We start from the raw sequence: 144179 nt of genomic DNA, 5'->3' as shown, positions 1-144179 counted from the left end.
CTTTTCCTCAGACGGCCGAAGGCTGCACTGGCGCACTGGAGGTGGTGTTGGATTTCATCATCAATGCCTGCTCTTGTTGATAGGAGGCTCCCGAGATAGGGGAAGTGGTCCACGTTGTCCAGGGCCACGTTGTGGATCTTGATGTTTGGGGGGCAGTGCTGTGCGGCGAGGACAGGCTGGTGGGAGGACCTTTTATCTTACTAATGTTTAGCGTAAGGCCCATGCTTTCATTCGCCTCGGTAAATACGTCGACTATGTCCTGGAGTTCAGCCTCTGTGTGCACAGACGCAGGCGGCGTCTGCGTACTGTAGCTCCACGACAGAGGTTGGAGTGGTCTTGGACCTGGCCAGGAGACGGCGAAGGTTGAACAGCTTCCCACTGGTTCTGTTTTTTAAAAAAAATCAAAATATAGGAGGCCATTGGATAGCTCAGAAACAACATTGAAGTGTGGAGATGCGCAATAGTAAAATAAACACCTCAAAGATACAATTCATAATCTTGGCACACATTATTACATATCGTTGCCAGTAGATAGTTACAAATCGTCCACTGGTAATGTGAATTAAAGCTGTGAAATTGATTCTGCTCCTCCACAGAATAATGATGAAAGCTCCAAGTACTGTGATCCAACAGTGTGAGCAATTCAATTCTCTCCTCTGTTCTTGTTGTTTTCATTATTGTTGATAAATATTTTGCGATTTAAAAAAAACACCACATACAGTTATGGCTGAAGTCATGTTAGCTCCTATTTACAAAAGTGAAAACTGGATTGGACTCGACTATAATGCTTCCTATAGATGAATGGTTTACTGATGCGTGTTGTCTAGGTTCACACAATTGACACAGGTGCCTGTCAAGCTGTGCCCCGGCAATGAGTCAATGTCATCAAGAGTGAAGAAAATTCCGAACAACGACGGACAGGAAAAGACCCTCTGGTCCGTCCCATACAACTGCAATGCCTTGTGCATCACAAAATTCCTCTCCGACCCCCTTAGGCGATTAAAACTAGCCTAGGAGACCACTCTGGCCCCGTGGTGATCTCCGCTCAAGCTAGAAATTGGTTGAAAAAGAAGAGATGGGGAAAGCATGCGCTAGACAAATATACTCAGAAGCAGTGGGATTCGAAAATTAATGTCCCTATGTTGGGAGGCGTGTGGCCTATTTTGCATGTTGCATTACTCCCTGTATAATGTTTTGCACATTATTTTTAAAGAGTCACCAACATTCCACCAGTGCTGGCACACACCATTGAAAAGTGAATATTAATGTGCTTCACTGTGAAGCTAATCTTCTCAGCCTTGTTTTTGGCGTGTAGAGTTAATTTGAATGCATTGTTCCAGGCCCCGGCACAAGATAATAAATCAGGATTATTCATTCTACCAGGGATCGACTCTTGACTACACATTATTGATCACTGCTGATCCACTGGAGGAACTGAATATTAATTGAGCAAGACTCAGGGCTGCAGCGGGGATAAAAGCTTTTTAATATTATTTATTGGAAACAATATTAAAATATTTTCAAAAATGACGTTGAATTTGCATACAATTTTAAAAAAATGCATTTATCTTGGTTGTCGATAATACGCAATTGGTACTTGAAACAACTCAACATTTATACAGTAATGTGCTATATAATTTCAGTGGATCTCTATTTTAAAAATCTCATCCTTGTTTTCAAATCCCTCCATGGCGTTGCCCCTCCCTATCTCTGTAATCTCCTCCAACCGTAAAATCCTCCGAGATCTGTGCGCCCCTCCAATTCTTCCCTCTTGAACATCCCCGATTTTAATCGCTCCACCATTGGCAGCCGTGCCTTCAGCTGCCTAGGCCCTAAACTCTGGAATTCCCTCCCTAAACCTCTTCGCCTCTCTAGCTTCCTTTGCTCCTTTAAAACGCTCCTTAAAATTTACCTCTTTCGCCTGCCCTAGTATCTACTTATGTGGCTTGGAGTCATATTTAGTTTGACAATGATCCTGTGAAGTGCCTTGCGACATTTTACTATGTTAAAGGCGTTATATAAATACAAATTGTTATCTGAAAGCAGAATATCGGAATTTATTAAAAATAACTTCTGCCAGTGGCCACCACCTTGACATCAGTTTTTGTTGCAACAGTGCAATTTAATCCCTTTCAAATGTTATTTGTCATATGTCTTGCTTTTAAGTTGCAAATATCTTCATTTTCTCAATACAGGCAGGCTGTAGGTTCCAGTAGGTTGATGACTGTGGTGCAGTGGCGTATAATGCAGACTGTTAGGATGAAAGTCTCCTCTGTCTGCTGGCTGTAAAGGTTCTGTGTGGAACATGTTTGGATAATCCCAGTTTCAATGCATGCTCGACTAAACAAAACTGACCCTAATTTGGCATTAATTAGCACTAAATCTCTCATCATGGCTGGTGTAGGAAATTAAGAAATGTCACATTGATGTACTAGGGTTGGTTATGGTTCATTGAATATTGAGGCAGAATAGAAGGAGATTTAGTCTGCATTTGATCACTGGCGCAGAGCCCTTGGATAATCAGGGGGAGATTTAATAAAATTATGGAGGGTTTTGATAGAGTAAATAAGGCAAATCTATTTTCACTGGCAGGAGGGTCGGTAACCAGAGGACATAGATTTAAGATAATTGGCAAAAGAACCAGAGGAGAAATGAAGATTTTTTTATTTACACAGTGAGTTGTTATGATCCGGAATGCATTGCCTGATAGGATGGCATATTCAGTAGTAATTTTCATAAGGGTACTGGATGTATATTTGAAAAGGAAAATTTTGCAGGGTTATGGGCTATGAACAAGAGGTTTGGGACTAATTGGACAGCTCTTTCAAAGAGCTGGCACAGGCACGATAGGTTAAATGGCCTCCTTCTGTGCTGTATCATTCTATGATGCTATGACTTGTCATGTGATACTTGGCCTTCAGTTCGATGGTAAAATTCAATTATTACAACTTACAACTAATTGGAGACAGTTCTCGCGATCAAATCAGTGTGTAGGAATGGGGCCAGTCAGAACAGGTGCAGCAGAACTGTGTCCGTTGCAGGTATTTGGTTTTCCGTTGTTATCTGAGTAACTGCTCAGCCTCTCTGCCTGGCCTAGTATAATCCTCACTTCTCTGCTCCCCACTGCTCCTAATGCAGAACTGCCCTGATAACAGAGGAAGTTGAGGGAAGCAGTAACTTAAATATTCAAGTCCAGAGAACTTGCGTAGCAACTTTCATGACCTCTGCACCTTCCAAATGCAGCTTTGCTCTGCATCTCCAGTCCAAGCTGAGGCACAATGTGGAAATTCTCCAGCATTAACACTGCTCACTTTGAGTCCTTCCAGATAGTCCTTCGATGAATAATTAAAATCTATTGGGGTAAAAATTGGTCTCTGGCGGCAGCACAAAATGGGCGGCATCGCATCAAGCGCCCATTATACGCCCTGCCTGATACTCAGTTCTATCGACTTCAGTAGAACTGAATATCAAGTGGGGCGAATAACGGGCGATCCAAGTGAAATTGGCGTTTAACGATACGGTCCACGACCAATTTCTACCCCACTGTCTCACGGACAGATAATTTTCTTGAGTTTAATCACATTCCGAATCCTGTTGTCCAGGTGAGGTGGGCTTTCTAGCTGAAGACCGAAGAATAAATGTGGCCGTTACTCGCGCGCGCCGCCACTTGACTGTGGTCTGTGACTCACGTACCGTCAGCACTCACCCCTTTTTGAAATCCCTGGTCGACTACATGACTGAGCACGGGGAAGCGCGAACTGCGTTTGAGTACTGCGACGACATTGTGTCCGAAAACTACTCCCGGACAGCCCCTCAAGCCGAGCAAAGGAGAGCAAAAGATTCTTCAGCAGCACGAAAAAACGACGGGAGTTCAACCGGTGACAAAAGTACAGCAACTGCAAAAATACACAAAGACACAGCAAACCGATCCGCTCAAAAGCCCGAGTGTAGAAAGAAGGCTGCAAATGATGATAGTCCCTTAATGCAGAAAGAGGATGCCTGTTCAGGAGCATTAGACAAAACCGGCAAACCTGTAATTGTAAAAGATAACTCCGAGAAACTTAAGGAACAAATAGTGCGATTTATAGAGGATAGTGCAAAGACCAAGTTCGAATTCCCTTCGTCTTTGAATTCTCATGATCGATTGTTGGTCCACCAGATTGCGGAAGAACTTGGCCTTGAGCATTTTAGCGTTGGCGAAAGCAAAGAGAGGTTTATTGTCGTGGCCAAGTCAGGTTCTTTGGAAACACACAGACAGCTCGACAGTCCATCGGACCAAAAGAGGCCGGAAGTGCCTCAGAAAGCCAGCAATCCTGTCCCACAGATTCCTGTGGAAAAAGAAAAAGAACGGAGTTTTACTGAAAAGGAAGAGCCACAGGACTGTGTCCCTTTTGTTTCTCAGTCTAAGCCAGATTTAAAGACGCTACACATGGAACGGATGCAGCGGGAACAAACTAAGCGAGAGGCAAAGCAAAAGCAACAGTCTAGCACTACTGCTTCTCTGAAGTCAAAAAATAAGAAGCCTGCAGAAAAGGGTATGTACTATTTCTAAAAAGACTTCAAGTCACGAGTTACAATTTAAGTGAAGTAATAATGACTGACTGAGCAGTGATTATTGGATGAAAGCCGTTCTCCCTGAGAGAGCTGGGCTGGACATTGAGTTCTGAAACCATGCTAATATAGAGTTTATGATGCTTTAGAATTTCGTGATAATTTTTTTCTTGGGAAATCAAATATTTTCCCAAAAGTTTCGTCTAGTTTTTGGAATCCATTTCTCTTTATATTTTATATATTTATTTAGAGATACATTGCTGAATGTGTTCAAATTTTGAATGAACAATAAGCTGAATAGATTATTTTCTTATCATTGAGCTGGTTGATATGGTTCAGTGCTCTACAAACCTTCAGTCAGTGCTGCCCAATGTGGCCACTCCATGTATTAAATGGAAAATAGTAACACCTGCATAAACTGCGTTATCCAATGCAGAATCCACATAATACTCTTGAGACAATTGAATCATTCTTAAAATGACTTTACATCTTAGAATAAACAAAATAGCACATTACAATAATTTTATAGACCCTTCAGTTACAGAAGTAACTGTTTGGCACAGTGTAATATAATTAAAAGGAAATTGTTTTGTTGTATTAATTGGTGTCTGCTTTATTAACTGCAAAGTAGGTGCGGGGCTGTTGTAATTGCATTTAAAATTGGTGAGCACTACCTTAACCTTATTGCAAAGTTCCCACACTGTACCAAGGTTGTAAGAATGCTTGGAATATTTTTATTAATCAGACAGCCCTGAAATGTGAAAAGCCATCATGCTACAGTGTAGTAATTTTGCAATGTAGCTATCATATGTTGAGTATTGGATTTTCAACCATTTTACTGTCGATAAGGTGGGATCAAACAAAGGAATCCTGCAGCCCTAATTGCTTGTTTAACAGGGAAGGCCTCAACTAAAGAAGCTGCTGCAAGTGGTACAGAAGAAGATTTTGATACGCTCATCGCTGCGACAATAAAGGCAGACAGTGTTTGTGCTTTTTTAAAGTGCAAAGAAAGTACTCTCACCTTAGGTCAGCACTGCATCCACTGCAAAAAATGCTACTGCTTCAGCCATCATATCCCAGAGGTAAGAGCTGTGTGTACCTAACTCGTTCTTTTCAGCAATGTTTAGCAAGAAATTGTTGATTAGAATGCTGAAGGTGCTGGCTGGATCTTGTTGTTGGAACACCCAATGGGCCTGAATTTGGTTAAACCTAAGTTCTGCCCATTTACCGTCAAAGACCGCTAAGATTCTGACGGTACTTTGGGCGGATGTTTGGTGAACAAATGGGGAATAAAATGCCCGGCGGAAAAAATGGGCGTTACACAGCGATTCTGGGCGGCAGCGGGGAGTAGGTTGGATTCTGGGCGGCAAATGCGATCCTCGACAAAGTAACTGGAGTTGGGCCCAGGGAGGGGGGGGAACACAAAAAAAAAGTTCAACAAATAAAAAACAAAACATGACAAAACCTTCAGAAGACCCTTTCAAATCAAATTGCTGCAAAAGAATTGAAGCATAACATCTCACAAACCTTTTCTTGCCCGTCTTCATACCTACCGTCCAGGTAAGACCTGCTTCCACACAGCGGTCTTTTCTCATGTTGGAACGGAGGACCGCTCGGATAAATCTTGGGCGGGAGTGGCGGGAGGTCTTTTTTTGGCATTGCACACCGGCGGACGCTCCCCAGCGGTCCTTCCAAACCGCCGGCGTGAGGTCCTCATTAAACTCGCTCAGAGGGGAGAGCGCTGAAAAAACGAGGAGAGCGCCAAGAAAACGCAGCAGCAGCCGGTGGTAGATTGATCAAATTCTGGCCCTATAAATTTTAGTAACTCCTACTCTAACTCATTTTTACCCAGGATCTCAAAATCTTTAAAAATAAATGAATTCTGGAGATATGGGTGTCACTAGCAAGGCGAGCATTTATTACCCATTCCTAGTTACCCTTGAGAAACATGGTGATGAGCCGCCGCCTTGAACCGCTGCAGTCCATGTGATGAAGGTACTCCCACGATGCTGTTAGTTAGAGAGTTCCAGGATTTTGACTTGGCATTGACGAAGGATGGTACATGTCCAAGTCCAGATGGTGTGTGACTTGGAGGGGAACTTGGAGGTGGTGGTGTTCCCATGCACCTGCTGCCATTTTCCTTCTAGGTGGTAAAGCTCATGGGTTTGAGAGGTGTTGTCGAAGAAACCTTGGCGAGTTGCTGATGAACATCCTGTAGATAATACACACTGCAGCCACATTGCACCGGTGGTAGAGAGAGCAATGTTTAAAGTGTTGGATGGACTGTGGAATTCCTTATCCCTTTCTGTCCTCCTGTCCTACAAATCTACAGGCTTTTTAAATACAAGCTTGGAATTACTGGATCACTGCGTTCAGAATGCTGCAGACTCCTGTGACTGCCACCTGTTTTATCTGAGTGTATCTGCTATTTTTTCTCAATTATTCAGCAGCTTCCGCTTTCATTAGCATGAATGATGCAAGATTCTCACATCTTTGTCCCTCTACCAGGTTCATGGCTGTGGTGGGAACGCCAAAGCTCACGCCCGAAAACTTATCAGCAGAGAAGGTGTTCTATATGCAGGCAGTGGCAGCAAGGACCACTCACTAGATCCAGTGAAAAAGGCCCATCTGCAAAGAAGACTGGGAAAGAAAATTGATCAATTAGCTAGCCAGCGAGGTGCCAAAAAGGAAAATAAAAAATAAAAATTGAAATTATGTGCTATAAATTTATTTAAATTGCCTAAATATGTGTATTTATTTCAAAGGGCGTTCTTGCATTATAAAAATGATTGCAAGGGAAGAGTAATAAACACAGGTGTCAGTCGATGAGGAATGGAAATGACCTACTATGAAAGATGTGCGATTTTGATAACTTTGTCGGTGTGTTGCAGATTGTGTAATAATAGACACCACTGAGTTGCAGAAATTCATCTTCAACATTTTATCTTGTCAGCAGCCATTAAAAACAATGGGAACTCGAGGAGATTTCTGCACTGTAAATAACTATCCTGATATTTTAATCACTGATTCCACACCTTCATTCAGGGATAGCTCTGTAAACGGAATATTATAATGATGGATTTCTGGGCTAGTAATCATTTGTAGTGTTCAATCTTAATTGGTCATTTATATTGCTTATCATTTGACATTTTAGTTTTTAAAATCTGTAATGTATCAGAAAATAAAACCGTAAGGATTTCCAAATGCTTTGCTGATCAGTAAATATGTACTATAAACATTGGTCAAATGTGTATCCAGCACAATCTTAATGTCACACAAAACTAATTTTTTTTATAAAGTAAGTCACTCATTTCATGCTAGGTTCTTCTAACCTGGAGCCAGGAATGTACAAGCTACTGATTGACGTCAGGAGTTTACAAACTTCCACAGTTGCCTGAAGCTGCCTATTTGACCACCGGGAATACTTGCATTGGCCTTAAAGGAATAGGCCAAGTTAGTAGCTAAACATAACAGACCCCAGATTATCTTTGAGCAATGGCACTGGAGATCCACAAGTGAATAATTATTCACTAATATATAATTGATACCAATGTGATAGCTTTACATCAGGTATCAATAACCAGGGGGCATAGATTTAAAATAATTCGTAGGAGGTTTAGAGGGGACTTGAGGAAATATGTTTTCACCCAGTGGGTGGTGGGGGTCTGGAACTGAAAGTACTTTTTAAATGCTATGAGGGTTTCTGCCTGAAAGGGTGGTAGAGGCAGAAACCCTCATAGTATTTAAAAAGTACTTGGATATGCACTTGAAGTGCCGTAACCTACAAGGCTACGGACCAAGAGCTGGAAAGTGCGATTAGGCTGGATAGCTTTGTCAGCCAGCGCAGACAAGATGGGCCGAATGGCAGTCTTCTGTGCTGTAAATTGCTATGATTCTATGACATGGCCAGTAGTCGTGATTGCATCTTACTGATTCATATTGAAGAAAAAATAGAACATTGGAATTTAGAATCTCCCTTTTAGGTGCAAGATATGGTTCGGTGGAAGGAATGTAAATGTATCTAGTTTACCAATAATGGGGCAATTTTAGGGCTCAATTTTCCCCAGTGATTTGCGCTGTTTTTTTTGCGTAATTTAAAAAAATTAAAGTTTTCCCAAGGAATGTGTGCCAGTGTAACGATTTTTTAGGTTTGTTTTTTTTTGCATCATAGGGGGGTGTAATCTGATGTCTCTGGCAGTTTTTGTCAATTATGTAAGTTTGCCCCCCAAAAATTTCTCCTAGGTCGGCGTATGTGACCACTCCCGAAAAACCTTCTGGTGGGTTAAGAAAAAGCAGCGCACATTGAAAAATCGGTGCAGAAAGACACCTTTGTTTATCAGCGAAGTTTTGGAGGGAGTCAGGAACACTTAAATATGCATAATAAAGATTAACTTTTAAAATCTTATAACGCAGTAACTGGAAGTTTGATAGAATTCTGTAATTTTTTTTTTCAACTGACACCACCACCGAACGTCTACAAACGGGGCTTGAGGGTCGGAGTGTCGGCTGGCAGAATCAGTCCCACAATCACTGACACAGGGCTCGGCTGCAAAAGAAGCCGGGGGTGGGGGGGGGGGGGGAGCGCGGCGGCTGTGGAACGCATATGGAAGGCATCAGAAGCCTACACTGCACATCAAATCAAGCCCGGGTGGGTGGGGGGCTGTGGAAGGCATCGGAAGCCTGCACTTTGCCTCAAATGTAGCCCAGGGGAGGTTCCAGATCACTGTGCCTGCTCAGACCCGGGTAAGGTCCATACAGACCTTGTGGGGAGAGAGAACAAAGAACCTTGTCCTGCCTGCCTGCCTGCTGTTTGAAGTCCTTACAAAGGTAAAATTTAAGCATGGTGCCCAGCTCTTGCCATCTGCCCTCAATCACAGTAATTAATACCTCCACTTCATCCTGTAAGAAATTCTTGGTCCTTGCACTGCGTTGCATCTTGTAATGCAGCTCCGATTTTTCCAATGATAATTAAAGTTCTCAGACAGCACTCTCAGTTCTCACACACAACAGCCTCTTTAAAATTGGCCGATTGCAGACCAGGAGCTGTACTGCACATGCGCGCCCATAGGAATCTGGTCAAAAACGCCCCTTTTTTTGCGCATGCACAGAATGGGTGGCATCGTCTTTTCGATGCAGACATTATACTCCACTGCCCGAGGCTCCAGGCCAGGCTGCGCGGCACCAATTTCAAAAAATAGAGCGGAGAAACTTGGCACATTTATTTTTAGAGCAGTTAGAAACATAGAAAATAGGTGCAGGAGTAGGCCATTCGGCCCTTCGAGCCTGCACCACCATTCAATACGATCATGGCTGATCATTCACCTCACTACCCCTTTCCTGCTTTCTCTCCATACCCCTTGATCCCTTTAGCCGTAAAGGCCACATCTAACTCCCTCTTGAATATATCCAATGAACTGGCATCAACAACTCTGCAGCAGAGAATTCCACAGGTTAACAACTCTCTGAGTGAAGAAGTTTCTCCTCACCTCAATCCTAAATGGCTTACCACTTATCCTTAGACTGTGTCCCCTGGTTCTGAACTTCCCCAACATCGGGAACATTCTTCCTGCATCTAACCTGTCCAGTCCCGTCAGAATCTTAGAAGTTTCTATGAGATCCCCTCTCATCCTTCTAAACTCCACTGAATAAAGGCCCAGTCGGTCCAGTCTCTTCTCATATGTCAGTCCAGCCATCCCAGGAATCAGTCTGGTGAACCTTCGCTGCACTCCCTCAATAGCAAGAATGTCCTCCCTCAGATTAGGAGACCAAAACTGAACACAATATTCCAGGTGAGGCCTCAGCAAAGTCATGTACAACTGCAGTAAGACCTCCCTGCTCCTATACTCAAAACCCCTAGCTACTAAGGCCAACATACCATTTGCCTTTTTCACCGCCTGCTGTATCTGCATGCCAACTTTCAATGACTGATGTACCATGACACCCTAGTCTCGTTGCGCCTCCCCTTTTCCCAATCTGCCGCCATTCAGATAATAATCTGCCTTTGTGTTTTTGCCCCCAAAGTGGATAACCTTACATTTATCCACATTATACTGCATCTGCCATGCATTTGCCCACACACCTAACCTGTCTAAGTCACCCTGCAGCCTCTTAGCGTCCTCCTCACAGCTTACAACGCCACTCAGTTTAGTGTCATCTGCAAACTTGGAGATATGACACTCAATTCCTTCATCCAAATCATTAATGTATATTGTAAATAGCTGGGGTCCCAGCACTGAGCCCTGCGGCACCCCACTAGTCACTGCCTGCCATTCTGAAAAGGACCCATTTATCCCGACTCTCTGCTTCCTGTTTGCCAACCGGTTCTCTATCCACATCAGTACATTACCCCCAATACCATGTCCTTTAATTTTGCACACCAATCTCTTGTGTGGGACCTTGTCAAAAGCCTTTTGAAAGTCCAAATACACCACATCCACTGGTTCTCCCTTGTCCACTCGACTAGTTACATCCTCAAAAAATTCCAGAATATTTGTCAAGCATGATTTCCCTTTCATAAATTCATGTTGACTTGGACTGATCCTGTCACTGCTTTCCAAATGCGCTGTTATTTCATCCTTAACAATTGATTCCAACATTTTCCCCACTACTGATGTCAGGCTAACCAGTCTATAATTACCAGTTTTCTCTCTCCCTCCTTTTTTAAAAAATGTTGTTACATTAGCTATCCTCCAGTCCATAGGAACTGATCCAGAGTCAATAGACTGTTGGAAAATGATCACCAATGCATTCACTATTTCTAGGGACACTTCCTTAAGTAGTCTGGGATGCAGACTATCAGGCCCCAGGCATTTATTGGCCTTCAATCCCATCAATTTCCCTAACACAATTTCCCGCCTAATAAGGATTTCCTTCAGTTCCTCCTTCTCACTAGACCCTCGGTCCCCTAGTACTTCCGGAAGGTTATTTGTGTCTTCGTGAAGACAGAACCAAAGTATTTGTTCAACTGGTCTGCCATTTCTTTCTTCCCCTTTATAAATTCACCTAAATCTGACTGCAAGGGACCTACGTTTGTCTTCACTAATCTTTTCCTCTTCATATATCTATAGAAGCTTTTGCAGTCAGTTTTTATGTTCCTGGCAAGCTCCCTCTCATACTCTATTTTCTCCCTCCTAATTAAACCCTTTGTCCTCCTCTGCTGAATTCTAAATTTCTCCCAGTTCTCAGGTTTGCTGCTTTTTCTGGCCAATTTATATGCCCCTTCCTTGGATTTAACACTATCCCTAATTTTCCTTGTTAGCCACGGTTGAGCCACCTTCCCTGTTTTATTTTTACTCCCGACAGGACGTACAGTTGTGGCCTAGAAAAACATATAACTGGCAATATGCCAAAAAAAACAGCTTTGGGCAAAATATGTTACATTTTGTGGGTAATTTCAAGGTTGTGAATCAAAGTCTGCTCCATGAGGAAAGTGTTGGCTCAACTCTACTTGATCCTTGATGGTGTCCTTACACAGCATATCTTCCTTCCCAATAATATCCAGGTGTAGAGCAGCAAATTTATCATCTGTCTTTTTTGATTATGTACAGGAAGGAAGCTTAATCTATTGGAAAAGCAGCGCCTGGGTTGGCACATTTAAACATTTTCAGCAGGCCTACCAATGATAAATAGTAACAGAAAATGCTGGAAATCTCAGCAGGCCAGGCAGCATATGTGGAGTGGAACAGAGTTAACATTTCAGGACCCTTCGTCAGGACTAGAAAAGTCAGAGATGTACAGGTTCTTAGGGAAGCGCAGGGAAAGGGGGAGGGGAGGAAAGAACAAAAGGGAAGGTCTCTGATAGGATGGAAGGCAGAAGAGATTAAGAGACAAAAGGGATGATGAACAAAAATGAGATGGTAATGGGACAAGTTAAGAAACAAAAGATGAGTTTAGATGGGATGTGAATGACAGAATCATCACCAGCTGCCATGGGAAAGAGAAAAAAAAGGGAAAAAAATACAGGCAGAGGTTACGCTCTGAAATTGTTGAACTCGATGTTGAGTCCAGAATTCTGTAAAGTGCCTAAACGAAAGATGAGGTGCTGTTCCTCGAGTTTACGTTGAGCTTCATTGGAACAGTGTAAAAGGCCGAGGACGGAGAGATCAGAGTGGGAATGCAGTGGAGAATTAAAGTGATAGGCGACCGGAAGCTCGGGGTCACACTTACGGACTGAACAGAGGTGTTCTGCAAAATGGTTACCCAATCTGCGGTTGGTCTCCCCATGGTAGAGGAGCCAACATCGTGAGCAGCGAATACAGTATACTAAATTGAAAGTAGTACAAGTAAATTGTTGTTTCACCTGGAAGGAGTGTTTGGGACCTTGGACAGTGGGAAAGGAGGAGGTAAAAGGGCAGTTGTTGCATCTCCTGTACTTGCATGGAAGGGTGCCGTGGGAAGGGGAGGGGGTGCTGGGGGTGATTGAGGAAGCATTTTGTTTTTGTACTACCAATGATGTTGTTTCTCTTGGGTCCCCTGTTGTTGCCTTGTGCATAATATATTAAAGAAACAAATAACAAAGATTAGATATTGGGAGGCAACTCTGCCATAAAAGAATAGTGCTGTCAGTTCACCCTTGATTTCTCCCTTCATTCTTGGTTTGATTATTATTATCATGGATGATGTGGATCAGCTTCACTAGGACTTTTCCACTTGACTTGCTGAAATCCTTTTTTTTGCAACCTTTTAAATTTTCTCTCTCGAAAAGTGTGAGCCGCCAGTCAAAATAAACCTTTGTATGACAGTATTATAGCATGACCTAAAGTCAGCTTGCTGCTGCAGCAAACCGAACGCACTCCAGTTTATATGATGCAATTACTGTTTTTCTACACTATCACCGGAAAATTACTGCTTAATGTCACAGTAGATCACATTGTAAACTGATGTACATCTGGTAGCACTATGGTTTCTTCCCCTTCTCCCACATAAAATGTACATGTAACACCTTGGCATGACAGTCTCTGAATAAATTTCACAGGCAACAATAAAACTTAATCAGGAATTTAACTCCATTAGGAATTGAACATTGTAAATAATTAATGGTCACAACTTTTTAAGGAAAGGGATAAATAATGTTTAAGAAGAGCAACAGCTTTCAAAATATCAGTCATAATAGGTTGTGCCACATTATTATCACATGGACAATCTAGATACAGCATTTCCAACACGTTTTTATGCAGCGAGTGGTTAGGATCTAGAATACACTGCCTGAAAGGGTGGTGGAGGCAGATTCAATCGTGGCTTTCAAAAGGGAATTAGATAAATACCTGAAGGAAAAACATTTGCAGGGCTACGGGGAAAGGGTGGGGGATGGGACTAGCTGAAGTGCTCTTGCAGAGAGCTGGCATGGGTTCGACGGGCCGAATGGCCTCCTTCAGTGCTGTAACCATTCTATGATTCCACAAGGAAAATTACTAGGACCTTTGGCAATTCAATAAACTAGTGTCATCATCATCATAGGCAGTCCCTCGGAATCGAGGAAGACTTGCTTCCACTCCAGAAGTGAGTTATTTGGTGGCTGAACAGTCCAATTCGAGAGCCAGAGACTCTGTCACAGGTGGGACAGACATTCGTCGAGGGAAGGGTTGGTTGGGACTGGTTTGCCACACGCTCCTTCTGCTGCCTGCGCTTGACCTCTTCACGCTCTCGGCATTGAGATTCAAAGAGCTCAACGCCCTCCCTGATGCACTTCCTCTACTTATGGCAGTCTTCGGCCAGGGACTCCCAGGTGTCAGTGGTGATGTTGCACTTTATCAGGGAGGTTTTAAGGGTGTTCTTGTAATGTTTCCACTGCCCACCTTTGGCTCGTTTGCCATGAAGGAGCTCCGCATAGAGCATTTGCTTAGGGAGTCTCGTATCTGGCATGCGAACCATGTGGCCTGCCCAGCGAAGCTGATCGAGTACGCTTCCAGTGCAGCCTTCGGCCGCCTGAGGAAGAGTGTTCAAAGACCAGGCCCTTAAATCTACCACCAAGCTCATGGCTTACAGGGCTGTAGTAATACCCACCCTCCTGTATGGCTCAGAAACATGGACGATGTACAGAAGACACCTCAAGTCGCTGGAGAAATACCACCAACGATGTCTCTGCAAATCCCCTGGGAGGACAGGCGCACCAACATCAGTGTTCTCGTCCTCGTTCAATCCCTAGCATTGAAGCACTGACCACACTTAATCAGCTTCGCTGGGCAGGTCACATAGTTTGCATGCCAGACACGAGACTCCCTAAGCAAACTAGTATGCTGTTGCTTTGAATCACAGAATCGATTGGAGCTTCAGGCAGGGTTTTGAATGACAAGCTGCACTGGATTTCCATAATATTTCAGGTGCCATTTTTCTTTTTAGATTAAAGCAACACAATATAGGTTCAGGAAACAAATTTCTTTCTAATCTTCTTTCCTGTTAGACCTATATACATGCAAATTATGTTTGTCATCTGTCTTTTGATGAGCTGAGCAGCTTTGATGCTTACCTTGAATGTATTTTGTTATTCAGCTAATAGCAAGAGCTGTGAAGCACAGCAAACGTGTCTACCCATTAACAGTATATCACTTGTACATTGAATTAAAGAAAACTGACAGCTACTTCTCTTTACCATGATTACCTTGTGTGTGTATAGTCATGGAGGGCAAGGAGAGGCTTTTTTAATTTTAGTGATAAATGACTTCTTGAAGAAGAATTTATCCATTCTGATAATTGCTGTGTTATAAGATTAACAGGACTAAGAAATATTTAAATTAAATGAAGATTCTGAGAATATGATATAAATATTAAATGAGCCCTGAAGGAGGGTTACCAACCCTCCTAGATTGTTCTGGAGTTTCCAGGAATGGAAGATATTTCTGGACACTGCTGCAAGTAAACTCAGGGGCATTAAAAAAAAAAAATTTTCCCCCATTTTCTTTGAACACTTGCGTTTATTATAAAAACATACTGGAACTGGGGGAGGAAAAGGCTGTTTGGTCTTGTTGGTTGGAGACTGCATGATTCTAGCAGCCGCTTGGCAGAAGGAGGGATTGAGCCAGAATACAACCAGCTTTTACCAGACTTGGGACAGGAGCTTCAAAAATAAAGATGCTGGATTGAAAAGTCTCATTCACCCGTCATCATCATCATAATAGTTTATAGGTGGCTGAACAGTCTAATACGAGAACCACAGTCCCTGTCACAGGTGGGACAGACAATTGTTGCGGGAAGGGGTGGGTGGGACTGGTTTGCCGCACGCTCTTTCCGCTGCCTGTGCTTGATTTCTGCATGCTCTCAGCGTCGAGACTCAAGGTGCTCAGCGCCCTCCCGGATGCACTTTCTCCACTTAGGGCGGTCTTTGGCCAGGGACTCCCAGGTGTCAGTGGCAATGTTGCACTTTATCAGGGAGGCTTTGAGGGTGTCCTTGTAACGTTTCCGCTGCCCACCATTGGCTCATTTGCCGTGAAGGAGTTCCGAGTAGAGCGCTTGCTTTGGGAGTCGCGTGTCTGGCATGCGAACTATGAGGCTTGCCCAGCGGAGCTGATCAAGTGTGGTCAGTGCTTCAATGCTGGGGATGTTGGCCTGGTTGAGGATGCTAACGTTGGTGCGTCTGTCCTCCAAGGGGCTTTGTAGGATCTTGCGGAGACATCGTTGGTGGTATTTCTCTAGCGACTTGAGGTGTCTACTGTACATGGTCCATGTTTTTGAGCCATACAGGAGGGCAGGTATTACTACAGCTCTGTAGACCATGAGCTTGGTGACAGTTTTGAGGGCCTGGTCTTCAAATACTCTTTTCCTCAGCCGGCCGAAGGCTGCACTGGCGCACTGGAGGCAGTGTTGGATCTCGTCGTCGATGCCTGCTCTTGTTGATAGGAGGCTCCTGAGATAAGGGAAGTTGTCCAGGGCCGCGCTGTGGATCTTGATGACTGGGGGTCAGTGTTGTGCGGCGAGGGCAGGCTATTGGAGGAATCTCCCTTCTACAAGCCACTGGGAAAGTCGTTGCTAGAGTCTTCCTCAACCATCTTCTCCCTGTGGCTGAGGAGCTTTTCCCAGAGTCGCAGTGCGGATTTCGTCCCCTACAGGGCACAACGGACATGATTTTTGCAGCGTGACAGCTGCTGGAAAAATGCAGGGAACAGCGCCAGCCCTTATACATAGCCTTCAACCTTAAAAAGGCCTTTGACACTGTCAACCGCAAGGATCTATGGAGCGTCCTCCTCCATTTCAGATGCCCCCAAAAGTACGTCACCATCCTCCGCCTGCTGCACGACAACATGCAGGCCGTGATCCTTGCCAACGGATCCATTACAGACCCAATCCACGTCCGGACCGAGGTCAAACAGGGCTGCGTCATCACCCCAACCCTCTTCTCAATCTTCCTCGCTGCCATTCACACGTCGTCCCTGTGCTCGCTGACCCACATTGCCCCCCAGTCCAACGACACCATGAATTTTAAATTCTCATCCTTGTGTTCAAATCCCTCCATGGCCTCGCCCCTCCCTATCTTCATAACTTCCTCCAGCCATACAATCCTCTTGGATCTCTGTGTTCCTTCAATTCTAGCCTCTTCTGCATTTCCATATGCACCAAGTCAAATGCACTAATCTCATCGACCCTCCTTGCTACCTCCTCAAAAAATTCTATCAAGTTACTCAGACATGACCTTCCCTTAACAAATCCATGTTGACTGTCCTTGATTAATCCGTGTTTTTCTAAATTAAGATTTATCCTGTTCCTCGAGAGTTTTTTCCAATAATTTGCCCACCACCGAGGTTAGGCTGACTGGCCTGTAATAACTCATTCTATCCCTTTCTCCCTTTTTTGAACAAGTACAATGTTAGTTGTCCTTCGGCACCACACCTGTAACCAGAGAGGATTGGAAAATGATGGTCAGAGCATCTGCTATTTCCTCTCTTGTTTCTCTTAACAGTCTGAGATACATTTCATCTGGGCTTGGGGATTTATCCACTTTCAAAGCTGCTAAACCCTTTCTGTGTGTATTTCATCTAATATTTCACAATCCTCCTCCCCGACTGCAATGTCTCCATTGTCCCTCTCTTTTGTGAAAACAGGCGCAAAGTATTCATTAAGAACTGTACCTGTTGTGTCTCTGCACCTTGTTACAAACTCACACGAGGCATGGATATATCAGACACAGTCACTCTGTAACCTTCACTTTATTCCCAGGACTGAAGAGTGCTGATCCTGGGTGGGACCTCCCCTTTTATAACTGGAAGTCCAGGTGAGGAGCTCACTCCCTGTGGTCAGGGTGTGCATTACAAGGGTACAGGTATAGTTATGCATGAGTTACAGTTATATACTTATAGTCATTGCAAGATGGTGAAATACATGACATCACCTCCCCCCTTAGGTCTTTTAGTTTCAGAGGTTAAGTCTATTGGGTGGTCGGCGCTCTCTCGTGGAGCGCCGCAGTTGTGGCTCTGATGGCTGAGCCTCAGCATGCATCTCTGTCATTTGAGGTGATTCCGGCCTGTCTGGGCTGGCCGCAGAGACTGTGTATGCTGAGGACTGTCTTTGTTGCTCGTGCGCTGGCAGTGGTGTGGGTGCTATCTCATCATGCTCTTCTTCCGGTTCCGCCGTGTCTGCAATGAACCTTGTCTTTACTTGGTCCAAGTGTTTGCGACATATCTGCCCATTATTTAGTCCACAAACAACCTTCCAGATATAAAATGGGTCGGAGGGTCTAGTAAGGAGGAGGAACTGAGGGAAATCCTTATTAGTCGGGAAATTGTGTTGGGGAAATTGATGGGATTGAAGGCCAATAAATCCCCAGGGCCTGATGGACTGCATCCCAGAGTACTTAAGGAGGTGGCCTTGGAAATAGTGGATGCATTGACAGTCATTTTCCAACATTCCATTGACTCTGGATCAGTTCCTATGGAGTGGAGGGTAGCCAATGTAACCCCACTTTTTAAAAAAGGAGGGAGAGAAAACAGGGAATTACAGACCGGTCAGCCTGACATCGGTAGTGGGTAAAATGATGGAATCAATTATTAAGTATGTCATAGCAGTGCATTTGGAAAGAGGTAATATGATAGGTCCAAGTCAGCATGGATTTGTGAAAGGGAAATCATGCTTGACAAATCTTCTGGAATTTTTTGAGGATGTTTCCAGTAGAGTGGACAAGGGAGAACCAGTTGATGTGGTATATTTGGACTTTCAGAAGGCTTTCGACAAGGTCCCACACAAGAGATTAATGTGCAAAGTTAAAGCACATGGGATTGGGGGTAGTGTGCTGACATGGATTGAGAACTGGTTGTCAGACAGGAAGCAAAGAGTAGGAGTAAATGGGGACTTTTCAGAATGGCAGGCAGTGACTAGTGGGGTACCGCAAGGTTCTGTGCTGGGGCCCCAGCTGTTTACACTATACATTAATGATTTAGACGAGGGGATTAAATGTAGTATCTCCAAATTTGCGGATGACACTAAGTTGGGTGGCAGTGTGAGCTGCAAGGAGGATTCTATGAGGCTGCAGAGCGACTTGGATAGGTTAGGTGAGTGGGCAAATGCATGGCAGATGAAGTATAATGTGGATAAATGTGAGGTTATCCACTTTGGTGGTAAAAACAGAGAGACAGACTATTATCTGAATGGTGACAGATTAGGAAAAGGGCAGGTGCAAAGAGACCTGGGTGTCATGGTACATCAGTCATTGAAGGTTGGCATGCAGGTACAGCAGGCGGTTAAGAAAGCAAATGGCATGTTGGCCTTCATAGCGAGGGGATTTGAGTACAAGGGCAGGGAGGTGTTGCTACAATTGTACAGAGCCTTGGTGAGGCCACACCTGGAGTATTGTGTACAGTTTTGGTCTCCTAACCTGAGGAAGGACATTCTTGCTATTGAGGGAGTGCAGCGAAGGTTCACCAGACTGATTCCCGGGATGGCGGGACTGACCTATCAAGAAAGATTGGATCAACTGGGCTTGTATTCACTGGAGTTCAGAAGAATGAGAGGGGACCTCATAGAAACGTTTAAAATTCTGACGGGGTTAGACAGGTTAGATGCAGGAAGAATGTTCCCAATGTTGGGGAAGTCCAGAACCAGGGGACACAGTCTAAGGATAAGGGGGAAGCCATTTAGGACCGAGATGAGGAGGAATTTCTTCACCCAGAGAGTGGTGAACCTGTGGAATTCTCTAACACAGAAAGTTGTTGAGGCCAATTCACTAAATATATTCAAAAAGGAGTTAGATGAGGTCCTTACTACTAGGGGAATCAAGGGGTATGGTGAGAAAGCAGGAATGGGGTACTGAAGTTGCATGTTCAGCCATGAACTCATTGAATGGCGGTGCAGGCTAGAAGGGCCGAATGGCCTACTCCTGCACCTATTTTCTATGTTTCTATGTTTCTATGTTTCTATGATCCTGTTTCCTTCTTTGCCAATTACGGTGCCCTCAAGCCATTTGGGTCCCAAAGCACGGTTAAGAACAAATACCGGGTCATCTATTTCTATACACCTCCCCCGTGAGCCTCGATCATGGAGCTCGGTTTGGGACTGGCGCTTGCCCTCAACAATGTCTGCCAGGGCTCAGTGAATAAGGGACAGCCGCGTCTTGAGTGTGCGTTTCATGAGGAATTCCGCTGGCGGGACTCCCGTGAGCGAGTGCGGCCGGGACCTGTAGGACAGCAGGAGGCACGATAGGCGGTACTGAAGGGAGGGTCCTTGAATGCGTAGCATGCCCTGCTTTATGACTTGGACCGCCCGTTCCGCCTGGCCATTGAAGGCCGGCTTGAACGGCGCTGTTCGGACGTGCTTGATCCCATTGCCCGACATAAACTCCTGGAATTCATGGCTGGTAAAACACGGGCCATTATCGCTGACCAGGATGTCCGGCAAGCCGTGGGTCGCGAAAACTGTACGCAGACTCTCCACAGTGATAGATGTCGTGCACGAGTTCAATATGATGCACTCGATTCACTTCGAGTATGCATCAACAACGATCAGGAACATTTTTCCCATGAATGGGCCTGCATAGTCCACGTGAATACGTGACCATGGCCTGGCGGACCAGGGCCATGGGCTGAGCGGGGCCTCCCTGGAGGCATTGCCCAGCTGGGCACACGTCGTGCACCTGCGAACCCAGTGTTCCAGGTCTGAGTCAATCCCCGGCCACCATATATGTGGCCGGGCAATGGCCTTCATTAACACAATGCCAGGGTGCTCGCTGTGGAGTTCCCTGATGAACGCTTCCCTTCCTTTCTGGGGTATGACTACCTGGCTGCCCCATAGCAGGCAGTCGGCTTGGATGGAGAGCTCATCCATCCGTCTCTGAAACGGTCTGACTTCCTCGGGGCACGCCCTGTGTGCGGGCGCCCAGTCCCCAGTCAGGACACATTTCTTTATCATGGATAGGAGGGGGTCCCTGTTGGTCCAGAGTTTGATCTGGCGGGCTGTGATGGGGGAACCCGCAGTGTCAAAAGCCTCAACGGCCATGACCATCTCGGTGCTCTGCTCCGACGCCCCCTCGGTGGTGGCCAGTGGGAACCTGCTGAACGCGTCAGCGCAATTTTCGGTGCCTGGCCGGTGCCGTATGGTGTAGCCATACGCAGCCAGCGTGAGGGCCCATCGCTGTATGCGAGCTGACGCATTAGCATTGACAGCCTTGCTGTCAGACAACAGGGATGTTAACGGCTTGTGGTCCGTCTCTAGCTCGAACCGTCTACCGAAAAGGTACTGGTGCATCTTTTTCACACCGTACACACACATGAGTGCCTTCTTTTCGACCATGCCGCATCAATGCTCTGCCTGGGAGAGCGACCTGGAGGCGTAAGCCATCGGTTGGAGTCGGCCGTCATCGTTACCCCGTAACCAGTTTTTTACAGGGGTCATACAAAGTCAACAGTTTGTTGGAACACAGCAGGTTCCTCGCCTTATTGAAAGCCCGTTCTTGACAATCCCCCCAAGACCATTCACAACCTTTACGGAGGAGCATGTGTAACGGCTCCAACATTGTGCTTAAGTTCGGCAGGAAGTTCCCAAAATAGTTCAAGAGTCCCAGGAATGATTGCAACTCCGATGTGTTGCCGGGCCTGGGCGCCCGGCGAATCACCTCAGTTTTTGATTCAGTGGGCCGGATCCCGTCTGCGGCAACCCTCCTGCCCAGGAACTCGACCTCTGGGGTCAAAAACACGCACTTGGTCTTTTTCAGCCGCAGGCCTACCCGTTCAAATCGGCGTAGCACCTCCTCCAGGTTGCGGAGGTGTTCCTCAGTGTCTCGACCCGTTATAAGAATGTCGTCTTGGAACATGATCGTTCCAGGGCAGGGATGGACTTGAGCAAGCTTTCCATGTTTCGCTGAAAGATAGCCACTGCCGAACGAATGCCAAACGGGCACCTGTTGTGAACAAATAATCCTTTGTGTGTCGTGATGGTGGTCAGAAACTTGGATTCTTCAGCCAGTTCCTGAGTCATGTCGGCCTAAATGAGGTCCAGCTTACCACCTGTCAGCGTGACAAAAAGGTCCTCCGCTCTCGGGAACGGGTATTGGTCCTGCAGCGACACTTGGTTGATGGTGGCTTTGTAGTCACCACAAATCCTGACCGAGCCATCTGCTTTGAGGACGGGAACAATGGGACTTGCCGAGTCGCTGAATTCAACGGGCGAAATTATGCCCTCTCTGAGCAGCCTGCCCAGTTCACTTTCAATTTTTTCACGCATCACGTACGGCACCACTCTGGCTTTGTGGTACACTGGTCTGGCATCCGGAGTGATGTGTATCACTACTTTGGTGCCCTTGAACGTTCCGACACCGGGTTGAAAGAGTGACTCGAATTTTTGCAATACCTGTGAGCATGAACTTCGCTCCACGGATGAAATGGCGTGCACATCCCCCCATTTCCAATTCATCTCAGCTTGCCAACTCCTCCCCAAGAGCGCGGGGCCATTTCCCGGAACAATCCAGAGTGGCAGCCGGTTCTGTGATCCATTATGCGTTACCACCAAGTTTGCACTGCCTAGCACTGGGATGATCTCTTTGGTGTACGTACGTAGCTGCGTCTCAATCCGTTCCAATTTGGGCCTGCGAGCTCTGTGTGGCCATAGTCTCTCAAATTGCTGGGCGCTCATGAGTGACTGGCTAGCTCCGGTATCCAGCTCCATTCAGTAAGACTTTCATCATCATGGGTGGCGTTTTGGTGTGTGAGCTGTGGACGTCAGCCACATGAACTCTCTGAACTTCAGCATCCATGGTTGTTCCCCAGGCCTCATCCTGCATTTCAGACCCCTCGTCTGGTTCCTCTGTCTCGCAGACTAGCCTCGCTACTGCATTTTTGCACATCCTGGCCAGGTGTCCCTTGACATTTCAAATCCTACAGGTGTAAAGTTGGAACCTGCAGATTTTTGCAGTGTGTCTGCTCCCACATCTCCAACATGAGCTGAGATTACTGTTAACAAAAGGACTATTCCCAGGCATTCCTCTCTGATGACCCTTTTGGCTGTTTCTAAGCATTTTGATGGGAGATGTTAATTGTCCCATCACAGGGTGTATTGTTCCTCGTGATGGCGTGATTTGCCGATCCCCTTTCCATTGTCCCTGTTGCCAGGAGCTTATTGCTACCTGGGTGGTGTCGAATTGCCCTTGCCTGCCTGCCTGCAACTTTAAAACCAGGGCTGTGTGCATAGATTAGCTTGATCTCTTCTTCCCCTTCCATAAAGGTCTGAGCTATCAACGCCGCCCCTTCTAAAGTCAAATCCTTAGTCTTTATGAGCTTCCTGAAAATGCTGCCATGATTAATGCCCTCGATGAAAAAGTCCCTTAACATCTCCCCCCAGCAGGCATCGGAGAACTTACAGAGACTGGCCAAACGCCGCAGTTCTGCCACGAAGTCCGAGATGTTTTGACCCTCCCGACGCCGGTGAGAGTAGAACCGGTGCTGGGCCATGTGTACGCTACTTGCTGGCTTGAGATGCTCACTGATCAGCTGGCTGAGCTCTTCGAAGGACTTGTCCGCTGGCTTTTGGGGTGCGAGCAGGTCTTTCATCAGCGCATACGTCTGTGGACCACAGCTGGTCAGTAGATGCGCCCTCCGCTTGTCAGCCGCTGCCTCTTCCAGCCAGTCCTTTGTGATAAAGCTCTGCTGGAGTCTTTCCACAAAGTCGTCCCAGTCCTCACCCACACAGTAGCGTTCCTCTGTGCTGCTGGTGGCCATCCTCGTGGTTCGGTGATTCCCGTTTCTCGTCGCCAGATGTTGTGTCTCTGCACCTTGTTACAAACTCACACGAGGCATGGATATATCAGACACGGTCACTCTGTGACCTTCACTTTATTCCCAGGACTGAAGAGTGCTGATCCTGGGTGGGACCTCCCCTTTTATACCTGGAAGCCCAGATGAGGAGCTCACTCCCTGTGGTCAGGGTGTGCATTACAAGGGTACAAGTACAGTATGCATGAGTTACAGTTACATACTTATAGCCATTGCAAGATGATGAAATACATGACAGTACCCATGTATTCCGTCTCCATACACAGGTTACCTTTATGGTCTCTAATAGGCCCTACTCTTTTTTTAGTTATCCTCTTGCTCTTAATGTATTTATAAAACATCTTTGGGTTTTCTTTGATTTTACTTGCCAATATTTTTTCATGCCCTCTCTTTGCTTTCCTAGTTTCCTTTTTTAATTTCAGCCCTGCACTTTCTACATTCCTGCAGGATTTCTGCAATATTAAGCTCTTATGTTCCTTGGTGTCAGATTATGTCTGATAACACTCCGGTGAAGCGCAATGGGATGTTTTATTACATTAAAGGTGTTATATAAATGCAAGCTGTTATTGTTTAAAAATTGTCCTGGTTATTACATGCAGTGACATCGTAAAGTTGTTCCTGAGGGTTTCCTCTGCTTAGTATTTCTGGCGAGATTGTAAATATATTCTTCTTGGCTCAGTGGGAATACTTTTGCCTCTGTGTCAGCAGGTAGTGGGGTCCACCCAATGCCCCCACTCCTTCTAACTAGAAAACTTTATATTTTCATTGCAGTAAGAACATTATAAAAAGGAGCAGGAGTAGGCCACTCAGCTCCTTGAGCCTGCTCCGCCATTCAAAAAAATCATGGCTGATCTTCTACCTCAACTCCACTTTCCTGCACTATCCCCATATCCCTTGATTCCTTTAATATTCAAAAATCTATTGATCTCTGTCTTGAATATACTCAACGAATGAGCCTACACAGCACTCTGGGGTAGAGAATTCCAAAGATTCACCATCATCTGAGTGAAGAAATTTCTCCTCATTTCAGTCCTAAATGGCCGACCCCTTTTTCTGATACTGTGACCCCCGGGTTCTAAACTTCCCAGCCAGGGTGAAACATCTTCCCTGCGTCTACCCTGTCAAGCCCTGTAAGAATTTTGTACGTTTCAATGAGATCACCACTCCTTCTTCTACACCCTAAAGAATATAGGCCTAGTCTACTCAATTTCTTCTCATAGGACAATCCCCCCATAAGAACAGAAGAAATATGAGCAGGAGTAGGCCATACGGCCCCTCGAGCCTGCTCCACCATTTAATACGATCATGGCTGATCTGATCATGGACTCAGGTCCACCTTCCTGCCCGCTCCCCATAACCCCTTAATCCCTTATCGGTTAAGAAACCCCTTCCTAGGAATCAGTCTGGTGAACATTGGTTGCACTCCCTCTATGGCAAGTATATCCTTCCTCAGGTAAGGAGGCCGAAATTGTATACAATACTCCAGGTGTGGCCTCACCAGGGCCCTATATAATTGCAGTAAGAAATCTTTGCCCTTATACTCAAATCCTCTTGTAATAAAGGCCAACATACCATTTGCTTTCTTAATTGCTTGCTATACCTGCATGTTAACTGTCAGTGATTCGTGTACAAGGGCACCCAGGTCCCTCTGAATACCAACATTTCCCAATCTCTCACCATTTAAAAAAATACTCTCTTTTTCTATTTTTCCTACCAAAGTGGATAACTTCACATTTCTCCACATTATATTCCATTTGCCATGTTCTTGTCCACTCATTTAGCCTGTCTATATTCCCTTGAAGTCACTTTGCATCATCCTGACAACTTACATTCACACCTAGCTTTGTATCATCAGCAAACTTGGATATATTATATTTGGTCCCCTCATCCAAATCATTGATATAGATTGTAAATAGCTGGGGCCCAAGCACATTTTTCCTTGCGGTGCCCCATTAGTTACAGTCTGCCAACCTGAAAATTACCTGTTTATTCCTACTCTCTGTTTTCTGTTCATTAACCAATCCTCAATCCATGCTAGTATATTACCCCCAATCCCATGAGCCCTAATTTTGTTTAATAACCTCTTGTGTGGCACCTTAGCGAATACCTTCTGAAAATCCAAATACATCACATCCACTGATTCCCCCTTATCTATTCAGCTAGTTACAACCTCAAAAAATTCTTAACAGATTTGTCAAATAATGATTTCCCTTTCATAAATCTGTGTTGACTCTGCCCAATCCTATTATTTTCGAAGTGTCCGATTACCACATCCTTAATAATAGATTCTAGCATTTTCCCTACTACTGATGTCAGGCTAACTGGTCTGTAGTTCCCCATTTTCTCTCTCCCTCCTTTCTTAAACAGCGGAATTGCATGTGCTACCTTCCAATCTGCAGGAGCCTTTCTAGAATCTATGGAATGTTTTAAAGATGACAACCAATGCATCCACTATTTCAATAGCCACCTCTTTCAAAAACCTAGGATGTAGGCAATCAGCTCCAGGGGATTTATCGGCTTTCAGTCCTGGGAGAGATCTGCATTGTCAGAGGTGCCATCTTTTGGATAAGACATTAAACCAATGTCCTGTCTGCCTTGTCACTGGTTGTTAAAAATAATACTAAGGCACTCTTCAAAGCAGAGCAGAAGAGTTATCCCAGTTTTCTGGTCAATATTTATCCATCAATCAAAACCACCAAAACAGATTAACTGGCTGTTCATCTCTTTGCTGTTTGGGGGAATTTGTTGTGCATTTTTGCTTATATAACAGCAGTGACTACACCGGAAGTGATTACCTCTCTATGAAGCGCTTTGGCACATCCTGAGGATATGAAACATGCTGTCTAAATAAAAGTTCTTTCTTTTTTTCTGAACATATTGATGACATTGCTAGAAATAGTAACCTAAGGATTTTATTTTCCCTTCCCCAACACCCAGCGAGAAGCTAGAGGTATTTGAAGTAGCCTATTTTATCTAGTGTAGATCACTTCAGTGTTTGACAGAAGAGGCTGCTGGAAACAGCTAAACCTGTTCATAGGAAGGAAAAGACAAATAGGACTGATTGTCACATTCATATAACATCATGGATGGTAGCAAGGGGCAAGAAGGTATGAGTTACTTCATATAGCAGTAACAGTCGATAACTCACTGCATTGTGTGTGCGTGTGTGTAGGTAACTTCAAAATGGATAGTGTAGTCTTAGGAAAACAATGCATCTCCTGTTGAAGCTATACAAAACATGAATAAGATTGGCAGGTATCATATAGTCAATTTTTCCTTCAGTTTAATTTCAACATTTCTGATAACATGGAGTAATTAAGACAAGAAAAATACCACAATCTCATCGAGATCTTCCCATCATATATAATTTGTACTTTGGGATCTGTATGGATAATTTTCATCTGCCTATATGTCATTTATATGGCATTAGCCCTTTTCTGTTTTGATGTGCTTGTTGCGTAGTCTATTGCATAACTTAACCGATCAGTGCGCAGAAGTTACATTTAGCTCCTTAGCATGTAACCACACTCGCTCTTGTTTTCTTACTTAGGCTCCCTATATCCATCCTTTCAGCTGCCTTCCTAATTTTAATACTTTGCATGTTGTCTCATTTCCCTGCCCTCATTTTCTATTCCGTGTCAGATTTGGTATCTTAGAGTCTCACCATAGCAGATTGATTTGAGACCTGGTAAAATCTTTGCACCTGAATTGTTTCCAGTGCCCTTGTCTTTTTCACAAAAATATGTACTGACACTGAATGCAACAGACAATCTGTGCTTGCATTTATAGTCCAGGATGCTACTTAGTCATTCTAACATTTTATTTCTCTTGGCAGCTGCTGTCATATACATGAGGACATTTTTTCAACATCAGAAATACTATTGTATTTTTTTTCCCTCCTGTTGCACTTTACACAATAAATCGTATATCATTAAATCATCATTGGTATTTTTAGTACATTTGATCAGTATGTTTCCAGCCAAATGAGGAAGGAGGCATTGCTGGACCTGGTTCTGGCAAATGAGGTAGGTCGAGTGGAGCAAGTGTCAGTCGGTGAACATTCAGGAAACAGTGATCGTAGTATCATAAGGTTTAGATTAGCTATGGAAAAGAACAGGATTGAGTAAAAATACTTAATTGGAGGAAGGCAAATTTCAGTGGGATGAGAACGGGTCTGGCCCGGGTAAATTGGAATCAAAGATTGGCAGGCAAAACTGTAATGCAACAATGGGTTGCCTTTAATGACAGAATGGTTCAGGTACAGTCGAGGTACATTCCCGCGAGGGGGAAAGGTAGGGCAATTAAAGTCGCAGCTCCTTGGATGACAAAAGAGATAGAGAGTAAGATGAAGCAGAAAAAGAGCATGTATGACAGAGGTCAGGTCAAGAATACATCTGAGAATCAGGCTAAATATAGAAAGTTCAGAAGAGAAATGAACAAGAAAATAAGAGGGTCTAAGAGAGGGTATGAGAATAGAATGGCAGTCAACATAAAAGGTAATCCAAAAGTCTTCTATAGGCATATAAATAGTAAACGTACAGTAAGAGGAGGAGTGGGGCCGATTAGGAACCAACAAGGAGACTTACGCATGGAGGCAGAGAGCGTGACTGAGGTACTAAATGAGTACTTTGCGTCTGTCTTTACCAAGGAAGAAGATGCTACCATAGACATAGTAAAGGAGAAGGTAGAGGAGACACTGGATGGGATAAGAATTGATAAAGATACAGTACCAGAAGGCTGGCTGTACTTAAAGTAATAAGTCATCAGGAACGGATGGGATGCATTTTAGGATGCTGAGGCAAGTGAAGGAAGAAATCGTGGCGGTACTGGCCATAATCTTCCAATCCTTCTTAAAAACAGGGGTGGTGCCAGAGGACTGGAGAATTGAAAATGTTACATCCTTGTTCAAAAAAGGGTGTAAAGATAAGTCCCAGCAACTATAGGACAGTTAGTTTAACCTCAGTAGTGGGGAAGCTTTTAGAAACAATAATCAGAGACAAAATTAACAGTCACTTGGACAAGTGTGGATTAATTAAGGAAAGCCAACACAGATTTGTTGAAGGCAAATCATGTTTAACCAACTTGATCGAGTTTTTTGATGAGGTAACAGAGAGGGTTGCTGAGGGCATTGCGGTTGACGTATACATGGATTTCCAAAAGGCATTCGGCAAAGTGCTACATAATAGACTTGCCAGCAAGGTTGAAGCCCATGGAATAAAAGGGACAGTGGCAGAATGGATAAGAAATTGGTTAAGTGACAGGAAACAGAGAGTAGTGGTGAACAGTTGTTTTTTGGACTGGAAGAAGGTATACAGTGGTGTTCCCTAAAGGTCGGATTAGGAACACTGCTTTTCTTGCTATATATATTAATGACTTGGATATGGGTGTACAGGACACAACTTTAACATTTGCAGTTGACACAAAATGTGGAAGTATAGTGAACAGTGAGGAGAATAGGGATAGACTTCAAAGGGACATAGACAGGCTGGTGCAATGAGCAGACACGTAGTGGATAAATTTTAACGCAGAAAAGTGTGAAGTGATACATTTTGGTAGAAAGAATGAGAGGAAATATAAACTAAAGGGTACAATCCTAAAAGGGGGTGCATAAATAGAGGCATATACCTAGGGGTATATGTGCATACACCATTGAAGGTGGCAGGGCAGGCTGAGAAGGCAGTTAAAGCAGGGATTTTGGGCTCATGAATAGAGGTATAGAGTACACAGGTGTGGAAATTATGACGAACCTGTATAAAACACTGGTTCAGCCTCAACTGGAGTATTGTGTTCAAATCTGGGCACCGCACTTTAGGAAGGATGTGAAGGCCTTGGAGAGGGTGCAGAAAAGTTTTATGAAATGATTCCAGGGATGAGGGACTTCAGTAACGTGGATAGATTGGAGAAGCTGGAGAAACTGTTCTCATTGCCAGAAGGGTCGAAAACCAGAGGACACAAATTTAAGGTAATTGGCAAAAGAACCAAAGGTGACATAAGAAACAACTTTTTTATGCAGCGAGTGGTTAGGATCTGGGTTACACTGCCTGAAAGGGTGATGGAGGCAGACTCGATCATGGCTTTCAAAAGGGAGTTGGATAAGTACCTGAAAGAAAAAAATTGCAGTGCTATGGGAAAAAGTCAGGGGAGTGGGAATAGCTGAGATGTAGAAAGCCGGCACGGGCTCGACGGGCCATCCTTCCGTGCTGTAACCATTCTGTGATTCTATGATTTCTCAGGATCGACTACCATTCCCCATTGTTGCCCACTTGCTAATTGTCATTGGGTGATCTTAAATACAATCCCTCTCCTTGTAACCTCATCTTGGTATGAAAACATAGCGTGAGAGGGACTTTCTGGTCATAACTGGACCTATTATTGTTAAGAACGATCCTTTGTTTTGCATCATCTAGCCAGTTTATTACTTGATCTATAATCTTCTTATTGAGCTTTCATTTTAGCCATAAATTTTGTGAGGGATTATATCAAATATTTTCTGAAATTCAAGATTAAATATTGCCAACCGCTTGACTGATATCCACTTGCTGTTACTCTGCATTCAGACATTTCATTAAGCTTGTTAGGCAAGATGTGTCTTTCATTAACTCACGCCGCTCCCTCTAATGGCCCCGACCCGCTGAAATCGGCATGGTCTCGGCCCGCAAGACCATCAGCAGGCCGGGGCCACCACAGGGAGCAACGTGTGCAATAGCAAGGAGAGGCGAGTGTTCGGGGCTCAGAAGAGGCGAGGGCCCAGGAGCAGCATGGGCCAGCCCACACTGCGATATGTGTGCGCACTAGGTCCGTGCAGCAGAACTGGTCTCCAGTCGTCCTTGCCACTGGACCAAGACCTAGCTCTGACAAGCCTGTGTGGTGGCTGGTGTGCAATGGCCACCACACGTTGAAAAAAATCCACGCACAGGCATCTTCCACCCTTCAAGATGTAGTTCGGGATCCAGAATATTAGGTCCTTCATTGAAACACCTGTGAACTCATCGCTTTTTGATGTGGAAGCAAATTATCCTCGTTTCGAGGGACTGCCCTTGATGATGATGATGATATCAAATTATACTCAATGGATGCTTTAAATATTTCCTGTGCTGAGATGAAGGGAAGGGTCTTTGAAGGAGGGCAGGGTTTTCTGCTGTTCTCAGTGCAACATCCACTATTGAGGTGCCAGAATAATTACATCAGAAGGCCTTGTCACTTCTAAAGCCTTTGCTGCCTTTGAGACAAATGCCTTTGTAGACTGTAAAGGTTGGTACCACTGTAAGGATCTGTACAATTGTATGAACTCTATTGACCGTGATATTGTCCTCCCATTTCTATTTTATACGGGTTAAGAACTCTCTCCAATTACAAACATTTGGCTCCTTAACTGAGTGGACACATGTTTGATTGGGGTGGTGACCTTAGTTCTATATTGTAGTTACGAAACACAACTACTTTCTGGACTGGATTTGCACATACAATGCTTTAGGACTAGGGTTGCCAACCCTCCAGGATTGTCCTGGAGTATCCAGAAATTAAAGATTAATCTCCTAGACACTGCCATGAGCAACCTGGGGGAAATAGAGGAGCATTTAATAAAAAGTATTGTTTTTCATTTTCTTTGGACATTTTTGTGAATTTAAAAAATATTGGCGGTTGGGTGTAGGAGGACATGTGATAAAACCTCCAGGAATTCGTTCAACCAGAGTTGGCAACCCTATATATGAGTAGGGTTGTCTTGTTGGGTTAGCTCTATCATGAGCCCCAAAGGATGCCGCTGTCATTCTCTTGACGGCTAAAATATTGATCATTATGAGTGATGTTCAATATTTCCACAAACGCTAGGACAAAGTGGCATAGGCTCAAACCCGTACAAAGGAAGCTATGTTTTCTATAATTCTTATTAACAGGTTTAAATGTGAACTAGCTATTTGACTACAACAGTTTCACAATACCAGCCGAATAATCCACCGCAGTGCTCTTTTTGGAAGATGCCCTTTATTTGGAAAAAATACTCACACATTACATTCAGCAAACGGTACAGATAAATCTGAGTATTTCATGCAATGAAAAATATTCTAATATGCAATATGAAAGTGAGAAAAAGCTTTTTGGCAGTGCCTTCAGGGCTGGTTCTGGCACATGAGCGTCATTCAAGGCAAGTGCCAAATAACCATTGAATTACACTGACCTGAATTTCACATTTTAGAAGCCTATTTCGCTCCTCAGTTTTGTACCATTCAAAGATCCTCCCTGTGCTGTTATCTCTACTTCAGTCTCTATGTGCTAAGTCCAAGTCACAACGTTCCACATGGAAACTGTTACTAGTTTAGTAAATCTCATCAAAGAATTCTTGAGCTACAGACATTTGTGGTGGGCCACCAAGTTTAATAAGTTGGCAACATAGTTGGCCACTCATCAAGCATAATTTTACCCGCACAATTATTAATTGTGTATAATTACACAAATAAACTAATTGATTAATAGCAACATAATTTTTTATTTATAAATTCCAAATTCATTAATAAAATTGTGTGCATAATAGGCATGCATAAAGGAGAAGCTAGCACCTTACTGGTAATCTAGGGGCATCTTTTTCTTTGTGTATAAATTCTGATGCTAAAGTACGCGTGCATAAAAGGAAGCAAGAGCAGTAGAAAATAGCAGACTTTTCATCCAAATCTGTTAACACTTTTTAGAGTCTCGCACCCATCTTAAAATGAGTCAATGGAAATTAGCAAAAACATTTTAAGACCTCATCAAAGGCCAATTGTGAGCAATCTACTGCAGTGCATGTGCACTGGCCGTTGCTGGGTATGTCTTTGTGCATCAGATGCAGGAGAGGGTAGCCCAGGAGCCACATGGGAGTAGAGGAGGTGCTTCACTCACAGAACAAACTAGTGGATCATTCACACCGATACCTGGGCATGAAGGGGATCAGTATATGATAAGGCTCAGGCTCAGCAGAGCGGTTGTGACTAAGGTTCCACAAAGACCTTTGGGGACAGTCATCCATCTGCAGTGCCAAAATATTTAAGCCCCAGGATCCTTCCAAGCTCCCATAGTGAACTTCGTAGAATCATAGAGAACAGTTGGCGTCTATTCAGTCCATCGTGTCTGTGACGGCTCTTTGAAGAGCTATCAATTAGTCCCACTTTCCTGCTCTTTCCCCATAGCCCTTCTCAGGAATCAGTTGCTTTGTAGCTCACTGTGGTAACTCTAAGCCTGTTTTGTCATCCACTCAGTACATACACTCTAGTAGTGAACATCAGCAGCAACACAGCAGAGTAAGCTATGATTTTGCCATATTGATGGCTTTCCCAAGTGGAAGATCATCATTAACATATAGCCATTCATGTGCTTACCAACAATTCTAAAGCATTCCTAACTCGGAAAGGTTTTTATTCATCTACAGCCAAATTCCACTGAAAAATAAAACACGGCAATGCACATTTCTTAGGAGAGTAGTTTAATTCAAAGGCAATCAAACTTCATATGGCTCTTGAAAGAGGAGAGGGCTGGTTCTTCGAAAATATGGACTGTATAGTGCAATCATGGCTGATGACATCTCTGCACAAGTCTTGGCATGGACCAGAAATTACAAACCAACAGGGCAAACCAGGATCCTCATTTAGGATATTAAAATAATGCTTCAGGTGATTGGGAGTGAGGGGGTGAGGGGTCCTCTACAATAAAAACTTGACAAAATTATATCATTGTGTTCACCATGGACCTGAATGAAGAACAGCAACAAGCCATGGATTTATGGTGCACAGTGAACCAATCACCAGCCAGGAAGACACCTCTTTCACTGAGCGCTGCAATTGGTCACTATCCTTTTTATGTGCCTAGAAGCATGAGACTGCTAATTGCTTTACTGGTAGGGTCTATTTAATTTTGGATAACTAGTGCTTTCCTTTATACATAAGATAGTAAAATTACAAGATGTATTAAAAGTGAAGTGGCTTTGTGTTCTGATGAATGTAATGTTCGAATCGATGGTGTGTTGCATTTACTTCACTTAATTCATGCACTTCTACATGTTCCTGGGTATGTGATCTACTCTTCCAAGTCCCCTCATACCTAAGGAAAGTACAATGATGGACATCTAGTCAGCTAAATAGTGAGTTGCAGAGGATTCAGAAGATCCTGTACTACTATCTGCACCTTCTCTTGATATACCTGCTCCAGTGCCAGGAATCTCCTTTGCTCAAGCTACTGGGGACTCATTACGCAGTACTGTTACTACAGGTGCCATCTCTGAAAGAACAGAACCGACACTAGTGAGCACTAACTGGGTATCCTTGTACTTATGCATAGAAATACATAGAAGTTACAAAACAGAAACAGGCCATTCGGCTCAGTCCATGTTGCCGTTTATCCTCCATGCGAACAAATAGTTCTAATCACATTTGCCCACTCTGTTCCCATATCCCTTTATTCCTATTCCTTCACCCAGCCATCGAATCTAATCTTGAATGTTGACAATACGTCTGATGACATTAGTGCTGGAGGCTGACTCCTCACCACACCCACTGGCTCTCTGAGTGCTGAACAATGGGCAGCTCGGAGTTCCCTGAATTCCTTCCTCAAGCTTATCTATTAGCATTGAAACCAGCCATGGCAGTTTCATCCCACCTATCCATGACCAGCTTCTCTTATCTTGCATACGGAGGGAAGTGACTGTGCAACATGGTCCACCTATTTTAACATCCTGCAGTGAAAGGAAACTTACTAAGGTTGGGTGTCATGTGATAAATCAAGAGGGTACAGGCAGCACTTTAGGCCTGCTCAGCTTGTGTTGCCACTGCCAAGTGCTTTACTGTACTTCCTCATCAATATTTGCATTTCCTGCTGGAGTTTCAATTGTGTGTGAGAATGGTTTTACACTCTGCTTTCTGCTGCCTTCTGACTGAGCCCAGACAATTTTTTCTTAATTCTTGTTCTGTGAAGAGAGCAAATATAGAAACATAGAAAATAGATGCAGGAGCAGGCCATTCGGTCTTTCGAGCCTGCACCACCATTCAATATGATCATGGCTGATCATGCACCTTCAGTACCCCATTTCATGCTTTCTCTCCATACCTCTTGATCCCTTTAGCTGTAAGGGCCACATCTAACTCCCTTTTGAATATATCTAATGAACATGCCTCAACAACTTTCTGTGGTAGAGAATTCCACAGGTTCACAATTCTCTGAGTGAAGAAGTTTCTCCTCATCTCGGTCCTAAATGGCTTATCCCTTATCCTTAGAACCCCTGATTCTGGATTTGCCCAACATCGGGAACATTCTTCCTGCATCTAACCTGTCCAATCCAATCAGAATTTTATGCGTTTCTATGAGATCCCCTCTCATTTTTCTAAATTCCAGTGAATATAAGCCTAGTCAATTCAGTCTTTCTTCATATGTCAGTCCTGCCATCCTAGGAATCAGTCTGGTGAACCTTCGCTGCACTCCCTCAATAGCTAGAATGTCCTTCCTCAGATTAGGAGACCAAAACTGTACCCAATATTCAAGGTGTGGCCTCACCAAGGCCCTGTACAACTGTAGTAAGACCTCCCTGCTCCTGTACTCAAATCCTCTCGCTATGAAGGCCAACATGCCATTTTCCTTCTTCACCGCCTGCTGTACCTGCATGCCAACTTTCAATGACTGATGTACCATGACACCCAGGTCTCGTTGCGCCTCCCCTGTCTAAGTCACCCTGCAGCCTCTTAGCCTCACAGCTCACATTGCCACCCAGCTTAGTGTCATCTGCAAACTTGGAGATATTAATTCAAATCCTTTGTCTAAATCATTAATGTATATTGTAAATAGCTAGGGTCCCAGCACTGAACCTTGCGGTACCCCACTTGTCACTGCCTGCCATTCTGAAAAGGACCTGTTTATTCCTACTCTTTGCTTCCTGTCTACCAACCAGTTCTCTATCTATGCCAATACTTTACCCCCAATACCATGTGCTTTAATTTTGCACACCAATCTCTTGTGTGGGACCTTGTCAAAAGCCTTTTGAAAGTCCAAATACACCACATCCACTGATTCTCCCTTGTCCATTCTACTAGTTACATCCTCAAAAAATTCTAGAAGATTTGTCAAGCATGATTTCCCTTTCATAAATCCATGCTGACTTGGACCGATCCTGTCACTGCTTTCCAAATGCGCTGCTATTACATCTTTAATAATTGATTCCAACATTTTCCCCACTACCGATGTCAGGCTAACCGATCTATAATTCCCTGTTTTCTCTCTTCCTCCTTTTTTAAAAAGTGGGGTTACATTTGCTACCCTCCAATCCATTGGAATTGATCCAGAGTCTATAGAATGTTGGAAAATGACCACCAATGCATCCACTATTTCTTGGGACACTTCCTTAAATACTCTGGGATGAAGACTATCAGGCCCTGGGGATTTATCAGCCTTCAATCCCATCAATTACTCTAACACAATTTCCTGACTAATAAGGATTTCCTTCAGCTCCTCCTTCTCACTAGACCCTCGGTCCCCTAGTATTTCCCAAAGGTTATTTGTGTCTTCCTTAGTGAAGGCAGAACCAAAGTATTTGTTCAATTGATCTGCCATTTCTTTGTGCCCCATTATAAATTCACCTGATTCTGACTGCAAGTAACCTACATTAGTCTTTACTAATCTTTTTCTCTTCACATATCTATAGAAGCTTTTGCAGTCAGTTTTTTATGTTCCATGCAAGCTTACTCTCATACTCTATTTTCCCCCTCCCAATTAAACCCTTTATCCTCCTCTGCTGAATTCTAAATTTCTCCCACTCCTTAGGTTTGCTCCTTTTTCTGGCCAATTTATATGCCTATTCCTTGGGTTTAACACTATCCCTAATTTCCCTTGTTAGCCACAGTTGAGCCACCTTCCCCATTTTATTTTTACGCCAGACAGGGCTGTACAATTGTTGAAGTTCATCCAAGTGATCTTTAAATGTCTTCCATTGCCTATGCGTCGTCAACCCTTTAATTATCATTCACCAGTCTCTCCTAGCCAATTCACGTCTCATACCATTGAAGTTACCTTTCTTTAAATTCAGGACCCTAGTCTCTGAATTAACTGTGCCACTCTCCATCTTAATGAAGAATTCTACCATATTATGGTCACTCTTCCCCAAGGGGCCTCGCACAACAAGATTGCTAATTAATCCTCTCTTGTTACATATGACCCAGTCTAGGATGGCCAGCTCTCTAGTTGGTTCCTTGATAGATTGGTCCAGAAAACCATCCCTTATACACTCCAGGAAATCCTCCTCCGCCATATTGCTACCAGTTTGGTTAACCCAATCTAAATGTGGATTAAAGTCACCCATGATAACTTGACTAGAAGGAGAAAAGCAAGAATAATACTTTATTTGAGGTTTTGGTTATTATTGCCTATTAAAGAAGAAAGAACTTGCATTTATATACACCTTTCACAAACCCAGCTCAGCCCAAAGCCGTTGATGTAATGTAAGGAAACATGTTAGTCAAATTGCACACGTCAATGTCCCACAAACAGCAATAAGATAAATGACTAGATGTAGGTTGAAGGGTAAATATTGGCCTGGTGAACTCGCCAGTGCTTCTTCTAAATAATGCCATGTTATCTTTTACATCCACCCGAGAAGGCAAACGGATGCTCAGTTTAACATCTCATCCGAAAGGCGGCACCTCCAACAGCGCAGCAGTCCTTCAGTACTGCACTGGAATGTCAGCCTAGATTTATCAAGTGTCTGGGTGTGGCTTGAACCTATGATTTTCATGATGTAGAGGAAAAAGGACTACCACTGAGCCAAAATGGAACATTGATCTTTATATGAAGGCCCTAGATTTATACCTAGCTTAAAGAGGGGAATATAGGCTTCCTCTCTTTCACAATGGGTGAGTGATGCAGTATGTTAGAAAAACAGTTACCCTCTGACCTCTTAGACTGCAGCTGAAATCCAATCCTCCAATTAGATTTCCCCTTTACGATAGTTCCAAAAAATCCCAAGTGCCATTAGTTTGAGAAATTCAGTTCCCAAAAAGTGGAAAAATAATGTGTTCCCTAATACTGTTATCACTCACTCTAAAGGAGCAGAATTCACAAAAAATAGTGAAGTCCAACGGTCATGGAGACTTATGGGCTGGACTTTCCTCTGGTCAGAGACACGTTGTTGTTTAATGGCAAACAGCACAGAATGTATAATCATTGTGGCCATTGATTCCCCGCAGTGAAAATCAAAGGATAGTATTTCCACGGTGGAATTATCACTCAGTGATGTAGACTGCAAGGTAACTTTTAAAATAGTTAAATTGACCAAACAATAATTATAGAACAGTGTCTCACAGCAACTTTCTTGTGTGTGTTACTGTTTTTCTGTTCTGCATGTACCAGCAACACCCACCAGTTAATATCTTATAGAAAAGGGCCAATGCCACTACTAGTTCAATATTAGAACAGTGCTGACCCAAGATTCATGCGACTGTCAGTCGTTAATATATTTGTTTATTATTGCTTATATTTATCTTAATTCATTATCAAAGCAATTTACCCTCAGAGGGAATAAAGGTAAATATACTTTTTATCCCAACATAGAGGGTTCGCAGCAAGCAAGGTGCGAATGAAGAGTTGATGCGCATCCTGTGTTCGGTTGCATTTTTCCTTCCTATAGTGGAGGTTACTGCCATATCTTTAGGGAAGGTTGTGCCAGCTGAAGTTATGATGGGGAAGCCGTCATCATCAGATACTATGAAATATGTTATTTTTATTATATATTTTTAAATAAGTTGAATTCCTGACTTCATCATAACAGGAGTCCAGACAATCAACAATGCATTTTTCCCCCTGACAAAAATGACATCAAATGGAATCTCATAAGGAAAGACTAGTCATCAAATCCCAAGGCAATTCCTGCTCTGTGAGTTCCAAAACAAGGACCCAAAGCACCAAAGGTGCATCAAGGAATAATTTAAGCACATTGTACAAGGGTAGGGCAGGGGGAACAATTTTCTTTCCTAATCAGATGCTGATCTCAAACACAATTAGCTGCTCTTGGACCATTGATAGTTCCAGGAAAGATGAACATCAGAGCAGTTGTCAGAAAGACAGGATCGACTATCAGCCATAGTGCGGAAACAGTACCATTATTTCCCTTCATTTTGTTGTAAAGCAACCACATCTTGAAAAGTCTGATACAGTGTGTCCATTTCTCCACCAAGAAATCTAATAAATTGTACATTCAACAGAAATATCTGAAAAAAACCTGGAATTACATATAAAACATGTCTTTCCTAATCAGTACAATCTAATGGATAATACAATATTCAATTATATATATATGTGTATATACACAGATATTTGTGTACATACTGGCTACAAACCAACACAAAACCACATACACCTCTAATTCATCCCATCAATCTACTGTTCCATATATAATATAGACAGTGGACAAAACACTATTAACAAAATGCCAGAATATGCACAAGATGTTTCCTGTCTGTCACATATATTTTGTTATTTTGCATTTCCAATATTATACATTCAAGATCCTTGCTGACTTATGCTATCTGGCCATTGCAACATAACACTGGTCATTATTTGCATTCTTTCTCTCTATTGTAGCATAAATATTTTTAAAAGAAAACATTTTTCAAAGGATTTAGTCCAGTGTTGATGTATGGGATTGTTTGTAGGTTTAGGGCTAACATAGGGACTCCCAGCTGTGCCTGCTGAACAGGTAGTAGCATCAGATAAATTACCCCTTTATTATCTTTGACCACTCTTTAATCTATATAGATTATATATATATCTATATATATATATATATATATATATATATATAAAATCTATGCACCATTCAAAATGAAGCATTCAATGGGATGGCTGCTTCACAACACCTCTTGTTATAGATACATTCATTTACTAAGCCAAGTTCATTTTAATTTGTAATTGGTTCTTCTGCTATCCTATTACAGATATTCCAGTATCAGGCTGATGCGAACAAGTCAATAAAGTAGAGTGAAAAATAATGTCCCAAATTTGGATTTCCCAAAACACCAGCATTAAAGTGTAAGAATTTAGTCACCATGCAAAATATTTACACAAGTGATAAGAGCACGTCAACGTTCCTTCACTTTAATTCTTTCGGAGAACGTGCCACATTGAGACCGGTTTCCTTAATGTTGCCAGCATCTGATTCCAGTGAGTGACACCCATCCCGCTGGTTTCGGGTCCAATGATAACATGTCCTATGTTCTCAGTTCTTCCATCTTCACAGCATTCAGCTACTGTTATTCTCAGGGACAATTCCTATGCCACATGAAAAGCAATAGACAGGTCATTCAAACTCTTTGAGAAAAATGGAAATAGCAGAGTCCAGTTACGATACACTACCGTAAAACCAGTTGAAAATATCTGACGTTAAGGGCAGTGTTTGTGTAATTATTACAGACCTCACCGCTTATTAGGAGGTGCATTGGCATTAACGTGATTTACCCGTTCTAAGCGATGGACGGTGAAACCAATCTCCGCTAATGTGATCCCTGCCACCGCTACTGGTCACTGAAATGTGGATTGCTCTGTAATCCAGCTTTCAATCCCTGTACTGGCTGAGAGAAGCACCAGCAGAAAAGCGAGCCCATCAGCAAAGACCCATGGCAGCACCAAAGCTCCCTGGAGTTCTCATCGTGGTTAAAAACTGAACATCGCCCATCAGGGGATGTACCATACAGGGGATTAACGAGGTGCGAACTGCCCAGCATGCTTAGTACTTTATAAGCGGCACCTTTGTAATTGACTCATGGCACTGGCAACTGGTTAGCTAAATTTGACTGATCTAGGTGGTTACCCGTGATAGGCGTGGACGCTGTAAGTGGTGGGGACTGTACTGATTATTTCATATTTCAGTATTAGTGTCCAGCACTGGATCAGGATAATTTGACTGAAAATATGAGAAACACTGTGCCTCACTGCCATGCGAGTTAGTTTGGGGATTCACTATAGGCACAGTCGTGGGTTTGCATCCTTCTGCAGCACCGTGCAACGAGACTCCAAACATTGTGTCATGTGCTGCCATCAGTAATTCTGTTCATAGCACTTATTTATGTGATACAGTTACGTGCATATCTAAAACATTCAAAGCTGTGCTGCATTAGAACTGGGGAAAACAGCAAGTTACACCGGGATGGTACCTGGGTGTGACTTGATGACAGATAATTAGCTGCACTGGACACCATCTTCAAATTAAATGAGTTAATCATAACATTCAGTGTAAAAGGAATAGGAAGACTTGCATTTATGCAGCACCTTTCACTCAGGAAGTCCCAAAGCGTTTTACAGCCAAAGAAGACTGTTAAAGTGTAGTCACTGTTGTTATGCACTGAGAGAAGGAATGATTCTCTTGGCACCCAGCACAGTTAATCATATCTGCAGCCTCCAATAGATAACAGGCCACATCTGGGTACAACTTGTACAACTCGACCAGAAACATTATAAATCAGTTTAGTCCAATTATTTTTTTACATTAGTCCCTCTCCTAAAATAGAAATTCATCTATATTGACTCAGCTGCAAAACAATTATATGATACAGAAGCTGATGTGTGAAATATTAACAGTGATGGCTATAAAATAGAACCGAGGGAGATTGAAGTGCCTACATTGATCAGTTTTGTGCCACTGGTTATTTATGTTGAATAACACTTATAGGAACCACATAGTCTCCAATGATCAGTGAGGATAATCTTTTCTTTGGATGGCACATTGGCTCCAGTCTATTATTGGACAAAAGGAAACCCCCCTGTCAGCTGTTACGCACTCAGTGCAGTTTAGACATTGGATGCTGAAGGGCACAAAGACAAGCGGTATGTTGAATCCTTACCTGCAGAACAATGGCAGGAACTGAAAATATCATGGCTTCATTGAAAACAGGATTGGGATCATCCCTCTTTGTTGCTGTCTTTTTCTTACTTATTTTCCTCGTATCTTGAAGCAGATAAACTTTCACAAATGGATCTGTTCAGAGCCATGAAAAAGACAGCAGGAGACATTTAGATGGAAATTAAAATCCATTCATCACATGTTTGCTGTGCTGCACTTTTATTGTAAGTACCTGTATATGCATAGCTCAATTATAGGATGCTGCTGAGGTGGAAGAAAAGATTCTGTCTCTGGTGCCAACTTTATTATGAATTTGTTCATAATCTTCCATTGGATAATAGAAAATATCAGACAAAACTATTAAAGGGTCTCTATATCCTTTAATTTTTTTTAAATATCAGCAAACCTAATTAAAGTTAATTCCGGTATTGTATTAATCAAGTACTAAAGCTCTTTCTTAAACTCTCCTTTTGTCAGAATGCCTCATACGCCCAAGTATTATAAAATATTGTACTTAGTTACAAAAGCAAAATCAATTCAAATTAATAGCTTATTGTCGATACAATTTATTACGAGGCGGGAGTAATGTTAAAAGAGACAAAGCCAATTTACACTAGTTGAAAGCCACTAAAATTACGTGACCAAAAGATACATCAATGGGATTCCCCCATGCTATGGACAATGAATATCGATAGGATAAACTCACGCTACACCCAGTGAATACTCATCGGATCAACTGCACCCAATGAATACCAACAGTATCAAGACATGTTGGACACAATGAATATTGACAGGATCAACTCACACGACGTACAGTGAATATTCACGGATCAATCCATGCTAGACACAATGAATAGTGACAGAATCAACTCACATGACATACAGTGAATACTCACAGGATCAACATTACACCCAGAAAATACTCACACGATCAACATTACACCCAGTGAATACTCACACGATCAATATTACACCCAGCGGATATTCACAGGTTCAACATTATACCCAGAAAATACTCACAGGATCAACCCATGCTACACCCAGTGAATACTCACAGGATTAACATTACACCCAGCGAATACCAACAGGATCAACCCACAATACTCACAGTAAATACCGACATGATAAAACTACACCAAACACAAAATTGTTTAATAGCATGTGAGGGGTTAGGCAGTCTAACTTCATAGGAATTTCAGTGCTAGTTTGTAGCTCCAGGAGTTAGACAGTCTCAGTGTATTCCTATGTCATGTCAAGTTGCACCTTGGTTTATAGGAATTAGCAGCACATACTGAAAGTTTCTATTTTCAGAGTTACACTTATAAGTATAACACCAACAATTAAAAACAGGTCATTTAATTCTCCTGGAGAGGGTTCAAAGCTGCTCGAAGAGAATTAAATTAGAGCTTCTCTGGTGTCTGGATCTCAGTGGGAAACTAAAGATGACAAGTAGCACTCTGTACTTACCATATTGCAAAGTACTTTAACATGCACTTAATACATAAAAAATGCCTGGAAAGGATTGAAAGGTAAATGCCAATGAGCTTATCATCTTACAGTTAATTCCTTAAAGTCCAATTTGGTGTAAAATGATTTTACAAAAACATTTACATAGAAACATAGAAAATAGGTGCAGGAGTAGGCCATTCAGCCCTTCGAGCCTGCACCGCCATTCAATAAGATCATGGCAGATCATTCACCTCAGTACCCCTTCCCCGATTTCTCTCCATATCCCTTGATCCCTTTAGCCGTAAAGACCATATCTAACTCCCTCTTGAACTGGCATCAACAACTCTCTGCGGTAGGGAATTCCACAGGTTAACAACTCTCTGATTGAAGAAGTTTCTCCTCATCTCAGTCCTAAATGTCTTACCCCTTATCCTTAGTTTATGTCCCCTGGTTCTGGACTTCCCCAACATCGGGAACATTCTTCCTGCATCTAACCTGTCCAGTGCCGTCAGAATTTTATATGTTTCTATGATATCCCCTCTCATACTTCTAAACTCCAGTGAATACAGGCCCAGTCGATTCAGTCTCTCCTCATATGTCAGTCCTGCCATCCCAGGAATCAGTCTGATGAACCTTCGATGCACTCCCTCAATACCAAGAACGTCCTTCCTCAGATTAGGAGACCAAAACTGAACACACTATTCCAGGTGAGGCCTCACTAAGGCCCTGTACAACTGCAGTAAGACCTCCCTGCTCCTATACTTAAATCCCCTAGCTATGAAGGCCAAAATACCATTTGCCTTCTTCACTGCCTGCTGTACCTGCATGCCAACTTTCAATGACTGATGTACCATGACACCCTACCATGGCACCTCCCCTTTTCCTAATCTGCCGCCATTCAGATAATATTCTACCTACGTGTTTTTGCCACCAAAGTGGATAACCTCACATTTATCCACATTGTACTGCATCTGCCATGCGTTTGCCCACTCACCTAACCTGTCCAAGTCACCCTGCAGCCTTTTAGCATCCTCCTCACAGCTCACACCGCTATCCAGCTTAGTGTCAGCTACAAACTTGGAGATATTACACTCAATTCCCTCATCCAAATCATTAATATATATTGTAAATAGCTGGGGTCCCAGCACTGAGCCCTGCGGCACCCCACTAGTTACTGCCTGCCATTCTGAAAAGGACCCGTTTATCCCGACTCTCTGCTTCCTGTCTGCCAACCAGTTCTCTATCCATGTCAGTACACAACCCCCAATACCATGTGCTTTAATTTTGCACGCCAATCTCTTGTGTGGGACCTTGTCAAAAGCCTTTTGAAAATCCAAATACACAACATCCACTGGTTCTCCCTTGTCCACTCTACCAGTTACATCCTCAAAAAATTCTAGAAGATTTGTTAAGCATGATTTCCCTTTCATAAATCCATGCTGACTTGGACCGATCCTGTCACTGCTTTCCAAATGTACTGCTATTTCATCTTTAATAATTGATTCCAACATTTTCCCTACTACCGATGTCAGGCTAACCGGTCTATAATTATCTGTTTTCTCTCTCCCTCCTTTCTTAAAAAGTGATGTTGCATTAGCTACCCTCCAGTCCATAGGAACTGATCCGGTGTCGATAGACTGTTGGAAAATGATACATGGGGTATATGTGCACAAATCGTTGAAGGTGGCAGGGCAGGTTGAGAAAGCGGTTAAAAAAGCATACAGGATCCTGGGCTTCATAAACAGAGGCATAGAGTACAAAAGCAAGGAAGTTATGATGAACCTTTATAAAATACTGGTTTGGCTTCAACTGGATTATTGTATCCAATTCTGGGCACCGCACTTTAGGAAGGATGTGAAGGCCTTAGAGAGGGTGGAGAAAAGATTTACAAGACTGGTTCTGGGATGAAGGACTTCAGTTATGTGGACAGATCTGATAAGCTGGGGTTGTTCTCTTTAGAGCAGAGAAGACTGAGAGGAGATTTGATAGCGATGTTCAAAATAATGAGGGGTTTAAACAGTATATAGAGAGAAACTGTTTCCATTGGCAGAAGGGCCGAGAACCAGAGGATACAGATTTAAGGTGATTGGCTGAAGAACCAAAGGCGACAGAAGGAAAAACTTACTTATGCAGTGAGTGGTTAGGATCTGGAATGCACTGCCTGAAAGGGTGATGGAGGCAGATTCAATCATGGCTTTCAAAAGGGAATTGGATAAGTACCTGAAGGAAAAAAATTGGCAGGGCTACGGGGAAAGGATGGAAAAGCGGGACTAGCTGAAGTGCTCTTGCAGAGAGCTGGCACAGACTCGATGGGCCGAATGGCCTCCTGTGCTGTAACCATTCTATGATTCTATTCTATGAAATGGAGCTCACATTATTCCTTTTAGGCTCAGCATCGAAATACAGGCTCCTGATTTTGCTGTGTGGGCCGTATTGTTTTGTTGCAGGCAGTGAATCCACCCACTATCTCCTTGATAGAATATTTCACCAACATCTGAGGCCAGAAGTGCAGAAACATTAGCCACGTTAATGACATCTGCTGCCATCATCCCACCCACCTAACTGGCACCAGCCTCTTTATCCTGGTCACCTGACCATATCACCTGGCACAACTTGCAGAATTTACAATACGTGAACTATGCTATGCCACATTACTTATTAATATGCAATCAATAGCGAAGCCAGAACAGTTTTCAATGTGGTTAAGTTATTTGACGACTAAATCCATGAGTCTTGATGCCTTATACATCTCAGTCTTTGTGCATGAGGGATTACATAGGATTACATTGGATATACAGCACAGAAACAGGCCATTCGGCCCAACCAGTCCATGCCAGTGTTTATGCTCCACTCGTGCCTCCTCCCATCTTTTCTCATCTAACCCTATCAGCATATCCTTCTATTCCCTTCTCCCCTCATAAGCTTATCTAACTGGCCCTTAAATGCATCTATACTATTCCCTGTGGTAGTGAGTTCCACATTCTTACCACTCTGAGTAAAGAAGTTTCTTATCATTGTCTTTATATGTGTTATTTTTATCATTTCTAATGGAAATACAAGTAAATTAATAGTGACTGGATTTCCCTCATCTACCACAAAGTCCTACAGATTCGTGAAGCATCAAGTACTGCGTCCAATCCTGCTGGACTTTTTGAGAATTTTCCCTCACTATCAATCTTCAGTTAATTAGTTGGTAATTCCCAGGTTCATCCCCACTACCTGTTTCATCTTACCAGACGTGGTTTTTCCATTGCTCCAGACCAGGTTTTTGGCTTTGACCACCACCACTGTCAGCCGCTCTGCTGTAGGCAGGTAACTGAGTGAGAGCAGGATTTCTCCAACTGTATCTGTCACCTGTACAGACAAAAGTATGGTCAGTTCTCCGCACAACAGTCCATCAACCCACCAAAATGACCAAACAATAGACAGAACTGTAATGTTTGATAAGCGCTTTCAATCCGAACCATTGTTTTTCTTGTCAGAAGGTAAACCAGTGAACTTTGTGGTGGAGCCATTCCACCGTTACCATTATATCTTTTGTGGCCCTCACTATGGTGACTATTATACCTCAGTCTCTGTAACTATAAAAGAGTTACATCCTCACAATTACATCTCAGTCCCTTCAACTACGATCGTTATGTCTTAACTCACTATCATAAAGTTAAACATCAATTTACTTAATCATGATACAGTTTTACCTCAACTCTAATTGTTATTGAATGGTTATACTTCTCTTAGAGTGATTCATCCCTCGAGTGCTACTGGCTTGGGACATTTTTCAGCCTATAGTAATTACATTGATAAATAACCACATGGTCACTTTTAAGAGCCTCACACTGCACTGTAAAAAATGTATTGTAATTTGTAACTGGCCCTTGCTGCATGTTCCAATGCATCCCTCACCTTATTGACATCCCGCAGGTAAAGCCAAGCATTGAAGGCTCGGCAGCTGAGATCCAGATCTGACAGCTTCAGGTCTGCCAAACCTGTGCTGATGTTTCTGTCATCTTCGTCGATGCCAAATACAGAAAACCGTAGACTGTTCTCCTCAAGAGCAGAGGGGTCCAGCGGAATGGAAAACTTCTCATCAAAGAACACAGAGAATGCATTCCTCTGAATCTGCACAAAAGAAATGGTGGGTCTTGAAAGCATCCATATTTTAGGTCATGATCATAGTGAATCGTGAATCAGCTAACCTGGGAACATGTCCCAGATAACCCATGATGCTTTACATAATATACAGTTTTGCTGCCCACTAACCTTGCTCCAAATGGAAAATACCACACGGCAGTGTTTATATGCTGCTACTGTTACATTGTGTTGCTACGTCTGATCTTCATCCTTCAGCAGTGAGCACAACTTTCAAACAAAACCTATTATTAACCTCGATGTGGTGATTTTGACCTTTTTAGCTGTACCTGGGCCTAAATTGAACCGCAATTAGACTCACTGTTGTAGCACAAACCCTTATGGGGAAACCAGTTAGTCGTTCCACTGACACAGAATTTCACAATTAGTGACGCGGACCGAGTCTCTTTTCATTCAAATATAAGGTGCCACCTTGCTAACCAAAGCCCTTCTGTATGAGTTGAATTAAATGGTTATACTTCTCAGCGCAGTGCTCGTGTTGTGACCAATAATCATTTAAAATGATAAAATCAGAACATGAACATGCTAGTGTAATCAGTTTATAAGGCTACTGCAGGGCCGCAATGATGCACAGTAATACTGCAGCAATTTCTACTGTAACAATGTATGTAGTGCAAACTGGCCTGTTGCAATATGCTCTCTAATGTCCCCACAATAATATACAATATTACAATGCTTTCATTATTACTGGAAGGATGCACGTCGACTTCAGTTTCCAGGAGGTTTAGACATATCAATCATAGTGGCATTTGAGCTTGTCTGGGCAGTCTCGGCAGCGGACTTTAAGGAGGCCTGACTGACAACATTCCTGTGCCACAGAGAGGCGAGTAGCAGACTGTGAACTAGTATAAACAGCAGGCTAAGAAGAAAACCAAGTTCCTCAGCTAACTATACCCAGCCAACTTACACATGTGGGCATGGTGTCCCTCTAGGCTTGGTGATTGGCAATGTGCACAGCATGTTTGGTGTCCTGTGCTTTTATGGTAACTCCTGTCTCAATGTGTGATGTGGAGGAGGAGGGGTATTGAGGGAGCCACCTCTGACGATTGTAGCTGATGTGCCCTAAATGTGCGAATGTCCGATGAATGAATCCCGAAGATGATCTTTTATGGCTCATTGACAACTGGGAAGCGATCTTGTGGTGGTCGGCGATAAAGATACAAAAACTGCTTAAAAGCGATTCTGAAACAGTGCAAAATAGACAACCATAAGTGGGAACAATTTGCTCAAGTTAAGAAAGCATGGTGGAAAACCAAGCACGAAGGCGCCTCCTACTATGAGGCCCGTCGCATCACTGACGCTGAGTATAAACGCCAGCTGAGGAAGTCTCGATTGAGAAATCAAGATTGCTAACCTGGAGTATCTGAGATCCACTGTTCGATCTGCAGTCTCATCGGTCATTTACAAACTCAGTGCAGAAAATGAGATGATATTCCAGCTGTCTTCTTTGATATTGCAAGAAAAGAAAGACTTGCACCTTTCACGACCTCAGGATGTCCCAAAGCGTTTTACAGTCGATGAAATATTTTTGCAGTGTAGCCACTGTTGTACTGCACACCAAGTTCCCATACACAGCAATATGATATTGACCAGATAATCTGTATTATTAGGTGTTGGTTGATGGATAAACATTGGCCAGGACACTGGGGAGAACGCCCCTGCTCTTCTTTAAAATAGTGGCATGGGGACTTTTACATCCACCTGAGAGAGAGAGGATAGGGCCTCGGACGAACGACGACGAGCATACTACTAAAAATTAGATTATAAACTAGGCCCAAAATATTCCAAATAACCACGTTGTAGAGCAGTTTGTAATTCAGCATGGTCAATAAATTTACTATCTGACTTTAGTTTGTGCTAAAATAGCCCAGGGTCACTAAAATCTACATTAGTTGCACAGCTTCTCATTCCTTATACACTAAATACTGAATTGAGTGTCATCTAGCTGTTTCAAGGTCCACATGAGAATCCTGTCACCTATTTGCCTTTTATTTCCTCAGGCAAATCCTTCAGATGTGATCTCATTAGCGACTTAGCAGAGCAGTGATTCTACAGAAAATGCTATCGACAGACAGATTCCATCCATCAAGGTACATCAACTCTGGTGCTCGCGAATTATATGAAGGAGAAATAAGCCAATTTGTGCGATTTCTAACAACCCATAATAATTTAGGTCTACATCTTGTCACTAGCATCCTATTATTAGAGCAATTTCTTCATCATGGTGTTGTTTTCTCGCCCGAGAGCGTGTCCAGCGTAAATTGTCCTATTGTTTCCTTGGCTTCACATCATCTGCTTACTGATGAAGTACGTCTTATGTTTGTCTGGTGCTAGTGTGAACCCCACACTGTGGGTTTTACATATCTCCTAATGGGATCATGAATATTATCGAACCGGCTTCCAGGAACAAGGTTTGATGAAAAATAAGTATACTTTTAATCTGTTTTAATTTGTGGTGTGACCCATGCTCTACGGTTTTAGTTTGGTAATTTGGTTTCATTAGCAGAAGATACTTATTTTTATTACACTATGCCAAATATATAAGAGATCCAAAAGGAGGCCGCATCATCAACAATTTATCTTTATATAGTGCCTTTAACATATTAAAATGCCCCAAAGCATTTGATTTATTTATATTTATAGACCAAATTGTAAACAAAACTCATCATTCACAAATGCAACAGTTGTTAATTTGATTAACACAACTGCTATTTTTAATTAATGGTTTAGCCTGGAAATTCTTTAAATGAGATGATTTTAAACACACTGCAGCCAGTTTTAAAGAAGGCTGCTGGCGACAGACTGATCTATACCAACTTATACAGAAGGCACAAATCAGAGATTTTGAATTATTTTCCCTGAGCAAAAAATTACCTCAAATTAGTTTAATTTGCAAATTCTAACTTTCATTTGTCTTGATTATAGTCACAATGAGGCTATCTGATTGTCACAGTGACTAGATTCCACATCCTTAAGCATTTGCCTTGGGTTCAGTTCAACTGACCAAACCCAATATTTTGGCCCGGAAATTGCTGGAGATGAGTTAACTCATTCTACCTCACTGCGAAGCAAGTTGGACAAGCCCATCTACCTTTGTTTCTGGAATGTCTTCTGTACTGTTCCCTTTGTGCATCACTGAATCCTGTGAGAGAATCAGGCTGCTAGAGAGATGAGCTCCACTGGGTCAAATAGGCTTTTCCTAGGTTCATAGTTATCCCAGGAAAGATGGCAATGATGGAATACAACAGTGCCTAACGCTGCACCTCTTACTTATGACAATGAACTTGTACGTCAGCAGGCGGCTGAAAGGACAGTGGCACAGAATAGCGAGAATATTACACACGGTGCGGAGCTGAAGTGACATTACTTTACAGCACCACAGGTGTGCGATAGTGTCCTCACCCCGCATTGATATCTTCCCTGCCTTGGGGTGGTATCTTCTCGATTCTCCATCTTGACACAAACCAGAGGAAAGATATGGAATAAAAAGGGGCACTGGCAGCACTCAGCTGGCCGGTCTGCTGGCAGTTGGTAAGAAGCGGCTGCCATGCCACTTGAGCACTGCTACCAGCGATAACGGGGGTGGAGGGGTGGGGGGGTGGGGGGAAAGAAAACTTCAATCAGACTGCAGCCAATTTGGTTCTGGTAGGCAAGCGTACAAGGAGCAGACACCACACATCTTGCCATCTGTAATAGAGCTCCCCCTAGTGGACTACTGATGTAATGCAATTACTGATGTAAATGCAATAAAAGGGTCATGTGGCAAAGTCACATGATGATAGTTTCTGTGTAGAACCATCTTGTATGTGTGCTTCTGTTAGTGATGTCATTAGAATATATCATACCATCCTAAAATTTCCAAAGGGCCTGCCACCAGCTCTCTCGGAGTAAGCACACACCATTCCAATATAGTCTATCTGTTCCAGATCATTGGTTTACTCACTGAATGTTGGCCTTTCTGCTGAAACACTTGCGAGTGAAATCTGCTTTAGGCCTGCTGGGGCTGAGATCCATCACAGCAATTCTGCTGCGTAGGATTCTGGCCACTCAAAATCAATATTTAATGGGAAAACAGCAGTCTAATTGAGAATTCCCATTATTTTGCAGATAACAACTCAGCACACAGACTAGATGCATTTTCCATTCAACGTTGCTTCCTATTATAAGCGGCGAGGAGATTTCCTTTATACAGTGCATGCAAACAAAGAATGTCCTTATGATTTTCCTGCCAATAATGAACGGATGAAACCTATTCCCAGGTGTATATTTGAATATTTATTGAACCCGGTAATACAGATAGGGGGCTTATCAGTTTCATCTGTTGCAAGGGGGCTCACTAGCAATTAAAAGAAAGCATTCCTTGAGGGGGCAGCACTTTTGATGTAAAATACATCTTTTCATATAACGAGTATCTTCAAGATTTATACCCCACGTTGTGAGAAATCATACACTTGGCAGCTGGTTGCAAAAGACACACCACACTGGGCTTCAGAGGTGAAAATACACTGCCTCCCCCCTTAAAAAATGCACTTAGCAACTAATCTGAAGGTTGAAAGTTGGGGTTAGCTCATGACTAAAACCTCTCTGAACCTCTCTATCTGAGATGGCTACATGTTATAGTGATGACAGTGTTTAATATGTGAACATTCATTCTCTTTGCCTATAAACAGACATATAACAGGGATAGAATATCAATGATCCATTGCTTCAGATCTAATTAAAATCTAGATACTGATGGTACGGATAATCCTAAATTGGCCTTCGTTTTTTTGTCCTCTTCCAGGAGATTTCAGGCTGGGGATGGAGACGCAACATTTTATGGAGGGAAGAATTTATGGTCTTTTCCAATCCTTTTTGCAGGTTCATATGATAGAGATAGGAATCTGGATTAATTCTGAATCCAATTCAGCCTTTCTCCCAACCTGGTACTGTACTGCTTTGTGTTGAAGAAGGATTTATATTTATTGGAACTTATAACTTGAAATAATAACATGAAAACATGGGAGCAAAGAAAAACTTTTAGCCCTTCTGGCTTGTTAAATCATCCATATCCTGTTTATAAATACAATTTTCTGTCTTTTCCTATGCCCAAACCCACATCATTTTTGCACAAAGGATTTTTTATATCAAGTTCCAATATAATGTTTATAATTTACTGTTGGTTCTTCTATTGCTTCTTTCTTCAATATCTGCTGCTGTTTTCTGGCTCTGCTACTGTTCCTGTGGCGTCTGTCTCTATATTCCTCCTCCTCTGTTAATGATAATTATGGACGAGAGAGGCCAGTTAACCCATCTTAATTCATCCATCCCCCATTATGGAATCTAATTGTTTCTTAAATAATCTTACAGTTATCGCTTCCACCAATCTATCCTGGACTCCATTCCACATGGGAATAGTGTAAAATACAGAGTCAGCTACCCATTATACATCTCTTATGTCTGGGTCTGTGCTTACAGACATATGAGGCCCTTCCTGAAAAATTAAATTTCTTGGAGACAGCTAAGTACTTTTTTTTTTAATATTCAAATATGAATATTTTATATTTAATGTTCCACAGAATTGAACCTTTTTGTCAAATAAGTTGGCATATTGTAGCTATACCTGTGACTATCATATCATCATCATCATAGGCAGTCCCTCGAAACCAAGGAATACTTGCTTCCACTCTAAGAGTGAGTTCTTAGGTGACTGAACAGTCCAATATGAGAATTATAGTCTCTGTCAGTCGTTGAAGGAAAGGGTGAGTAGGGAGTCTGGTTTGCCGCACGCTCCTTCCGCTGCCTACGCTTGTTTTCTGCATGCTTTCGGCGACGAGACTCGAGGTGCTCAGCACCCTCCCGGATGCACTTCCTCCACTTAGTGTGATCTTTGGCCAGGGACTCCTAGGTGTCGGTGGAGTTGTTGCATTTTAACAAAGAGGCTTTGAGGGTGTCCTTGAAACATTTCCTTTGCCCACCTTGGGCTCGCTTGCCGTGTAGGAGTTTCGAGTAGAGCGCTTGCTTTGGGAGTCTTGTGTCAGGCATGTGAACAATGAGGCCCGCCCAACGGAGCTGGTCAAGTGTGGTCAGTGCTTCGAAGCTGGGGATGTTGGCCTAATCGAGGATGCTAACGTTACTGAGTCTCTCGTCCCAGAGGATTTGCAGGATCTTGCAGAGACATCGTTGGTGGTATTTCTCCAGCGATTTGAGGTGTCTACTGCATACGGTCCACATCTCTGAGCCATACAGGAGGGCGGGTATCACTACAGCCCTGTAGACCATGAGCTTGGTGGAAGATTTGAGGGTCTGATCTTTGAAAACTTTCTTCCTCAGGTGGCCGAAGGCTGCGCTGGCGCACTGGAGGCGGTGTTGAATTTCGTCATTGATGTCTGCCCTTGCTGATAATAGGCTCCCGAGGTATGGAAAATGATCCACGTTGTCCAAGGCCGCCCGTGGATCTTGATGACTGAAGGGCAGTGCTTTGTGGCGGGGTCAGGTTGGTGGAAGACCTTTCTCTTATGGATGTTTAGTTTAAGGCCCATGCTTTTGTATGCCTCAGTGAAGATGTTGACTATGACTTGGAGTTCAGTCTCTGAATGTGTGCAGACGCAAGTGTCGTCTGCGTACTGTAGTTCAACGACAGAGGTTGGGATGGTCTTGGATCTGGTCTGGAGATGATGAAGGTTGAACAGATTCCCATTGGTTCTGTAGTTTAGTTCCACTCTAGCGGGGAGCTTGTTGAGTGTGAGGTGGAGCATTGCAGCGAGGAAGATTGAAAAAAGGGTTTACGCGATGACGCAGCCCTGCTTGACCCCGGACATGGATTGGGTCTGTGGTGGATCCGTTGGTCAGGATCAAGGCTTGCATGTCATCGTGGAGCAGGCGGAAGATGGTGACAAACTTTTGGGGGCAGCCGAAACGGAGGAGGATGCTTCAAAGGCCTTTGTAAGATCAAAGAAGGCCATGTACAAGGGTTGATGCTGTTCCGTACATTTTTCTTGCAACAGTCACGCCGTAAAGGTCATGTCCGTTGTACCCCATAGTGGATGGAATCCGCACTGTGACTCCGGGAGGAGCTCCTCAGCCACAGGGAGCAAACAGTTGAGGAGGATTCTAGCGACGACTTTTCCAGTAGCTGATAATAGGGAGATTCCTCTGTAGTTGCCACAGTCGGACTTGCCCCCTTTTTTAAAGATGGTCACGATTATTGCATCTCTGAAATCTCTCAGCATGCTCTCCTCCTTCCAGATGAGAGAGATGAGGTCATGTATTCGTGCCAACAGCGCCTCTCTGCCATAGTTTAGTGCCTCAGCGGGGATTCCATCCGGTCCTGTTGCCTTGTTGTTCTTGAGCTGGGGGGATGGCCTTTCTACCTCGTGCAGGGCTGGGGTTTTGCTGAGATGGTGGCAGTAGTATGCTGTGGGATGGAGTCGAGGACACTCGAGTCAAAGGTAAAGTCTCGGTTAAGGAGATCTTTGAAGTGCTCCTTCCAGCGGGTCTTATCTGCCTCGGTGTCCTTGATGAGTGTCTCCCCGTTCTTGGCCAGCAGTGGGATGGGGCCTTGGGTGCTTGGGCCGTAAGTGGTCTTGACTGCGGTGAAGAATCCTCGCACATCATAGCTGTCGGCCAGCTGCTGAATCTCCTGTGCTTTCTCCATCCACCACCTGTTCTTTAGGTCTCGGGTTTTTTGTTGGACCTCGGCCGTAAGCCGTCTGTAATGCTGCTTTGCTGCTTCCGAGTTGGCTTGTTGTTTTAGGTTTAGAAATGCCCTGCGCTTGCAATTTATTAGCTCTTGGATCTCCTGGTCATTCTCATCAAACCAGTCCTAGTGTTTCCTGGTTGAGTGACCGAGCGTAGCTTCGCAGGCACTGGTTATGGTGGCCCGGAGGGCAGACCAAGCACTGTGGGCATTCTGTGTCTCGGGGTCATCAAGGTTCGCCAGGTTAGCAGTGAGGCGCTGGCTGTATAGGGCTCTCTTAGCTGGGTCTTTGAGTGGCCCGGCATTAATTTTTTTTGCCGTACTGCTTCTGCTGCCATCGTTGCTTTAGGTCAATATTGATGTTGATGATGGAACGAATTAGGCGATGGTCTGTCCAGCAGTCGTCAGCTCCTTCATGGCGTGGGTGATGCACACATCCTTGTGATCCCTGGCTCGCAAAATGACACAGTTGAGCAGGTGCCAGTGTTTGGAACAAGGTTGTTGCCACGATGACTTGTACTTGTCTTGGTGGAACAAGGTGATGACAAGGTCGTGCTCTAGGCATTTTGTCAGGAGTAAGGTACAACTGGAGTTGGCTTTCCCTACCCCCTCTCTGCCAATCACGCTCCCCCAGAGGTCTGTGTCCTTGCCAACCCTGGCGTTGAAGTCACCGTGGAGGATCAGTTTGTCACCCGAGGCTGGAGTAAAAACCCTCTTTGGCCTCATCTGTTGCGTCGAGTGTTGGGGCATACGCACTGAATATTGTGGCGCACTGGTTCTGGAATAGGGTGAGTCCAGTGCCACATGCTACCAGTGCCATGTGCTAGTCAGAGTAGGAATCGCAGGATAACTCAGATGAATATGTGGCTTGAGCAGTGGTGCAGCAGGGTGGGATTCAAATTCCTGGGGCATTGGAACCGGTTCTGGGGAAGGTGGGACCAGTACAAACTGGACGGTCTGCACCTGGGCAGGACAGGAACCAATGTCCTAGGGGGAGTGTTTGCTAGTGCTGTTGGGGAGGAGTTAAACTAATATGGCAGGGGGATGGGAACCAATGCAGGGAGATAGAGGGAGACAAAATGGAGACAGAAGCAAAAGACAGAAAGGAGATGAGTAAAAGTGGAGGGCAGAGAAACCCAAGGCAAAAAACAAAAAGGGCCACTGTACAGCAAAATTCTAAAGGGTCAAAGTGTAATAAAAAGGCAAGCATGAAAGCTCGGTGCCTCAATGCAAGGAGTATTCGGAACCCAGGAGAGGGCTCTGAGCTAGTTAGAGTGGGGGAGAGCTCAGATGAACAGGACCCCAAGAAAGAATGCAAAAGGCAGGAGGCAACAGAGCAGAGTAGCACTGGGCTAAAAGTAAACCACAAGGTGATAGGAAGGGACAATATGTATGAATATAAAGGGGCTGCAGGAGGGGTCAAAACTAAAAATTATGGTTTAAAAACTAGTATTAAAACACTCTACCTAAACGCACGCAGCATTTGAAATAAAGTAAATGAGTTGACGGCACAAATCATTACAAATGGGTTTGATTTGGTGGCCATTACAGAAACATAGTTGCAGGGTGGCCAGGACTGGGAATTAAACATACAGGGATATCTGACAATTCGGAAAGATAGACAAGAAGGGAAAGGAGGTGGGGTAGCTCTGTTAATAAAGGATGATATCAGGGTAGTTGTGAGAAACGATATTGGCTCTAATGAACAAAATGTTGAATCATTGTGGATGGAGATTAGAGATAATAAGGGGAAAAAGTCACTGGTGGGTGTAGTTTATAGGCCCCCAAATAATAACTTCACGTTGGGGCGGACAATAATCAAGGGAATAATGGAGGCATGTAAAAAAGGAACGGCAGTAATCATGGGGGATTTTAACCTACATATCGATTGATCAAATCAAATCGCACGGGGGTAGCCTGGAGGAGGAATTCATAGAATGCATAAGGGATTGTTTCTTAGAACAGTATGTTACAGAACCTACAAGGGAGCAAGTTATCTTAGATCTGGTCCTGTGTAATGAGACAGGAATAATAAACGATCTCCTAGTAAAAGATCCTCTCGGAATGAGTGATCACAGTATGGTTGAATTTGTAATACAGATTGAGGGTGAGGAAGTAGTGTCTCAAACGAGCGTACTATGCTTAAACAAAGGGGACTACAGTAGGATGAGGACAGAGTTGGCTAAAGTAGACTGGAAACACAGACTAAACGGTGGCACAATTGAGGAACAGTGGAGGACTTTTAAGGAGCACTTTCATAGTGCTCAACAAAAATATATTCTAGTGAAAAAGAAGGGCGGTAAGAGAAGGGATAGCCAGCCATGAATAATCAAGCAAATAAAGGAGAGTGTCAAATTAAAAACCAATGCGTATAAGGTGGCCAAGGTTAGTGGGAAACTAGAAGATTGGGAAAATTTTAAACGACAGCAAAGAATGACTAAGAAAGCAATAAAGAAAGGAAAGATAGATTACGAAAGTAAACTTGCGCAAAACATAAAAACGGATAGTAAAAGCTTTTACCGATATATAAAACGGAAAAGAGTGACTAAAGTAAATATTGGTCCCTTAGAAGATGAGAAGGGGATTTAATAATGGGAAATGTGGAAATGGCTGAGACCTTAAACAATTATTTTGCTTCGGTCTTCACAGTGGAAGACACAAAAACCATGCCAAAAATTGCTGGTCACGGGAATGTGGGAATGGAGGACCTTGAGACAATCACTATCACTAGGGGGATAGTGCTGGACAGGCAAATGGGACTCAAGGTAGACAAGTCCCCTGGTCCTGATGAAATGCATCCCAGGGTATTAAAAGAGATGGCGGAAGTTATAGCAGATGCATTCGTTATAATCTACCAAAATTCTCTGGACTCTGGGGAGCTGGATTGGAAAGCAGCTAATGTAACGCCTCTGTTTAAAAAAGGGGGCAGACAAAAGGCAGGTAACTATAGGCCGGTTAGTTTAACATCTGTAGTGGAGAAAATGCTTGAAGCTATCATTAAGGAAGAAATAGCGGGACATCTAGATAGAAATAGTGCAATCAAGCAGACGCAACATGGATTCATGAAGGGGAAATCATGTTTAACTAATTTACTGGAATTCTTTGAGGATATAACGAGCATGGTGGATAGAGGTGTACCGATGGATGTGGTGTATTTAGATTTCCAAAAGGCATTCGATAAGGTGCCACACAAAAGGTTACTGCAGAAGATAAAGGTACGCGGAGTCGGAGGAAATGTATTAGCATGGATTAAGAATTGGCTGGCGAACAGAAAGCAGAGAGTCGGGATAAATGGGTCCTTTTCGGGTTGGAAATCGGTGGTTAGTGGTGTGCCACAGGGATCGGTGCTAGGACCACAACTGTTTACAATATACATAGATGACCTGAAAGAGCGGACAGAGTGTAGTGTAACAACATTTGCAGATGACACAAAGATTAGTGGGAAAGCGGGTTGTGTAGAGGACACAGAGAGGCTGCAAAGAGATTTAGTTAGGTTAAGCGAATGGGCTAAGGTTTGGCAGATGGAATACAATGTCGGAAAATGTGAAGTCATCCACCTTGGAAAAAAAAACAGTAAAAGGGAATATTATTTGAATGGGGAGAAATTACAACCTGCTGCGGTGCAGAGGGACCTGGGGGTCCTTGTGCATGAATCCCAAAAAGTTAGTTTGCAGGTGCAGCAGGTAATCAGGAAGGCGAATGGAATGTTGGCCTTCATTGCAAGAGGGATGGAGTACAAAAGCAGGGAGGTCCTGCTGCAACTGTACAGGGTATTGGTGAGGCCGCACCTGGAGTACTGCGTGCAGTTTTGGTCACCTTACTTAAGGAAGGATATACTAGCTTTGGAGGGGGTACAGAGATGATTCACTAGGCTGATTCCGGAAATGAGGGTTTACCTTATGATGATAGATTGAGTAGACTGGGTCTTTACTCGTTGGAGTTCAGAAGGATGAGGGGTGATCTTATAGAAACATTTAAAATAATGAAAGGGATAGACAAGATAGAGGCAGAGAGGTTGTTTCCACTGGTCGGGGAGACTAGAACTAAGGGGCACAGCCTCAAAATACGGGGGAAGCCAATTTAAAACCGAGTTGAGAAGGAATTTCTTCTCCCAGAGGGTTGTGAATCTGTGGAATTCTCTGCCCAAGGAAGCAGTTGAGGCTAGCTCATTGAATGTATTCAAATCACAGATAGATAGACTTTTAACCAATAAGGAAATTAAGGGTTATGGGGAGTGGGCGGGTAAGTGGAACTGAGTCCACGGCCAGATCAGCCATGATCTTGTTGAATGACGGAGCAGGCTCGAGGGGCTAGATGGCCTACTCCTGTTGATAATTCTTATGTTCTTATGTTATGTATGAGTTGGAGAGTCATGAGACGTTTGCTAATCCTGCAGGGGAAGTCTCTGAGGCGGTCAACCAGCTCGTTCTTGATGGCAAAACCGACTCCGTGGAGACGGCGCTTTCCCTCTGGTTTGCCTTTCCAGAAGAAGGTGTAACCGCCACCTTGTTCCTTGAGCTGGCCTTCCCCTGCCCGCCGGGTCTCGCTTAGGGCAGCGATGTCGACATCGAAGTGTCTAAGTTCCCAGGCAACTATGGCAATGCGGAGTTCCGGCCTGTCACTGTTGGAGTTGTCCATGAGGGTCCTGATGTTCTAGGTCCAGAACTTCATATTGAAGGATGGAAGATGCCTGTGCGTGAGTTCTTTTAACGTGGGATAGCCGTTGCACACTGGCTACCACACGGGCTTAGCTGAGCAAAGTCTTAGTCCAGTGGCAAGGGGGTCCAAGACGACTGGAGACCAGTCACTGCTGTATCAGTCTAATTTCCTACGGCGAGATACGGGCTGTAAGTTCGGCGCTGAGCAGCGCACTTCGGTGGGATGGTAAGCGATCTGAGGTCTGGCTGGGGGCAGGCATTGGGAAAGTCAGAGGTCCATTTTGTGGAAGGAGGAGGAGAGGTCAGAGTGTTCAGAGTGGGAGGAGGAGAGGTCAGAGAGCTCAGAGTGACCACAGCCATTGTGCTGGAGGAAGAGAGGGCAGGTCGTCACTGGAGGAAGAGAGGCCAGGTCTTCGCTGGAGGAAGAGAGGCCCGGTCATCGTTGGAGGAAGAGAGGCCCGGTCATCGATGGATGAGCAGAGGTCCGGTCACCAATGGATGAGGAGAGGCCCGGTCATCGATGGATGAATGAAGGGAGGCCCGGTCATCGATGGATGAATGAAGGGAGGCCCGGTTGTCGATGGATAAATGAAGGGAGGCCCGGTCATCGATGGATGAATGAAGGGAGGCCCGGTTGTCGATGGATAAATGAAGGGAGGCCCAGTCATCGATGGAGAAATGAAGGGAGGCCCGGTCATCGATGGATGAATGAAGGGAGGCCCGGTTGTTGATGAATGAAGGGAGGCCCGGTTGTCGATGAATGAAGGGAGGCCCGGTTGTCGATGAATGAAGGGAGGCCTGGTTGTCGATGAATGAAGGGAGGCCTGGTTGTCGATGAATGAAGGGAGGCCCGGTTGTCGATGAATGAAGGGAGGCCCGGTTGTCGATGAATGAAGGGAGGCCCGGTTGTCGATGAATGAAGGGAGGCCTGGTTGTCGATGAATGAAGGGAGGCCCGGTTGTCGATGAATGAAGGGAGGCCCGGTTGTCGATGAATGAAGGGAGGCCCGGTTGTCGATGAATGAAGGGAGGCCTGGTTGTCGATGAATGAAGGGAGGCCCAGTTGTCGATGAATGAAGGGAGGCCCGGTTGTCGATGAATGAAGGGAGGCCCGGTTGTCGATGAATGAAGGGAGGCCCGGTTGTCGATGAATGAAGGGAGGCCCGGTTGTCGATGAATGAAGGGAGGCCTGGTTGTCGATGAATGAAGGGAGGCCCGGTTGTCGATGAATGAAGGGAGGCCCGGTTGTCAATGGATGAATGAAGGGAGGCCTGGTCGTCGATGGATGAATGAAGGGAGGCCCGGTTGTCGATGAATGAAGGGAGGCCCGGTCGTCGATGAATGAAGGGAGGCCCGGTTGTCAATGGATGAAGGGAGGCCCGGTTGTCAATGGATGAAGGGAGGCCCGGTTGTCGATGAATGAAGGGAGGCCCGGTTGTCAATGGATGAAGGGAGGCCCGGTTGTCAATGGATGAAGGGAGGCCCGGTTGTCAATGGATGAAGGGAGGCCCGGTTGTCAATGGATGAAGGGAGGCCCGGTTGTCGATGAATGAAGGGAGGCCCGGTCGTCGATGGATGAAGGGAGGCCCGGTTGTCGATGAATGAAGGGAGGCCCGGTCGTCGATGGATGAAGGGAGGCCCGGTTGTCGATGAATGAAGGGAGGCCCGGTTGTCAATGGATGAAGGGAGGCCCGGTTGTCGATGAATGAAGGGAGGCCCGGTTGTCAATGGATGAATGAAGGGAGGCCCGGTCGTCGATGAATGAAGGGAGGCCTGGTCGTCGATGAATGAAGGGAGGCCTGGTCGTCGATGAATGAAGGGAGGCCTGGTCGTCGATGGATGAAGGGAGGCCCGGTTGTCGATGAATGAAGGGAGGCCCGGTCGTCGATGGATGAAGGGAGGCCCGGTTGTCGATGAATGAAGGGAGGCCCGGTCGTCGATGGATGAAGGGAGGCCCGGTTGTCGATGAATGAAGGGAGGCCCGGTTGTCAATGGATGAAGGGAGGCCCGGTTGTCGATGAATGAAGGGAGGCCCGGTTGTCAATGGATGAATGAAGGGAGGCCCGGTCGTCGATGAATGAAGGGAGGCCTGGTCGTCGATGAATGAAGGGAGGCCTGGTCGTCGATGAATGAAGGGAGGCCTGGTCGTCGATGGATGAAGGGAGGCCCGGTTGTCGATGAATGAAGGGAGGCCCGGTTGTCGATGGATGAAGGGAGGCCCGGTTGTCGATGGATGAATGAAGGGAGGCCCGGTCGTCGATGGAGGAAGGGAGGCCCGGTTGTCAATGGATGGATGAAGGGAGGCCCGGTTGTCAATGGATGAATGAAGGGAGGCCCGGTTGTCGATGGATGAAGGGAGGCCCGGTCGTCGATGGATGAATGAAGGGAGGCCCGGTCGTCGATGGATGAAGGGAGGCCCGGTTGTCGATGGATGAATGAAGGGAGGCCCGGTCGTCGATGGATGAAGGGAGGCCCGGTTGTCAATGGATGGATGAAGGGAGGCCCGGTTGTCAATGGATGAGGAGAAGCCCAGTCGTCACTGATGGGTGAAGGCCCGGAGGGAAGGTTCGCACATGTGGTAGGACCAAACCTGTTTTTGAAGCTGGTCGAAAGCTCACCACCGTTGAGATCGGCGGGAGTTACTTAGAGCAGCTGAGTCGTTTGTGGGGAGCGAGAAGCGAGGATCCAACTGGAGGGACTTGGCAGCGAGGAGGTCGGCCTGGAAGGTATGCTGCAGTTGGGTGGTGGGGGATGGGCAGTGGGTCCTTGCAGCACACTTTAAGGGGGGAGTAAGGGGGGTCAGGTCGTCGCTGGAGGAAGAGAGGCCAGACTTTGAGGGTCGGAGTTAGGACCAAAGGGGGCGTAGACAGTGAGGGGGAGGGGGGGGAAATGTTTGAGGGAGAGAGAGATGGAAAATGGCATCAGATGGTCAGATGAAGCCTTGTTTGAGCTCCCTAGGGAGCTGCTATCTCATCCGCCATCTTGGATTATTCCAACCCAGCCTAGCAACAATGGAGTAAACACGAACACATTGCTGATCAGCCTCTCATATACTACCATATACCATTCTATCATTGGCACTTAATTCAAAGCAAACAACATTTTTATCTTAGCTAAAACGAAATAAGGCGATAACGATTGACGCCCAGGTAGAGCACATCACAAAACCATCTAATCCAGGACTAGGGTGAACAGAAGAAGAAGAATCAATTACCAAAAACATATTGTCCAGTTATTATCAGTATGATGGCATCTGTGATTGCTTGACGTCATCACCTGGTCTGTGGAGTGCATGTTATGATCTATGGTGCCATTTTGTTTCTCGTCCTCCATTACCTGAAAGCCCTCCTTCTACTTTTATAGTCAGGCACTCAATAACCCAACTCGTTGTGGTCCATGTTACATGAAACACACTGAGCCCTGAGAGAAAAACTTGACAGTTTGTCCTCAAATTGAGCAGCAGAGTATGACTGTCTCCTGCCTGATTGGAGGGATCAAGTCATCATCCACAGAACCTCATCAAGTGTAAAAGTAAAAATTCATCCAACTCACCCGAGAAATCCCAACAATCTGCTCATCTGGCAACAAGCTGATGCGCACGAAGCAAGATTCAAAATTGACATCTTCTTTCTCGAGTAAATCTTTCCCTTGTATCAGAGTGACGTGCAAGGTGTTTAAGTTTATATCGTACTCCAAGCACATCTCAATCTGCCCTACAGTGAAGTCATGGCCAAAGTTATTACCAATGGAAGATATGGAATTCAATGAGTCTGTAGATAAAGATTTTTTCATGGGTCCGTAGGAAGACAACTCCACATCCTTAGTCATCAGTTCCAGAGTCCCGAGCTCGTTGATGGTTTCATATGTTTCGTCTATCTTGAGGCTTGACTGGTGGCTGGAAAAATATTTCTCCGTGAGCTTTTTATAACTTGAAGCTGCTGTTCTCTGAGGAGAGAAAGAGGAAGAAATAAAATCAACTCAAGTGCTGATGCATATTTCTATTTGCAGTTCACGCCAAGCCATTGTTAGGAACATTTGATTTCACAGAAATTGGCTTAATAGATCATGTTGCTGCATCAAAATATTCCCAGGCCCATAACCATAGATAACCCCAATAATTTGTTGATTACTGGAACAGTGAAACACTGCAGATAAAGGTCCTACTGCAAAAATATTTTTGATAGATTATCTTGTGTCTTCGAATGCTAGTTATGCCAGACGGCTTTTGTGGAAGGCAATCCATATAGTCCTTTTACAAAAGCAATTTATCATAACTTGGGTTCAAAGAAATAATTGATTGAAAATGTTTCTGTTGTGGGACAGGAGTCTTTATCTACAGTAGGATTAGCCCCATTGTGATGCTCAGTCACAGTTACTGTTGTCACCAGGCATTTATTGGCCTGACACACTAAAAGAAAATTAGCAGATGGCTCAATATGCTTTATGTTACTTTTGTGATCTGGTAACAGAGCATTTAGACAGACCCACTTCAAAAGGTGAAGCTGAAGATCAGTCACACTGTCAGCAAATCAGTAAATATGCATTAATTTCCAACATAGATACATAGCCCCTCGAGGCTGTTCTGCCATTCAATTGAATCATGGCAGATCTGTATTTTAACTTTATCTATCTGCTTTAGTTCCGTAACCCTTAATACCCTTGCCTAACAAAAAGCTATCTATCTCGGTTTTTAAATTTTCAACTGACCCAGACTCACCAGCTTTTTGAGGAGAGAGTTCCAGATTTTCACTACCCTTTGTGTGAAGAAGTGCTCTCTGGCATCACCCTTGACCAGCCTAGCTCTAATTTTAAGGTTAGGCGCCCCTTGATTTGAATTCCCCACCAGAGGAAATAGTTTTTCTCTATCTACCCTATCAAATCCTTTAAGCATCTTAAACACCTCAATTAGATCACTGCTTAATCTTCTAAACTCAAGGCTTAGACTATGCAACCTGTCCTCACAATATAACCCTTTTTGCCCCGGTACCATTCTGACGAATCTGAACTGCACCCATTCCACACATGTTTCTCTCATATGTAGCACTAGCCGAGGTCTATGACTTCTTCCAACATCCATCAACCTAAACCTGAAGGGTTCTCAGTCTTCATTGTACAATCAGCACTAAGTTGAGGTTGGCCGTTACCTAATTGGGAAAGTGGAGAATGAATCATTGCAGGCAGTTGCTGCAGTGTATGGCTGCAGATTGCCCTTGACAGATGCCCTTGCAGCTGGCCCTCTGTCAATATTCTGAAAGAACAGCACCACTGGAGAACAAGAAGGAAGTGGAGCAAATAAACAACTGAAATACATTTCTAAAATAAAGGGAAGGGAACTAACCTAGAGATACACATGAACCGTTTAATCGAAGATGCATGTGAACATGCTTGCTTTACTCCATAATTTATATGATTCAATGACAAACCTTTGCTTATTGCGTTATCAAACTCACTCAATGACATTATTAACGAGCAGGAGAAACGATGAAAGGTTAGTTGCAGTCAATGCCAGTGACGGTGACCAAGAGGATTTTTAGACTCCTCTATCCCCCAGATAAGGTTGGTGAGCTGCAGGCACAAATAGCCACATGGGAATATAATGGCATGGCGATAACGGGGAATTGGCTCAAAAAAGGGCAGGATTGGGTACTAAATATTCCTGGATATGAGGTGCAGAAAGAGCGGTGAAGGTGGTTGACTGTAAAATAAAGGACTTGGGATGTTTTCTTCGATTAATAAATCAACCATCTTAACATCCTTTGAGACATTTTGAAACTTTCTTTTTGCTTACATATTTCAGCAAAATACCTATTTACAGTGTATTACCATGTTAAGAGGGCTCAATCTGCGGCGTTTTCGGATAGGTAAACTAGATAACTCAGGCAATGCATTGTGTATTTATCAACTTAAGAATCCTATACAATGGCAATGGTACTGTAGAAAGAGTTGTAACACGTCCAACAATATAGAGTTAAAATCTCTATAAAGATACTGGTACATAACAATTGACTCAAGTTGACTCTCAGGAGACACTGATAAGTGGAAGATTCAATCAGAAACTTTTCTTGCTCACTAATGAGGTTAAGTACAAGGGTTTGGGACATCTCTTTTATTAATAACATGCACTTTGTTAACTTTTAATTAAAATTAGATGTAAAGAGCATACAGACATCAATTTAATAGGCTAACTAAAGTTTATAGATGTATTTGTTCAGTTTTAAGTGAAATTCTAATCTTGATGGAGGGCGATTGATTGGTCAGATTGCATAAAGTCTTTCTTTGATCTTGATAAGTTGATGCTTAAATAGATAATTTGAGGGAGCGATCCGATAAGAAGGTCGAAGATAGGTTTACAATGTATGTGGTAAATAAGGTTCGGGAGCTGCAGGCACAAATATAATGGCGTGGCAATAACAGGGAATTGGCTCAAAAAATGGCAAGATTGGGTACTAAATATTCCTGGATATGAGATGTTCAGTATTGATTACAGTGCTGGAGAGAGAGGAAGTCATGGAGGGGTCAAGGACAGAATATATCTGGTTAGAGTTAAGTAACAATAGAGGTGCCATTACACTGCTAGGTGTATTCTTCAGCTGCCAACTAGTGGGAAGGATATAGAGGAGCAAATTTGCTGGGAAATTACAGAGAGGTGCAGGAACTATAGAGTAGTGATAATGGGGGACATCAATTATCCCAATATAGACTGGGATAGTAATAGTGTAAAGGGCAGACAGAGAGAAGAATTTCTGAAGTGTGTTCAGGAGAATTTTCTTGATCAATACATTTCCGGTCCAATGAGGAAAGAGGCATTGCTGGATCTGGTTCTACATAAGACCATAAGAATTAGGAATAGGAGTAGGCCATCTAGCCCCTCGAGCCTGCTCCACCATTCAACAAGATCATGGCTAATCTGGCCGTGGACCCCCCTAGTGATAGTGATTATCTCAAGGTCCTCCCTTCCCACATTCCCGTGACCAGCAATTTTTGGCATGGTTTTTGTGTCTTCCACTGTGAAGACCGAAGCAAAATAATTGTTCAAGGTCTCAGCCATTTCCACATTTCCCATTATTAAATCCCCCTTCTCATCTTCTAAGGGACCAATATTTACTTTAGTCACTCTTTTCCGTTTTATATATCGGTGAAAGCTTTTACCAACTGTTTTTATGTTTTGCACAAGTTTACTTTCGTAATCTATCTTTCCTTTCTTTATTGCTTTCTTAGTCATTCTTTGCTGCCGTTTAAAATGTTCCCAATCTTCTAGTTTCCCACTAACCTTGGCCACCTTGGTTTTTAATTTGATACTCTCCTTTATTTGCTTGGTTATCCACGGCTGGTTAGCCCTTCTCTTACCGCCCTTCTTTTTCACTGGAATATATTTTTGTTGAGCACTATGAAAGAGCTCCTTAAAAGTCCTCCACTGTTCCTCAATTGTGCCACCATTTAGTCTGTGTTCCCAGTCTACTTTAGCCAACTCTGTCCTCATCCCACTGTAGTCCCCTTTGTTTAAGCATAGTACGCTCGTTTGAGACACTACTTCCTCACCCTCAATCTGTATTACAAATTCAACCATACTGTTATCACTCATTCCGAGAGGATCTTTTACTAGGAGATCGTTTATTATTCCTGTCTCATTACACAGGACCAGATCTAAGATAGCTTGCTCCCTTGTAGGTTCTGTAACATACTGTTCTAAGAAACAATCCCTTATGCATTCTATGACTTCCTCTTCAAGGCTACCCCGTGCGATTTGATTTGACCAATCGATATGTAGGTTAAAATCCCCCATGATTACTGCCGTTCCTTTTTCACATGCCTCCATTATTCCCTTGATTATTGTTCGCCCCACCATGAAGTTATTATTTGAGGACCTATAAACTACGCCCACCAGTGACTTTTTCCCCTTACTATCTCTAATCTCCACCCACAATGATTCACCATTTTGTTCATTAGAGCCAATATCGTCTCTCACAACTGCCCTGATATCATCCTTTATTATCAGAGCTACCCCACCTCCTTTCCCTTCTTGTCTATCTTTCCGAATTGTCAGATACCCCTGTATGTTTAATTCACAGTCTTGGCCCCCCTGCAACCATGTTTCTGTAATGGCCACCAAATCATACCCATTTGTAATGATTTGTGCCGTCAACTCATTTACTTTATTTCGAATGCTGCGTGCGTTTACATAGAGTGTTTTAATACTAGTTTTTAAACCATGATTTTTAGTTTTGACCCCTCCTGCAGCCCCTTTATATTCATACATATTGTCCCTTCCTATCACCTTGTGGTTTACACTTACCAAAGTGCTACTCTGCTCTGTTGCCTCCTGCCTTTTGCATTCTTTCTTGAGGTCCTGTTCATCTGAGCTCTCCCCCACTCTAACTAGCTCAGAGCCCTCTCCTGGGTTCCGAATATTCCTTGCATTGAGGCACCGAGCTTTCATGCTTGCCTTTTTATTACACTTTGACCCTTTAGAATTTTGCTGTACAGTGGCCCTTTTTGTTTTTTGCCTTGGGTTTCTCTGCCCTCCACTTTTACTCATCTCCTTTCTGTCTTTTGCTTTTGTCTCCATTTTGTTTCCCTCTGTCTCCCTGAATTGGTTCCCATCCCTCTGCCATATTAGTTTAACTCCTCCCCAACAGCACGAGCAAACACTGACCCTAGGACATTGGTTCCGGTCCTGCCCAGGTGTAGACCGTCTGGTTTGTACTGGTCCCACCTCCCCCAGAGCTGGTTCCAATGCCCCAGGAAATTGAATCCCTCCCTGCTGCACCACTGCTCAAGCCACGTATTCATCTGAGCTATCCTGCGATTCCTACTCTGACTAGCTCATAGCACTGGTAGCAATCCCGAGATTACTACTTTTGAGGTCCTACGTTTTAATTTAGCTCCTAAGGAATGAGATAGGTTAAGTGGAGCAAGTGTCAGTAGTGAAGAGTGATCATAGTATCATAGGGTTTAGATTAGCTATGGAAAAGGACAAGGAGCAATCTAGAGTAAAAATACTTAATTGAAGGAGGGCCGATTTCAATGGGTTAAGACCGGATCTGGCCTGGGTAAATTGGAATCAAAGATTTTCTGGCAAAACTGTAATCGAACAGTGGGCTGCTTTAAAGGGGAGATAGTTCGGGTACAGTCGAGGTACATTCCCACGAGAGTGAAAGGTATGGCAACCAAAGCCAGAGCTCCCAGATGACGAAAGAGATAGAGAGTAAGATGAAGCAGAAAAAGGGAGCGTATGGCAGATGTCAGGTTGAGCGTACAAGTGAGAACCAGACTAAATATAGAAAGTTCAGGGGGGGAAGTGAAAAGGAAATAAGAGGGCCGAGAGAGAGTATGAGAATAGGTTGGCAGCTAACATAAAAAGGAATCCAAAAGTTTTCCAAAGACATATAAATAGTAAACGAGTAGTAAGAGAAGGGATGGAGTTAATTAGGGACCGAAAATGAGATCTACGCATGGAGGCAGAGCGCATGGCTGGGGTACTAATTGAGTACTTGGCATGTGTCTTTATCAAGGAAGAAGATGCTGCCAAAGTCATAGTGAAAGAGGAGGTAGTTGAGATATTGGATGGGATAAAAATTGCTAAAGAAGAGGTACAGGTACAGCGTCGAAAATCCAGAGTTCTGGAATCCATACTGTTCCGGAATCCAGACACTGGGACGATTTGTGGTGGGGTCGTCCAGAATTTTGAAAATATTCTGGAATCCGGACCCCCGCTGACCTCTCCCCTGCCTCGGGCCCACGCCGACCTCTCCCCCGCCTCGGCCCACCGGCGACCTCTCCCCCGCCGACCTCTCCCCCGCCTCGGCCCACCGGCGACCTCTCCCCCGCCTACCTCTCCCCCGCCTCGGCCCACCGCCGACCTCTCCCACCCCTTGTGCCACTGTGGACCTCTCCCCCGCCGACCCCTCCCCTGCCTCGGGCCCACGCTGACCTCTCCCCCGCCGACCCCTCCCCCACCTCGGGCCCACACTGATCTCTCCCCCGCTAACCTCTCCCCTGCTGACCTCTCCCCCGCCTCAGCTCACTGCCGACCTCTCCCCTGCTGACCTCTCCCGCAACGACCACTTCGCTGCCTCGGGCCCACGCCGACCTCTCCCCCCGCCGACCTCTCCCCTGCCTCGGGCCACCGCCGACCTCTGCCCTCCCTCGGGCCACCGCCGACCTCTCCCCCGCCGACCTCTCCCCTCCCTCGGGCCACCACGCATCTCTCTCCCGCCTCGTACCATCGTCGATTTCGCCCCCACCTTGGGCCAACACCCCCCCCCCCCCCCCCACCGCCCCATCACTGCTCAGCTGCACGACCCCCCCCCTCCTCCCCTCCCCATCCCACCTACCTTGGCCGAGGTGTTTCTGGATTCGGGATATCGGAAAGACATTCCGAAGTCTGGAAATACACAGAATCCGGAGCAGCCTCGGTCCCGAGGCTTCCGGATTGCCGACATTGTACCTGTCCTAGAAAGATTAGCTGTATTTAAATAGATAATTCACTTGGGCTGGATGGGATGCATCCTAGGATGCTGAGGGCATTGGCTTGTGAAGTGCTTTGGGAAGTTTTGAGGTCGTAAAAGGTGCTATATAAATGCAAGCTTTTCTTTCACTGTTTCCAAGAAGTGCCTGGCAAATCTTTTTCTTTCAGTTGTGATTTAATGATGTGAATCATGCTGGAGTGCACCAATATGTTATTTAACATGTGATATGATCATAGAAATTGATATACTGCTGTTCTGGCCCTCTCTCCTGCTCAGATTAAAAAAAGGTATATCAAACACTTTTTTATCAAGAGTTTAATAGTTCCTGTCATTATGTGAAGTGACCTTTCTCATCTCCATAGGATTGTGTTCAATGCTTTGTCATTAGTGGGGGACGAACATTACAGGCGGTGACAAGTACAACCCCAGTTACTATGCATTATTAATAATTTGTCACAGTGTTAGTTTAATTATCTAGCTCTGTGATTGACTGGCATTCTAGAGGGCTATAAATAAATATTAACAATGCTGGTAGCTGGCATGACTGGGCAGAGGTGATGCACCAATTGCTTTAGTTCCTTCACCGGCCTGTTAAATGAAGAACTAAACTGGCCATTCTCTCACTACTAACAGTCGCAAAGAATTAAGGCTGCAGGGTTAAAAATGGGCTTATGTTGGTATAATATTGACAGTGTCAATGAGTCACAGAGCACGGAATTTAACCCAGGTCGATAGCAAATTATAAAATGATATAATTTTATGTTTGAATCATGTATTAATGGTGAATGAGTTGCATCAGTTATGCAAATCAGAAGGGAAACACAATCAATGTATTCAATGTTTGTCCACTCCATAAATTATATAATAAAGTTTTCTTAACCAAATAGAGATTTCATATACTAAAAGATATTTATGGCTGCATAAAGTGTCTCGAGGCAGCACACTAACGACCAGGCCTCATTATGTTGGCGTGTGCCAACTGCTCGATCAAAACGCCCGGAAAGTGGACAGGAAGCGACTGGGTGGCAGGACTCCACCACCGAGAGGCCAAGGCAACCATGCCCAACACAAGGCAAGTGCTCCAGGAAGTGAACCCCAGTCGGGGATTGGGGGCGTGGGGGAATCCCAGGGCGGGGGAGACCTGAGGTTTCCTTGTGGGGTATGGGCGAGCGATTCCTCCTCCTAGTCCTCAAGGAACCACAGTTCCTTTAGAAAAGCTTACCGTAGTGGTGCCTTTCCAGTCTTGGCTCCTGTTCCCAGCAGATTTGGCCTGGCATGAAAGCTATCATTATTTCCCCCCACCACCACCTCAGGCATCAGGTTAAAATAGTGCAGATTGAGCCCGATCTGCATATTTAAAGAGGACCTTGCTGGCTTGGGGTGGGTATCCTTGCTGCCTGCAATTTTAAATCACAGTTGGCCACATTAATGTTGAGAATGGAGTGAGTGGATAAGCTTCCCGTTCAGTTTTAACTGCTCCTTCACGCCTGGTTTCTGGCAGTCAAGTGGAGTTAAAATCAAACTCCTGCGATCTCCTTGAATGAGATATTTAGGTGGTTGTGCCGCTGGGCCTATGTTATCTCTTTAGAGACTGTATTGAGAATACCTATACTCATTTAACAGGATACATACCGTCAGCAGAGACAGATGGTTTTCATCCCTTCAGCCTGGACTGAGCTCAAATCTGTGACTCAGAGGTGAAAAGGCAGTGTGCTAACTCACTCACTGGATCACTGCCTCAGTACCCAGTCACTGTTAATTAAATCTATTGATATTGCACTGCCCATATCGTACATAACTGATGGGAGTAGGTACTAGGATTTAAGATTATGAGCAGGCTGTATTTGTTAATTCAGGTCTGTCACACGGGCGGGTTCAGTTACTCTTCCCAGCAAGTTCACTGTTGGTTATGTCCCTGTATTGATAAATTATGTCAGCACTCACTGTTGACCAGCTCAAGGGACACTCCGAATGAGCAGAAAGGTATCCGGAACATTTGCTTTTTAACCAGCAAGTGTTCCATTCCCATGGCATCGTCCCTGAATGCTTCCAGACAACTCAGGAAAATTTCATAAGGACACCGAGAAGTTTTTATAGCTCATTGAGAGAGGCTGTGCTCGACTATTGTCCACACTTCACAGTTCCACGGCGCACCAAATACCATCACAGAATGATTATTCTGTTCACAAAAATAAGCAGTTAAAGTTAACAACTAGTCTTAATGGTTTGATTTTTAACAGGTAGGGATTGTGAGACTTACTTTTTGCTTAAGGTGTTTTTTAAACTCTAGTGGTGGGGTGTCTGGGGGTGGCTGTGGCTGTCTGGATCCTCAGTGGATATATGCAGTGTGCAGTGCGGTACTGAGCTACACAGATCAGTTCCTGGACTGTGATGAGGGATGTTAGTCAGAAGCTCTGCTGTGGACCCCACCATCAAGTTGTCTGCTGGCAGTCACCGGGGCCTAGATCTGCTGGCGCCCCCAAACCGGGCGTAATCTCAGCGGCATCCTAAATTCATCCTTGGGCTCATTATAATAATGAGGCGAGCTCGGGGCCTAACCAATATCAGCCAGCAACGAGGACCACAGACAAGTCTGGGGAGAAGGGGGGGTGGGTCGAGGGGGGGAGTGGAAAGGCAATCTATGGGGGGGGGGTTGGCGATTTGCGATGTCGGGGAACATTGGAGGTGAGGACTGGCGTAGTGGTCCGCAGCTGTTTTGTGGAGCCAGGAGGAGCACTTCTGCTCTTTCGACGCCACACATCGCAAATTCCTGTATGTTTTGGGGCCATTTGTTTGAGCGACCTTCAGTGGTCCCTTTAAGAACCGCGGTGTAGGCTGCACAAGAACCAGAAATATTAGTCAGAGCTTGCGCATTGTTAGTCCAAATGAATTTAACAATCCTCACTATAGAAATGAGGCCATGCTCTAGGCGGCCACCATGGCCCGATCTATTTAGCAATGGCCCAAATGCCCGCGCAGATCGGAGGCGGGCCTCTGCCCCGCCAAATTGGTTATCATTGTGCCCACTTTAGGCCCATAGAAAGGGTGGAATGATGTTGAATTTTGGCCCGACTGTTACGACTTACACTTGAGCCAGGAATTGAAGAACTACCAGTGCCGATGGAATTCTACGTCACCAACATCGGTGCTAAAATTGGGGGAAAAAATGTGACGGGGTGGCCCTCAATTTGTGAGACAGTAACATCCTTGCACCCCAGTGATGGCAATCATACTGACTCTCTCCCTATCTCTGTAACCTCCTCCAGCCCGACAACACTCGCCGAGATCCCTGCGCTCCTCCAACTCTGGCCTCGTGCCCATCCCTGGTTTTCTTCGCATCACCACCGGCGGCCGTGCTTTCAGCTGTCTAGATCCTAACCTCTGGAATTCCCTCCCTAAACCTCTCCACCTCTCTCTCCTCCTTTAAGACGCTGCTTAAAACCTACTCGTTTGACCAAGCTTTTGGTCACCTGTCCCATTATGTGGCTCGGTGTCAAATTTTGTTTTGTTTGGACTTTTAACAATGTTAAAGGCGCTGTATATAAATCCGCGGTATAACTAAAACCGTCTACTTCCACCTCCGTAACATTTCCCGCCTCCGACCCTGCCTCAGCTCTTCTGCTGCTGAAACCCTCATCCATGCTTTTGTTACCTCCAGACTTGGCTAGTCCAACGCACTTCTGGCTGGGCTCCCACATTCTACACTATGTAAACTTGAGGACATCCAAAACTCAGCAGCCCGTGTCCTAACTCTCACCAAGTCATGATCACCCATCACCCCTGTGCTCGCTGACCTACATTGGTTCCCGGTCCAGCAACGTCTCGATTTCAAAATTCTCAGATTTGTTTATAAATCCCTCGATGGCCTCGCCCCTCCCTTTCACTGAAATCTCTTTCAGCCTCACAACCCTACGAGATGTCTGCACTCCTCTAATTCTGCCTTCTTGAGTATCCCTGATTATAACCATCAGTAGCCGTGCCTTCAGCTGTCTGGGCCCTAAGGGCTGGAACTCCCTCCCTAAACCTCCACCTCTCTACCTCTCTTTGCTCCTTTAAGACGCTCCTTAAAACCTACCCCTTTAATGAAGCTTTTGGTCATCTGCTGTAATTTCTTCTTCTGTGGCTCAGTGTCAAATTTATGTTTTGTCGTATATCACTACAGTGAAGGACCTTGAGACGTTTTACTACGTTAAAGGCGCTATATAAATGCAAGTTGTTGTTGCTGTTGTTTGCTCCACTGTCACACACCTTGCCAGAATTACTCTGCCCCTGCTAAAGTTTTGTTAGTCTTTGAAAGGTATGAATTGGACATGCATCCGTATCCGATCTGTGCCTGTTGCCATCCGTTCTGAGAAGAGTTTGCGGCAATACAAACCTAACCAATGATGGCAGCTGAGATAAAAGCATAAGAAATAGGAGCAGGAGTAGGCCATTTGACCCCTCGAGCCTACTCCGCCATTTAATAAGATCATGGCTGATCTGATCATGGACTCAGCTCCATTTCCCTGCCCGCTCCCCATTACTCTTTATTCCCTTATCGCTCAAAAATCTGTCTATCTCCACCTTAAATATATTCAAAAGACCCAGCCTCCATAGCTCTCTGGGGCAGAGAATTCCATAGATTTACAACCCTCTGAGAGAAGAAAGTCTCCTCTTCTCAGTTTTAAATGGGCGGCCACTTATTCTGAGACTATGTCCCCTAATTTTTGTTTCCTCTATGAGTGGAAATATCCTCTCTGCATCCACCTTGTCGAGCCTCCTCATTCTTATATGTTTCGATAAGATCACCTCTCATTCTTCTGAACTCCAATGAGTATAGGCCCAACCTACTCAACCTATCTTCATAAATTAACTCCCTCATCTCCGGAATCAACCTAGCAAACCTTCAGCCTCCAATGCAAGTATATCCTTCCTTAAATACGGAGACCAAAACTGTATGCAGTACTCCAGGTGTGACCTCACCAATACCCTGTACAGTTGTAGCAGGACTTCTCTGCGTTTATACTCTATCCCCTTGCAATAAAGGCCAACATTCCATTGGCTTCCTGAATACTTGCTGTATCTGCATTCTAACTTTTTGTGTTTCATGCACAAGGACACCCAGGCCCTCCACTGCAGCACTCTGCAATTTTTCCCCATTTAAATTATAATTAGTTTTTTTTTCTGCCAAAGTGAATAACCTTAAATTTTCCCACATTGTACTCCATCTGCCAAATTTTTGACCATTCATTTAGCCTGTCTATATCCCTTTGCAGATTTTTTGTATTTTCCTCACAATTTGCTTTCCCACCCATCTTTGTATCATCAGCAAACTTGGCTACATTACACTTGATCCCTTCATCCAAGTCATTAATATAGATTGTAAAGAGTTGAGGCCCTAACACCGATCCCTGCAGCACCCCTCTAGTCATTGTTTGCCAACCGGAAAATTACCTGTTTATCCCGACTCTCTGTTTTCTATTAGTTAGCCAATCCTCTCCTCTATCCATGCTAATATATTATCTCCAACCCTGTGAACTTTTAGCTTGTGCAGTAACCTTTAAATCCAAATACACCACATCCACTGGTTCCCCCTTATCCACCCTACTCGTTACATCCTCAAAGAACTCCATCAAATTTGTCAAACACGATTTCCCTTTCATAAAACTATGCTGACTCTGCTTGATTGAATTATGCTTTTCCAAATGTCCTGCTACTGCTTCCTTAATAATGGATTCCAGCATTGCCCAACGACAGATGTTAGGCTAACTGGTCTATAGTTTCCTGCTTTCCGTCTGCCTCCTTTTTTAAATAGAGGTGTTACATTTGCTGTTTTCCAATCCGCTGGGACCTCCCCAGAATCCAGGGAATTTTGGTAGATTACAACCAATGCACCCACTATCTCTGCAGCCACTTCTTTTAGGACCCTAGGATGCAAGCCATCAGGTCCAGGGGACTTGGCCACCTTTAGTCCCATTATTTTACCGAGCACTACTTCTTTAGTGATAGTGATTGTATTTAGTTCCTCCCTTCCTATAGCCCCTTGATTATCCATGAAGACGAATACAAAATATTTGTTCAATGTCTCTGCCATTTCCCTGTTCCCCAGTCTCATCCTCCAGGGAGATGGTGATTGAAAAGCAGTTGGAGTTGCCATTTAAATGGCAGCTCTCTGCCCAACATCCCAATTTCTACCATCTCTGAAAACAAGAGAATAACATATATTAGTTAAGCTAGCAACGAGCCTTTGGGTCAGTGGGAGCATTCCCACTTCTGAGTCAGAAGGGTGGGGGCCAGGCCACAGCAAGCAGAGACCAGACACTGGCTCTAAATACTGGGTTCGCCGCTAGCGAGGGTACTTGTGCCCGATGGGTGTGGGTGTTGGTGTGGATGGCTGCCCGTTATAGAGATCACGGAATTATAACTCAGAAAGAGGCCATTCGGCCCATCGTGCTTGTGCCGGCTCTTTGAAACATCTACCCAATTAGGCCCACTCCTCTGTTTTGCCCCATAGCCCTGCAAATTTTTGCTATTCTACTATGTATCTAATTCCTTTTGAAAGGTCAACAGAATGAAAATCAGCCGGGTTGCATTACAGGCATCCGATCCACTCTCACACGTTACTGCCCGTGTGGTGAAGATTCACCCCATCGAGTCCACTATTAATGGAGCATTGATAGGCTTACCTTTTGCCTAACCTCAGAGTATGAAGTCCCGTACTTCTGTTCCAGGTATCTGTAATCGTAGTTTGGGAAAGGAGAAGGGGCAGGGTAATTTCCAGATTTCCAGAGTTTCCATAGATTCACTCCAACTATCATCAAGATAATCAGGACTCCAGTTCCATAGATCCCAATTTCCCAAGACGGTGGATTTCTGATCACTGTTGAAAGAAATAATAAACCATTGCTGCGGTGAATAATATGGACATACAAAGAAAATCCTTTGTTCACTCAACTATACCTGAATGTTCGCAAAAGAGCTATGAATAGAGCCTTATAAGACCATGTAGCAAGTTAGGTGCTTGCAGGGTGTCATGTATGCACATGCTGTTTGTAGCCACCAAATGGTGTCTTGCTGGAGACCACTGAGCAGCACGCACATGGTGCTGCTCTGGTATAAAAGGCCAGCCATTTTGTGAGTCAGACTCTTTGGGCCAAAATAAAGCAGAAGCAAGGTTGTACCTTGCTTAATTAAACAGTACTCAGTTCGAAGCTTTATTGCATACATAACATTTGGCAACGAGAATACAAGAACTTTTGTTGCAAAATTAGCACGATTGGATTTTTAGAGCGATTCGTGGAGGGAGAAGATTGGGCAGACTTTGTGAGCCGTTTGAACCAGTACTTCATGGCCAACAAAATGGAAGGGGTCGACGATACAGATCAGCGCCGGGCCATGTTCCTCACTGTGTGTGGTTCAAAGATCTACAGTCTCATGCCTAGTGATCCAACAGAGAAAACGTATGAGGAGTTGTGTACATTAGTGCGGGAGCACCTTAAGCCAGATGATGGCATCATCATCTTGAGATACAGGTTTTATACACAAGTTCGATCGGAGGGCCAGAGCGCGGTGGAATTCGTTACCAACCTGAGACGTCTAGCGGGATGGTGTTGGCAGACATGCTGCGGGACTTCTTTTTTATCGGTATCAACCACGAGGTGATCCTGCGCAAACTTCTGCCGGTGGAGGAGTTGGATTTAAAAAGGGCCATCCAGATTGTTCAATCATGTATGATGACGGACAGGAGTCTAAGGCAAATAGCGGTGAAGAACCGAACCTCAGCAAGTACTGTAAATGTGATTGATTCGGCGTTCGGCAGAGAGGCACATGGCAGGGCCTATCCGGCTGCATTCGCAAAACCTGTGGTTGCCCAAAGTCCGCCAGCGGGAATGTATCCGACTTCTCCGTGTTGGCATTGTGGGGAAAATCATCTGCACCAGCAGTGCCGATTTAAGCAATATAGTTGCAAAGGCTGTGTGAGAGTGGGGCATCTCCAGCGCAAGTGTCCGCAGATGAGCAAGCGAGCTGCGACACACCACGTGGAGGATGAGAGCCAGGCTAGCGTGGATCCGGATACGCATCTGAGATGCCAGAGGAGGAAGTGTATGGACTGTACTCGTTCCTAACCAAGAGTAAACCAATTTTGATTAAATGTGAAATTTAACGGGATACCGGTATCGATGGAACTAGACACAGGGGTGAGTCAATCGATCATGAGCGAGAGGGCATTTAATAAGCTGTGGGATACTAAGACTGTGAGGCCCAGGCTGAGCCCTGTTAACACCAAGCTGTGCACGTACACCAAAGAACTGATAAAGGTGATTGGCAGTGCACAAATTAATGTGTCGTATAACGGTACGGTTCACGAGTTACCGCTGTGGATTGTTCCAGGCAATGGACCAACGCTGCTCGGCAGGAGCTGGTTGAAGAAAATCAGATGCGACTGGAATGACATAAAGGCGTTGTTGTTGGAGGAAGATACATGTGCCCAAGTATTGAGCATGTTCCCCTCGCTGTTCGAACCGGGTATCAGCAACTTCACGGGAGCCAAGGTGCAGATCCACGTGGACTCAGATGTAAGACCCGTCCATCATAAAGCTCGGGCAATTCCGTATATGATGAGGGAGAAGGTCGAAATTGAACTGGACAGATTCCAACGTGAAGGGATCATATCACCAGTTGAATTTAATGAATGGGCCAGCCCCAGTGTTCCTGTACTGAAAAGTGATGGCACAGTCAGAATCTGTGGAGACGACAAGGCTACGATCAACAGGGTTTCAAAACAAGATCAGTACCCGTTACCGAAGGCTGATGACTTGTTTGCAACACTAGCCGGAAGGAAGTCGTTCACAAAACTGGACTTGACGTCAGCCTATATGACGCAGGAGTTGGTCGAGACGTCGAAGAGACTTACGTGCATTAACACGCACAAAGGACTGTTTATTTACCACAGGTGCCTGTTTGGAATTCCCTCGGCTGCAGCAATATTCTAGAGGAACATGGAGAGTCTACTGAAGTCTGTTCCCAGAACCATCGTGTTCCAAGATGACATCCTGATCACAGATCGTGACTCCGAGGAACATCTAAACAACCTGGACGAGATTCTACTGCATTTGGACAGAGTGGGACTCAGACTGAAACGCCCGAAGTGCGTCTTCATGGCACCAGAGGTCGAATTCCTCGGGAGCAAAATCACCGCTGATGGCATCAGACCCACTGATGTGAAAACCAAAGCCGTCAAGAATGCACCCAAGCCGCAGAACGTGACGGAGCTGCGTTTGTTCCTGGGTCCACTCAATTACTTTTTATAACTTTCTAAATTGAATTTGAGCACCTTACTTGAACCACTGCACATGCTATTGAGAAAAGGCAGCAACTGAGTGTGGGGTGCATTGTAAGACAGAGCTTTTGAGAAAGCCACCAATCTGCTTTGCTGATACATTATGACCCATGTAAACATTTAGTTTTGGCCTGTGAGTCATCGTCATATGGAATCGGTTGCGTGTTACAACAAGCCAATGAGTCAGGGATACTTCAACCTGTCGCGTATGCATCCAAAAGTTTGTCGAAAGCAGAAAGAGCCTACAGTATGGTAGAAAAAGAAGCTTTAGCGTGTGTGTACTGTGTTAAAAAGATGCATCAATACCTGTTTGGTCTGAGGTTCGAATTAGAGACTGATCACAAGCCGCTCATTTCATTGTTTTCCGAGAGCAAAGGTATCAATACTAACGCTTCATCATGCATCCAAAGGTGGCCGCTGACATTACCTGCCTATGATTATGCCATTCGCCACAGACCTGGCACAGAGAATTGTGCTGATGCTTTGAGCTAGTTGCCATTGCCCACACCGGAGGTAGAAACGCCACAACCAGCAGATTTAATGTTAATCATGGATGCTTTTGAGAGTGAAGGTGCCCCTATCACGGCTCAATAAGTTAAGACCTGGACCAGCCAGGACCCGATATTATCGGTGGTAAAGGGTTGCGTCCTCAAAGGGGATGGGTCTGCCATACCTAAGCAAATGTGCGAGGAGACCAAACTGTATATTCGTCGCAAGGATGAACTGTCTATTCAAGCAGATTGCATATTGTAGGGCAATCGAGTTGTAATGTCTAAGAAAGGGAGATAGAAGTTTGTGCGTGAGTTACACAGCACACATCCTGGTATAGTGATGATGGAGGCCATCGCCAGGTCCCATGTAGGGTGGCCAGGAATTGATTCTGAGCTGGAAGCATGCATGCATCAGTGCAACACCTGCATGCAGCTCAGCAAAGCACCAGCGGAATCGCCGCTGAGTTTGTGGTCATGGCCATCCAAACCTTGGTCCAGGATCCATGTAGATTTTGCTGGTCCCTTCCTGGGCAAGATATTTTTAGTGGTGGTGGATGCTTATTCGAAGTGGATAGTGTTATTTTTGTAAACCTGTATATACCTTGTGTAGTCACCAGAGGGCTCATCCCTGGAATCCCAAGGGATCCCACAATCCCTTGGGAGCACCTGTACTTAAGGAGGCCTCTTAGGCTGGAGAGGCACTCTGGAGACCTGCAATAAAAGACTAAGGTCACATTTTACTTTGAGCTCACAGTATCCAGTCAGACTCTTTATTCATATATAACAACTGGTGACGAGATACAGATGACGAACCTAATGATGCGGAGAACAGTGGGCACCCTGGAGAAATTTTTGGAGGGAGATGATTGGGAAACCTTTGTGGAGCGACTCGACCAATACTTCATGGCCAACGAGCTGGAAGGAGAAGCGAGCGCTGCCAAACGAAGGACGATTCTCCTCACCATCGTATGGCCTCATGAAAAATCTGCTCGTTCTAGCGAAACCCACAGAGAAATCGTACGATAATTTGTGCACACTGGTCAAGGAGCATCTGAACCCGAAGGAAAGTGTTCTGATGGCGAGGTACCGGTTCTACACCTACAAAAGGTCTGAAGGCCAGGAAGTGGCGAGCTATGTCACCGAGCTGAGACGCCTTGCAGGACATTACGAATTTGAAGGACATTTGGAGCACATGCTCAGAGACTTCTTCGTATTTGGCATTGGCCATGAAGTGATACTTCACAAACTTTTGATTGTAGAGACCCCAACCTTGAATAAATCCATAGCGATAGCCCAGGCGTTCATTGCCATCAGTGACAATACTAAGCAAATCTCTCAGCACACGAGTGTTGCTACAAGTACTGTGAACAAAATGATGTTGTTTTCAAATCGCAAGGTACAGGCCATGCCCCACATGCCTGCAGCTGCACGTCCGCAGATGTCTCAGAGTCCACCATCAAGGGTGATGAATGCAAGGGCCATTGTTGGTGCTGTGGGGGTGATCATCATTTCCATTCATGCCGCTTCAAAGGGTACATTTGCGAGGGCTGTGGAACAATGGAACACCTCCAACGTATGTGCAGGTGAGCTGCAAAACCTGCTAATCCTGCAAACCATCATGTTGCAGAGGAGGACAGATCCAAGCGGATCACGACGAACCAGAGCCTCAGACCGGGGAGGCAGAGATATATGGGGTGCACACATTTACCACAAAGTGTCCCCCGATAATGCTGAAGATTGAATTAAATGGACTCCCGGTGTTAATGGAGTTGGACACGGGCACGTGCCAGTCCATTATGAGTAAACAGACTTTCGATAAATTGTGGTGCAGCAAGGCCTTAAGGTCAGTCCTGACTCCCATTCGCATGAAACTGAGAACTTACACAAAGGAACTGATTCCTGTAATCGGCAGTGCTACTGTAAAGGTCTCCTACAATGGAGCGGTGCACAAGCTACCACTCTGGGTGGTACCAGGCGATGGTCCCACGCTTCTCGGCAAGAGCTGGCTGGGAAAGATACTGGGATGACGTCCGAGTGCTCTCGTCCGCTGATGACACTTCGTGTGCCCAGGTCTTAAACACGTTCCCCTCGCTGTTCGAACCAGGCATCGGGAAGTTCCAAGGAGCAAAAGTGCACATCCACCTAATTCTGGGGGCGCGACCCATCCATCGCAAGGCGAGAGCAGTACCGTACATGATGAGAAGGAGGGTGGAGATCGAGCTAGACCGGCTGCAAAGAAAGGGCATCATTTCACCGATCGAAGTGGAGTTCCTGGGGAGAAGAATTGTGGTGGACGGCATCAGGCCCACCGATTCGAAGATGGAGGCAATTGAGAACGCACCGAGGCCACAGAACGTGACGGAGCTGCGGTCGTTTCTAGGGCTCCTGAACTACTTTGGTAACTTCTTACCGGGTCTCAGCACACTATTAGAACCACTGCACGCCTTACTGCGTAAAGGAGACGAGTGGGTTTGGGGCAAAAGCCAAGAAAATGTCTTTGTAAAAGCTAGAAAATTATATGCTCAAACAAATTGCTTGTGTTGTATGATCCAATTAAGCGTTTGGTACTAGCATGTGATGTGTCATTGTATGATGTCGGGTGTGTAATGCACCAAACTAATGAATCTGGGAAATTGCAACCAGTTGCTTATGCATCCAGAAGTATGTCTAAGGATGAGAGAGCCTATAGTATGATTGAAAAAGAAGCATTAGCGTGTGTTTATGGGGTAAAGAAAATGCATCAATATCTGTTTGGGCTCAAATTTGAATTGGAAACTGACCATAAGCCACTGATATCCCTTTTTTCCGAAAGTAAGGGGATAAATACGAATGCATCGGCCTGCATCCAGAGATGGACGCTCACATTGTCCACATACAACTACGCCATCTGCCACAGGCCAGGCACAGAAAACTGTGCCGATGTTCTCAGAAGGCTGCCATTGCCCACCTCGGGGGTGGAAATGGCACAGCCCGCAGATTTAGTCATGGTAATGGAAGCATTCAAGAGTGAGCAATCACCCATCACAACCTGACAGATTAGAACCTGGACGAGCCAGGACCCCTTACTGTCCCTAGTAAAAAATTGTGTGCCTCATGGGAGCTGGTCCAGTGTCCCAGTGGAAATGCAGGAAGAGATAAAGCTGTACCAGCGGCTCAAAGGTGAAATGTCTATACAGGCAGACTGTCTTCTGTGGGGTCGTCGGGTAGTGGTCCCCAAGAAGGGCAGAGACACTCTCATCAGTGATATCCACAGTACTTACCCAGGCATTGTAATGATGAAAGCGATAGCCAGATCCCACGTATGGTGGCCTTGTATCGATGCGGACTTAGAGTCCTGCGTGCACAAATGTAACACATGCTCGCAGTTAAGCAATGCACTCAGGGAGGCGCCACTAAGTTGATGGTCTTGACCCTTCAAACCGTGGTCCAGAGTCTATGTCGATTATGGGTAAAATCTTCCTAGTGATTGTAGATGCGTACTCCAAATGGATCGAATGTGAGATGATGTCGGCAAGCATGTCTGCTGCCACCACTGAAAGCCTGCGGGCCATGTTTGCCATGCACGGCCTGCCTGATGTCCTTGTGAGCGACAACGGGCCATGTTTCACCAGTGCCGAGTTCAAAGAGTTCATGACCCGTAATGGGATCAAACATGTCACATCTGCCCCATTCGAACCAACATCCAATGGTCAGGCAGAGAGAGCAGTGCAAACCATCAAGCAGAGCTTGAAGAGGGTAACTGAAGGCTCACTGCAGACTCGCCTATCCCGAGTCCTGCTTAGCTACCGCATGAGACTCAACTCGCTCACTGGGATTCCACCCGCTGAACTGCTCATGAAAAGGGCACTTAAGACAAGGCTCTCGTTAGTCCACCCTGATCTACATGAACAGCTAGAGAGCAGGTGGTTTCAACAAAGCACATATTATGATAGCGTAAATGTGTCATGTGAAATTGAAATCAATGATCCTGTATTTGTGTTGAACTATGGACAAGGTCCCAAGTGGCTTCCGGGCACTGATATGGCCAAAGAGGGGAGCAAGGTGTTTCTGGTCAAACTTTCAAATGGACTCATTTGCTGGAAACACTTGGACCAAATCAAACTCAGATTCACGGACTATCCAGAGCAACCCACATTAGACCCTACCTTGTTTGATCCCCCCCAGCATATACACCAGTGGCAACCGACACCGCGGTTGGCCACGAAGCAGAACCCATCACGCGCAGCAGCCCAGCAGGACTCACCACACCAGGCAGCCCAGCAAGGCCTGCTACACAGCAGCTCAGCGAGGGCCCAACAAATAATTCACCAAAACCAGCATTTGCACCGAGACGATCAACTAGGGAAAGAAAGGCCCTAGATCGACTCACCTTGTAAATAGTTACACTATTGACCTTGGGGGGTGGCGGGGGGGGGGGGGGAGTGTTTTGTTATATATGTAAACCTGTATTATACTTGTGTAGCCACCAGAGGGCTCATCCCTTGGGCCCTCGGGAGTACCTGTACTTAAGGAGGCTTCACAGGAAGGAGAGGCACTCTGGAGACCTGCAATAAAAGACTAAGGTCACACTTTACTTTGAGCTCACAGTATCCAGTCAGAGTCTTTATTCATAAATAACAGATAGAATGGATAATCATGTCATCCAGTACGTCCACGGCAACTATAGAGAATCTCAATGTCATGTTCGCGACACATGGTCTGCCTGACATAGTGGTGAGCGACAATGGGTCGTGCTTCACCAGTCAGGAGTTTCAAGAGTTTGTAAAACTTAACAGCATAAAACATGTAAGGTCAGCACCATTCAAGCCTGCGTCCAATGGACAAGCAGAACGTGCAGTACAAATTATCAAGCAAAGCATGAGGAGAGTATCCCAAGGATCACTGCAGACCTGCTTGTGTTGCATACTGCTGTGTTACAAGACAAGACCCCACACACTCACAGGAGTATCACCTGCTGAACTCATGATGAAAAGAGGTTTTAAGACCAAGTTATCTTTTGTACACCCGGATTTAAATAATCATGTTGAATACAGAAGACAGAGTCAACAAGGGTACCAAGATTGCGCCACTGTGTCACGCGAGATTTCTATTACTGATCCTGTAAATGTGTTGAATTGTGGGCAGGGTCCCAAATGGATCGCTGGTACGGTCATGGCCAAGGAGGGCAACAGAGTATTTGTTATTAAGCTCAGGAATGGGCAAACTTGCAGGAAACACATGGATCAAACAAAGTTGAGGCACACAGACGAGCCAGAACAGTCGGACGAAGAAACCGTCGACAACCAACCAACCTACCAGCAGCCTTCAGTGGGCTCAAGGGTCTTCAGTGAATCCGGAATTTCCATCATGGACTTGTTCAATAAAAATGGACTTGCAATTCCTGACATGGCCACTGCCACCCCCAACAAGTCAACCAACCAGCCACAACAGACTCCGCACATTCACCCAAGGCTGGAATCGAACTGAGATGGTCAACCGGGGAGCGTAAAGCACCAGACCATCTCAACCTGTGAAAGACTGTGATAAGATCTCAGAGGAGGGTATTGTCATGTATGCACATGCTGTTTGTAGCCACCAGATGGTGTAATTGCTGGAGGCCACTGAGCAGCATGCACATGGTGCTTCTCGGGTACAAAAAGCCAGCCATTTTGTGAGTCAGATTCTTTGGGCCAAAATAAAGCAGAAGCAAGGTTGTACCTTACTTAGTTAAACAGTACTCAATTTGAACCTTTATTGCATACATAACACAGGGGCATGTTAGCAAGTGCATACCAACAGCACTGTGCTGACATATCTGAGTGTACAAACTGCAGGACTGTATTGACAGGGACAGATGATGTGCACAGGAGCCATATATGAAGCAGGTGTTGACAGGACTGTATTTACAAATAAATGGGATAGATGATAAATAAAAGAGAATGAAAGATTAGTGGTGTGAATGCTACAAAAGATTGGGTAAACAATAAAGGAGTTATGGACAATAGAAACCTATGGGTGCTGTAATGAAATCCATAAAAATAAAACCAAATGAGCTTTAGCAGCAGACTGATTCCAACGTTATTGGAGTGAAACCATGATTGCACACTCCCAGCAGGAAACCGTGCCTGTAGGTTGGAGAATTGGAGCTAAAGTAAGGTTGTCTTATCTCTCATACCCATGCCCCCACCCTGAGAAACTGAGAAAATGAGGAACTAGTCGGGCTACAGAGAAAAAGCACTTAAATTGTGAGATTTTTTCATAAAGAACAAATTATATCAAACAGATCAGACAAACTATTAACATCTATCTTGCTCTCCCCATGCAGTATTCTTCAATGATAGCTAAGCAGGAATTGCAAATCTCTGGGTTATAATTAAACATAAAATCCTTTAATTGAAGTAAATAATTAATTGACTTTTCGAAGAACAGTTATTAACATTTCCCCCGTGTACTAAATAGGAGTTTGTAAACCTATCATTTGCCATAATACTTTTGCTTTTTTTATAAATATTAGACTTCACAAGATCACACGATAATTGCACACCCATCTTAACTCATCCATCCTGTAGGACAAACCTGTAGTTCCCTGTAACACAAATGGCTCTTGAATGACACTGAAGGATTTTGCCTCTTAGAGCTCTTATTCCAAGTATGGATTATGTAAAGAAATGCAAATACAAGATGACAGGAACAAACTTGCAGAATAGGCGTGCAAATGGCAAATTTCAAAATCGATAAGTGTGAGGTGGTGCGTTTTGGGAGGAGGAACAAGGAGGCCACATACTCCTTGGAACATAAGAGTCTGAATATGAGGCGCAAAGGTATCTGGGGGTAGATACGCAAATCATTAAAAGTAGCGACACAGGTTAACAAACCCATGTGAACTATTTCTAGAAGAATAGAATTCAAAAACAGTTGTGTTAAACTTATATAGAACCTTGATGAGACATTCAGAGCACTGTGCACTGATCTCCATATCACAAAAGGGATAAAAAAACACTGGAGAAAGAACAAGGAAGATTTACAAGGATGATACCAGAACTGAAAGGTTATAACTATCATCAGCGTGAAGCGGTTTGGTTTTACACCAAGTTCTAGTGTAAACGCAGCCTGAATTCAGCATCAGGGCCCATCCTGGCCCAAAATGAAGATGGGCGAGGCCACCAGAGGAGGCAGTCTGATTTTCACCCTGGGAATCCGCAGGGGTCTGGGCGCCTGATTTAAACTTCCAGTCTAGCGTGTGAGCGAAGTGGTTTCACCTCTGCTCCGATGCTGAGCTGGCGGAGCATGAATACACTCTCCAGTCCTCCTCAGAACCAGCTTTGCTCCTTGTTGCAGTCAGAAAGTGGTGTACTCCTGCTCCAGGTCAGTAAGCCACATTTACCACTCATCAGAATTTAGTCTACTCCTGGCCCTGGCCCATTGCAACTTGCTTTAGTCAGCATTTAATCCGTGAAACCTGCACAATTCCCTTGCTTCTCTGTGCTGAATTCCACTTTTCTTCCACTACAATGGGACAGATCTTGATCTTGTGTGATAACATAAAACAGGTGATACCCTGTACTGAATTGGGAGCCCGTTTCGCATCTCTCCAGATGTTGTTCTTTGACGTCCATTGAGAGATGTAAAATGGGCTGCCAATTGGCTATCACCCATTTTACACTATTGCACAAAGTCCAAGAGTTACCTTTATGAGCCTGTGCTTTTTGCTCCTATTTCTGTCTCTTTTTCGAATTTTTCTTTTCACTCGTTTTTGCTTCTCTGACTTCAATGGAAAAGTCGCATTTCACTTTCATGCACAGATGATTTTGAGGATGTCAGATTATATGCATGTCTCTTCATGGTCCCAAATGAATTGTTTAATAAGAGAGCAGCGATGCACGTTGGTGTTAAAGGCTGTCTGCGTTACTCACCACTTGTGGGATATTCTGCTGGATTTCCTTCCATGGTGGATAGGTGGCTTTTGAACTTGCCTGCAAATGAGAAACAGGGTGATTGCACAATCCACAGGAATCTAACAGAATTGTCTAAAACCCTCAGATAAAGTTGAAGCATACATCTAATTTCTTGTTAATTATATAATGAAGCTAAATTAAACACAGCTGTCCCTGAGATGACATCCTTTCCAGCATGCTGTCCAGGAAAATGAAGGAATGGCTGCCTTTTCTGGTGAAAATAAGCCACAGTTTCATTTTCCACTTCCTCTTCGCCAGCCTACACATCACAATAATTGGTTGAAGACTGCGTTCATGAGTAAACAACACCCGAGACATTTTTAAATTTAAATCACGTTATCATTGTTGCTCTCCCGGGAAAAACAGACAACTTGCAATGAATATTTTATGAAACAGAGGAACTGACAAGTTCAAGTTCAGGCACAACAGACCTGAGGTGAATGAGTGAATCTGAACCACAAGTTTAACTTTGGAGAGGGTTTGCGAATGAAGACCAATTTTATTCATGCTCCATGGCAGTGGTAAAATAAGGTTACAGTGTAGTTTCAGCTGCATTCGAGGTACTCAGGTCAGATAAATACATTAGTAATAGGAGGTTATATTTTTCCCCTCTCATTGGGCTATCAGTGTTTACAAATATACATTACTTTGAGTCTACATTTTACAGTCACTTCACTCTTTGGTGTAGAGTAACAGCACAAACTTTCCCATAATCTTGACCCATTTTCCTCAGTCAGGGTAACTGAGGTATACAGGGCAACTGCCCGGTAGGATTCCCACCACATAAAAGAAGCTTGTCGCTGCAAATAAGGGAAATTGTGTGGCACTGCAGCAGGGTCACTGCTACAACACCCAAGGACCTCCACTAAAATGGTGCAGAAGAGCCCCAAAAAAGTAAATGGCCACAGTTTTTGTAGGCCTTGGCAGAGGCCGAAGCCTACAAAGGTAAATGTTGGGTCTCATTTGGAGGGAGAGAAGGCCATTTCCTGTCACCCAGAGAATTTGAGGCTTTTACCATTGTTACCCGGGGCCTACCACCAGCTTGCAACAGGTGGGCCCAGGAAGCACTAGTGAGATGGGTAGACAATAGGAAAATGAGCTGAAGGATTGGGCCCACCTACCGGCCCACCTTCCCTATGGGCATCCACAGGCAGGGAAGAGGCCTCCTGTGGTGGATCCAGAGGCAGGGTGGGGTGCGGGGGGTGGGGAGAAAAATCTAGATTGGGGCACTGAGGTGGTGGGTATGTAGTGTTGTCAACTCTGGTTGGAGGCATTCTTGGAGGTTTGACCACATGACATTCTGACTAAATAACATTTGACCACGTGACGCACAATGATATGACATTCGATCACGTGACATCTAATAACATGACTTCTACAAATGTTACTACATTTACTGTATAAAAGTTGGGTCCCCTGCAATTAAGTATTTTTGCTTGTGGTTTTGCACCAGCAGCTGCTGTGCAACAAGTTCCACGAACTAGGAGGCCACCCGTGAGCAGGCAAAGAGGAGAAACTAAAGGCGGGGAATCCGAGGATGGGGAAGAGGGGAAACCGAACTTGGGGGTCCAATTCGCAGAGGGGAAACCAGAGGTGGGAGAAACTTTGATTCCACCAGTAATGACAACTCACTGATATTATACTGATAACGAATAGTAAAGTGGTAATACTCAAATTCCCCTTATCACCAGCAGTAATACAATGACTCACTGATAATTTATATGTAACTGGTAGTAATAGATGTAATGCCCTGATATCCTACCTGTAACTAGTAGTAATCCTGTAACCCACTGACATTCACCCTTAAACCGTAGTCAGAATCCCCCTGCACTGCATAAGGTGTGGTCACGCTCCCTGGTCGATATCACTTGTACTAGCCCACTCTCTCTCGCTATCTCCTTGGAGTCTGGTTTGGTGTAAAGGTAAAAACTCCGAACTGGAATCCTCAGTCATAGCCGATCTGTACTTGGACTTCACACGTCCAAACTGTCCGGCACAGACCCACCCGAACCAAACCAAACCAAGAGATTGTACAAAGGGCAGCGGGCTCATTGTTTCGGGCAGTTCTCACAGGGCACATCATCCTGAACCCAGCTCAGCACCAACATTTCTAAACCTCCCCCAGGGCTTGGGCTTAATAAAGACAAGTTTTCATAGTGATAGAGTATTCAAACAGGCTCATTTAGACAGACTGTGAAAATTCACAGACGCCCAAGTCAAGGCTGCTACATGCAGTTCGGCATGTTGCATTAACTCATCAATCAACTTGACATTTTCGGACCTTGGGTAGTGAGCCAATAAGGTCAAAGAAGGCGAGTTCTTTTCTGTAAATTGATCCAGGCTTAAATACAGCCATTTTGACCATGTGTCTCAGTAAGAACAAAGACCTGGCTTGAAGCCAAGAAGTTTGTTGCTCTCTGGAAAGATTAAAAAGTTAAAACTACCATCGGAGTTTGTATTTCATTGGAAATTAAGATATCAAACAATTTTGGCGCTGCGAGCAGGGTCGCTGAGGAAAGAAACTGAATTTTGGACATCGGACCTATAGATTGAGGTAAGGACTCCTCTTTTTAAAAAAAAGTCCTCGGTCAAAAGTCTAAATTCACCTCTCCTTCTACGCGATTCCGAAAGCCTCCTGTTTGCGAACCCTCCGGTTGGTAGTCGGCTCGAGGTCCCATAGACGTCTAAACTTCGGCGGTGTGTTAGTTAATTAATCACCGACCTATTGATCGGCTGGAAAACCTACGGCTCGAGACCCCAGTAAAGACCCCTAGTAAAGAAATGGCAGCAGGAGACAAGAACAAAGAATTGCCTACAACTGTTAAAGGTGGGCAGGCACCACCTGAAGTTTCGCTAGATTTAATTCTCGAACAGTTGAAAGAATACATAGAGCAACAATTCAACTTATCTAAAACCTGTATTAAGATCGAACAAAAGTACGGAACCTCCAAAGGACAATGATCCTTGGACGAGATTAAAAGGGTCTGGGGAAAAACGACCCGTATGAAAAATAAAGAGCGAACTAGATGGTCCCTAGCGGTTATGGGAAAGATCCGAAACCGGAATGAAATTATAATGCGTTCCCAACATGATCGAGAACTGACCAGTACAAAGGATCAATTGCAAGCAGTTTGTGCACAGCTGCGACAGAAAAAGCTTGAACTTGAAAAGCTGGAAGCGGAAGTTAAAGATCTTAAAGGTGAAATTAAAGAATGGAAAAAATCATTAGGTCAAGAGATAGTAATAGGAAAGGAAAATGTATTGATCAATTCCCAGGGTACCCATGTTTGGATAAATTAAAAGCGCAAACTCGAAGACACGACCGAGGAATAGATACGGTTTCTGAATCCTCCGACAATACAGTGTCGGAGGATGATGAAGAATTAGAGGTGCGCTTTGCCCCGTTTAAAAAAAGACGAGTTGTGGTCAAATCAGAAGAGACTGCGGATGAGGGCGGAACCAAAAAAAACAAAGAGAAGGGTGTACGAAGAATACTTAGTTCATGATCCGGCAGACCCAGAGAAAATTGATAAATGGTCCAAAGAATTGCCCAATCCAAAGAAAGGGGGAGTAAAAACGTGGGACCAATTGGACCGCTTAAGAAATATATATCAACTTCATCCTGGGACGGAGTGCAAATTTTGACCATAATGGTGCCAAAAACACAGGGAAGAAAATTGCACGACAAGGTAGAAGAAGCTTTGGGGCAGAATGAGCAAGAATTAGATGCAGGATGGGAGGCGATTAAACACTGGCTGCAAGCCTTCAGTCCAGCTAAGACAGACTGGGGAAAAATTGCAGCCTGCCAACAGAAAGGAACAGAGGAGGTCCTGGAGTATGACGAGCGGTTTAGATGCACGTGGCTAGAACATTCTGGTATGAATAATACGGATGAGGAAATGGATGAACAAGCAGCTTTCATGGCAGGTCTAAAGCCAGAACTGTCCAAAATGCTTAAGGTAGTGTTACCGGACTGGGAAGGTAGAGGAACTACCTTTGCAGCATTGGTGGATCGATGTAACCAATTAGACCGGGATATGGGAGCTAAAGTCCGAGCTGTACAGGCTATGGGATGGAAATCCCAGGATTCCGATAAACAGTTATTAGGAAAATTACCCGGAAAATGTCATTATTGTGGGAAAGAAGGTCACTGGGCCAAGACGTGCAGGGCAAAACAGAAAGGTCGTGGCTGGAGAAGAGGGTGCAGACAGGGATACAATAACGACCTCATAGAAGCATTTAAGCGACTGACAATACAACAACAGAAGGAGTTACTTGGGATAGCAAAAAACGATTAGAGCCCACCCTGACCCCCCTCCTCGCACTAATACAACAAAGGGCTATATATAACTGTGAGGGTGGGCGATAAGGATGTGGACTGTCTTTTAGACACAGGGGCAGAATTAACATGCTTACCCCAACAATATGTAGACGATATCCTGCTAGCTTCAAACACGGAAGAACAGCATGAACAAGATTTACGAGCTTTGCTGGATCACCTTCGGCTCAAAGGACATAAGGCCAGCATCGACAAAGCACAAATCACCAAGAAGGAACACCATGGCCCCAGGCACTACCAATAGTGCTATGTAGCATTAGGGCAACCCCGAACAGAACTACAGGTCTAAGCCCATTTGAAATTATAACAGGAAGACCCATGTCGCTGCCAGGAACTATTGATTTACGGAAAGCTGATGTTCACTTAATGAGTGACACTTTGTTATCATACTGTCAGAACTTAACCAATGCTATTAGTTCTGTTTCCCGACAGGTATCGGCAGCTTGGGGTAATCTACCCGAAGGAGGACACGACATCATCCCGGGAGTCTGGGTGTATGTGAAAAAGTTGCATAAAGAACCTTTGGGTGCCAAGTGGGAGGGACCTTATCAAGTGTTATTGACCACCCAGGCAGCTGTTAAAGTCCAAGGAAAGAAAGCCTGGATCCATGCTTCACATGTTAAACGAGCACCCATAACTGAAGCTGAAATCTAATAAGGACAATTACTTTTTGCGAAAATGTATAAATTTACTGTATTATTGATTGTAGGTATTCTAGGCATAGGCCTACTTCTTACTAGCCGACCCTCTACACCAAAGGGAAATAGTAGAGTAGCAAGAGAATTACATGTAAATACCTTTTTATATATGTCATACATTTATGCCAAACAAGGTAACATTTCTAGTTGTTGGGTGTGTGCGCATATTCCTATTCACTCAAAGGGAGGGATTCCCTTGAGGCCAGTTCCCTTGAATATCTCGGAAATGGCTGAGTGGATAATTAATCAAAATAAAACAGGCAATGCGTTTCAGGATACGGAAAACTGGGCATGTAAATGGAAGTCAGCAGGTTACAATCTGACTACCTTTGAAGGGGGATACCAACCGTGCTACAATAATTCCAAACGGCCCCCATTTTTTGTTATCACTAATACAACGGGAATAGGAAGACCGGGGGAATCGGTCTGTCTGATTAGAAACATCAAAGGAGGCCAAAATATGGGGTATAGTAACTGCTCCCGGAATTATAATATAATCAAGCCACGGAACCGTCCAAACTGGGCCGATGTGGGAATTTTTAATGTAACGGGGATTCTGAATAAAACAGATGGAAAAGCCTGGACAGGCCCCGGAGTGTTGCTGACAAAGAAACAGCTAACATTCATTGCATATAATGGCACCTATTGGATGTGTGGCCACAAGGCCTACCCTTGGCTGCCCAAGAATTGGATGGGATCCTGCTATTTAGCCTACATTGTGCCTTATATGTATCATATAAAGTCACTGTCGGAACATTTACACCGTCCTAAGAGAGCTATCACAGAAACAGAGAGGTTCTTTGCCATCCTGATCCCTGGGTATGGGACCGCCAAACTGGCAAGGGAATTCATTAACATGGCATCCGTTGTGGAACGAGTAGCCAATGATACCTCAGAGGCCCTAGTTAAAATCAATGCAGAAATGGTAGCAATCCGCACAGTAGCCCTACAGAATAGACTGGCCCTTGATTACATCCTGGCTGAAAAGGGAGGTACTTGCGCCCTACTCGGAACTGAGTGTTGCACATATATCCCAGATAGCTCCGAAGAAATTACCCACTTAGAGGAGCATATCCAAAAGGAGGTAGAAAAACTTAAGCAACCCCCATCATTCACTTTGTGGAGTGGAGCCACTGAATGGCTAGGTTCAATAGGAACTTCATTGGTGGAAGGTTTAATTCTATTTGTTGTAATTGTTTTACTTTTATATTGTTTGTTTATGTTGATTAAATGTTGTTGCGACCAGGTGGCTGTAGCTGCTGTCCCGCAGGTGAGACACCTTGCAGGTCCCAGCAGACCGTCTGTACGTGGCACAGGAGTATGTTATGCTTAAGGAAAGGTTGTTTACTGGTTGAATTAAGATATTGATTTGGATTAAATTGGAATAAGGTTAATTAACCTACTAAAACCAGACTTCCACTGTGGCCACGATGGAACTCGGGTTGATGTAAATTTGTGTGGAAGCTACTAGTCCGGACATGTGGCGAAACACATCAACAAATTTTAGAAGGAAACTCTATTAACATTATTTTGTAGAATGTTTAACCAGTGATACCTGAAGTTTTATGATTCAGTTTGTGAAAGAATCAAAGGGGGGATTGATAGAGTATTCAAACAGGCTCATTTAGACAGACTGTGAAATTTCACAGACTCCCAAGTCAAGGCTGTTACATGCAGTTCGGCATGTTGCATTAACTCATCAATCAACTTGATATTTTTGGACCTTGGGTAGTGAGCCAATAAGGTCAAAGAAGGCGAGTTCTTTTCTGTAAATTGATCCAGGCTTAAATACAGCCATTTTGACCATGTGTCTCAGTAAGAACAAAGACCTGGCTTGAAGCCAAGAAGTTTGTTGCTCTCTGGAAAGATTAAAAAGTTAAAACTACCATCGGAGTTCGTATTTCATTGGAAATTAAGAGATCTAACACATAGATTCAGAGAGGTTACAGCACAGGAGGAGGCCATTTACCCCCCACTGCTGGCGCTCTCTCCTGTAACCACCCCCCCCCATTAGATCTTATATTCCTCCAAATAGTTATCCCATTCCCTTTGAAATTATGTTTTAGTCTCCACCTCAATAGCCACATGTGGTGAAGGATTCATGGTCAAATAGCTCTCAGTTCAAGAACTTTCCTCCACCCTTGTTTCTTCCAATGAGAATCCTTGGTTTCTGTTCTCTCGTTCCGCATTCGCCCATCAGTGGAAACAATCTTTCACTGTTTACCTACAGTAAGGTCTGAGGTTTCACTTACCCCTTCGCTCCTCTCTCAGTGCCGTTCCCACTCATCACCTTGCTGCTGTTGCTCCTGGCTCTGCAGGAAATGTTTGTCTCCACACCCAGCCCCAACCCATTTCCTCAACCCCGTTTGAGCCACCGACCCTTAGTCCCCTTCTCTCCCCAGTGCTCTTCTCTCCCTGACCTCTCATAATTCCCCATCCCCAATCTTCCTAGCTCCCTGAGCCCTGATTCCCCAGTCTCCATCTCTCTTCCCATGCCCCATCCCTAGTCTTCATCTCTTCCCCCGAGCACCCATTGCCATCTCCATCGCTCTTCCTGATCCCCCATTTCCCAATCTCCCTCCTTCTCCAAGCCCCACTCCCTAGTCTTCATCTCTCCTCCCATTCCTCAGTCTCCCTCTTTCCCCGAGTCCCCATTCCCTAGTCTCCATCTCTCTCCCTGATCCCCCATTCCCCATTCTCATTCTTTCCCCAAGCCCCCATTCCCTTATCGCCCGCACTGGAAGCAGCGCTTGGGGGATGTATCCCCGATTCTAGGAAACTCACTGTTGTTCCTGGTAGGCCTCCTAACTCTATTTCCCCACCATTCCTGCCATTATACCATTCAATGTGGGACAGGATAGCGAAGGAAAATCCAGTCCACCATATCTTCAAACAGATGATATAAGAACTTAAGAATATAATAAATAGGAGCAGGAGTATGCCATTTGGCCTCTCGAGCCTGCTCTGCCATTCAATAAGATCATGGCTAATCTTCCACCTCAACTTCACTTTCCTGCACTATCCCCATATCCCTTGATCCCTTTAATATCCAAAAATCTATCAATCTTTGTCTTGAATGTACTCAACGACTGAGCATCCACAGCCCTCTGGGGTACAGAATTCCAAAGATTCACCACTCTCTGAATGAAGAAATTTCTCATCTCAGTCCTAAATGACATTTACCCTGTCAAGCTCTGTAAATCTCTGAAATTATTGAAAAATATTGCTGTTGAAAAAATGAAGATGGCTTTGCATGTCACTGCCCATCACTAGGCGTATCCAAATGATTTTCTGTGTGTGTAACAAATTGCTGATTGCAGTTTCCAAGTTACCCCCCGGAGCATTTAGAAGCCTCTTACACAAATCTACAGCATGAGACAAGCACACACTCTGCTGGTTCAATTTTAGAAATAGTTATCAGCTATTTACATTTTATTCCAAAAATGTATTTATCTGCATGCAAAAAGCTCTGTGTAGTTTGGAGGATGTGCGTGAATGTGTGGCGTGGAAAGGATGTGCACGGGTACTCTGAAAGGAGTGTGCGGGTAAATAGCTGTTTACTCTTGAAAGTGTGTGACCAGTGCTCTGGAGCGTTGATACATTTTATAAGATAGCATTCCCAGCAGGGAGGCTCGCTTAACAGGAGGACAAAAATGAATGAAAGCTAATGGAGGAACACGAATTGGGCAGCTTGGCCTCAGTGCCCATACGACCTGCACATCCTTTAAGTGGACTCCAACCGAGCCTCAGTAAACAGAAGTTTTGTGTCAGTTGTGGCTTAGTGGGTAGCACACTTGCCTCTGAGTCAGAAGACTATACTTAAGCACAAAAATTTGGGCTGACACTCGAGTGCAGTGCTGAGGGAGCGCTGCACTGTTGGAGGTGCTGTCTTTCGGATGAGACGTTAAACCGAGGCTCTCTCAAGTGGGCATAAAAGATCCCATGGCACTATTTCAAAGAAGAGCAGAGGTCCCCAGTGGCCTGGCCAATATTTATCCTTCAATCAACATAACAAAAACAGTTTATCTGGTTATTATTACATTGCTGTTTGTAGGAGCTTGCTGTGCGCAATTTGGTTGCCGGATTTCCTACATTACAACATTCCTACACTCCAAAAGTACTTCATTGGCTGTAAAGTGCTTTGAGACGTCCGGTGGTCATGAACGGCTCGCTATAAATCCAAGTCTTCCTTTTCTTTTGTAAATTTGCGTTGGTGATGGGGAGGGATTTCTGTCGCGTGGGACGAGGCCTCACTTTTTATAAACTTTGGAAAAAGATTTTTGTTGGCTTTCCTCAGGAACTCTGGCGACTTGGTCGTAGCAACTCAATAATGTTCTACCTACCTTACAATGCCCTGCTGATCCAATTGCCTTCCCAGTGCTTCTGGAGACATAAAACCTTATTCCTTGGTTCAGATGTCAGGCAGCAATCTCAGGCCAATCGCAGGTGTACATATCTGCAGTAGGAAAGATGTCACTGTTATTATTACAACAGCCAGCCGTTCTTTTTCACACAGAAATTGCATGGGGCAACCCCCAGTAGATATTGCCATTTTGAAATGCAACAGATGCCAGGGGAAAATAATATGTATATATGGACCCTAAAATTCCTCGAAAACCTTGGGAGAGGTGGGGGCGGGCGAGCACAGCTCTGGGGAAGAGCAGAACCTCTGCCCACTGTGTTACTGACCCTGCCCGAAATTTAAATGTTAATGGCAGACACCAACTGGGGATGAGGGAGGAATTTTGCTGCTGCACCATGTTGCAGCGTGTGCAGGCCTGTGGGGCCGGTGGAAGGAGGAGAAAAATGCTCAAACTGGCTGGTTTTGTTATTCTGCCAATTTCAGCAATGCAATCAATTGCTCTGATTGACTGCATTGCTGAAACTGGCGTGTCGATTTTTAACCACCTAGCATCGCTGTTGGCAGGGACTCACAGATCTCCGTGACATTCAGGCCCCAGGGCATAAATGAGGAAACCCCCCCCCCCCCCCCACTGCCTCCATGATGTGTTTCCTTTAATTTCATCACATTATAATACACTGGCCCATCACTGGGCAGATGCATTGTGGGCCCGCCCCCGAAGGTGCCAGGATTTCCCATCATGCTTCCAAGGTCCGCCTCACTCCTACTGTCAGTCCCCCCACAAAACTGCCTCCATGCCTCAGGAATTTCTGGAACATGGTTCCTGGATCTGTAGGAACGTGACTCCTATGATCTCCAGTGTAATTCACTCAATTCATTGCCAAGAATGTAAGTAGAGCCCAGGCAATCTGAGGTAATTAAGTAAACTCAGAAAGCCATGAAGCCAGAACTGTTGGTCATTCGCCACAATTGGCTGAACATCAATTCTTAGTTGGGCTGATGCAGCAACATGCAAAGAGAAGCATACATCCTGCTTAATTGCTTATCCCAATCTCCGAGTAACACTGGTCTTTAACATGGAGATGTCTAGAGTTCAGATCTTCTTGCCTTCTTTCCTCTCCCTTGATTTCTGCATATTTTTAGGCTCCTAAAAGACCATTCCATTCTAGTTTTTAAAAAATTTTTTTGTTCACGAGATGTGAGTGTCGCTGGCAAGGCCGGCATTTATTGCCCATCCCTAATTGCGAGGGTACTCCCACAATGCTGACTTTGTTACAACTGAGTGGATTGCTAGGCCATTTCAGAGGGTAATTAAGAGTCAATCACATTGCTGGAGTTACATATAGGCCAGACCGGGTAAGGGCAGCAGATTTCCTTCCCTAAAGGACATTAGTGAACCAAATGGGTTTTTACGACAATCTGATAGTTTCGTGGTTACCATTACTGAGACTAATGTTTTTTAAAATTCCAGATTTATTTAATTAACTGCATTTAAATTCCACAGCTGCCATGGTGGGATCTAAGCTCATGTCTCTGGATTATTAGTCCAGGCCTCTGGATACAAGTCCAGTAACATAACCACTATGGTACTGTACTCCTTAGCTAATGTAAGTCAGCAAAGATGGGCTGATAGGCGAGAGGGATTTTGTGCATGAGAGGATAACGGGCAGCAGAATTTTGGATGAACAGATGTTTAAAAAAGGTGGAGGATGGGAGGCTAGGAGAGTGTTAGACTTGTCAAGTCTGGAGGAGACAAAGGCATGGATGAGATAGGGACGGGGGAAGGAAATGTAATGGGAAGCAGGGGGTCTTTGTGATGGAGAGGATATGAAGTTAGAAGCTCAGCTCAAGGTTGACTAGGAACCAGAGGTTGACAACTGTCTGATTCAACCTGAGGCAGCAGCTGGGGAGGGGATGGAATCTGTGGCGAGGGTGTGGACTTTATGGCAGGGCTGAAGATGATGGCTTTGGTTTTCCCAATGTTCAGCTGGAGAAAATTGCAGCTCATCCACGACTGAATGTCGGATAAGCAGTCTGACAGCACGGAGCCAGTTGAGGGGTCGAAAGAGGGGGTGGAGTGGTAGAGCTGGGTGTTTGCAGCATGCACATAGAACCTAACCTCATGGGCAACATATACATGAGGATGAGGAGATGGGGAACACTGGCGATAACGGTATGTGTGCGTGTGGGGTATGTGGGGGGGGGGGGGGCGGTGGGGAAGAACGCTGGGAAGAAAAACTATTGCTAGAGATGATCTGGCTATGATCAGATAAATAAAAGTGGGACCAAGCAAGTGCAGTCTAACATATGGAGGATGGAGGAGGATGGTGTGGTCAGTGTCAAAGGTTACAGAGAGGTCAAGGATGATAAGGAGACACAGTGCACTCTGGTCACAGTCACAGAAACTGTCATTCGTGACTTTAGCGACGGTTTGGACGAAGGCAGGACGGAAATCTAATTGAAGGAATTCAAACAGGGATTCGCAGGAGGGATGGGCATGGATTTGGGAGGTGACAACACTCTGAAGGACAGATTCTGGATCAGGCAACATTTCCCTATTAAAATCGGTAACCATTCAATGTGATGATTTAATTGGCAGGCCTGTTGTATTCATGTGGTTGCAAGTTGATTGGCCATTGGATTGTCCATTACTGACACACTAGTGCAACCAACAGTGAATTGAGAAGAATGGTGTAAGCAAGTTACATAAACCACACACTTTTATACTGTGGCACCTCTTGGACTAAATCACTCAACACTAGATGTCATGATGATGCCAGATTACAATGACAGTTTTGTGATTCAAATGATATCCTTGCAATGCGCATATATAGACAGAAATCTGAAGCCACGTCTCTTTAGAACGCAGCATATTTACCTAAATTTAATACATATTGGGTTATAATTTGCTGTCAAAATAACAGTGAGGTTAACAGCGCTTGCTGTTATTTATGTGCAAATGCTACAGCAACTTCAGGCAAAGGCAGATGCGAGATTAAACGTGGAAATCCAAAAGTTGCTGTCTGAGATGCACCACTCCGCCTTTAGCTTTGAGAAAACGGCATCTCGCTGCCTGGCTCACCATTGACAGACATTGAACGGCGTGAAGATGCTGTATTTGCGCGGTAGATATGAACTAAGCCCTGCCACAGAAAGGTATGTCTTCTCCATTTCAGTCTAAGTATACATTAAATGATGTGATAAGTGTTAATTACTGCCAAACAACTTCTCTCGCACTGAAAATTAACTATTACAAGTGCGAAGTCTCATTCCTTCAAGTTTAATTGTTAAGAGATTTTAAAAATATCAAATTTGAAATTAAAAGTTTTAAAAACTTTTCTTTTCTGTCTTTTTCCCCTCTCTCTCTTAATCCAATCTTTCTTTACCTCCATTTTTTCTCCTTCTGTCCTGATTTGCCATTGAATTCACTCATTCTAATTTGCACTGCCTTCTCAGTCCTTGCAATGTTTACTTCACAATCCTTCAATCTGATTGGTTACAGTGTTACTCAGTTGCTTGCTCTGTTTACTCAGGACCCAGATGCCCTGTTTCCTCACAGCTATCAGCTCGCACTTTCAGCAACTTGCAGAACAAAATATCATCACGATTAAATGGGTACAGGCAAGTCTAACTAACGGCGGACACTGTTCGTTGCCCTGCTGCACCAAATTATTTTTTCATGTGGCACAGAATCCTCCATGTGGTAAGTACATTCAAATGGGCCAGGCCCCTCAATGTGGTATCCATTCCTCAAATTTATCGCGGAAAAAAAACACCATTTCAAACTGCAATGGCCAGCTGACAGACTATTACACAGGATAATGTTGTAATGGGATCACACTTGTCCCTTCATATCCAGTGTCCCCTTCAGCTTGTGAGAATGGATTCGAATTCTGATCATGAATTTCTTTGAAAAGCATCATCAAATAGCTAATTACAGCTTCAACTAAATTAAATGTTGCGCCCTCAGCGCTGTTCGCTCATTAATATGCTCGTCAGTAACACAGCTCGATCATGCAGCTCCGGACTCAACATTGGCATACTGCTCGGTCAATGTCATGCCATTCATTGACACCAAATACTCACTGAGACAATAGTCATTGATCCACTGCTCACCATAAAGTGCTGATAATCTCTGTTTTCTCACTAACATCCTGCACCTTGGCAGATTTTCATCTCCCGCAATGCTCAATTCACACTGCGCTGTCTCACAATGCTGATTTGATACTGTTCACTTGCACAGTGCTGATTTGACACTTACATCGGGGTCGAAATTTCCCCCTGACTAAAATTAGGCGCACCTACCATTTCTGAAGTTGTTTCTCCATCCCAATCCAATCCATGGGGCGGAGAATAGTGCAATTTTCAGCACTTTATTAATTTTTTGTCTTTCCAGGTGGTGTTGAGAGGCAGAAGTGGTGTTGCAGTGGGGCATACGTTGGGAGCTGTCATCAGCGCTGCGCTGATGCGTCACAACGTCTCTCCTCTTCAGTTAAAGGGGAAGGCTGTTGCGAACTCTGCATTTGGCTCACTGAGCCACCAGGGAGGGTTTCGGCTGGGCCAGCTGCCCGGTTCCCAAGAAGGGCTGCCGGGCTGCCTATTGGCCGAAACCGTGGCCACAATTGTCGGGCTGACCTGGCAAGCGGCCGACAATTTTAATATAATGGCGATGGTGGCAGAGCATCATCCCCTTTAAGGGAGGACACGCCACCCATGCACATACAGCTTCACGCAGCAGAAAGCTGTCAGGGGCACTGAGCGGTGGCAGATCCGCTCCCACGGGGCAATTTCCTGCGTGGGGCAGAAAAGGGGTCGCCGCCGGTTGGTGTGGGGTCGGCGCGTGCTGATGGGCAGCAACACGCGCGGTGCAGTGACGAGTACCACTGTGAAAAAAATGGAGGGCAATTTCACAAATGTCAGTAACTCCGCGCCGACCATGACGGCTCTGAAAGGGGCAATTTCAGCCCCATAGTATTTACAGCACAGAAACAGGCCATTTGGCCCAACAGAGCCTTTTCCAATGCTTCACCATCTAACCCCATCAACCATCCTTCTATTCCTTTCTCCCTCATGTGTTTATCAACTTCTCCTTAAATGCGCCTATGCTTTTCGCCTCAACTACTGCTTGTGGTAGCGAGCTCCACATTCTAATCACTCTCTAGGTAAAGAAGTTTCTCCTGAATTCCCTACTGGATTTATTAGTGACTATCTTATATTTATGACCCCTTGCCTTGAACTTTTTGCAATACTACAATTGTGGTCTAACCAAGGTTCTGTACAAGTTTAACATAACTTCTCTTCTTTTCCATTCAAAGATTTAGGAAGCCACATCCTTGAAAAATAAGTGTCTGAATGGGGTAGAGGAGCAGAGGGATCCAGGGGGTACAGATATATAAATCACTAAAAGTAGCGATGCAGGTTAATAAGGCCATAAAGAAACCAAACAAAGAACTGGGGTTCATTTCTAGAGGGATAGAATTGATACAGAATGATAGAAATTTATGGTACAGAAGGAGGCCATTCAGCCCATCATGTCTGTGTGGCCGAAAAAGAGCTATCTGGCCTAATCCCACTTTCCAGCTCTTGGTCCATAGCCTTGTAGGTTACGGCACTGCAAGTGCACATCCAAATACTTTTTAAATGCTGCGAGGGTTTCTGCATCTACCACCCTTTCAACCAGTGAGTTCCAGACCCCCACCATCCTCTGGGTGAAAAAGTTGTTCTCAACTCCCCTTTAATCCTTCTACCAATTACTTTAAATCGATGCTCCCTGGTTATTGACCTCTCTGCTAAGGGAACTCGGTCTTTCCTATCCACTCTATCTTGGCCCTTCCATAATTTTATACATTTACTAGATTTTTTTTTAACTAGAATGATACCAAAACTGAGAGTTTTCCTATCAGGGAAGATTGAACAAGCTGGGACTCTTTTCTATAGAAAAGAGAAGACTGAGGGATGACCTGATAGCGGTCTTTAAGATTATGAAAGGGTTTGAATAAGGTAGACGTAGAGAAGATGTTTCCACTTGTGGGGAGACCAGAACTAGGGGCCACAAATATAAGATAGTCACTATTAAATTCAATAGGGAATTCAGGAGCAATTTGTTCAGCCAGAGAGTGGTGGGAATGTGGAACTCGCTACCACATGGAGTGGTTGAGAGAATAGTATCGATGCATTCAAAGGGAAGCTAGATAAGCACATGAAGGAGAAATAAATATCTTGATACGGCGAGATGACGAAGGATGGGAGGAAACTCGTGTGGAGCATGGACCTGTTGCGCTGAAAGGCCTGTTTCCGTGCTGTAAATATTTTGTAATTTTGTACATTGAAGTTAATTTGCCAATTACACACCCATTCTGCAAGTTTATTAATGTCTTTCTGTATTTTGTTGCAGTCCTTCTCCCACCCCCAATTTAGTGTCCATCCATGTAACTGTTGGTCACACAGTGCAGATCTGACACTGTTCACTTGCACTGTGCTCATTTGACAGTGTTCAGTTACCAGTGTTTATTTAACATTTATAGTTAAATTGTGCTGATTGAACACTGTTCAGTTACACAGTGCTAATAACTTACACGCTACTCATTGACTCACTGCGACCCGCTGGCAGTGCTCACCAACAAAGATTTTCAATGTACTGCTGATTAATACCAATTTCTGTTTGCAAATGATCTCTGATTGCTCATTGATCCTGCTGATGCATTGACTCATTGATCATTAGTATAACTATAAATGAGTTGAAGAATTAAGGCAAGATATTAAAAATATCTGAGCTGAAATCTGAACTGAAAATTGTGGACTTCAAATTTCAACCTATCTTTTATCTTCCAGATAAATCAAGAATATTGCTGCATAGCCATTTCCAACAACAATGTTATTTGTACGTACATAATCCACAGATAGCATGTTACTTTCCTGATTCAGACACTATTCAGACCTCATGGAGTTGACACCATATTAGAATATAAGGGTAAATTCACCAATTCTGTTATCAAAGCCATGCTCAAAGACAGAGAGAGGATTAAAACACTGTAGCCCCAATTCTCCAACTCACACTTAAAGAGAATATGGTACAATACCACAAGCACAGGACTGGTGAATTATCCCTTATATTCTAACTGCTGCCACCCCGTTTCCTTTGAAAATACATCTAAAGGGAGCATTGAAAAATTAAGGGTCCAAAATTGCCTGTGCCCCGTCTGGGGCGGTAATCTTCTGGGCCCGAGACTTTTACTGCCCGGTCTGGAAGTCCTGCCCCCAGCATGCAATTGGGCTTTGTGCCCCTGAGACGAGGCAGAACGCTGTCTCGTTGGAGAGGCATTCCCGGGGCGGCAGCGCGGTACTGAGTTCAACACGGCATTGAAGAGGTTAGCGCTATGCAGAAGCTCCATGTAGCACTGACACGATACCATGCCTCTCCCCTTCAGTTAAAGGGGAGGGCCGCTGCGCATTCTGCAGGCCTTTTGGTGGCCGCCACTGGGCCACCAGATGCGCTCGACCGGGCCAGCGACCCGGCACGCAAAAGGGAGTGATGGGCTGCATGATGGTGGCCCGATCGAGGCGTCCCGTGAAGCTGGCGCTGACATCGACCCGTGCCAGCCTCGCGGCCCATGGTACAATTTTCCTCACAGGCTGCAAAGGGGTCGGCGCCGGGCAGTAAGGGCACGGCGATGATGTCATCACCTGAAGCCAGCCCAGGACGTTAACCGCGGGGCACGGCGCTGCTGGAAAATTGCCCTCAGGGGCAGTTTTGCCCGAGGTGGTATCGCCACCCATCCCCAGGCAAAAAAGCCTTTGCGCCCCGTTATCACCTCCTGGAAGTGCTAACCGGGCGCAAATAAGGAGCAATTTCAGCCCTTAAGTTTTCCAAATCCACTCCACACAATAGCCTTTTTAGCAGTCATAGCTCCTCCGAGTTCAAAGAAATATAGTCAACTGGTACTTCTGCCTAATTAACTTCACCTACTTCTTTATCAAGATTCATTTTGACACATGGTACAAACAGAATGCATTACGAAAACCCATAGGATATGATTTGTATCCCGTGCATGACAGTGCTCATAATTCAGGCTGTTCCAGTTTTTACATAGAAGATTACATAGAATTTTCAGTCCAGAAACAGGCCATTCGGCCCAACTGGTCTGTGCTGGTGTTTATGCTCTAAACGTGTCTCCTCCCAACCCGCTTCATCTCATCCTATCAGCATATCCTTCTATACCTTTCTCCCTCATGTGCGTATCTAACTTCCCCTTAAATGCGTTTCTCCTGAATTCCTTATTGGATTTATTAGTCACTATCTTATATTTATGACCTCAGAGTTTTAGAGTACTCCACAAGTGGAAACATTTTCTCTACGTCTAGCCTGTCCAACCCCTTCATAATTATACAGACATTTATCAGGCCTCCCTTCAGCATTCTCTTTTCTCGGGAAACGAGTCCCAGCCTGTTTAGTCTTTCCTGATAGTTGTACCCTCTCAGTTGTGGTATCATCCTTGCAAATCTTATTTTGCTATGTCTCCAATCCCTCTATATCTTTTTTATAATATGGAAACAAGACCTGTTCACAGTACTCCCAAGTGTGGTCTAACCAAGATTCGATACCAAGGTTTAGCATCATTTCTCGACTTCAATGTAACAAAGGTCTGTGTCAAGGCGAGTGTTCTCACAGACCAGACTCACAGTTCTGGGATGTAAATAATATCGACAGAGTATTCAGAGTATTCATAATGCATATGGACATAGAATCATGTAATCTAATAGCATGAAAGGAAGCCATTCAGTCCACCATGCACATGCTGGCTCTAATTCCCTTTTAAAAGTTATTATTGAATCTGCACACACCACTCTTTCAGACAGTACATTCCATATTCTACATACAGGTATCTGATATGTTTTATATAAAAAACACATGAAAAGAAATTAGATATCATTTCAAAACAGAATGTTTTTTCTAAACTTGAAATGAAGTTATATTTAACTGACAAGGGTAGTGCAGATGATTGGGATATATTTAAAATTTAAATCTGAAACTATCAGACATCTATGCTAAGTATAGGGTACACACTGGATTATTGACTGGGTGAAAAGTATGCTACTTTTGTTGAGGATATAACACATTCTTGCCTCTGGAGTCCAGGAGTTGTTAGAATTTTCCATGCCCCTTTGTTCTCCAGCACTCATCATCAATCAAGTAAATTACAATGGAACAGTAGCTTAAGATGATGATTAGTTTGATTAAAATTTCAATTTAACTTCAATCTACCATGCTGAAACACAAGCAAGCAATAATATATTAAAATTAAATGATATGTATTAAATGTATAAAACTATTCATTTATCGCTGATTATAGGACAAATTTGTTCAAAAGTTGCTTTTATCTCCACTGTGGCAGCTGAGTCTGTGAACCCTGAACTCCGGCAGAGAGGCTGTGGGAAATGCTATTGTGATTAAGGGCTCTGCCAAACTTGCTCTATATCCAGCTGGCAAAGGAGGTACTTCAGTGTAAGCCAAGCGAAAACCTTATGTCAGGTTTCACGCCTTTCTGCTGACATGGAATCCTGACTTTGCTTGCCACTGGAACTAATAACCTGAGCAAGATCAGCATACATCCCTGGAGAAATCAGCCAAGGCTGTGACTGGCACCAGATTGTCCCAGTCCATGACAGTGAGCTATGATGATAGGATGCCTTGGCAACATGTCATTAAAAAAAAGGCACAGATGAAGAGTTCTGATTACATAATTAAAATAGAACAGCCCTAATCCCTTTCTTTTTGTTCAAAATTCTTTTTTTTTGATGAAATTTGTGTGCTTGTCAAGACCAATTCTGGGGAATGGAGCACAATTTTACTGCAGACACACACAGTCAGATGGCAACACTCCCAGGGCAGATTAATGATGACCAGTTATAGAGTAAAGCTCCCTCTCCCTCTGTGACAACAATCGAGCAGATTTATTCTACTTGTAGTGGCATTGTAAGCCCTTTCTTTATACTGTGTTTATAATTTTGCAACAAGTAGCGAAGAAGGGAAAAGTTCTCTTTTTGCGTTTTGACCTCAAACCTACAATAAAACATCCCCAGCTACATCAGTGGGAAAGATTCCATTTCCTACATGCATCATTCTAACGGTGTTGCTCAACAACATTTCTAATTTAGCATCAAGAGTGCCCAGCCCAACTGAAAGATGGATTCAGAGAACCCAAATTGATATCATCTATGGCAGAGAGGAGACTTTCATCTTATTAATCTGAAGTGGACTGGCTGAAGTGAACACAGGGAACACAAACTCCTTTAGTCCTTATCCTGCAGATTGTATCCTGTGTGATCCTACAGTTCCGAATAGCAAGATAGATACTGAGGTAGTTGTAATAGAGCTCCCCTGGTGGACTACTGTGGTAATGCAACTACTGATGTAAATAATAAAAGGGTTCTGTGGCAAAGTCACATGATGACAGTTTCTGTGTTAAGAGCCTTCTTATAGAGTGTTTGTTAGTGATGTCGATAGACTATATCACATCAGCCACAAGGATAGGATTTGGATTCCCTCGTCGATATTTTTATTGGTGGATAATCCTGCATACCGACAGAGAAACTTTGAGAGGTTCTTTGTTTTGCAGAACAGCTAACAATCCTAGGTAAATTACAAGCATACTTGGCTGGACTGTTAATGTTACCAGAGTGCAGATGGCCGCATAGAGCTCCCCCTAATAGACTACTGCTCCGCCTAGTGGACTTCTGTGGCAATGCAACTAATGTTGTAAATAATAAAAGGGTCATGTGGCAAAGTCACATGTTGATAGGTTTTCTGTTTTAGAGCCATCTTGTAGAGTGTGCTTGTCAGTGATGGTGTAAGAATATATCACAGTAGTGTGTTATAATACAAACAAAATACCTTTTTTCAAGTGATAACATGCATTCTAATGAATGCCAGAAATGGGAAAGAAAGAAAGACTTGCATTTATATAGCACCTTTCATGACCACCAGTCAACCCAAAGCACTTTACGGCCAAATAAGTATTTTTGAAGTGCAGTCACTGTTGTAATGTAGGAAATGCGGCAGCCAATGTGTGTACAGCAAGGTCCCACAAACAGCATTGTGATGAAAAAAAAACAGATTATCTGATCATTAAGTTGAGGGATAAATATTGGCCAGAGCACCAGGGATAACTCCCCTGCTCTTCTTCGAATAGCGCCATGATATCTTTTACATCCACCTGAGGAAGCAGACGTGCCCTCGGTTTAAGGTCTCATCTAAAAGACGCACCTCTGAGAGTGCAGCACTCTGTAATGTCAGCTTAGATTTCTGTGCTCAAGTTTCTGAAGTGGGACTTGCCCAAAACCTGCTGACTCAGAGTAGAGAGTCCTACCCACTGAGCTGACACCCAACTGAAAGAGAAATTTCCTTCAACTCACGTTAAATAAATTAAATGAGAGGTGCCAAATTTTTGCTTACAATCTATTCTAATATAACAAGTGAGTGAATTAAGCTTATAATTGATTAAATCATAGCTTTCAAAGGGAATGTATTGCTTTGTGGATTCATAGAATTTTCTGTGCTGTTTGAAATACATTTGGAACTAACATAAATGTCCATTCCCTTACTTTCACTTTCAGTTACCTAAACTGCTTTGCATCCTTTCTGTAGGCCCAATGTTTTAGGTTGTATGTTTTGTGAAATTTCATCAGAAATAAAGAACAGACTAAACATTAAAAAATCTATTGTATGTTGTGAATTGGAATTGGTGCTTCATTGCACCATTAATATAATTAAAGGTTTTGGGCTAAAAATTCGACAGCTCCCGAAGTTGCATCTGTAGTTACATTGCCACTGTAGTCCACTAGACGGAGCAGTAGTCCACAAGGGGGAACTCTATGCAGCCATCTGGACTCTGGCAACATCAACAGTTCAGCCAAGTGTGCTTGTAATTTAGCTGTGTCCATTCAAAGTAATGCAGGCAGCAGCTGATATGGTGCTGCCTGCTAATTTAAATGATAGCGGTACTGCAGCCAAGCACTAAAGGCACTGCTGAGGTGCTGCACGCTCAGCAGAGACCCAAAATCATGCGAGGCTAGCACAAATTAAAGCTAGCCTGCAGTTCTTAACATAAGAAATAGAAATAGGAGCAGGAGTAGGCCATTTGGCCCCGCAAGCCTGCTCCGCCATTCAGTAAGATCATGATTGATCTGATCTTGGCTTTAACTCCACTACCCTGCTCGCTCCTCATAACCCTCGACTCCCTTATCATTCAGAAATTTGTCTATCTCCACCTTAAATATATTCAATGACCCAGCCTCTACAACTCTCTGGGGTAGAGAATTCCACAGATTCACGACCCTCTGAGAGAAGAAATTCCTCCTCATTTCTGTTTTAAATGGGCGACCCCTTATTCTGAAACTATGCCCCCTAGTTCTAGATTCCCCCATGAGGGGAACCATCCTCCCTGCATCTACCCTGTCGAGCCCACTCAGAATCTTCTACATTTCAATAAGATCACCTCTCAGTCTTCTAAACTCCAATGAGTTTAGACCCAACCTGCTCAACCTTTCTTCAAATGACAACCCCTACATCTTAGGAACCAACCTTGTGAACCTTCTCTGAACTGCCTCTAATGCAAGTATATCCCTCCTTAAATAAGGAAACCAAAACTGTACGCAGTACTCTAGGTGTGGTCTCAGTTGTAGCAGGGCTTCTCTACTTTTATACTCTATCCCCCTTGCAATAAAGGCCAACATTCCATTTGCCTTCCTGATTACTTGCTGCACCTGCATACTAACTGTTTGCGTTTCATGTACAAGGACCCCCAGATCCCTCTGTACCACAGCATCTTGTAATCTCTCCCCATTTAAATCATAATTTGCTTTTTTATTTTTCCTACCAAAGTGAATAACCTCACATTTTCCCACATTATATTCCATCTGCCAAATTTTTGCCCACTCACTTAGGATATCTCTATCCCTTTGCAGATTCTTTGCGTCTTCCTCACAACTTTCTTTCCCACCTATCTTTGGGCACCGGGCAGGCAACACAGCCTTCGGGACTCACGCTCTTGGCTGCAGAGAACAGTATCTATCCCCCTAACTATACTGTCCCCTACTACTAGCACATTTCTTTTTACTCCCCCCATTGAATGCCTCCTGTACCACGGTGCTGTGATCAGTTTGTTCATCCTCCTTGCAGTCCCTGCTCTCGTCCACACAGGGAGTAAGAACCTTGTACCTATTAGACAATTGCTGAGGTTCCTCCATCACTACATCCTGAGTCCCCATTCCTGCCACACTCGTATTCACACCCTCCTGTCGCTGACCACAGACCAAATTTGAATTATTTAACTTAAAGGGTGTGACTAAGGGGTAAAGTCAGTCTGCACCTCTTAAAGGAGAGCTGCCCAATTGACAGGTTTGGCTCCCTGTCGGGCAGGGAACGCTCCGGAGGAGACAGCAGGCCAGGAGTAGACAGGGAGCTGGTTAAGTCGGAGCGTGGGTCCGGATCTTGGGGGTTGATCTGATCCCTGGTCCGTTTGCGGGAGGGGATCTTTGGATCCTGGGAGGCTGGGGGAGGTGTTCGATGGATGGCAAGGACGAAGGTTAGCTTGGTAGTCTGGGAGGAAGCACTCCTGCCACTCCTGGCCCACAAGCAGTGTTGGAACATCACTTACCTCTTTCACAAAGCAGTCCTCACCTCCCTTTAGCATTCAAACCTGACGTTACATTTGGTGCTTTACCAATAAAGGAAGCAAATAAACTAGGGAGTGATCATGCATTTACAATGCGATAGTCAGAACCAGATGTATTGAGGTCATTTGAAAGGTTTATAATATATTCCTCAAGAGTGCCACATCATCATCTATGCAGAGATTAGCATAGGCTGATGGTCATATTATGAGGTACAAAACAAGGATGAGTTAACCTGTGTCTATCTGAATTGGATATTGCCACTGTAATATTGCCACCTGAGCTGATCCAAACCTGTTGTCATAGGGCAAGCTGTTGAGACACAGGGTCAAATGTACAGAATTGGGTCTGGCCAAAGACCGCCCTAAGTGGAGGAAGTGCATCCGGGAGGGCGCTGAGCACCTCGAGTCTCATCGCCGAGAGCATGCAGAAATCAAGCACAGGCAACGGAAAGAGCGTGCGGCAAACCAGTCCCACCCACTCTTTCCCACAACGACTATCTGTCCCACCTGCGACAGTCAATGAACTACTTTATGTGTAGTCGCTGTTGTAATCTAGGAAACATGGCAGTCAATTTTCACACAGCAAGCTCCCACATACAGCAATGAAATAAATGGCCAGAGCATCTGCTTTGGAAGTTGGTTGAGGGATAAATATTGTTCAGGATGTCAGGGGAAACTCGAATAGTGCCTTGGGATTTTTTACGTCTGCCTGAGAGGGCAGACAGGGCCCGGTTTAATGGCTCATCTGAAAAATGGCACCTCCAAAAGTGCAGCACTCTCTCAGTACTGCACTGAAGTGTCAGCCTGGATATCGGCTCAGAATCCTGGATTAGGACTTGAACCCACACTGACAGATACTGTGTGCAAACACACTGCGCATGTATGGATTTTCTCCATTGAGGCATATTGTACATGTACACAATCCATACTTGCCCATACTGTACACAAAACATGCAAACACTTACCATACATTGATGTGCTATGTATACATGCATGCCGTGTATACATATGACACTTGCAAATGCTGAACTTGTACACGTGGAGTGCATTCTCTCACACACCACCTGGCACAGAAATGAAAATCGTAACGCAAAAATGTCCCAACCTTCTCAATAACCAGTACAAAGTTAATTTAACTGATTAACTTTCTAACTTATACAGAAGCCAGGTGGAGATGGGGGGATGGAAGGACGCAGCTGAAGAGGCAATCACACAGCCCCCTGAAGACCTCCATTTAAAGCTGTTATATTAGTGCGTGGGTGTTTAATCTAGATTTCTGCTGCTCTACCAAACACATTCAGTGAGAGACTGCTCTCCTGAGAGATAAATGCAACCGCCAGTGTTTCCCTCATATAAATTGTCCTATTTTGCTGATTATTCTTACTATCTGAGCTTCATCGCTGCCCTCTACATTGTAAATTGAATTTACTTATTTTCCACTGGCTTTACTGCTTTCTTTGAGCTGAATGAATAATTTGGCAGGAATCATGCAGCACATTTAATACAGTGGTAATTCCACAAGAGAGAAAGAGAGAGAGAGAACTGATTCATCCTTCGGTCAATTCTTTGCACTCACACATTTCTATTTGCAGGTTTATTTCCCATTGCTCAGGATCCTTTTATTAACCTAGAGGATAAATTTGAAACAAATCAAATTCATCTCGTCTCTCACACGGTCCAGAAACCTCAGAACATTAAAGTTGCTTGTAACAAAACAAAGCAATAAGCATGAAAATATGCAGTTACTAATGTCTCTTCATAATCCTAGAGAGGTTCTGAAGGTAGAGACAGAACTGTATAGTCTTACAGAACAAATACTGCAAATAACATTTCATCTTTACTCTGATCGATAACCAAACGCCAAGCAAAGTTACAGAGACAGAACCTTACAAAGACTAAGGGCTTGAAACTCGGTCCGTCGTTTTTGAGGCGGTGACACTGCCTGAAGAATGACTTTACCGGCAGGCGGTAATCGCCGCCTCAAACTGCCAAATTCAGTCCCCAAAGATGAGAGAGCAGCTCTAAAAGTGGCGTTGCACGCTTGTCCTCAGGCGCCAGCGGAGCGGTAGCTCAGGAGACCGACTCAATTCCCGACGGTCGGCTGCCGGTATCCCAGCGGATAAAACTGATAGAAAAAAAAAGTTTTCAAAAATGTCTTTCGCCCACAGTCACACTTCCCCAGTGGTGTGATTAATAAATATATGCTGAAAAAATGCAAGTTATCAACTTAGCTTGATCTCTGGACTGTACTGCCCCGGGATCCCCGAGGTACCGACAGCTTTTCCAGTCGGCACAAACGCCTGCCGGTGAAGTTGCCGAACCTACCTAATATCGCAGCCGCAGCACCAAGGGGACGTTGCACACTCGATGACATCACCACGTCGGTGGCGGTAGAGCGCGCAGCGGTACCTCTTGGCGCCGCCCCCACCGCCCAACTAAAGTTTTCAGGAGGCCAGGAACCCGCTCCGCAGTGACGGTAACTCCTGAGCCGCCCATTAGCCACCCCTCTCCGGCGCTAACAGATGGCGTAACAAACCGATTTTGACCCCTAAGTAAGTAGGACACTCATGCAGTTACACAGTAAGGAATCTAGTATATAGAGCTGTAATGTATGTCTATAAGGTCTGCCCACCACCAAGGGGCACTCTTCCAGGTATTCCAAAACGACATCCTAGTCACAGGTCGTAACACTGTAGACCACCTGCACAATCTTGAAGAGGTTCTGCGTCGTCTGGACAAAGTGGGACTCAGGCTGAAACGTTCGAAGTGCGTTTTCATGGCACCAGAAGTTGAATTCCTTGGACGAAAGATTGCTGCAGAAGGGCTCCTGACCGTCTGAACTTGTAATATGGACTTGTGCCAAGAACTGGGGGGTGGGGGGAGTGGGGGGGGAATGATGTAATGGATGTACATAAGGTCTGCCCACCACCAGGGGGCACTACCGTCGGAGGTCCTCGGGTCATAGATACACTCATGCTGGGCCCGGTATATAATCTGAACTTCACCTTTGTATCTTCACTTCTGGAAACCATTAAAGACTGACCAGGTTACACCTAGTCACTGGCTCACAGTACAGAGTTCATTGTATCATTTCATACACCACAAGAGCAAGCAGCAACTTCGTACTACTGCACAGTATGTAAACCTTACCTTGTTGAATAAATAGAATTCCCATGAGTATTCCTTACTCTACTGTTCACATATGAATGGCATACAATTGCACAACAAATGTTGTATCTAGCACATTAAGGATTTTTCCCTGCTGAATAAGCAGGAAGGAGATAATATTTCCCATAAATACTGAATAAACAGACTCCACATACTTGCAGAGAGATTAATATCAAACCAGCGAATATATAGGAACTCCCGACAGTCATGCAGTGGGTAACTCTTACCCTGCTGAACAACCAGGAACTTCATACAGGCACACAAGAAATCGTTACCCTCCAAACAACTACAGAACAAATTGGCCATTGCTTTGAACTTCAGTCTGTTGAATGAACAAAGGATGCTGTGTTGATTCTATTGAGGAATCAATGTTGCGAGAATGCTGATAATGGGCTTGAAAGTACAAAGAACATTTGGGCAATACTCAGAGAGGAGCTACAATGTTTTGCAGTAATATTTTTTACAAAATGCCAGTTACACATTGGAAAGATCGAAGCCATTGGGGTAATGTTAATCTAACTCGCCAGGTGGGAAACCCATGGGATCGGGTGGAATGCCAGTTTTACAACTCGGCCGACTTTACTCTCCACAGCATGACTTCAACGGACAGTAAAAGCGAGCGGGGTGCAAAAGCAGCGTTGCACCCGACCTTGGTAGCCACCCGACAGGTGGGTTTGCTTGAAAGTTCCCCCAGCATCTTTGGTCCCTGTCACACATTCCGTATCCTCACCACTGATTTCATCTGTCCTGACGGTTTGCAATCTTGACATCCTACTCGACCCGAGCTGTGTTTCTGATCCATATATCTTCCACTTTGCTTTAAAATACAACTCTTAAATGTAATTTGTTTTTCCAGAACCTTTCTGTGAAGAAATGGTCAAAGAAAATCCAGCAACATAACAATTGCCCGAATTGCAACATATTATGCAGACCGAACACTTTTAATTATTAAAAGTAATTAAAAATCAGTTGTTCAACTAGTGGTCAACAACACAATGTTACAGCAATAACCTTTTACTGGAAGATAACCATGTGCATTGATGCTAGGAAGCTGCAGCAAGGCTCTAGGGTTTAAATACATGAGTAATGTTATCAGCTTTGGAAATGGGATTTGTTTAGGTTTCTGCCTCCTCAGAGCGCAGAACAATTCTGGGATTTACCAGACACTAATGAGGCTGAACAATCTAAACTATACATACTAATTAGATTTGTTACGTCTTATCTAGCTGCATATTTAAAGAATTATACGCTGCTTAATTATTTTCTCTGTAATAAGTTTGAATGTTGTTCAATTATTTTCTGTGCAGTGAGTGATACTGCTCGATTAGTTGGCACGATGATAGATACATTTACTAGGTCAGTTATACAACATATTTCCATTGGTCTGTGGTGCCTTCTGTTTCACATCAACATAACATTTGTTGTACAACTCATGTGTGAACTAATCCAGATTGCAGGTAGAAGAGCAGTGTGAGAACACTTCCATCACAGACAGTCTCGCACCATTTCAGCTTTCCGCCAAGTACACTTACTGCTGCAAGTAAACTTCCAAAACTTCCCAGATGGATCGGCTGAATTTTAAACTTCATGGGATGGAGTTTCTGCTCGTCTCTGCTAGTTATATCAGTGCAATCTGGCCTGAATCAGCCAGACCAGCTCAAAACTTCGGAAAATTTTAAACGTAAGGGAGATAAGCCTAAAACCACTTGCGGTCATGTTTACCACAATCTTTTACATTGGTTCAAGATTCAATTCACCCAAATCAGGCTTCACCCACAAAAAGTTGGCCATGTCAAAATTGTGAGATTACACCGATTGCGCTGGTTTGGGAAGGCTCTTCAAATTTCGCTCATTTTCTTAGGCACCATCATCATCATCATAGGCGTATCGAGGATGACTTGCTTCCACACCAAAAAGGGATGAATTCACAGATGTTTCAATGAAGGACCTAATATTCCAGGTCCCGAACTACATGTGAAGGGTGGAAGATGCCTGTGCGTGGATTATTTTAACGTGGGGTGGCCATTGCACACCAGCCACCACACGGGCTTGGCAGAGCTAGGTCTTGGTCCAGTGGCAAGGGTTAACCAAGACGACTGGAGACCTGCTGTGCTGCATGGACCTAGTGCACACACAAATCACCTGGGCCCTCGCCTCTTCTGGGCCCCGAACTCATGCCTCTCCTGGGTCCCGATCGCGTCGCTCCACGATTGCTCGCTGCTCCCTTGCCCCGACCTCGCCGCTCCTGATGTACCTGCCCACGCTCCAATCACCAATCTGGTTTATGGTGACGTCCAATCCAATCGCCCTCTTCACAGCCATCGTTGTCCTGCACCAGCACGTGCTGCTCCCTGGAGTGGTAAGCTCCATGCTGCTCGCCACAGGCAGTAGGTGGCATGATTTTAAACGATTTTCATATCAAAAATACTTAATTTACTAAGAAACTGACTAGAGTACATCAATGAAACTATTAAATCACTATCAGTATAGTTTTTTTTAAAGTTATTTTCAGTGATTTTAAATCAGGTAACTCACAAATGGAGGACTGGACAACCTTATTACAAATGCTTAAATACATCAAGGAATATTTTGTAATGGAAAGAAAAGAGATGCAATTTCAGTGGTGCACCACATTGAATAGCCACTCAGCCAGTGGTGTCCCTCAAGAGGTGGTCCAGATTGGAGGGGTATGATACATGAGACAGAACTGGCCTTCTACTCAAACCTACACAAGATGTATTCCAGGATAGACTACTTCTTTATTGTTATGTATGCAATAAAGGTTCAAACTAAGCAAGGAACGACCTTGGCTATGCTTTATTTAGTCCCAAAGTGTCTGACTCACAAAATGGCTGGCTTTGAAACCCAAGCAGCACCATGATCAGAATCAATTCCTGGCCACCATACGTGGGACCTGGCAATGGCCTTCATGATCACTATACCAGGATGTGTGCTAGGTTACTCACGCACAAATTCTCTCTCCCCTTCTTAGGCATTACAACACGATTGCCCCACAATATGCAATCTGTTTGAATAGACAATTCGTCCTTGTGACGAGTATACGGTTTGGCCTCCTCGCACATTTGCTTAGGTGTGGCAGACCAATCCCCTTTGAGGATGCAACCCTCTACCACCAATAAAATCGGGTCCTGGCTGTGGTGTCCTTGCACCTTACTACAAACTCACACGAGGCATGTACTACAGACACAGTCACTACGTGACCTTAACCTTTATTCCCAGGACCAAGGAGTGCTGACCCTGGGTAGGACCTCCCCTTTTATACCTGGAAACCCAGCTGAGGAGTGTCTCCCACAAGTTCACCCCCTGTGGTCAGGGTGTGCATTTCTAGGGTACATGTACAGTGTACAGGAGTTGCTTGAAGGTTACAGTTACATGAAGGTTACCGTTGCATGATGGTTACATACATGACATCACCTCCCTTCTTACGTCTTTTTGTGTCAAAGGTTAAGTCTTTCAGGTGGTCGACGCTCTCTCGTGGAGCGCCGCAGTTGGGGCTCTGGTGGCTGAGCCTTGGCATGCGTCTCTGTCACCTGACGTGATTCCGGCCTGTCCGTAGGGACTGTGCATGCTGTGGACTGTCCTTGTTGCTCCTCCACTGGCAGTGGTGTGGGTGACATCTCATGCTCTTCTTCAGGTTCCTCCGTGTCTATGCTGAACCTTTTCTTTATTTAGTCCAAGTGTTTGCGGCATATCTGCCCATTGTTTAGTCTGACCACTATGACCCTATTCCCTTCTTCGCCAATTACTGTGCCCTCAAGCCACTTGGGTCCCAAAGCATGGTTAAGAACAAATACTGGGTCATCTACTTCTATACACCTCCCCTTTGAGTTTCGATCATGGAACTTGGTTTGGGACTGGCGCTTGCCCTCAACTATGTCTGCCAGGGCTGGGTGAATGAGGGACAGCTGCGTTTTAAGCGTGCATTTCATGAGGAGTTCCGTTGGCGGGACTCCCATGAGCGAGTGCGGGCGGGACCTGTAGGCGAGCAGGAGGCGCGATAGACGATACTGAAGGGAGGGTCCTTGGATGCGTAGCATGCCCTGTTTTAAGACTTGGATCGCACGTTCTGCCTGGCCATTGGAAGCTGGCTTGAACGGTGCTGTCCGGACGTGTTTGATACCATTGCCCGACATAAACTCCTGGAATTCATGGCTGGTGAAACACGGGCCATTGTCACTGACCAGGATGTCCGGCAAGCCGTGGATCACGAAAACCGTACGCAGACTCTCCACGGTGATGGATGTCGTGCACGAATTCAATATGATGCACTCGATCAATTTGGAGTATGCATCGACAACGATCAAGAACGGGCCCGCATAATCTACGTGAATACGTGACCATGGACTGGTGGGCCAGGGCCACGGGCTGAGTGGGGCCTCCCTGGGGGCATTGCCCAGCTGGGCACCCGTTGTGCACCTGCGAACCCAGTGTTCCAGGTCTGAGTCAATCCCCGGCCACCATACATGTGGCCGGGCAACGGCCTTCATTAACACAATGCCAGGGTGCTCGCTGTGGAGTTCCCTGATGAACGCTTCCCTTCCTTTCTGGGGCATGACTACCCGGCTGCCCCATAGCAGGCAGTCGGCTTGGATGGAGAGCTCATCCATCCGTCTCTGAAACGGTCTGACCTCCTCGGTGCACGCCCCGTGTGTGGGCGCCCAATCCCCAGTCAGAACACATTTCTTTATCATGGATAGGAAGGGGTCACTGTTGGTCCAGAGTTTGATCTGGCGGGCTGTGATGGGGGAGCCTGCGGTGTCAAAAGCCTCAACGGCCATGACCATCTCAGCGCTTTGCTCCGACGCCCCTTCAGTGGTGGCCAGTGGGAGCCTGCTGAGCGCGTCAGCGCAATTTTCGGTGCCTGGCTGGTGTCGTATGGTGTAGTCATACGCAGCCAGCGTGAGAGCCCATCACTGTATGCGAGCTGACGCATTGTCATTGACAGCCTTGCTGTCAGACAACAGGGATGTTAACGGCTTGTGGTCCGTTTCTAGCTCGAACCATCTACCAAAAAGGTACTGGTTCACACCGTAAACACAAGCGAGTGCTTCCTTTTTGACCATGCCGTATCCAAGCTTTGCCTGGGAGAGTGACCTGGAGGCATAAGCCACCGGTTGGAGTCGGCTGTCATCATTACCCTGCTGCAACACGCACCCAACCCCGTAGAATGACGCATCGCATGTTAAAACCTGTTTTTTACAGGGGTCATACAAAGTCAACAGTTTATTAGAACACAGCAGGTTCCTCGCCTTATTGAAAGCCCGTTCTTGACAATCCCCCCAAAACCATTCACAACCTTTACACAGGAGCATGTGTAATGGCTCCAACAATGTGCTTAAGTTCGGCAGAAAGATCCTGAAATAGTTCAAAAGTCTCAGGAATGATCGCAACTCCGACGTGTTGCCGGACCTGGGCGCCCGGCGATTGCCTCCGTTTTTGATTCAGTGGGCCGGATCCCGTCTGCGGCAACCCTCCTGCCCAAAAACTCTACCTCTGGGGCCAAAAACACATACTTGGCCTTTTTCAGCCACAAGCCTACCCGGTCCAGTCGGCGTAGCACCTCCTCCAGGTTGTGGAGGTGTTCCTTGGTGTCCCGACCCGTTATAAGGATGTCGTCTTGGAATACAATTGTTCCAGGAATGGATTTGAGCAAGCTTTCCATGTTTCTCTGAAAGATAGCTGCCGCCGAACGAATGCCAAACGGACACCTGTTGTAGATAAATAATCCCTTGTGCGTCGTGATGGTGGCCAGAAGCTTGGATTCTTCAGCCAGCTCCTGAGTCATGTAGGCCGAAGTGAGGTCCAGCTTCATGAACAGCTTGCCACCTGCCAGCGTGGCAAAAAGGTCCTCCGCTCTTGGGAGCGGGTATTGGTCTTGCAGCAACACTCGGTTGATGGTGGCTTTGTAGTCGCCACAAATCCTGCTGGAGCCATCTGCTTTAAGGACAGGAACGATGGGACTTGCCCAGTCACTGAATTCAACGGCCGTAATTATGCCCTCTCTGAGTAGCCTGTCCAATTCACTTTCAATTTTCTCACGCATCACATACAGCACCGCTCTGGCTTTATGGTGCACTGGTCTGGCGTCTGGAGTGATGCGTATCGCTACTTTGGTGCCCTTGAATGTTCTGACAACGGGTTGAAACAGTGACCCGAATTTTTGTAGGATCTGTGAGCATGAACTTCACTCCACAGATGAAATGGGGTGCACATCCCCCCATTCCAATTCATCTCGGCTAGCCAACTCCTCCCCAAGAGCGCGGGGCCATTTCCTGGGACGATCCAGAGTGGCAGCCGGTTCTGTAATCCATTATGTGTTACCACCAAGTTTGCACTGCCGAGCACTGGGATGATCTCTTTGGTGTATGTCCGTAGCTGCGTCTCAATGCGTTCCAGTCTGGGCCTGCTAGCTCTGTGTGGCCATAGTCTCTCAAATTGTTGGGCGCTCATAAGTGACTGGCTAGCTCCCGTATCCAGCTCCATGTGCACCGGGATGCCATTCAATAAAACTTTCATCATCACGGGTGGCGTTTTAGTCTATGAGCTGAGGACATCAGCCACATGAACCCGCTGAACTTCAGTATCCATGGCTTTTCCCCAGGCATCATCCTGCATTGCAGACCCCTCGTCTGGTTCCTCTGTTTCACAGATTAGCCTCGCTACATACTTTTTGCACATCCTGGCCAAGTGTCCATTGACGTTACAAACCCTACAGGTATATTGCTGAAACCTGCAGATTTTCGCATGAGCTGAGATTGTTGTTAACAAAAGGACTGTTACCAGGCATTCCTCTCCGATTGCCCATTTGGTTGTTTCTAGGCACTCTGATAGTGGGTGTTAATGGTCCCATCGCGGGATGCATTGTTCCTCGTGATGGCGTGAATTGCCGATCCCCTTTGATTTGTCCCTGTTGCGTGCCCACCCTAGAGTCTGTTGCTGCCTGGGCGGTTTCGAAATTCCCTTGCCTGCCTGCGGAGTTCCGATCCGCGTTCACCATGTTAACTCCCTGGTCCATCGCCACGTTGGGACCAGGGCTGCGTGCGTAAATTAGCTTGGTCTCCTCTTCCCCTGCCATAAAGGTCTGAGCTATCAACGCCGTCCCTTTTAATGTCAAGTCCTTGGTCTCTATGAGCTTCCTGAAAGTCCCAACATGATTAATGCCCTCAATGAAGAAATCCCTTAACATCTCCCCCCTGCAGGCATCTGTGAACTTACAGAGACTGGCCAAGTACCGCAGGTCCGCAACAAAGTCCGAGATGTATTGTCTCTCCCGACGCCGATGTGCGTAGAACCGGTGCCGGGCCATGTGTACGCTACTCGCCAGCTTGAGATGTTCACTGATCAGCTGGCTGAGCTATTCAAAGGACTTGTCCGCTGGCTTTTGGGGTGCGAGCTGGTCTTTCATCAGCGCATACGTCTGTGTCCAGCAGCTGGTCAGTAGATGCGCCCTCCGTTTGTCAGCCGCTGTCTCTTCCAGCCAATCCTTCGTGACAAAGCTCTGCTGGAGTCTCTCCACGAAGTCGTCCCAGTTCTCACCGACACAGTAACGTTCCTCTGTGCTACCGATGGCCATCCTCGTAGTTCGGTGATTCCCGTTTAAGAACATAAGAACATAAGAATTAGGAACAAGAGTAGGCCATCTAGCCCCTCGAGCCTGCTCCGCCATTCAACAAGATCATGGCTGATCTGGCCGTGGACTCAGCTCCACTTACTCGCCCGCTCCCCGTAACCCTTAATTCCCTTATTGGTTAAAAATCTATCTATTTGTGATTTGAATACATTCAATGAGCTAGCCTCAACTGCTTCCTTGGGCAGAGAATTCCACAGATTCACAACCCTCTGGGAGAAGAAATTCCTTCTCAACTCAGTTCTAAATTGGCTCCCCCGTATTTTGAGGCTGTGCCCCCTAGTTCTAGTCTCCCCAACCAGTGGAAACAACCTCTCTGCCCCTATCTTGTCTATCCCTTTCATTATTTTAAATGTTTCTATAAGATCACCCCTCATCCTTCTGAACTCCAATGAGTAAAGACCCAATCTACTCAATCTATCATCATAAGGTAACCCCCTCATCTCCGGAATCAGCCTAGTGAATCATCTCTGTACCCCCTCCAAAGCTAGTATATCCTTCCTTAAGTAAGGTGACCAAAACTGCACGCAGTACTCCAGGTACGGCCTTAGCATTACCTTATACAGTTGCAGCAGGACCTCCCTGCTTTTGTACTCCATCCCTCTCGCAATGAAGGCCAACATTCCATTCGCCTTCCTGATTACCGGCTGCACCTGCAAACTAACTTTTTTTGGGATTCATGCACAAGGAACTCAAAAGAGTTTCATGCACAAGGACCTCCAGGTCCCTCTGCACCGCAGCATGTTGTAATTTCTCCCCCTTCAAATAATATTCCCTTTTACTGTTTTTTTTTTCCAAGGTGGATGACCTCACATTTTCCGACATTGTATTCCATCTGCCAAACGTTAGCCCATTTGCTTAACCTATCTAAATCTCTTTGCAGCCTCTCTGTGTCCTCTACACAACCCGCTTTCCCACTAATCTTTGTGTCATCTGCAAATTTTGTTATACTATACTCTGTCCCCTCTTCCAGGTCATCTATGTATATTGTAAACAGTTGTGGTCCCAGCACCGATCCCTGTGGCACACCACTCACCACCGATTTCCAACCCATTTATCCCGACTCTTTGCTTTCTGTTAGCCAGCCAATTCTCTATCCATGCTAATACATTTCCTCTGACTCCACGTACCTTTATCTTCTGCAGTAACCTTTTGTGTGGCACCTTATCGAATGCCTTTTGGAAATCTAAATACACCACATCTATCGGTACACCTCTATCCACCATGCTCGTTATATCCTGAAAGAATTCCAGTAAATTAGTTAAACATGAATCCATGTTGTGTCTGCTTGATTGCACTATTCCTATCTAGATGTCCCGCTATTTCTTCCTTAATGATAGCTTCAAGCATTTTCCCCACTGCAGATGTTAAACTAACTGGCCTATTGTTACCTGCCTTTTGTCTGCCCCCTTTTTTAAACAGAGGCATTACATTAGCTGCTTTCCAATCCGCTGGTATCTCCCCAGAGTCCAGAGAATTTTGGTAGATTATAACGAATGCATCTGCTATAACTTCCGCCATCTCTTTTAATACTCTGGGATGCATTTCATCCGAACCAGGGGACTTGTCTACCTTGAGTCCCATTAGCCTGTCCAGCACTACCCCTTTAGTGATAGTGATTATCTCAAGGTCCTCCCTTCCCACATTCCCGTGACCAGCAATTTTTGGCATGGTTTTTGTGTCTTCCACTGTGAAGACCGAAGCAAAATAATTGTTTAAGGTCTCAGCCATTTCCACATTTCCCATTATTAAATCCCCTTTTCATCTTCTAAGGGACCAACATTTACTTTAGTCACTCTTTTATATATCGGTAAAAGCTTTTACTATCTGTTTTTATGTTTTGCACAAGTTTACTTTCGTAATCTATCTTTCCTTTCTTTATTGCTTTCTTAGTCATTCTTTGCTGACGTTTAAAATTTTCCCAATCTTCTAGTTTCCCACTAACCTTGGCCACCTTATACGCATTGGTTTTTAATTTGATACTCTCCTTTATTTCCTTGGTTATCCATGGCTGGTTATCCCTTCTCTTAGCGCTCTTCTTTTTCACTGGAATATATTTTTTGAGCACTATGAAAGAGCTCCTTAAAAGTCCTCCACTGTTCCTCAACTGTGCCACCGTTTAGTCTGTGTTTCCAGTCCACTTTAGCCAACTCTGCCCTCATCCCACTGTAGTCTCCTGTGTTTAAGCATAGTACACTTGTTTGAGCCACTATTTCCTCACCCTCAATCTGTATTGCAAATTCAACCATACTGTGATCACTCATTCCGAGAGGATCTTTTACTTGGAGATCGTTTATTATTCCTGTCTCATTACACAAGACCAGATCTAAGATAGCTTGCTCCCTTGTAGGTTCTGTAACATACCGTTCTAAGAAACAATCCCGTATGTATTCTATGAATTCCTCCTCAAGGCTACCCCGTATGATTTCTCGTCGGCAAATGTGGTGTCCCTGCACCGTACTACAAACTCACACGAGGCATGTACTGCAGACACAGTCACTACGTGACCTTAACCTTTATTCCCAGGACCAAAGAGTGCTGACCCTAGGTGGGACCTCCCTTTTATACCTGGAAACGTAGGTGAGGAGTGTCTCCCACAAGTTCACCCCCTGAGGTCAGGGTGTGCATTTCTAGGTATATGTACAGTGTAAAGGAGTTGCATGAAGGTTACAGTTACATGAAGGTTACCGTTGCATGATGGTTACATACATGACACTGGCTGGTCCAGGTCTTAACTTGTTGAGCCATGACAGGGGTACCTTCACTCTCAAAAGCATGCAGGATTAACATTAAATCTGCCATTTGTGGCGTTTCCACCTCCAGTGTGGACAATGGCAACCGGCTCAAAGCATCGGCACAATACTCTGTGCCAGATCTGTGGCGAATATCATAATCATAGGCAGATCGTGTCAGCGCCCACCTTTGGATGTGGGATGAAGCGTTGATATTGATACCTTTGCTCTCGGAAAACAATGAAAGGAGCAGCTTGTGATCGGTCTCTAATTTGAACCTCAGACTGAACAGGTATTGATGCATCTTTTAAACACCGTACACACGCGCTAAAGCTTCTTTTTCTAACATGCTGTAGGCTCTTTCTGCTTTAGACAAACTTTTGGATGCATACGCGACAGGTTGAAGTTTCCCCAACTCATTGGCTTGTTGTAACATGCAACCAATTCCATATGACGATGCGTCACAGGCCAAAACTAAACGTTTACATGTGTCATAATGTACCAGCAGCTTGTTCGAGCAAAGCAGCTTTGTGGCTTTCTTGAAAGCTCTGTCTTGCAATGCACCCCATACCCAGTTGTTGCCATTTCTCAATAGCATGTGCAGTGGTTCAAGTAAGGTGCTCAATTTAGGTAGGAAGTTACCGAAGTAGATGAGTAGACCCAGGAACGAACGCAACTCCATCACATTCTGTGGCTTGGGTGCATTCTTGATGGCTTTGGTTTTCACGTCAGTAGGTCTGATGCCATCAGCGGCGATTTTCCTCCTGAGGAATTCAACCTCCGGTGCCATGAAGACACACTTCGAGCATTTAAGTCTGAGTCCCACTCTGTCCAAACACAGTAGAACCTTTTCCAGGTTGTTCAGATGTTCCGTGGAGCCACGACCAGTGATCAGGATGTCATGTTGGAACACGACGGTTCTGGGAATGGACTTCAGTAGACTTTCCATATTCCCCTGAAATATTGCTGCAGCCGAGTGAATTCCAAACGGGCACCTGTGGTAAATAAACAATCCTTTGTGCGTGTTAATGCACTTCAGTCTCTTCGACGTCTCGACCAACTCCTGTGTCATATAGGCCAACGTCAAGTCCAGTTTTGTGAACGACTTCCCTCCAGCTAGCAAACAAGTCATCAGCCTTTGGTAATGGGTACTGATCTTGTTTCGAAACCCTGTTGATCATAGCCTTGTAGTCTCCACAGATTCTGACTGTGCCATCACTGTTCAGCACAGGAACAATGGGGCTGGCCCATTCGTTAAATTTGACCGGTGATATGATTCCTTCATGCTGGCGTCTGTCCAGTTCAATTTCGACCTTCTCCCTCATCATATATGGCACTGCCAGAGCTTTATGATGGACGGGTCTTGCAACTGAGTCCACGTGGATCTGCACCTTGGCCCCCGTGAAGTTGCCGATGCCTGGTTGAAACAGCGAGGGGAACTTGCTCAAGACTTGGGCACATGTATCTTCCTATGACGACAGCGCCTTTATGTCATTCCAGTCACATCTGATTTTCTCCAACCAGTTCCTGCTGAGCAGCGTTGGTCTATTGCCTGGAACAATCCACAGCGGTAACTCATGAACCGCACCGTTATACGACACATTAATTTGTGCATTGCCAATCATCTTTATCAGTTCTTTGGTGTACGTGCGCAGCTTGGCGTTAACAGGGCTCAACCTGGGCCTCATAGTCTTAGTATCCCACAGCTTATTAAATGCCCTCTCGTTCATGATCGATTGACTCGCCCCCGTGTCCAGTTCCATCGATACTGGTATCCCGTTAAGCTTGATGTTAATCAAAATTGGTTTACTCTTGGTTAGGAACGAGTACAGTCTATACACTTCCTCCTCTGGCATCTCGGATTGCGTATCCGGATCCACTCTCGTCTGACTCTCATCCTCCATGTGGTGTGTCGCAGCTCTCGTACTATCTGCGAACACTTGCGCTGGAGATGCCCCACTCTCAGATAGCTTCTGCAACTACTTTGCTTAAATCGACACTGCTGGTGCCGGTGATTTTCCCCACAATGCCAACACGGAGAAGTCGGATGCATTCCCGCTGGCGGACTTTGGGTAGCCACAAGTTTCGCGAATGCAGCCGGATAGGCCCTGCCATGTGCCGCTTTGCCGAACGTCGAATCAATCGCATTTACAATACTTGCCGAGGTTCGGTTCTTCACCGCTATTTGCTTTAGACTCCTGTCCGTCATCATACATGATTGAGCAATCTGGATGACCCTTTTTAAATCCAACTCCTCCACCGCCAGAAGTTTGCGCAGGATCACCTCGTGGTTGATACCGATAATAAAGAAGTCCCGCAGCATGTCTGCCAACACCGACCCAAACTTGCACGGTCCTGGTAGACATCTCAGGTCACCACCGAATTTCACCGCGCTCTGGCCCTCAGATTGAACATGTGTATAAAACTTGTCTCTTGAGATGATGATGCCGCCATCTGGCTTGAGGTGCTCCCGTACCAATGTACACAACTCCTCATACGTTTTCTATATTAGATCACAAGGCATGAGTAGATTCTTTATCAGACCGTCGATCTTTGAACCACACACAGTGGGAACATGACCCAGCGCCGATCTGCATCGTCGGCCCCCTTCATTTTGTTGACCACGAAGTACTGGTTCAAACGGCTCACAAAGTCTGCCCAATCTTCTCCCTCCACGAGTCGTCCAATCGTGCTCATTTTGCAAACAAAGGTTCTGGTATTCTCGTCGCCAAATGTTATGTATGCAATAAAGTTTCAAAGTGAGTACTGTTTAACTAAGCAAGGTATGACCTTGGCTGTGCTTTATTTAGTCCCAAAGTGTCTGACTCACAAAATGGCTGGCCTTTTATACCCGAGCAGCACCATGTGGCCTCCAACAATGACACCATCTGGTGGCTACAAAAAACATGTACATACATGACATTTAAGAAGCAATACCACTTATCCTGAGACATAGAAAGAAAGAAAGACTTACACTCGGTTTAACTTCTCATCCGAAAGACAGCACTTCTGACAGTGCCGCACTCTCTCAGCACTGCACTGGAGTGTCAGCCTAGACTTATGTGCTCAAGACTCTGGAGTGGGATTTTAACACACAACCTTCTGACTCAGAGGCGAATGTGCTACCACTTAGCCACATCCATCATCATCATAGGCAGTCCCTCGGAATCGAGGAAGACTTGCTTCCACTCTTAAAATGAGTCCTTAGGTGGCTGAACAGTCCAATATGAGAATCACAGTCCCTGTCACAGGTGGGACAGATAGTTGTTGAGGGAAAGGGTAGGTGGGATTGGTTTGCCGCACGTTCTTTTCGCTGCCTGTGCATGCTCTCGGCGATGAGACTCAAGGTGCTCAGCGCTCTCCCGGATTGACTTCCTCCACTTAGGGTGCTGAGCCACAGCTGACACTGTCAATAACCATTACAGACCATACCTCAATTATGCTCCAGCTCACCCTAAATAATTACCCACCTTCTTCAGACACTGATGCCTGAACACTGCCCTCCTTGATTACACTGAACTCCTGTCCTACCTCCAGGTCAGACTAATCAATCGGTCAGCAAGTGATGGGCTTAATTGGCTTCTCCAGCCTTGGCAAATAGTTAATTTCTCCCGATCCATACTAGATGGCCACAATTTTCTGTGCTGAACAATTGGAGAATTGCAATTTACTGACTCGCAAATGTTTATCCGTTCATGAAATTTTAATGCCAAAGAAGATAAATTTTAATACAGATATTAATTGCTGCAATCACCATTTACAATGCTAAAATGATTTTTAACCATGCAAGATAAAAATTAGGTGAGAAATGATGAAAAAATCTCCCTCAGATTAAATAGGCATGAGAGAGTTCACTATAGGATAGAAACAGACTTGATACGTTTTAAGTTCGTATTCAAATTGCAATGCCCTCTGATAAACGATTTCCATCTGTTCCTGCTCCCCGAGTGCTGATTTCGAAGATCCCTGACATTAAGTTCAATTGCAGATATGATTGACGTGATTCCATATTCACTACTCTCCATCCGCTCATTCTTCAATCTCCACAAGCAATTTTTATTTCCAGTTAAACCCATCTGCTTCAACAGATTGTTCCTCCCGCCTTTGTCAAGATTTGATCTAATTACTTAGCGAAACATTTTTTTTGCTTTGCTTTTACAATAGCAGTAAAAATATGTCCATCAAACTTGACTGCAGTTGAAAAACAAAGGTTGCAGGTTATTTATGAATGTTTAATAAGATTTATGAGCAATATCTTAAAACTGATGTGAAATGCTGGTAAATTATTGAAAGCTTGTCTTGTGATTAAGTGCTTTGCCCGAGGTAAGGGTTTTTTTTTGTGGATCCATTTAGGAGATTATACTGTAATCAGCTACTATGTGTTGCCTTGCTGCTGTAAGGATGGCAGTTTCCTTTCAAAAACTTCAACTCATTCTTGCTGTCATATTAGAATGTGGAACTCTCTACCACAATATGTAGTTGAGGCTGTGATATATTCTTATGACGTCACTGACAAACACATTCTGCAAGATGGCCCAGCTGTCACCATGTGACTTGACCACATGACCCTTTTATAGTATTTACATCAGTAGTTGCATTACCACAATAGCCCACTAGGTGGAGCAGTAATCCACTAGGGGCAGCTCTATTACAGAAGCGAATAGCATAGCTGCATTTAAGTGGAAGCAAATAAGTACATGAGCGAGAAAGGAATAGAAAGGCTATCCTGATACGGTTAGATGAAGAGGGGTGGGAGGAGGCTTGTGTGGAGCATTAACAGTGGCCTGGACGGGTTGGGTCGAATGGCCTGTTTCTGTGCTGTAAATACTATGTAATTCTATGTAATTCACATGGAGAAAATGATTCACATTTGCTCAGTGGTGGGTCAGGCTACATTCCTCAAAATCAATGATTTCACAGTGCTGACATCAGCTTACTGCTGAGAGGAATTCAGCAACTTTTTAAGGTTAATGATTTGTGAGCAATGAATTAAATCAATTGAGCCACAGCTTGCATTTGTTATTGTGAACGATTTCATCCACTTTACCCAGTTCTAAAAGTGTAGGTTGTTAGCGCAGTTTTTTGTTGTTGAAAAAAACACTATTGTTTTGGCGTAATGAAAGCAGCAAATGTATTTTGATATCTGAATGAGAGCAATGCTGTCAGTTTTCTAGTTTTGGATTGGTGTATAATTTGTCTTGATTTGAGCATAAAATCTAGGCTGACACTCCAGTGCAGTAGTGAGGGAGTGCTACACGGTTGGAGGGGCTGCCTTTCAGATGTAACGTTAAACTGAGGCCCCCGTCTGCCCTCTCAGGTGGAAGTAAAAATTCCCATGGCACGATTTCGCAGAAGAGCAGGGGTGTCCTGGTCAATATTTATCCCTCAACCGCTTTTTTCTCATTGCTGTTTGTGGGACCTTGCTATGCACAATTTACTGTGTTTCCTATATTACAACAGTGACTACACTTCAAAAGTACTTCATTGTCTGTAAAGCGCTTTGGGACGCCCTGAGATTGTGAAAGGTGCTATATAAATATAAGTTCCTTATTTCTATTAAGATACATTCTCGGTATCTGCCCGAATAACACCACAGGTATGTTCCGCATCGTGCTAACACACGCTCCAGCGAATCATCCCACACCTTGTTTAAAAGAATCAAGCCTCAACCTCAAACCAAGTGCAGTGTTCACTATGGTAGATATGTCACATCACAAGCCGCTTCGACAGAGAGAATCAGTTCAGAGTTGCCCGCAATCCAGAATCAAAGGTGGGGGAGCGGGACGTGGGCAGAGGAGCCGGGGAAGGGAAACTGAAGAAGGAACTTCAGATCAAGAAGGTTGAAGGCAAGCAATTGAAAAACAGATGAAAAGGGAAAGCTTTTTGTACACCCCACCACTCTGTGCAAAGTACTTTCAAAGTAATTGGCTTCCCTGGAAGTATGGAGGAATTGTTTGTTTCTCGTGAGTTGCATCAAAGACATTTCAAATTTAAATAAGTTTTCCTTTTGATGTGGTGGGAGAAATCAAACAAGCCCTCCACTTGTTGAAAGAATGATTATAATAGAACCGACTGCTTTCAACATTCACCAGGCTTCTCTGAAGCTAGGTTTAGTATTAAGTCTTGGAGAGTTGCAAAAAGTGAAGGTGCAATATTAAAGGGAAAGAAGTTGTGTGTATCACTACATGAGCCTGAGAGCAGAAGCAAGGACAAAATGCAAAGCCTTCGGCAAAGTCTACTCTGAGAGTAGGACCTCAGGATGTAGCACATGGGCACTGCATCATTGATTTTTCCCAGATAAGGTGAAGCAAAACATAGAAACATAGAAAATAGGAGCAGTAGTAGGCCATTCTGCCCTTCGAGTCTGCACCGCCATTCAATATGATCATGGCTATCTCAACACCATATTCCCGCTTTTTCCCCATACCCTTCTTAAATATATTCAGTGACTTGGCCTCCACAGCCTTCTGTGGTAGAGAATGCCACAGGTTCACCACCCTCTGCGTGAAAAAATTTCTCTTCATCTCGGTCCTAAATTTCCTACCCCATATCCTGAGACTGTGACCCCTTGTTCTAGACTTCCCAGCCAAGGGAACATCCTCCCCGCATCCAGTCTATCCAACCCAGTCAGAATTTTATACGTTTCAATGAGATCCCCTCTCATTCTTCTAAACTCTAGTGAATACAGTCCTAATCAACCCAATCTCTCCTCATACGACAATCCTGCCATCCCAGGAATCAGTCTGGTGAATCTCCGCTGCACTCCCTCTATGGCAAGTGTATCCTTTCTTAGGTAAGGAGACCAAAAGTGCACACAATACTCCAGGTGTGGTCTCACCAAGGCCCTGTATAACTGTAGTAAGACATCCTTACTCCTCTACTCAAATCCTCTTGCAATGAAGGCCAACATACCATTTGCCTTCCTAACTGCTTGCTGCACCTGCATGTTTGCTTTCAATGACTAGTGTACAAGGACACCCAGGTCCCTCTGTACATCGACACTTCCCAAGCCATCACCATTTAAATAATACTTTGTCCTTATGTTTTTCTTACCAAAGTGGATAACGTCACATTTATCCACTGCATCTGTCCACTCACTCAACCGATCTAAATCGCCTTGCAGCGTCTTTGCATCCTCCTCACAGCTCACAATCCCACCTAGTTTTGTGTCGTCAGCAAACTTGGAAATATTACATTTGGTTCCCTCATCCAAATTATTTATACATATTGTGAATAGCTGGGGCCCAAGCACTGATCCCTGTGGTACCCCACTAGTCACTGCCCGCCAACCTGAAAAAGACCCGTTTATTCCTACTCTCTGTTTCCTGTCAGTTAACCAATTTTCAATCCATGCCAATACATTACTCCCAATCCTATGCGCTTTAATTTTGCACACAAATCTCTTGTGTGGGACTTTATCAAAGGCCTCTGAAAATCCAAATACACTAAATCCACCGGTTCTCCCTTATCTATTCTATCAGTTACATCCTCAAAAAACTCCAGTAGATTTGTCAAACATGATTTTCCTTTCATAAATCCATGTTGACTTTGTTTAATCCCATTGATATTATCTAAGTGTGCCGTTATCATATTCTTTATAATAGACTCTAGCATTTTCCCTACTACTGATGTTAGGCTAATCGGTCTGTAGTTCCCCGTTTTCTCTCTCCTTCCTTTTTTAAATAGTGGGGATACATTTGCCACCCTCCAATCTGCAGGAACTGTTCCATAATCTATAGAATTTTGGAAGATGACAAGCAATGCATCCATGGCTACCTCTTTTAGTACTCTGGGATGCAGATCATCAGGCCCTGGGGAATTATCGGCCTTCGGTCCCATTAGTTTCTCCAGCACTATTTTCTTACTAATAATCATTTCCTTTAATTCCTCTTGCTTACTAGACCCTTGGTTCCCTAGCATTTCTGGGACGTTATTTGTGTCCTCTTCCGTGAATACAGAACCGAAGTATTTATTTAATTGTTCTGCCATTTCCTTGTTCCCCATTACAAATTCTCCTGCTTTTGTCTGTAAAGGGCCTGCATTTGTCTTCACTAATCTTTTTCTTTTTACGTACTTGTAGAAACTTTGGCAGTCGGTTTTTATGTTGCTTCAAACATCAGGGAAATATTCCCTATATCCAGGAAAACTTGATAAAGTCAGAAAAACCAAGGCCAGAATAGATATTGAGAAGAGGCATCTGAACATTAAAGAAACAGTGGGTTCATTTGACCTGCTTAATGACTATGAGATAAAATGGCTCATTTCTGTTTCTATAGTTTACACACTCTCTTCAGCTAATTAACTGGGGTAGAAAATCTATCTCTTCGGTGCTTCACATTCCAACCATTGCATTGATGTGAACCAGTGTTGCTTTGCACCAAAACTGCTGCTCCTCATCATCATCATAGGCAGTCCCTCGAAATCGAGGAAGACTAGCTTCCACTCTAAAAGTGGTAACTGTACAGTCCAATATGGGAATTATAGTCTCTGTCACAGGTGGGACAGACAGTGGTTGAAGGAAAGGGTGGGTGGGACTGGTTTGACTCACGCTTCTTTCGCTACCTGCGCTTGGTTTCTGCATGCACTTGGCGACGAGACTCGAGGTGCTCAGCGCCTTCCCGGATGCTCTTCCCCCACTTAAGGCGGTCTTTGGTCAGGGATTCCCAGGTGTCGGTGGGAATGTTGCCCTTTATCAAGGAGGCTTTGAGGGTGTCCTTGAAACGTTTCCTCTGCCCATCTGGGGCTCGCTTGCCGTGTAGGAGTTTGGGAGTCTTGTGTCGGGCATGTGGATAACGTGGCCCGCCCAACGGAGCTGGTTGAGCATGGTCAGTGCTTCGATGCTGAGGATGTTGGCCTGATCAAGAACACTGACTGACGTTGGTGCGTCTATCCTTCCAAGGGATTTGCAGGATCTTGCGGAGACATCATTGGTGGTATTTCTCCAGCGATTTGAGGTGTCTACTGTATATAGTCCACATCTCTGAGCCATACAGGAGGATGGGTATCACTACAGCCCTGTAGACCATAAGCTTGGTGCCAGATTTTAGGGCTTGATCTTTGAACACTTTCTTCCTCAGGCGACCGAAGGCTGCATTGGCGCACTGGAGGCGATGTTGGACCTTGGCGTCAATGTCTGCCCTTGCTGATAGTGGGCTGCCGAGGTATGGAAAATGGTCCACGTTGTCCAGGGCTGTGCCGTGGATTTTGATGACTGGGGGGGGGGGGGGGGGGGCGCGGGGGGGGGGGGGGGAGGTGGGGTGGTGCCAGTGGTGTGTGGCTGGGTCAGGTTGGTGGAGGACCTTTGTCTATAGTGTAAATGTGGCCTGAATCCAGTCAGAGCCCAAACTAATACCAGAGCAAAGTAGAGCGAGATTCTTACTCCGCTTCACTCCGGAGTCAATTCGGGCCTTAACACATGATGTACTACATAAGTTTAGCATTGGTACGTAATGGAAAGCTCCACATATAGGGTTGTTTCATGGTATGCAAAATAATAACTCAACTAAAAAAGACAGGATCAAGGCAAAGATAACATTTTACTTAAATATAGGTAGATAGGAATTTCTGGATAAAAAAGTCAAATTCCATCTCGTTCACCTTCTACCATCCCAGTAGTCACCTGATACAACGATAATGGAATTGTTGATTAATCGTGGCAATCAGTCTCTATCAATTAACCTGTAACAGAGCCAGACATGAGGCGAGGAGAATCCCAGTGGTGGAGAGCTTTGCAAAGCATAGGTTGAAATTCACCTGTTCCTCCCAAACCTGCTACATTTACCACCTCATCTCTCAACTTACTCCTATCTTGTATCCCAAAATATTATTTGTTGAGAGAAATCAATCTACTTTGCATTTGAATTAATCAACAACAACAATTTTTATTTATATAGCACCTTTAACACAGTAAAACGTCCCAAGGTGCTTCACAGGAGTATTGTAAGACATAAAATTGACACCGAGCCACATAAGGAGGAATTAGGGCAGGTGACCAAAAGCTTGGTCAAAGAGGTCGGTTTTAAGGAGCGTCTTAAAGGAGGAAAGAGGTTGAGATGCAGGGAGGTTTAGGCAGGAAATTCGAGAGATTAGGGCCTCGGCAGCTGAAGGCACCGCCACCAATGGTGAGCGATTACAATCAAGGATGCTCAGGAGGGCAGAATGATAGGAGCGCAGTTATTGCAAGGCGGGAAGGGGAGTGGTGGGTGGGGATGCTAACTGCTATATCAATACTAACTGCTTACACTCATCATGACGGGCAGGAGAGGGTTGGCGGGGGGGGGGGGGGGGGGGTGCGGGGAGGTAGAAAACCAGCCCACCATACCACACATGCGCTAACTGCCCTTTTTACAGCAGTGGATATCGGGGTATCCAAGTCAAGGCCAATAAGTGATCACAGGGCGTTATCCCTCCGCCCGATCGTGGCCTCTCTATCCCCCCACCTCTATTGCTGGGCCTCTCTGATCTCCCGATTGTCTCACCCACACCCACCCCGTAAATATCGGGGCCAATGCTTCAGTGACATTAGTCTCATCCATGAGACTCATTTCAGAAAGCCGGAAGCAGTCAAACTGTAAGGAGGGTGGTTTCCGGTCAGTTCCAGTAGTTTGATCATATTCTGAAAGGTATTATAGTTAATCGCAATTGTTTAAGATGTAGGCAGCACAGGACAAATTTGGGCTTAATTTTCCCCTATGCTGTATTTTGAAGAGTTACGTCTGTTTTGTTTGGGCCCGATTACGCCCCCCAAAAATTTAAAGTTACCCCTTTGTAATTTTTGAAATTGGCGCCACGCAGCCTGTCCTTTAGCTTTGGGGGGTGGAGCCTAAGGTCTGTACCAAAAAAGGAGGCCCCCCCCCCCCACCCCCCTTCCATCCACGCATGGGCGAAAAAAAAGACATTTTTTACGTGACTGGTATGGGCACGCATGCCCAGTACACCCCTCAAGGTCTGCATTCAGCCATTTATAAAGAGCCAGATGTGTGCAATAACTGTTATTCTGAGTGGAAAAAAATCGGAGCTGCATTATGCAACACGGCTCAAGGGCCAAAATTTTCTCACAGGACGAACTGGAGGCCCTGGTTACTGTAATTGAGGCCAGATGGCAAAAGCTGGACACCAGCAGAGATCAAATAAAAGTTTCACCAAAAGAAATGAAGAAACACTGGAACCAACTTGCAGAAGATTACTGTGCACTGGGGACCACTCCGAGGTCCAGAGGCCAGTGCAAAAAGAAATGGCAGGACCTTGGTCAAGCAGTTGGTGTAAGTAATATTTTCATTTATTTACTGGAATTGCAATTGTAAATGTGACCATCTGTATATGTCCCACCCAGCAGAAAGACACCCTCTCTAAAAAGTTATATTTTCATCTTTGCAGAGGAACACGACAAAAGAGAGAACTCTAATAGGAGGAGGCTCGGCAAATCTGCACCCACTGACACCTGTGGAAGAGAGGGTCGCTGCTTTGATGGATCCTACCTGGAGAAAAGCCACCACCACTGCACAAGCTGGGCCCACACTCGAGGGAGAGGGTAAGTCCTGTAAATTCCACAGTCTGGCTTTGCTAAATGTTAAGTACTGCGCAGGCTAGCCATGCTTCAGTTCACGGGGATGTCTCCGTCAGCTACGCTTCGGTTGATGCAATGTGCTATCATTCATCGTGGTCCTTCAAATGAGCCTGCTGCCTGCACTGTGTGAGCCGGCTCATGCCACCCACCCTGCCCCATCCTCTGCTGCTAACCATTTGTCTGTTCTGTTATATTTTACAGAACTTGAGGCCAACCCTGACGAGGCTGAAGCCGATGCAGAAGAAGATTCAGACATGGATGAGTCTGAAGAGGAGAACATCTTCCAATCCCACCTTCCAGACCAAGAGCATAGGGGTGAGGGGGAGGGGGAGGGGGAAGATGAAGCCCCGACTCTTGTACTCACTCTGGATGAGGTGCTGGTGCCGCCCATTGAGGTGCCAGCCCCTTTCCTGAGTGGTGCGAGTGTTGGGACATTTCATGGTTTCACACTGTCCAAGGCTGCGGGTCCCAGTGGAGTGCAGCGAGGCACACCCAGGGTGAGGAGGGGAAAGAGAGCTCGACAGCGCCCTCCTGAGGTGCAGGATGTAACGGATGTGGTTCAGATGATGGCAATGAGTGGGGAGAGCATTGACCTTACACGCTCACTCCTGGACACCATCAGTGGGGTGGGTGATGAGGTATTGGGACTGTAGGGAGAAGTAACAACACTCTCATGAGAAATGGGAACACTGTCGGTGAACTTGAGGGACGGAATATCGCAGGTAGTTAAGACGCTGTCAGGGCACATGAGGCAGGGAATGTCGGAGTGAGCTGCTGCAATAAGGGAACATGCCCAGACCCCGCGGCCATTGACGGAATCAACTGCCACTCCCACTCCAATCCCCAGACCAACCTCTGAAGAGGCCCAAGCCGGGCCTTCCACATTAGAGCCTGCCCACACCCCCGAACAAGAAGTGCACATTACCTGAGATGCTCGAAAGAAGAAGCTTGGTGCCAACCCAAGAAACGCTGTGCCACCACCTGCGGGCAGGGTGGTGGAGCCGACAAGACCAGGCGCAGCAGGCGGTCTTAGAATACGGTGGAGGAGAGATGGGTGCAGCCTTTCTTTGCTGCAGCTGTTGTTGTTATTATTGTTGTTACTGTTGTAACTGTTCTCAAATTTAAAGTTTTTTGTCAGTGATGTAAATTTACAAGTTTAAGTTTGTAAATGATCTAAAAGTTTAGAAGTGATCTTAAAGTTTGGAAATGATCTTAACTGAATAGTTTAAAGTTTGATACAAGAATATTTTTATTAAAGTTAAGTACAAACAAGTGTTAAAATTTTGAATAAAATATATTTTAAATTATAACTGAATCATTTCCATTATTTGTTCCATTATTAACACAACACAACATTACGGAACAGGTTCAAACAGTAAACATGGTCCATTTGCAATAGTTGCCGCTGAGCCTTCAGGCAGCAAAGTGTTCACGGATGATCTGCTGGTGTAAGGCTCGAGCAATCGTTAAACGGGTATGACCACCCGCCCACTTGCGCTGTTGCGCTCTGGGTTCAGGTAGTTGCATGGTTTCCTTCTCCTACTCCTGCTCATCATCTGCATCTTCCTCCTCATCATCAGCCAATCTTACCTCCGGTGGGTCTTCTACTACCAGCTGCTGTTGCCTCATGATGGCTAAGTTATGCAGCATGCAGCAGACAACAGTGAACTGACTGACAATCTCAGGGGAATATAGCAAGTAGCCTCCAGAATGGTTCAGGCATCAGAAACGCTGTTTCAAGCTGCCAATGATGCCCTCAATTATGCTGCGCGTCGCAATGTGCGACATGTTGTATTCCCGCTCAGCTTCCGTCCGGTTTACGCGTAGGGGCATCATGAGCCAGGTGGCCAGACCGTACTCTTTGTCCCCCTGCAACCAGCTCTGCCCTTCTGGCTGCTGCTGAAACATGGCAGATATAGTGCTCTCGTGTAGGATGAATGCATCATGGGTGCTCCCAGGGCATCTCGCATCAACTGCCATGATGCGATGCATGTCGTCACAGAGTGGAAGCCTTTTCTGTTTCTGCACATCTTGGAATCCTCCAAAGGTACTTGCAAGGCAATGTGGGTACAATCAATGCAGCCCTGTACCTTGGGGAAGCCAGCAATCCTGGAGAAGCCCACAGACCTGTCATGCATTGTCTGGGCGGTCATGGGGAACTTTATGTAGTCATTCCTCTGGGCATATAGTGCAGCAGTCACCTGCCGAATGCAGAAATGTGTTGCATGTTGAGAAATAGCACATATATCCCCAGTTGTAGCCTGGAATGATCCAGATGCATAAAATGAAAGTGCAGCTGTAACCTTCACTTCAACTGACAAAGTAGTCCTCCTGACGCTTCTAGGGTGCAGGTCTGCTTTTATTAACTCACAGAACTCTTTGTGGAAACACAGTCTTCTCACACAGTCTGCCTCACTCAGGTGCATGTATGAATGTCTGTCTCGATATACCCGATGTGGGTAGAGGCCTCCTGCCCATCATCCTACGTACTCTGAGGTTCCTCAGGTGATGCTGTCTAATTAACCTTCTCCTCCGCAGCACCATCATGCAGAAGGCTTGCACGAGGTATGACATTGTCAATATTGCCCCCATAATTAAACTGTAGGTTTGCAACAGCCTCTAAACAGCAGGACAAAGTACTCACACTTCTTCTTTCCTCTCTCTCTCCCAAGGTCGGTGCCCTAATATGGACCACACCCTGGTCTGCGCAGGCGCAATAGGCTTGCTTACAACGGGAAGCTAGGCATTCAAAGATAACATTTGGGGCAACGACGTGTAATGCAATTCTTGAATTTTTGATTTTTTTCAAAGTACCACCCCACCACCTCTCCTCTCCTCACCGGGCTCGAGGGTCGGAGCGTCAGTCGGCAGAATCGCTTCCTCGCCCTGACACAGGGGTTTGGGGCTCGGCTTCCCCCCCCGACCCCCACTGCCCCCAGGCTTCTTTTGAAGCCGAGCCCCGAGACCGTGTGTCTGGTCGAGGGAGTGATTCATCTGGCCGACGCTCCGGCCCTTGAGCCCGGTGAGGAGATGTTCAGTGGTGACATGGTACTTTGAAAAAAATCAAAAATTAAAGAATTGCATTACACTTCCAATTTCTCCCTTTTGATTTTGAAAAAATTAAGATTTATGATGCATATTCTCTGCCGTCTTCACTCCCTCCAAAATTTTGGCTGCAAACAATGGTGTCTTTCTGCCCTGATTTTGTAATGTGTGCTGGTTTTTGTTAAGTGCCCAGAAGGTTTTTTTGGGAGTGGTCACATACGCCGTCGTAGAAAAAATGTAAGTTGGCCAAACTTGCTTAAATCTCAAAAACTGGTGCAGATATCAGGTTATGCCCCCATGATGTAAAAAAAATCGTAGCCTAAAAAAATCGTACCTAAGTGAATTATGCTGGCGCAGAAACTTTGGGGAAACTTGGAGATTTTTATTTACTCCAAAAAAAATGCATGCAAAAAAACGGCGCAGATAATTGGGGGAAATTGAACCCATAGTGTTCTGTGGCAAGACACGGGTTTGTACCCTTGGCCCTTACCCAATCCTGCTTCTGCCTCTTTGATGTTTTCCGAACCACATTAATGGAGGCCTGATATCCAGGGAAAAGATGAAGACAAAAAACACAGTTGAACATTAAATAAAATGGAAAAATGATGCGGGATTCAACATCACTTTGTTTCTGAGAGGAAACAGATTGAGTGTGCAGCAAACAGGAAATAGAAAAACAGCGTGCAAGAATGAGGCAAAGAAAAAGAGAGCCTGAAAATGGAATATAGAAAAATTGTAGCTGTTGGCATCAAAGTTAATCACACAGAAATGGAGACCCGAGTACTGATTTTTAATACTTATCTAACACGCCATTGCTCTAACTGTTATGATACTAAGTCCTGCTAAATTGTACCTGTTATATATGTAAACTTGTATATACCTTGTACAGCCACCAGAGGGCTCATCCCCTGGAGTCCCAAGGGATCCCACAATCCCTTGGGAGCACAGGTGCTTAAGGAGGCCTCACAGGCTGGAGAGGCACTCTGGGTTCCTGCAATAAAAGACTACGGTCACACTTTCCTTTGAGCTCACAGTATCCAGTCAGACTCTCTTCATACTTAACAATTCGTGACACGATATAGATAACGAACCCAACGATGCAGTGGGCATCCTGGAGAAATTCTCGCAGGGAGATGATTGGGAAACCTCCGTGGAGCGACTCGACCAATACTTCGTGGCCAACGAGCTGGAAGGAGAAGCAAATGCTTCCAAACGAAGGGTGATTCTCCTCACCGCCTGCTGGGCACCAACGGATGGCTTCATGAAAAATCTGCTTGCTCCAGCGAAACCCACAGAGAGATTGTATGATGATATGTGCACTCTGGTCCGGGAGCATCTGAACCCGACGGAAAGCGTTTTGATGGCGAGGTACCGGTTCTACACCTACAAAAGGTCTGAAGGCCAGGAAGTGGTGAGTTATGTCGCTGAGCTGAGACGCCTTGCAGGACATTGTGAATTTGAAGGACATTTGGAGCACAGCTCAGAGACTTTTTCGTACTTGGCATTGGCCTTGAAGCAATACTTGGCTGTAGAGACCTCAACCTTGAGTAAGGCCATAGCGATAGCTCAAGTGTTCATTGCCACCAATGATAATACTAAGCAAATTTCTCAGCACACGAGTGCTGCTACAAATACTGTGAACAAAATGATGTTGTTTTCAAATCACAACATAGAGGGCAGGCCCCACATGCCTGCAGCTCCACGTCCGCAGATGTCTCAAGAGTCCACCATCAAGGGTGATGAATGCAAGGCCATTAACACCTTGTTGGTGCTGCGGGGGCGATCATCATTTCCATTCATGCCGCTTCAAAGGGTATGTTTGCAAGGGCTGTGGAACAATGGGACATCTCCAACGTATGTGCAGGTGAGCTGCTAATCCTGTTAATCCTGCAAATCACCATGTTGCAGAGGAGGACAGATCCACGGCGGATCATGACAAACCAGAGCCTCAGACCGAGGAGGCAGAGGTATATGGGGTGCATACACTTACCACTAAGTGTCCCCTGATAATGCTGAAAGTTGAACTAAATGGATTCCCGGTGTCAATGGAGTTGGACATGGGCGCGAGCCAGTCCATTATGAGCAAAAAGACTTTCGAGAAATAGTGGTGCAGCAAGGCCTCAAGGCCAGTCTTGACTCCAATTCGCAAGAAACTGAGAACTTACACAAATGAACTGATTCCTGTAATCGGCAATGCTACTGTAAAGGTCTCCTACGATGGAGCGGTGCACAAGCTACCACTCTGGGTGGTACCGGGCGATAGTCCCACGCTGCTTGACAGGAGCTGGCTGGGAAAGATACGTTGGAACTGGGACGACGTCTGAGCGCTCTTGTCTGCTGATAACACTTCATGTGCCCAGGTCTTAAATAAGTTCCCCTCACTGTTTGAACCAGGCATCAGGGACTTCCAAGGAGCAAAAGTGCAGATCCACCTAATTCCAGGTGCGACCCATCCATCACAAGACAAGAGCAGTACCATACATGATGAGAGAACGGGTAGAGATCGAGCTAGACCAGCTGCAAAGAGAGGGCATAATTTCGCCGATCGAATTCAACAAATGGGCCAGTCCAATCGTCCTAGTCCTCGAGGGAGATGGCACTGTCAGAATCTGTGGTGATTACAAAGTAACTATCAATTGTTTCTCCCTGCAGGATCAATACCCACTACCAAAGTCTGACGACCTTTTTGCTACTCTGGCAGGAGGAAAGACGTTCACGAAGCTGGACTTGACCTCAGCCTACATGACGCAGGAGCTGGAGGAATCATCGAAGGGCCTCACCTGCATCAACACACACAAAGGTCTCTGCATTTATAACAGATGCCCATTTAGAATTCGATCAGTGGCGGCGATATTCCAGAGAAACATGGAAAGCTTACTGAAGTCGGTCCCGTGCACGGTGGTCTTCCAGGACGACATCTTGGGACACAGGTTACAGGTTGGGACACAGTTGAGCATCTGCAGAACCCGGAGGAGGTTCTCAATCGACTCAACCGCGTAGGGCTCAGGTTAAAATGCTCCAAGTGTGATTTCCTGGGGCTTGAAGTGGTGTTTCTGGGGAGGAGAATCGTGGTGGATGGCATCGGGCCCACTGATTCGAAGACGGAGGCAATCGAGAACGCACCGAGGCCACAGAATGTGACGGAACTGCGGTCGTTTCTCGGACTCCTGAACTACTTTGATAACTTCTTACTGGGTCTCAGCACACTCTTAGATCCATTGCACGCCTTACTGTGTAAAGTAGACGAATGGGTTTGGGGCAAAAGCCAAGAAAATGCCTTTGTAAAAGCTAGAAAATTGTTATGCTTAAACAAATCGCTTGTGTTGTATGATCCATGTAGGCGTTTGGTACTAGCATGTGATGCGTCGTCGTACGGCGTGTGTATTGCAACAAGCTAATGAATCTGGGAAATTGCAACCGGTTACTTATGCATCCAGAAGTCTGCCTAAGGCTGAGAGAGCCTACAGTATGATTGAAAAAGAAGCATTAGCGTGTGTCTATGGGGTAAATAAAATGCATCAATATCTTTTTGGGCTGAAATTTGAATTGGAAACTGACCCTAAGCCACGAATATCCCTGTTTTCCGAGAGTAAGGGGATCAATACTAATGCATCGGCCCACATCCAAAGATGGGCGCTCACGTTGTCCGCATACAACTATGCCATCCTCCACAGACCAGGCACAGAAAACTGCGCCAATGCTCTCAGTAGGCTGCTATTGCCCACCACGGGGTTGGAAATGGCGCAGCCCGCAGATTTAGTCATGGTTATGGAAGCATTTGAGAGTGAGTAATTACAGCCTGACAGATTAGAACCTGGACGAGCCAGGAATCCTTGCTGTCCCTAGTTAAAAATTGTGTGTTTCATGGGAGCTGGTCCAGTGTTCCAGTGGAAATGCAGGAAGAGATAAAGCCGTACCAGCGCACAAAGATGAAATGTCTATACAGGCAGACTGCCTTCTGTGGGGAAATCAGGTAGTGGTCCCCAAGAAGGGCAGAGACACCTTCATCAATGACCTCCACAGTACCCACCCAGGCATCGTAATGATGAAAGCGATAGCCAGATCCTACGTGTGGTGGCCCGGTGTCGATGCGGACTTAGAGTTCTGCGTGCGCAGAAATAACACATGCTCGCAGTTAAGCAATGCACCCAGGGAGGCGCCACTAAGTTTAAGGTCTTGGCCCTCCAAACCATGGTCTACGGTCCATGAAAGACTATGCAGGCCCGTTCGTGGGTAAAATGTTCCTTGTGGTTGTAGATGCGTACTCCAAATGTATTGAATGTGAGATAATATCGACAAGCACGTCCGCTGTCACCACTGAAAGCCTGCGGGCCATGTTTGCCACGCACGGACTACCTGATGTCCTTGTGAGCGACAACGGGCCATGTTTTACGAGTGCCGAGTTCAAAGAATTCATGACCCGTAACGGGATCAAACATGTTACATTTGTCCCGTTCAAACCAGCATCCAATGGTCAGGCAGAGAGAGCAGTGCAAACCATCAAGCAAGGCTTGAAGAAGATAACTGAAGGCTCACTGCAGACTCGCCTATCCCGAGCTCTGCTTAGCTACCCCACTCGCTCACTGGGATCCCACCTGCTGAACTGCTCATGAAAGGGCACTCAAGACAAGGCTCTCGTTAGTTCACCCATGAACAGGTAGAGAGCAGGCGGCTTCAACAAAGTACATACCATGATAGCGCAAATGTGTCATGCGAAATTGAAATCAATGATCCTGCATTTGTATTGAATTATGGACAAGGCCCCAAGTGGCTTCCCGGCACCATTGTGGCCAAAGAGGGGAGCAGGATGTTTCGGGTCAAACTTTCAAATGGACTCATTCATCGGAAACACTTGGACCAAATCAAACTCAGATTCACGGACTATCCTGAGCAATCCACTTTGGACCCCACCTTCTTTTGACCCCACCTTCTTTGCCCCCCAACATACACACCAGTAGCAACCGACACTGCGGTTGGCCACGAAGCAGAACGAAGCACCATCCGCAGCAGCCCAGCAGGACTCACCACACCAGGCAGCCCAGCAAGGCCAGCTGCACAGCAGCTCAGCGAGGACCCAACAGACGATTCACCAATACCAGCAATTGCACCGAGACGATCAACCAGGGAATGAAGGGCCCCAGATCGACTCACCTTGTAAATAGTTACACTGTTGACTTTGGGGGGTGGGGGGGGAGTGTTGTTATATATGTAAACTTGTATATACTTTGTA

The 144179-nt window shown here is 45.0% G+C and overlaps 2 protein-coding genes across 6 annotated transcripts in view; one reads left to right on the top strand and one right to left on the bottom strand.

The window, feature by feature from the left end:
- The window catches only part of ighmbp2 (immunoglobulin mu DNA binding protein 2), a 64400-nt gene extending 56659 nt beyond the window's left edge, over positions 1-7741 (top strand). For 3 of the 5 annotated variants that reach the window (XM_070899392.1, XM_070899393.1, XM_070899394.1), the window contains exons 14-16: positions 3603-4535; positions 5401-5633; positions 7060-7741. In XM_070899392.1, coding sequence (XP_070755493.1) covers positions 3603-4535; positions 5401-5633; positions 7060-7254 — 1361 coding nt within the window. In that variant the 3' untranslated portion in view covers positions 7255-7741. The remainder of the gene's footprint in view (positions 1-3602; positions 4536-5400; positions 5634-7059) is intronic. The other 2 variants (XM_070899395.1, XM_070899396.1) reach the window with 2 other exon arrangements.
- A 31811-nt stretch (positions 7742-39552) lies between these two features.
- On the bottom strand, positions 39553-97204 carry syt12 (synaptotagmin XII). Its single transcript, XM_070898563.1, has 8 exons — positions 97098-97204; positions 87676-87735; positions 76639-76832; positions 63057-63449; positions 46924-47139; positions 46254-46374; positions 41573-41706; positions 39553-40004 (listed from the first exon to the last, which is right to left on the bottom strand). Exons 2-8 carry the CDS (start codon positions 87707-87709, stop codon positions 39831-39833), a joined length of 1266 nt encoding a protein of 421 aa, XP_070754664.1. The 5' UTR covers positions 87710-87735; positions 97098-97204; the 3' UTR covers positions 39553-39830.
- Between the last annotated feature and the right edge of the window lie 46975 nt (positions 97205-144179).

Source organism: Pristiophorus japonicus, chromosome 14, assembly GCF_044704955.1.
Source record: "Pristiophorus japonicus isolate sPriJap1 chromosome 14, sPriJap1.hap1, whole genome shotgun sequence".
NCBI classification, from domain to species: Eukaryota; Metazoa; Chordata; class Chondrichthyes; family Pristiophoridae; genus Pristiophorus; species Pristiophorus japonicus.
Note: the sequence above shows the minus strand (reverse complement) of the source record. Positions and strands in the feature narration are given on the sequence as shown.

Bases quoted from the DNA above. Each gene is read 5' to 3' on its own strand.
- syt12 (XM_070898563.1), bottom strand. From the start codon at position 87,709: ATGGAAGGAAATCCAGCAGAATATCCCACAAGTG. The intron at 76,833-87,675 runs GTGAGTAACGCA...TTCTTTCAACAG, and splicing joins AGCAGAATATCCCACAAGTG to TGATCAGAAATCCACCGTCT. The intron at 41,707-46,253 runs GTAAGATGAAAC...GGCTCTGAACAG, and splicing joins CAATGGAAAAACCACGTCTG to ATCCATTTGTGAAAGTTTAT.